The sequence below is a fragment of the Lytechinus pictus genome, chromosome 18 (genome assembly GCF_037042905.1).
Source record: "Lytechinus pictus isolate F3 Inbred chromosome 18, Lp3.0, whole genome shotgun sequence".
NCBI lineage: Eukaryota > Metazoa > Echinodermata > Echinoidea > Temnopleuroida > Toxopneustidae > Lytechinus > Lytechinus pictus.
This window is the reverse complement of record NC_087262.1, coordinates 14,478,909-14,623,087: the sequence shown is the minus strand read 5'-3', so window position 1 is coordinate 14,623,087 and position 144,179 is coordinate 14,478,909. Positions and strand designations below refer to the sequence as shown.

The window sequence follows — 144,179 nt, the reverse complement described above, 5'->3', positions numbered from 1 at the left end:
GGTTGTGGGCCGAGTGAGAATTTAGGGCTTAGTGGTAACTTTTACTGGGTTTGTAGTACACACTTTTATACTTTTTTGAAGGAAAATGACTCCTATGACTATTTACAAAGATTAACATTACTTGAACTTCAAATATTATCTAATTATCTCAATAGACAGATATTAAACTTTGAATCCTTTTTTAATTCTTTCAAATGGAAAGTCAAGTCAATCTGTTTCGATGGAACACAAACTAATGAACAACCCTTTGTGATCCAGTTGAGTTCATACTCCAGAAAAATGTAGTGTGAAATTTGTTTGTACATTATTATATGTGCATCAAGCATGACATTGCAATTAGAGCTAATCATCATAATTAATGCAACAAAGCATAAATATTCTTTTTAGTTTTGATACAAAAGAACAGGTAGCAAACGGTCATGGAAATGGATACTTTCAAACACATAGTTCAACTGCACTGCATAAGAAATACACAGTATTAAAATACATGGGCCTGATGGGCGTACTATTTACATAGGATTATGCTATTCAAGTAAAGGTGTGAGAGAATAGATCCAGCCCCCCCCCCCTCCCTTCCACACACAATCATCATGTTTTCTGCATGAATTTATACCAGTGTAAAACTCTCTATTTCTAGGGAATGCAAGTCATGGATGACATCACAGAAATCGCTGGTCTGACTGAGAGTGACACATGGGTACTAGAGTAAACATTGACAAGTCTTTAGTTAAAATTGCATTTTTTTTTTTCACACAGGACACAGAAAAGAATCAAAATGCATTTCAACAGGTCATACACTGTACCAATCTAATTGTACATTGTGCAAATGTGATACACAAACGAGTGAACGCTACAGTAAGTCTGAATGTGTTGACGACATAGATAATTGTCCTGGTATTCTGTGTTCATAAACAGAATTCTTATTTAGCGATCAGTTACACATAATACAAATACTTGCAAAAAAATGAGTTGTACATGTATCTTTAAAAGTGATAAAATCAGTATATATACATGTATGAGACATATAGGCCTACATGTACATGTAATTTAATAATTGAAGTGCAACAAAGAATGGCTGAGTAAATAAAGTAGCCACAACACGCATGGGCAGAAACAAACTACATGTACATGTATTTTGATATATATTGACAAGACCACCTACTGAAAGGTTACCCTGTCACATTTAAAAACAAGTGGAATGCCTCTGGCCGTCTCACCTGCATCACGCGATTCAATATAGCAGCAGTGCTGATTTTGAAAACTACTATAACTCGCACAAGATGTTCAGTGATACTTGGTTACTCGTATTTCCACGTTTTATGAACTAGACCAATACACTTATAGAGATATGATGGCAATTCAACAAATACCCCCAACGTGGCCAAAGTTCTTTGACCTTACATGACCTTTGACCTTGATCATGTGACCTGAAACTCCACAGGATGTTCAGTGATACTTGATTACTCTTATGTCCAAGTTTCATGAATCAGATCCATAAACTTTCAAAGTTATGATGGTAATTCAACAGATACCCCCAATTCGGCCAAAGTTCATTGACCCTAAATGACCTTTGACCTTGGTCATGTGACGTGAAACTCATGTAGGATGTTCAGTGATACTTGATTAACCTTATGTATAAGTTTCATGAACTAGGTCCATATATTTTCTAAGTTATGATGACATTTCAAAAACTTAACCTTAGGTTAAGATTTTGATGTTGATTCCCCCAACATGGTCTAAGTTCATTGACCCTAAATGACCTTTGACCTTGGTCATGTGACATGAAACTCAGGCAGGATGTTTAGTAATACTTGATTAATCTTATGGCCAAGTTTCATGAACTAGGTCCATATACTTTCTAAGTTATGCTGTCATTTCAAAAACTTAACCTCAGGTTAAGATTTGGTGTTGACGCCGCCGCCGCCGTCGCCGTCGGAAAAGCGGCGCCTATAGTCTCACTCTGCTATGCAGGTGAGACAAAAATTGAATTAAGAGATACATATAGGCCCTACATATAGATTTTCACAGCCCAGACCTCTCTTCTTTTTCACCTTCTCCCTTATTTCTGCTTCTGCCACCCCCCCCCCCTTTCCCTGCCACCCCTGTATTGCCCCTGTCAATTTACAATATTAGATATATCTTGTCAAAAGCAGATCAGTATTCACCTCACCTGGGGCAAGAGAGGCAAATTTTAGTTTAAAGGTCAAGTCCACCCCAGAAAAATGTTGATTTGAATAAATAGAGAAAAATCAAACTAGCATAACACTGAAAATTTCATCAAAATCGGATGTAAAATAAGAAAGTTATAACATTTCAAAGTTTCACTTATTTTTCACAAAACAGTAATATGTACAACTCAGTATCATGCGAATGAGTCAGAAGATGATGTCCATCACTCACTATTTCTTTTGTTTTTTATTGTTTGAATTATACAATATTTCATTTTTTACAGATTTGACAATATAAGGACCAAGTTGACTAAATCATATAGTATTAAACAATGCTAATTCCACATGTTCAGGGAGGAATTAATCGTTGTTTCCCTTGACAATGAGGAGAAAATTAGAATATTTCATATTTCATATAGTAAAATACAAAAGAAATAGTGAGTGGATGACATCATCAGTCTCCTCATTTGCATACCGACCGGGATGTGCATATAACTGTTTTGCAAAATTAAGCGAAACTTTAAAATGTCATAACTTTCTTATTTTACATCCGATTTTGATAAAATTTTCAGTGTTATTCTTGTTGGATTTTTATCTTTTTATTCAAATCAACTTTTTGTCGGGGTGGACTTGTCCTTTAACAAGAGCCCTTCCATGAACAGACTTGAGAGTGATATTCAAGCTCCTGAAATCCTTGAACCTGACTGGCTTTATAGCACAAATTTGTCAGTGTAAAATCACTGACAAAAAGCATTGTGAAATTAGCTGTTATTAATTCTATGATAACAGGGACATGTGTTGATATTAGAAACATACTGGTAGTGTAACTGATATAGAGGTCAAAGCCAAAGAAGTGTAACTGATATACAGGTCCCCCCCCCCCTGTCATGATAACTGTGTTCAGATGGCGATCAAGTCTTTGTAAGATTAGAAATAGATACAATTACAAAAAAAATTTATTCATCATTCTTTTGACACTTCAAAAATACAATGTACAAATGCAACAACAATATCATTACACAAAATTACTTAGAATATCGAAAAATCCATAATTTATTGTTCGAAATAGACATGAAAATTAAATGAAATATCATATATATGCAAATGCAATATATGGTAATATCAGTCTTCCTAGTGCATCAGATTTACATTTTAGATTGAGGTAAACTTCACATGTACAGTTTGGTCGTTTTGAGGACTGGCCAAGAAGCATAAATCTTTGTAATTAATTGGCAATTTGAATGAACAACTCTGATTGGCAAAACACCAGTCTATTGAAAAAATCAACATGTACATGTAGGCCTATAGATGCAATTATGACTAAACACTGCCATTTTCGTGATTAATGTAAAACTTAGTAATGCAGAGCTCCAGGAGTATTTTTTGATACAAAAGGGTAATTCCCAGGCAAAAAAAAATGATTTTTTTTTTTTTTTTTTTTTTTTTTTTTGGAGCTACTTTTCACAACTTACTACCTGAATATATAACAATGGAAAAGCATTAACATTGCAACAAATGGGGATATTCCAGGGCTATTTTGAGCATTTTGGGGGCAGGATCGCCTTGAGCCCCCAAGTAATCCCCCCCCCCCCCCGGTAATAGGACTTGAATGTATGTCATGTTAGCGCATTTCTAGTAGCTCAAACAGACACGCCCCTTTAACATGTATATCACACTCCAATCAATAAAAGTTGCAATCAATTAAACTTGCAATTGATTCCAAATCAGATTCTTGCAAGATTCAATAGACCAAAGACAAATAACCCTTTCCTGGAGATTGAACCTATAAGATTGGTGTTTCATGTCCATAGCTTGAAGCCCACACCACCATGACATATACCTGCAATCCATTATTGCCCTGTAAACATAAGGTGTAACCAATCTGACCTCTTCAGTTTGAAGTCACCTGTATAATGTTACTGACTGACATTTGGTGGGTGATTATAAGTGTTGTGTTATACTAAAGTGTCAAGGAAGCTGTAAAGAAGTGGCAGGTAAAGCTGTACATAGTACATAACAAAGTCTGCTCTATGTAAATAGTTATTTTTACAATACCGGTAATAATAATAATGGCATATTTACCCAGGGTAGCCACGTGAGTTCCAAAAACTGTTCTCCCAGCAGGCCCTGCTATTATTATTACAATGGATCAGTTCCCTGTTTTTTAGGTGATTATACCTATTTACCAAACTTCAGAATGTCAAAAGTTGAGGCCCATTGGCATTGGAATTCTTACTCCAATAGATGACTATACCCCCCAAAAAAACATTGTAGAAATGAGGAAATGAAACAAAAAAAAAAACAACCTACATGTAGTAGCGAGTCACATAAATAAACAAGCAGACACAGTGATCTCTGGATCATTTTCAAAAGATGGGGGACCCTTTCCCATTGGTTGCAGACAAAAATTTGAAATATCCCCATGGGGGGAGTGTCCTTGCCAATAGGTGATAGCATATAGTATACTCTACATAGTGTCTTAAAAAAATTATATTCATAATATAATCTTTGATATTCAATGCTCATGAACAGCAGCCAATAACAAAGAAATAAAAACATAAAATCATGTCATATTTCTCATTATAAATCAATTGGCATTGTTTTCTTACACAAAACATTACACTATATTCATACTGTTTCCCTTCATAAACTCTTTCAGCAAATAAAGACCATGTATACCTTCCTCTAACCTGCATGCACCTATGTCAAGTTATTTCTTGTTTATGCATTAACGATCAAAGGGTTTTTTAAGTTTGTGTTTTGGATGATCACAAGTTCACCTCTCTCAAACTCAAACTAAATGAGTGAGACAGAGGAAGCGTGTCCTACTACATACATGGACACTGGTATGACCTTGAACCTTAAGGAAGTAATCCTAGCAGCTCATCCAAGCTAAACTGGGACCTCATGAAGTAATACTTCTTCCTCAATGGCTTTACCCCATTTGATGGAGAAGATGACATTCCAAACTAAATTGAACATCTACATAAGATGTGAAATATACATACAACTATGCAAATAGCCAAGGGCTAAGAAATACATGGAATTGTGTGTGGTGGAATGCAAGAAATCTACATGATGAAGGGAGGGGTAACTACTATACTTAGCCCATGGACTAGAATGACATGGATCTATATCTATATCCATTATTCCATTTTGATCATTTATAATTCCTGTATCATACTATAGTAGTGAAAAAAAAAATGCACAAAAAGCTACTCCTGAATAATTATTCTACCAATATAAAGATTGCTTAAAAAAGGGACAATTTCAAAGACATTTCTTTAAAAAAACTGATGTTGTAGTATGTACAGTGTAGATCATACATTTCCTATTTGTCAATTTCACTTTTAGCTTCGGCCTGTGTCTTAAAACTGATAACTAAAAAAAATTAAACTATCATACTGACCACCAAAGTACACATGTATCTGGCCATAAAAAGCATCATTTACATTACAAGAGGAAATCTGTCCTAATATTTTGGTCACATCACACTTGTATGAAAATATATCATTTATTGCATGGCCTTTAATACAATAAATTGTATGACTTGTGTTAATAAAGCCCTTGTAAACATCCTTCATTAAACACACGTTACTTGATATGGAGATCAATATAGGATGTTCCTGTTTCAGGTTTACATCAGGGGCCCGTCTTACAAAGAGTTACAATTGATCCAATCAATCGTAACTCTATGGAAATCCATCAGTGCATAATTTTTTTCTACAGGAAATTTGCACAATATCCTATGTAAACAAAGAGAAGCAAATGGAATTTTCAAGAAAACAATGAATGCATGGATATACATCATAGCTAAAAAATATTTTGAACAAACATGTATAATAGATGTTGACGTTGCTGGCCGTCCATAGTTGTGATTGATCGGATCAATCGCAACTCTTTGTAAGATGGGGCCCTGGGGTGTTTCATAAAACCTGTTCATATAAAAGTTATGAACAACTTTATGCACAACTTTACACAATGCAAGTTACTATGACCTTTGTGTCTGGGTCAAAAAGTGCTACTATGGTACAAGAAAAACAGGGCTCAGCAGACAGACAATCAGATACCATACACTCTAAAAAACGAAGAGCTAATTGGGCTCTTAAAAAGCGTTCTAGGGACTGCACTTCGGAGAGCTGATTTTTTTCGTTCAAATTTGAACTAGACATATCAGCACTCCGAAGTGCAGTCACTATACACGCTCTTTCAGAGCTAAATAGCTCTTCGTTTTTTAGAGTGTAGTACCGTTCACAGTAAATTAAACTGTCTAAAAGTTTAATACAATGCTGTTTAATTGTTTAACAGTTTAAACAACAACCATGCTTAACATATTGAAAATTAAATATAAAAATTCAAATTTTGTTGTTCAAAATTTTATACACTTGTTTCAACCATTTAAATCGCAAAACAGTGCTGTATAAAATAATTAAACAGCGTTTTTACTGTGTAGATAACGTTTACCAGTCATTTTTTAGGCAACATAACCCTATCAATCTTCCTTTTTTTGTATACACATACATGTAGATGTCTGTGATATTCTGCTACTAATGAGGCATTGCGAAAATTTTCAAGCATTCAAATGCTACTCAAATTTCTTGCGAAAGCAATTAGAAATGAAAACTAAGTTATAAAAGTGATATCACTTGGATTGTTTATATTGCAGTGATTTCCTTATCGTATCAATTAACATATCGGATAAAGCAAGTGTACTGATGTACAGAAACATATGTTATTTTCATTGGTATGCTGTGATGACTGGTAGATTACCCTGCCCAACCCACGCTAAGTTGCATTGTACATGATGTAGCCTATTAATAGCGTAACATTTCAGTGTCAAGGCCTATAATGCACGTAATGTTCATCATAGAATATATACATGAAGGCCTATAAGGCTAATCCCAATTAAATTGAGATAAGAATATTGATTTGCCATGGCAACATTAATCACTTTAATGATATGTGTATAAGTAAATACAAATTAAATTGATGTATTATTATACCTATAAAAAAAATCAGGACTACATGAATTTGTTATACTGTCTGTAATAAAAACAATTATTGAGAAAATCCTATGAAATAGCAAATAACATTTCAATGACACAATTCATCAAATTTTATGACAAATGGAAAAACATCCACAAATTTAATAACCAAATGCATTTATACAAAATTTTAAACTGGATCTTGAAATTCTGCAAAACAAAAGGGCTGAGGTCAAGACTATTGAAAGCAGGAAACCTTTGTCAAATACAATCAAAACCAAGTCAACAACAAGAACAGCAACAACCCCTGACTGTCCGTCTGAGGTAAACGAATCCGTCCTATCTAGGGCTGCCTGAACTTTCTATGTGAGTCGAGTTCCTTTTATGGGCGTCCCTTTCGTAGGGGCGAACCTCAGATTGGAATGCAGGCCTGGTATGCCGGCTTAACACCGCATCAGGCCCGCGTCAATGGGATCCATTGAGAGATGTGGACCAGCGGGAGGAGAGGGAGGGGGGCAGAGGGGGTGTGCCGGTGGATACTCATGGGGATAGATTAGAAAGAGAGGCTACCCTGAATGGAGTTCATGATGAGCAAGAGTAGGCCTTCATGTTTCCTTCTTTAAAGGGACACTCAAGTTTTGTAGGGATTGTATAGGTACCACTGTGAATTTGTGGGTTTTGAGGTTCAAGGAGACAGGAACTTGAGGAAGGGTTGACGACCCCCCCAAAAAAAAAAAAAATAGAGAAACAAATTTCCAGGCTAAAGATGTAGCTGTCTTCAAATAGGCAAATGTCTTCGGGTGTTTTTTTTTTAAATCATACTAGCTATCTTTCATGTTTCAATTTCAATTTCAAAATGAAGGAAACCAAAGTTTAGCACAATGAGTAGAGAAAGAAACATACCAAAAATGCTTCCCCCATCCCCCCCCCCCCCCCCACATTTAGTTTTTATACTTTTCTTTTGATTTTTCAAAATCTTTTAAAGCAGATATTTATTCAATATTGTTTATTAATATTTTATGGATTTTAAATATTTAAAGCCTACCTACATGTAGACCTCATAATAGAATCATATCTGTTTAAAGTGTGCATTGCTTTCTAAATGCAAGGAAAATGCCTAGTACACAGGCCTACATATATCAAATATCTTTTGGATTATAATTCTGAGAAACCATAATCACCGAATCGCATTCCTTTCTTCAACCCAATTTCAGCCACTTCATATGTGACCATGAGCTAATAATGACTGTGGCTATATTTAAATCCCTCCTTGACCGCCCTCGACTTGGACCGGTCAAGCTATTAAACATTTCTCTTGTCAAACCATGACCCGAAAAAACCCAGTGGTATTTAGATATCAATAAACAACAGTCATCCTCTCACATTGCAGCTCATTATCAACAGTACTCATCAATTAGGAGGGGATAAAGTGTCATATTGCATATGGAATGGTGTCATCAACAGGCATGGGAAAAAATCTGTGGTTATTATTTTGAAAAATAAACTTTTGTTATCTGAAGTGTACTGCTCTATTACAGAACCAATCGCACAGAAGAGTTGCTGAATTTTAGAGAGATGGATCAGGAGTGATAATGGAAGTAAATCCTGAAGGAAGTATCATCATATTGCTCTGTAGGCATAAAGAAGATAAAGACCTAAGTGCAAATTTGTGTCACATTCCATCCATGAACTCTGGCTAATTCATAAACACAATATATAATGGTCACACTCTGTGATCGGCCCCCGCTTGTTTATGCACATGTTTTCCTTGCAAGCTGCAACGGCTTTCCTAGAAATTCTTCATGGAAATTCAAACTTGTCAAAGTGCAATTGGCAAAATTTTTCTAATATTTCCTCCTTTTTTCACATGACCAACTGCCCTTCACTAAAAAACCCAAATTGCACTTCTATGAATCATTTCCCTTGACAATAATTTGTCCTTTAAGTAAGAAAAAAGTATTGTAAATCGATTTGATCACAACGAAGGAACATGCCTTCACATTCATGTTGTGCTATAACAGGCCTTGTACAATCAGTAATTTCCTTCGGAGGCAAATGCAGCCATTTTCTCGATCACATAATTTTCAATTTCCTCAGTGGCACTGATTTTTACCCAAGTCTTGCTGTGGACTGTTCCACATTTTGTTCCTTGGTTTGGAAACATCAAACATCGCACCTTAAAATAGGAACCAAGGTGAAAATCATAATGGAATTCTAGGAGGCTTCAACAGTTTTCCCAAGGAAATCTGAGGTGGTGTTTGATATGAAACCGAACTGTCGCCGCATGACAAAAAGGTGCTATTTTGAAAAGTGAAATTAAAACCTTGATATCATTTTACAAGGTGAAGAAGGAATGTATGATCAAAATTCAAAAAGTAATCCTGTTTGTGGGTGTTTTGTGATCGAGTGGTTCTGACTCTTGTCTTTCATTCAGAGGGTCATGGGTCTGAATCCCAGCCATGGTGTATTTTTCTTCAGAAAGAAACTAATCTACAAGTACATTGTAGTGCACTCAGCCCAGGGGCCCATTTCATAAAGCTGTTTGTAAGTTGCGAATGACTATGTAATTGATTAAGTGCCTAAGAACATGTTCTAGTCGTGCGTAAAGTTGTGCGTAACTTTACGAACAGCTTTATGAAACAACACCAAGGTGAGGTGAATGGGTGCCTAGCGCTAGGATTAAATTCTCCCAAGTCCAATCACAATACATGTCAATTTTTTTCTATAAAGGTGTACTTTCAAGACTATATATCTAGCATATTTTCCAAATTATAGGAGATTCAGAGTTTGATTTTAAAAGCTCTTTTGGAGTTGATGGACACTTTTCCTTTAAAATAAAAAATAAATAAAAAGCAGCTACAAACCAGCGGTCATCTGAAGTCCTTACCTACATGTACATGTACCTAAATCTGGCCAGGTTGCATACCCATAATGCAACATTCTGAACAGAGTAGTATTGTGACATACGAATAGGCCCATTGTAATGATAACACACTAACTCATAATCAACAGGCCTACATTTATACCACAATAATTACATTACCAAAATACCAAGTAGGTAAACAAGTATTTTCCTCTCCAAACAATTCTTAGTAGGGTCCACGGTGTCTCTATTCATTCATGTTCCACAGTAGGTTAATTTATTCTCTATATTATTAATAGCTACTCAAAAGGTATATTTTAGCTGTTCATAACACATAGGCTGCGTTTATGCGACCTCAAGCCAGAATCATGATTTGAATCATGATTCAAAACACAAACATGAATCACAATATCACAGAATCAGCGTTTAGACGACCTTCATTCCAATGCTGTTTCTCCTCAGAATCGGGCCAATCCAGTGCGCATCACTAGTGCGCAGTTTGACAGAGGAAGTTTTTCACACGTGTTTCGGCTCTCGAAAAATCATTTGCTTCCAGAATTCAGTCTATACCTCATTTTGTTTACTTCTATCATATAGGGTCCATATGCTTCTATTCATCTTGTTAGTTTATCCAAAATGGTGTTCGGAAGTGAATTTCAGGGTAGATCCAACTTAATGTTGATACTGTAGGCCTATACTCAACAACAACTGAGATCATTGTCTGTCCAGTTAATTCATTTACTTGAACTTGAAGACATGACCAAAAAATGAAAAGTAGTGGACCATGCGATGACCAACACAGAATTTGAACATGACAAGAAATGCAAGCATAGTACATAATCATGTACATACAATGAGCATATAGAGCACCCTGAGCTTGGCAAGAGTCAAACCGAAAGTAGCCCGACACTAAAAGTGAGGTCATAGAATCATGATTGTAATCACGATATCGTTTATTCAAACATTTTCGTACGTGATTCTGCAGAAACGTCTTTCCAAACGCCCCTTTTTTCGTGTTTCATGTTTGTGATTCTAATCATGATTATATTCAATTTCGACTGCAGAATCATGATTTGAATCATGATTCAGATCATGATTCTAGGGTAAAAAAGTGGCGGATAAACGCACCCATAGTGAACCAGACACCACACATACTAGTTCGCTCCCCTTTAAAGAGGCTTTCACATTTGCTTGTGCGATCGTTACAATATATAATGCACACATTCACAATTGCAACGGTCGGAAGTAGTCCCATCACCAATTGTGAAAGGGGCTTTAATAATGTAGTAGCTCTAGCCTATCTGCGCTCAAACTCTGTTACTCCACATAAATGTAGGTGTACATGGTGGAATGTGACTGCTATGGAGTTGGAAAGTAAAGTTTACCAAGAGAGGGTAGCTTGACTTTGATAGATTGAGCAAAGGTTATCACTGTCAGGCATGTCTAGCTGAGTACAAAGCAAGACACTCGTGGACAGAAATAGAATGGATTTATCATAGATTTCTCATCTTCAGTTCCGAGTCTCTGAACACAATCCCCCTCCCCCCCCCCCCCACACACACACAAACAGTCTCTCTCTAAAATAGTCACTCCTGTTTCTTCCAATTCTGCATTATTGAGTATTATGTGTACCTGACATAGCAGCGGCTCATGGATTCAGTCTGCATTCTTAGTCCTGTACTACATCTAAGGTTGATATTGAGCATGTTGGCATGTTTAGATGATAATTGAATGAACTACAAATATGACCTTTTGATATCCACATAGTTAAATTGATCAATCTCCTTTGATACTTTTTATTGGTAATTATGTTCATAACTGTGATTATTTTTTTTTAATGAAATATGTGTAGAAAATTGCAATCCTATTCCTAACATTTGCCATTCACGCACATTCTTTACAGGTACTGTGTAAGTGCATGCTGTAATGAAACGTCAAAGACATTGCTATTTGTCAGAAAACTCTGCAAACCACAGGAGATTTTGATCAAACCCTCAACCTCCAAATGATAATAATAAAACACCTACCTGTCAAGTATAATACAATACCCTATAAACCTTGCAAATACAAGCTGAGAAATGCAAATAAAAACTCTTGAATTCAAGACCAGAAAGTATGACAATCTAATTCTATTCAAGAATGGGTGGCTTCAAACCGCTTCGCTCACAAGAATCCCCATTAAATTATGAGAACTTTTTCAGGCTATAAAATAATTGTTAATTATTTTCCCATTCACAGTCACACCGCCCCGAAACATACCCTTTGGGATAAGTTCCTAAAGTTACAAGCATAAGCAGTATGGTCTGAGCAGGGTGCGAGATCCAAACACAAGCTCAGTAGCCACCCAAGGCACCTGCGCCCAACTACACGCTGGGCTAAAAGTTTTGATAATTTGCTTTCACACTGCCAAAATACAGTACCTGCAACCTTTGAAAAATCATGCGAAAGTTCTTGTAATTTTGTACCTACTATTTAGCAGGTATTTTCTTTATGGAGAGATTACGCTTGATTTGCTTTCACTCTGCAAAAATACCTCGAACTGACAAATTTCAAGGCGGTCTGAAACCACCTAATGTCATCTAAAGAATTCAATCTCTTTTGGGTACCCACAATAAAAAATAAAGAATTTCTGAAAAATAATCTAGCCCACACAGCAAATATGCATCATCGATCAAAAGTAGAGCATCTTTTATCTATATCACAGAGGAAATGATTGCATAACACTACACTTATCGCACAAAAGTCCATGCTGATGCAGGCCTAAAGAGAGTGTACTGTGACCATCAGGATCAAACCCTGCAACATTTACAGGATGGTGGTGGTGGTGATTTTTTACCTCATTGCTAAGAAAGCATGAATGCTTGTACGCAAGCAACCATTGGATCGACGTCTTAAGGTCCTCTCAGAGGGACCTGGTAATGAGGATTAATGCCTTACCAAAGGGCACAAGCACACCAAGCGGGAATCGAACCCGGATCACCGTAATCCCAAACCCCACTCTACCGACTGAGCTATCGCGCGGCCTGGTATGTGTATATACTGTACAAAACAGGATTTGCTACATGTACTTATATTTATGTGGCAGCATTTTATTCGCAGTATAACCACAAATTAAGCATCAAAAAAGAAGAAGTAGAATTAAATTCAGTGAACCCCATTCATAAGTCATTTAAAGGACTACATCTGTTTAAATGTCCAAAACTTTGCCGAGGGGAAGGGGAGGGGGTGGTAGAAAGTTGCGGGTAACCTGTGTATATGAACTTGGTAATAACCGAAATAACTTGAATAACTGAATACAGCCTATACAGGTGTATGACGATAAAACATATCACCTAATTTCAATGAAAAAAGAAATCATAGAGCAGAGTAACGAAGCGTGACATAAAAAATTAAAATATTCTCTTTTTTTTGCATTTCAGCGTTTTTCATACAACATTTTCGATAGATTATAATGAAGAACCTCCACAACCCAAATTTGGTAGTAAATAGGTCTATGGGGACCCCTGAGATTTGACCTCACAAATACAAAATAAGCCCCATTGATATCAATGTAAAGTATTATTGGCCTGGTTCTAAATAGGGCCGTCTGCACCATCCCGAGTTTTCAAATTAGCGCGCTATTTCTGATCCGGCAAATTATCCCGATCTGAAAAATCTCGAGATAGTTGGCGGTGCAGACGCAATTATCGCGCTAGTTCGTAGGATTAATCTCGAGATTGCAATCCCAAGTCAACTCGGGTTTATTTGCAAAATAGCGCGCTATTTTACGAATTATCCCGCTAATTCGTCGGTGCAGACGCACTCGAGATTGGACTTGGGGTAATTTATTCATGACGTCAGTCGATAATGCAATTCGCGTTCCACTTCCGCCTTGGTCAAAACATAAACACGTGCGAAAGTCAACTTTATACATGCGAATAGCGTTCATAACAAGGAGATATCACTCTAACTCTCCTTGTTCATAAGCAACGATGGTGTCCCACCAGTGAATGGATTTTGGGAGAGACCAGACCGAAGGGAGAGGCGCTCATCGACGATGGTCATATTCAATAACAACACTGACAGCAGTGTTGTCTTATTCCTTCGCAAAATGTGAGCAAATAGCATTTCTTTCCTCCTTCTCTCCCTCTCTCTCTCTCTCTCTGTCGTTGCCTCCTACTCCGCCATCATATTTAACGAAGAATACATCACTTCTTCACTCGCTGAGCTGAGAGGATTGTTGCATAACACCGGTTGAATTCGGCGAAAGTGCTAGTGAAGGGAGTACATTGCTTGCATATCGCGGGAAGTTATTCAAAAGCGCGGGCCGTTGAAACTCCAAGATCCGAAAGTGCGCATGCTCGTAATATCGGGCTTGTTGCCTCGCTCGAGCAGGAATCGCTCTTCTTGCGATGGTGCAGACGGGGTTTCTTGAATCTCGAGATTAATCGCGAAGTGGGCCGATCGGGCTAGAATCTCGAGATTGAGCAAACTCGGGATGGTGCAGCACCGCCTAATGTTGATGTTGAGCCATACATTGACTTCAATGGGGCTAAATTATGAGGTCATATCTTGGGCCCCCATGGACCTATTCCCACCAAATTTGGGCTGTTCAGTATGTATTTTCCACCATTGCATATAAGAAAAACAATAAATTAATAAAAAAAAGTTTAAGTGATGTCATCACTTCAGTACTCTAAAGCTACTTCAACCCCTGATACCGAAGAAATGTCCAAAACTTTGAAGCAAGGCTTAACTACAAGAGGTGCACACACCTGCACTAATCCATAGACATTTATTTGTCATAATCCTTCAGCGAGCAATCAACCAATATGCTTAATATGATTAAATAGGATACGGTACAATGAGTAATCCCGGCAGATATGACTACAAGAGGATTAGAGCAAAGAGATCATCCCTTATTAATGAATCTTTCAGAAAGTAAGAAGGTGATTTATTGGTTTAACACGAAGAATTCAAAGTTGCAAAAGAGACCTGAAGTGTGTCTTGAGTAAATGAATAAAAATACACTTAAAATCAATCACTTCATCCACGTGTGAACACTTATGGTTCACAGGTGTGGTTTGGAGGGGGCTTGGCAGAGGGGGAAGCCCCCCCCCCCCCCACACAGGGCAATATTCTATATCATTGTAAATTGGGAAATGGGAATTGCCCTACTAGTACCTCCCTTTTTTATTTAAAATGTCAAAATGTCCATGGATGCAGAAAAGAATGGCAAATTGAAACTTAAACTTTTTATTCAATTGTCATCTTCCAGTATTGATGTTCAAAATACTTGACAATCGAGAGGCACTCTGTATTTAGCACTTCATAATAATGAATACCTGAGACCCTTGCATAGATCTATTCCTAAATATTCATTTTTCTTTCTTTACCATTAGAGGGGAAGTTCACCCTGACAAAAAGTTTTTTGTAAAAATAGCAGAAAATATAATAATAAATATTGCCGAAGGTTTGAAAATAAAAAAGATATTAGAATTTGAATTATTTGATTTGTGACGTCATACATGTATGCGAGCAGTTTTCCTACGTACATATCGAATGGTAAAAAATCAATGAAATGTCATTTTCTCAAAAAATTGAAAATGGTTTTTACTGTACATTCAGTATATCAATAGACTAATCATTTCACACAAATTCCTAAAAAGAAAAAACAAAATAAGTCAAAACGAAGCATTAAAAAAATTAAATTTATGCATTTTATATTACATAACATATGGGGCAGCTGCTCATTTATGATGTCACAAATCTAAAATTTGAAATTCTATAACTTCCTTAATCTTAAATGGATTTTCCTCAAACCTTCACCAATATTTTCAATTATTTTTACAACAAACTTTTCTTCAGGATAAACTTCCCCTTTAAACACAAAATTCGAATAAAGAGACAAATCTTTATTTTCCAAACTGAGAAGATGACAAAATGGAATTTTTCTTTCTTTCTGAAGAAAAAATACAAAGGCATAGGTAGGTAGACCTTAGTATTTCAAAGCATCAAGCGCACTGTTTGTTCGCCATAAGCAAACTAAAACTTGGTGTAATTCAATTACAAAATGATTGATTGACTTAAATCTTGGCATGACTTTGAGTGAGCAATGTGCAAATATTACATAAAAACAGTTCACAGTTTACTTGCCCGAAGGCTCCATCAAAGTCTAAATGTTTTGAAGACCCCATCAAGCTATAAAGTAAACGCTTTATAATTTACAAAACAGACTTCACATAATGTATCCAGTACTGAGCAAAATGGTATTGAAATGTATTGTAACCTAAAAATGCAGCCAATTCACTTATACATGTAGGTCTACAAACTGGAAAAACATTTTTGGATGCACAAAGGACTACATGGTCATGCAAGGGCTCTTCATTGATAGTCCACTTTCTATTTCTAAGAATCGTGCTATATGATTGGTCAAAACCTAATCATGTGACAATACAATTTTGTCCGTCATTCAATTTTTCATATGTCATGTATTACTGTAAAAGTGGAAATTTTTGCGTCAAAACGAGAAGAATGCCAAAATAAAGAAAGTGTCAATATTTATTGTACAAAAATGTGAAAGCAAAAAGTGTTGGGCATTCATACTATGAATGCCCAACACATTTCATACTTTTTAACCGCGTCATGAGTGCATGCAAGCAATAAAAACTTTATTTACTTAATATCCATCGTGCATACATCAGGGGCTACTTTATAATGTGCTAGTGCACAGGTGATGACGATGAAATTAAAAATACACATAATTCATCTTCCTAGGCAGAACTCATGTTAGAAATTAAACATGTAAAGATCCCCTTTTATGGTATCTTGGCTGAAACGCCTATATTTCCTTAGGAAGCTTAGATCTTTTCACATGAGAAGTCAGACCCTAGTACTCTTCTATCAGAGTGTGATCCAATCTGTGCTATGTTTTTGCTCGATTGTCTGGTTCAGTGGTCTAACAGAGAAAAACAAGACCAAATTGGCAAGGATAGTTTCACAATCAAGCAAGATCACTGGGATTTCTTGAACAAAGATGGAAGAAATTGTACAATCGGCGATATGTTCCAAATTCAATGCCATTGTTGAAGATGAAAATCACCCGCTCCATGGGGAGCTAGTCTTTAACAGATCTGGTCGCATTAGACTCACAAGGGTGAGAACAGAAAGGTTCAGAACGTCCTTTATACCTTGGGCATCAAAGTGCTATAATGCAAAATTTGTGAGATAATAGACAATACTATTCTAATCTAATTTATTCACTTAATGTATTCATGTATCCACTTAATAGCTCCTGGTACCTGTCTGCATGCTTGAGTACCCACCTTAGATCGCATTGTTCCACTGTGGTGACACTTTGTTTCATACAGTGGGTCAGTGGTTGGTGTTGTGTCGTGGGTGCTCAAGCATGCAGACAGGGTATATTTATGTATATTTATTTTATTGATATATTTATACTACATGTATGTATTATTTTGATGTATTGTATCTATAGTTTGTGAATGATTATTATTATTATTATTATTATTATTTATTTTTTTTTATTTTTTTATTTTTTTTATTTTTTTTTGGTTTGTTAAGAAAGGAGTCCGAGGACAATTTTTGTGTTTTTTATACATGACAATAAAATGAATTGAATGCACGGCTATACTATCTTGTATAAAAGTACTTTTTCAAGTTCAAGTACCACACAGGGCGAACATTATGTAGTGTATGGTAATAAGGCTTCAATTGACTACTACAAGTAAAACTTACCTCTCTACATCAAAGATGAGGTCCCCAACATTGGACTTGATGAAGTTCTGTGCATCTAGATGGGTAACACTGGCCATGTCACAGCCATTGATGGCCAGAATATTATCATTCTCAAGAACATTAGCTCGATGTGCCTTGCCACCTGGTGTTACCTGAAAGAGCAAAAAATAAAAAATAAATAAATTTAATTGATGCTCAAACAATTATTTTATACATGGGATATTTGTATTAAAACATTTTATGATTGCCATAATTGCCACGATATCATCTCCAAGAATATTAGCTTGATTTGACTTGCCGCCTGGTGTTACATACATGTACCTGACATTTCAAATAAAAGAAGAAAAAGCCAGTTTAATGGATGCTCCAACCATTTTTTAAATAAAAAATCTTCATATCTTTTTACAAAGAGTAAAGATGCTCCATTCTTCCTGGAGATCATTCCTTCCAGCATGATCTTTAATATGAAAAACAGACCACATTTAAAAAAAACATATTTATCAGCACATTAAATTAAACTTGAGTTAAAACTGCTAACCCCCCCCCCCCCCCCCGGATACTGGATAGTCTGACATTAATAATGATATCTTCATTATAAAGTACATGTACACATACATGTATGTAGTCCTAAAAAACATATACATTTTCATATAATTTGTGGATTTTACAGCTCCAGGGCCTCGTTGGATGAAATCCTTGATTTTGATTGGCTGCTTAGCATTGTTACCATGGTACATGTAGTTACCATTGGATGAAAAAGTTACCATAATAGTAACTTTTAGGTAGTAGTTTTTAATAGGCACCTAGGGGCCCAGGTGGTCTCATAGAACTTTGACAGCAGTTTTTGTTTTTTCTAGTAAAGAATGAAGACGCAATACAGCATGAACAAGGAAGTTTCCTAATATTTCTTTTTCTCGTTAATAATATCCGTCATCCGTGCCAGCAAAAAATACAGGGTTACAGGCAATTTACAGGTAGCTCTCAAAATGTAAACAATACCCCCTGTTATGTTGTGGCCACCCTTGATTACCATCAAGTTCATTATACAAAATGTATCATTTGGAATGAAAAGATACAGAGAGAGAAAAATAATCCCCCAATGAAAGAAATTAATTATTGCCTGATCTGCATGTACATGTATCTTCACCCGAACAACCATTCATCAGAGTAAAATATTATCTTTAAATATAATACCCATACAGTCTATTAACATATGGGACTGTTGAAGTAAATTATACCATACCATACAATGGCATGCTAGTTTATAGGCCACATGGTGGGAAATCCCAGCTGTTTTCAGCCACGCAATGTAAAAATAATTACAATATGATACACAGAGTATTGAACTATAAATAAACATTTATGGAATGTAGTCTTGTTAACAGACACACCTATTCGAGACCAATGTCAATTGATATCTAGTATTATCTACCTATATAATAATAGCTGGATTTATAAAGCGCTTTTTGCCTAAGGATACAAAGCGCTGCTATTATTACCCCAGCTTTAGCTCGAGCTATCACTGCCGCTCAGTGCATGCAAGGAATTACTCCTGCCGGGTACCCATTCACCTCACCTGGGTAAAGGGCAGCATAGTGTGGATAAATTTCTTGCTGAAGGAAAACACGCCATGGCTAGGATTCGAGCCCACGACCCTCTGTTTCAAAGGTGAGAGTCAGAACCACTAGACCACGACGCACCCACATTTCATAGTTACATCATGAAGCTATTAATAGCTTCATGGTTACATTTGCTGTACAAAGCGCTTTACATTGCAGTATTATTACCCAGATCATCGGATCCTGGTATGCCCACACAGTGTATGCACATTCTCCACTCCCTGGGGAGCATTCCAACAAGAGTTCAAAGACTCAATTGCTATGCATTCTAAATTGGCTTTTGCATCCTTCCGGATACCAATCTAACACCCGGGTGGAGAGTGGCAATTTGTGGATTGATGTTTTGACCAAAGACGAAAGCTTTTAATACAAGACCACTACTCAAAAACCACAATGCTTAAAAATGGCAAAGACAGCTAAATTGCAATCACTATCACCATACAGTACCAACATAGTTTGAGCAAGCCTAACAATGTGAAATAATTAAAATCACATAAACATTGGAAACAGGTAATGCTGAAAAATGCTGGAAATCGTGGACAAAAATATTAAGCAACACCTTTGGAAAAATGCAAAATCAAAATGACAAGAAGTCTTACTTATTTTACCAATTTATGTGCAATTTTACTCCTTCATCATTCTGCAAATAATAGGCTGACAAACAAGTAGTGACCATTTTGACATATTCCATCAAGTTCATTTTTGAACAATTATAACTACTGGATTTTACATTTAAAGGTAAAGCTGTGTAACCTCTATACACATAGATGTACCATTTAAAATTAAATGACCTAAATGTATCATTCAGTTTCAAATACATGTAGTTGAATCTTACTTTCATATTTCACATGTACAATACTCCATAATCACCATTATAAACAATAAGTACAAAAATTGTTTTTTTCCCCATGTCATCTCGACAAAAATTAATAATGGCAATGTCGATGCAATGAAAGCAATACAACCGCAAGACAAGACCATGGTATACTGTAGCTTACATACAGCACGTTAAAGCAATATATCCCTGCTCAGAAACATAAATGATATATCAGGAATTATCAAAACAATAAACGAATCTATTCAAAATACATTGTTTACATGTAGGCCCTATTCAATTTGACTTTTCCAAAATGAATGTCAAGTTCATCTGAAAATTCAATGTCAACCTGTGTATACGTGTAGACTAGAAGACTATTAACAGAAGAGACGAAATGGTCCGGCCGTTCAACACACAGCGGGATTCGCTGCCAGTAAATATAAGATGCAGACCATATCCCTCCTACAATTTCAAAGATAGCAGGCGGATATATCACTAACCATGTTCACACGGCAAGTTCAAGGTTTAAATGCTGCTGGGCATGTTCATCTGGATTAGACTAAAGTCTTTGATTTCTTGTTTTCTATAAAGCAAACTCTACATCCTCCATAATTCTGAGTGCAAATTTCTGCGTTCTTTAGTGGCATGTAGAAAGCATATACTTTTAAAAAGTGAATATCATAGAAAATGTAAGTTTTCAAAATAGGCCTAGAATTCCTTGACTCACTATTACCTTTTAAAACTAAAGAACAATAGATTCGGTCCACTGTTTCTATTGTTCTTTGGTTTTAACATGTAATAGTGATTCAAAGAATCGTGACCAGTAGTGTATGCTAATAAACGTTACATACCGGTTTGAGTGGTAGAATTTCACCGCTTTCCATGGAATTTTGTGAATTTCATGTTCTTCCAATAATCTGTCCTTATTTTCTTTTTATTTAGAATCACAGAAATATGGTGCTGAATTTAAATTAGCTCCCTTGCAAACGATATACTGTACAAGTAGCTGTACCCAGATTAAGCATACTATGTTGTAATTCAAGAAGAGGTTTAATGCACAGACTACATTCCAGTGTAGGGGAGATCGGGGTTAGTTGGAACGCGGGGTAAGTTGAAACATTGTAATTTTCTTTAACGCCTGTAAAATAAATTTATGCAATATTAATAGCAATAAATTGAGGTCAGTATAGCATAAATTTATTTTACAGGCTAAAAAGAAAATTACAATGTTTCAACTTGCCCCGCGTTCCAACTAACTCCGATCTCCCCTACAGTTTGCCCTAGAGATAAAAAATAATCTGCAGAATTGCCTTCCAGCATCAATAGGTGGTTTCAAACCGCCTCGATCATAAGAATCCCGTTAAATTACAAGAACATTTTTAGGCTAAAAATACCCATTAATTATTCCTGCATTCATCCCGCCCGAAACACACCCTTCGGGATAAGTTTCTGAAGTTATGAGCATGCGCAGTATGGTCTGATAATCAGGCAAGGCGCGAGATTCAAAATCACTAGCCCAGCAGCCACCCACGGCGCCCGCGCCCAACAACACACTGGGCTAAAAGTTCCCGTAAATTGCTTTCACATTGCCAAAATACCTGCGACCTTGGAAAAATCCCCGCGAAAGTTCTCGTAATTTCGCCAAGTACCTACTATTCAGCGGGTATTTTCTTTCGGGGAAATTACGCGTAGTTTGCTTTCACATCGGGGGTAAATTTCCCGATCAGAGAAAACCTGGAACTGAAGAACTTCGAGGCGGTCTGAAACCACCTAGTGAAGTACATTTTGGTGGCAGCATAATATTGTTTCTTTCCAAGCTGTCTCCACATTCCTATACAATATTTTCCTTTTATATGTACATTTATGTGTTTTTATGACTGAAATAAGCAAATGAAAAATTTAATTAAAATATGATTTTTTTTTCAAAGACCATACAATTTGTTTGGTGTTTTTGTATCTTTCTTTTGGGGTGGGGTTGTGGTGCAGCCGGTGAAACGCACAAACAATTAACAAGAGAAAGAAATCATGGGTTTGGGGGAAATGTTCTCATTTAAATTCAAGTTTTTGATCTTGCATGAGAACCTAACCAATGATATTTGAGACAGTCCTCGCCTTGATAAATATGTCTCTCATTATCTCATTTTATTTTTAATTGTTTAGATTGTTACTATATCACTTTCATGTGGAAGATACATGAGAAGTATGGGAAAGTGATTGATTGCAGAATAGTTATTATTATCATCGAACAATTATTTATACTTTCCACAATCATTCTTCTTTCTCTTTCTCATTCTCATTCTTTCTTCATGCAGATACCACCACCTCAAAAACTCAACTTCTCATATCTGACCAGGTTTCTACCTCATAATTAAATCATTTTAAATGAATAAATAAATAAAATAAAATAAATAAATAGATATCAAATGAATAAATAAATGAATGTATGAATAAATAAATAAATAATAAATAATTAAAGAAATAAAATAAATAAATAAATAAATGAAAAAAGAATTACCATTTAAATGAATTAGTGCATAGATTTTCTTAAATGTTTTTAATGATTAATCATAAAGTTGATATGCAGCAAGCCATATTGGCATTATGATGGTTAATTCATGTGTTTATTCCCCTTTCATAATCCTTAAAATGTGATTATTTCATAAAAGTCTAAAAGGTTTAACAACAAAAACTAAATACAAAAATAATTTAATAATTTTCCTGTTTCCATGAAAAATGCCTTGATAGTGGGGGGTGGGGGACCTTTCTTTGTATCTGCTTCAATATTATGCTATAGGCTTATACACGACATATTTGCAAAAATGAAAAATTGCCTGTTGTTAATAGTTTACTTTAATTGAGGCCTATTTATCTGCTTTCCACATAAAAATACATGATCTGTGATGATCTGAGATGAGTAGGCCTACTTAAATTTCAACATACATGACTCATCTTGTATACCCCCTCCCCCCAAAAAAAAAATCTTAACGTTACAAAAACTACACAAAGTACCCTACAAGTAGGGACTATAAATTACTCTTGGTCACATAATGGCTCAAGTCAATCTGTGCTTGAGAACCTAGCAAGAGGAGAAAATAAGAATTGTCAGAAAATATCATTTACAAAGAACAAACCCATATCCTTCAGACTATAAAAAGAAAAATACAAAAGTTGAAATGGCTTTTATTGTCCAAAGCATTTTCATTTATTTTGTTTCTGACCACACATGTTTGTGTTTACCTTGTAAATGTATCTTTCCTTGAACAGACAACTGGAGGAGGCCCTAGTAATACACTACAGACATCTATCAGCTGACTGATTCACAATAACAAAAGAATGCTAAGAATGCCATAACCTTGTAAGAAATATACATGTCTGCAAGTCTTGTTGTCATTTATTGTCCTAAAAGGCAATGAAAATTTCAGCGCTACAATTTTGTTAGAGAGGCAGTCTACATGAAAAGTTGTGAGGCAATGCTATTGGATACTGTAGAAAGTACATGTATGTGTGTTTTAGTTCTCGATAAAACTTCTTTGCCGAGAAGCGAGCATAACAATGAAAACATGAAGTCTCAGTCGAAGTTGCCTCAAGCTTTCCTCATTATTGCTCTATTAATATCTTTTAAAATCATTGTAAAAGTGCAGAAGAAGTCAGAAGTTTCCAAAGATATGATTTTATAGTCAAATGAAAAAAAGTGTCAAATGAAATAAATACAATCAATCATTAAAAAAAATGTGTTGTTTATCATGCTAGGCCATACTAGAATTAATCCAATGATGCATTACATTGCATTGCAAAAACCATAGAGCTATTGGATTCACAGTATAAAAACTTGAATAATTTAAAATTTGAATATTAAGATCCAATGCTTGAATTTGAAAAACTTTGAAAAACTTCTATCATAAAAAATCAAATACATTTTTAAATCAGCATTAACAAGTCACAAGATTATTCTAAAATCAAATCAAATTGACAAACATATAATACATGTGAATCCCAAAATTTATCATTAAAATCATCTTCTTTAATTCTAGCAAAAAAACTGGCAAATTGGCAATCGATAGTCAAGAGCACACATCAAAGCAGTCTGTCATCGAGTTTACATCAGGGATACTGTAAAAGCCTAGCTCTGCAATTGCCATTACACTTTTCCTTCCAAAGCTTGTCACATGAGGGAATGTTTTCTGTCAGACTTCAAGGGGTGTAATTAGTTCTATCCCCTAGCCTTCCTGATTTCATTATCGTCCAATCATCAGCTGATTTTAATTCCCCTCACCCACATGTACAGTACATTGTTGGGGGGGGGGCATGGTCTGTAAATATTGGATAGAGGAGGGGCTATTACCCCCGCTCATCCATTTTAAGATTTTATTGTCACCATAATTATTGTTACCATCACAGGGGCGTTTCATCAACATTGTTATCTGACATATTTTGTTTTCTTGTTTTCACCAATTGTCAGATTTATATGTATGACTTGTCAGACCATGGTCAGACCATGGACCTACTTGGCCAGACCCAGTGATGACTTTCATGAAATACCCCCCCCCCTCCCCCCCCCCCCCCCCGATGCATATGATAAGAAATAAGTTTATCCAAGAGTGCCCATCTAACGGGTGATTTTTCACACACACATGGCAATCCCTTACATGGTGAATAATTAATCTTTTTATTGGAGGGACCCCCCAAGACCAGATATTTTCACCTATTTCATCAAAAGCAGGCATAAAATTTTAAATGTAACTTCCCTCTACAAACAATGTACAGGTCCCTGTTTCCATAAAAACAACCCTTAAAAGGGTAAGGTAATAGAGGCATCAACTCAAGTGTCCCCCCCCCCCCCCCCCCCGTATAACACACACTCATACAGAGGACAGCTCTATAGCTCCTTCCAATCCCTTATTATGATTTGATTGAATACCTTTCTCATAATTAATTAATTACAGACCTCAGCTTGGATGTGACAGAGGAGGGGGGGGGGGTCATAATCCCTGCCTTCTCCCAATTATAATATTTCACTCTATACTTAAAGATCACAATTCAAAATGCCAAGTTAAATGTGGAAAAGGTTTATTATAGTGTCACTGTGGAAGGGGTGATAATTAGTTCTAACCCCTTGAATTTCCTGATTATATTATATTCCCCATTTATCGGCTGATTCTAATTCCCTTGATATATATCTGCAGATCAGGAAGACCCCATCCCAACACCCCCTATGACGTTCATTTCATTGGCAGCACTGTATACTTGACAGGGTCGAATACAATACATTTAAAGGAGAATGAAACTCTTGGAGCAAGTTAGCTTGTGTGAAAGCAGAAAAATCAAAGAATAAGATCAACAAAAGTTTGAGTAAAATAGGAATAGCAATAGAAGAGTTATGAGCATTTGAATGTCGAGATCACTAATGCTATGGAGATCCTCCCGTTGGCAATGCGACCAAGATCTATGATGTCACAGATGAACAACTCTCCCCTTTTGGACACTGAAAATATACCCCAAAACATCTCTTTTTGCTCATTCTAATCATATGACAAACGATTCATCAATGATATAATGTTGTGAAACCTCTGTACTTGTCCTCTCATAAAGAGAACACCTCACCTTGTGATAGACTCTATAAAAGTAGGAGTGGGCTATAAATGGGTGATTTTTGGTTTTACTGTGGGAACAGTTTTTTTGTGTTCCTTTTACCTTATCTCAACATGAAATGACAATATTTTTTGTCTCGGGTCCGAGAAAAAAGTGTGCCGGGCCAAAATCCAAAATGGCCGCCAAAACCCCCCAAAATCACAGTTTTGGCCACAACCTTTTTATTTGGTGGTCAATTTCTCTGGTTTTTGGTGTCTATTCATATGTTTTGGGGGGCAGGCAATTTGTTTTTCCTATAATTAGTACTTTTAAACCATTATTTGTAGAGTTAAAAGGTAATTATACCTAAATTTTCCCATTTTTGTAGCCTTTTTTCAGCCAAAAAGTAGGTTTTATCATCCTGGGGTTCTGGGATATTAGATGGTACGAGGTCAACAATAGCAAGCAGCTTCATGTAGCTATATTGCTTTTATTCCTCCACTTTGGGTTTTACGGATATTTGTGAAATATATCTCATCAAATAAAAGAAAATGTCATTTATCCATAGGGGCCATACGGTGTACAATGCACTGTACATACTACACTGCATATATCCATGCATTGACCACCATGGCATATGACAAGGCCTGTATATAAACTATAGTGTCATAGAACTGAGCTTCAAAGGTTTAGAATTAGATTGTGAATTTGATTCCTTGTCAGCTGATGTACATGGTGAAACCAGCAACGTAACTTACACTTACTGTAAATATCACATACATGTATATATACGTACATGTACATCACATTTTTAGCCATATCTTCTTCATTTGGAGGCCTTTTTAAACCTGGTTCTGGTGTCTAACTGGCCTATGTTTATGGGGTCAGGTAACTACTAGTATCATGGTAACGCTGATCAACAGCCAATCAGAATAAAGGATTGCATGCAAGTTACCAATGTTAAGTTAAGTTGACATAATGGTAATTTTTTATGCAAAGGGGCCCAGAATAGCTACAGTGTAAATTACCTCTCTCCGCCCCCTGAATTAGCATATTTGACAAAACATGTCCTCAAATTCTGAGACAAAACATATATCTTCAATTTCTGAGGCATCTAATTCTAAACCCGAGAGCTCATTTCTATGACACTATAGTTTATACAAGCCTTGTTATCTGTCATGGTGGCCAATGCATTTATGCAGTGCAGTATGTATGTACAGTACATTGTACATATGTATACTGTATAGCCCCAATGGATAATTGACATTTTTTTATTTAAGAAGATATATTTCACAAATATCCGTAAAACCCAAAGTGGAGGAATAAAAGCAATATAGCTATATGAAGCTGCTTGCTATTGTTGAACTCGTACCATCTAATATCCCAGAACCCCAGGATGAGAAAATCTCCTTTTTGGCTGAAAAAAGGCTACAAAAATGGGAAAATTTAGGTATAATTACCTTTTAACTCTACAAATAATGGTTTAAAAGTACTAATTATAGGAAAAACAAATTGCCTGCCCCCCCAAAACATATGAATAGACACAATAACCAGAGAAATTGACCACCAAATAAAAAAGTTGTGGCCAAAACTGTGATTTTGGGGGGTTTTGGCGGCCATTTTGAATTTTGGCCCGGCACACTTTTTTCTCGGACCCGAGACAAAAAATATTGTCATTTCATGTTGAGATACATTACAAGGAATAAAAAAAAACTGTTGTCATATTGAAATTACAAAAAAAGTATTTTTGACCCATGTATAGCCCACTCCTAATAAAAGTGAGAATATAAGTGAAATAAGTACTAAAGTAATGAGGGAGTTGTATGTGTGTGACATCACATATCTTGGTCGCATTGCCAATGGGAGGAACTACATGGCATTAGTGATCTCAATATTCAAATGCTCATAACTTTCTTATTATTCATTCAATCTTTCTCAAACTTTCAACATTATGTTTCTTTGATTTTTCTCTTTGATATGGATTCAGCTGGTTTCAAATGTTTCATTCTCCTTCATATAGGCTTATGTACCTTGTTAGGGTGTTATCAGAGTAATCAGACCCAACCCAAAAACTCATTTAGTGGTAATAAAGCTGTTTTCTTTTTTTGCCTACAAAGAGATGAACCCAATTTCTGTATGCCGATACTTTCTGGATTGCAATGAACACTGCTGAACAGGTGATTATATCTAGGGAGCACATGGGGAATGTGCACACCAATTTATACCCCAAACTGTGCATTGAGCATTCCCATTTGAAAACAGCTCCCCCCCCCCCCCTCCCCAATATTTTGCCCTTTTCCCTGGATTTTTAATTAAAGCAATGGCGTCCTTTTAGGGAGTGAAAACCTTTCTCTTCTACTTCTGGGCAATTCCATAAAATAATCAACCTTTTTTAACGTCAGACCCCCATTTTTCTCAAGCCTTACTTAACTTCATAAACTGGTCAAGTCATGGTCCTTTGAAAACATTACAGACTGTCAAAAGAAGAAGAAATCAGAAACAGAAAATTTCATGAAGGTCCCACATATAGGGGGTCGGACGTACATATTTTATGGAATTGCCACAATGTTCCTACTTTTAGGGAATGAGGAGCCCAAATTGTTAGCTTGTCAGAAATACTAAAGAAATTATATGTAGCCCAATTTTGGTGCTCTTTCTTTTTATGAAATAATGGATCTGCCTGTTACCGAAGGTCCTCTAAAAATTGTCATTGCAAACGGGTCATTGTAAAAGGTTTCTTGATGTCCTAATAGTGCAATGTCAGACCGCCATTTATTCTTAACAATTTGAATTACATCCAATCTGTGTTTATTCTATCATGAATCATGCCATGACAACAAAACCATTTTAACAGTCACCAACCCACAGAGCATCTATTCATCAAACTGGTTGCCCCACAGGCAATGCTATTACAATTTACAACTTATAATGCATGATACACTCATACCCTTTTTACACAGGATTTTCTTAGCCCCGGACTATCGCTAACCCCGTACTATCCTTAACCCGTACTATTTTTTTTCCTTTTCACACATGCCAAATTGTTATTGCTAACCCCGGATAAGGAATGCTTGCTTTTCACACACGAAACTCGCTAACCCCGGACTAGTGGTAGCTCATTCACTCGTACCCTTTTTACGCACGCTAAAATTTCCTTAACCCCGTACTATAGGTGGGGCTTAATTGCCATTTAGCCCCACCTATAGTACGGGGTTAAGCTTAGCCCACTTTCGTTTTACACTAGCGATCTTAACCCCGTACTATCGCTCTTAGCACCGCAATTGCTGGGATAACCCTGCTTTTTTGCAGGGCCAAATAATCCCGTACTAAAGGTGGGGTTAGCCCACTTTGCAAAAATGCTGTGTAAAAAGAAAGTGGGCTAAGCTTAACCCCGTACTATAGGTGGGGATGAATGGCAATTTAGCCCCACAGGGTTAAGGAAATTTCAGCGTGTGTAAAAAGGGTACTACATGCACAAAAGAGGCTTTATGCTTTGTCCATGTCTATTAGATCTCTCTGATAACACTATATTTCAATCTTACAATTCATAATTTCCATAGGAAAATGTACTTAAGTACATGTAAATCTATCTACAAGTATGCCTTAATACAGGCGTAGCCTTACTTTACTATAATAATAATAATAGCTGGATTTATAAAGCGCTTTTTGCCAGAGGATACAAAGCGCTGCTATTATTACCCCGGCTTTAGCTCGAGCTACCATTACCGGCGCTCAGTACATGCAAGGAATTACTCCTGCCAGGTACCCATTCACCTCACCTGGGTCGAGGAAAAATGTGGATAAATTTCTTGCTGAAGGAAAACACGCCCTGGCTGGGATTCGAACCCACGACCCTCTGTTTCAAAGACGAGAGTCAGAACGACTAGACCACTATTATGAAATAACAGTATGTGAAAAGTTCCACATATACACGACACAACCAGTGCGTTTATCTTCATCACCTTGAAGAAGAAGAAGCTCTACATAGGCCTTATACCAGTGCATGCCTAAAGTTGATGGTATACACTGACATCAATGATTTATGAGGCATTTATTGGTCTGTGAGATGGTAATGAGTGTTTATACTGTGTCTGGTGTTATTGACAGACTTGACCACATAACATAACACACAAAAGACAGCCCTGTCACACACTATCGCTCAATATAGCGATATCATATTTAGAGAAATACTTTTATTTGTCTGTCAATCCATTCTTCGGCTGGCCTACATCTGGACAGGGGTTGTAAAATGGGTTTAAAAGTGGGGGGGGGGGGGAGGAAGGGTAACTGAGCCAAAAGTGGGGGTCCACTACAGTGTATAAAATCTAATAGACTGTGCCAGACATTTTTACATACTGCATTAAAGATGGTAAAATGTGACAGGGTCCTATAAATGGTCAGTATCCAAAGAATGTCAACACTCGAGCAAAATCAATATTTGATTTAATTTGCAGTGTAATTATTAATAGCTTTATGAATTTTAAGTGTTTGCAGTTCAAGAAGTCAATGAATAAGCAATCAAAATTTCTATCAATGCATTGCCACTTGGCTTAAACCTTTTTTGTTTACTTTTTTTAAGTTTCATCCAACATTGGCTCAGTTGGTAGAGCATCTGCCTCACAACCAGGAGGTCAGGAGTTCAAGTCCGGCCAAGTCAGCCCAAAAGATGTTAAAGATGGGAGTTGCTGCTACCCTGTTTGGCATCCAACGATTTAAGGGATGGAGCAACGTTGATCTGGCGCTGGACAGTGGCTGCCAGGCCCGCGATCAATTGGGCAAAATGAAGTTTTGGAGGAATTATGTTTCTGACTTCTATTTTCGAATATTAAAATGTGTTGATTTTTTCATACAGTCTAATCCTGGTGGGTGTTTCATGAAGCTGTTCGTAAGTTAAGAGCGACTTTAAGAACGACTGGTGATCCTTTTTTATGGCGAATGGTATATTCATTAGCGATGGTTTTGCGCGTAAGAAAGGATCACCAGTCTTTCTTAAAGTCGCTCTTGACTTACGAACAGCTTTGTGAAACAGCCCCCTGGTTTAGTTTTATCCCACATGGACTAATCCTAGTGCATCCTAAGTTACCATTTGAACTTACTAACATTTCGCTTGGCTTTTCTCTTTGTCAGTGTAGGCCCTAACAGTATCTGGCAAGATACGATTCAACCTAGATATAACGGGAGTTCATCACCCAACATCATTAAGTATAAAATTCTTCACTCAGTGTGTCACAAGTTAAACCTTTTCACACTTCACTGATAACAAGTATTAAAGACCCATTCAGACATGAAAATTAGTAATTGCAAGTTCGAAAAGTGATCCGATCCGGCTGTTAAAATGAAAAAAAATGGCCCTGATAAAAATACAAGACAACCCTCATTCTTTATGTATTGGGCGTGGGCATATGTATGAAATTGAGAATATTGACTCAATGCCCCCTCCCCCGTTTTCAGATATTATTTGTATAATTTGTTTGTATTTCTTTTTGCAACTGCGTGGGACCAAACAAATATAAATGATAATTGGCAAAGTTAGTTTGAATCAAATGATACAATTGAGATAGAATTTTACACTGGACAAAAATTTCATGGCTGTGAAAAGCACATATTCATAACTTTTCAGCTAGACGGGAAAGGAATAGGCCTAAAATTCTTTGCCATCTATGTAATTGCATCAGGTAGACTGTGGTCTTTGTCAGGCCCACATTTTCTGCTACATGTGAAAGAGGTATAAAAAAATTCTTACATGTATAGCTGTCTATGTACAGAGACCAGGTAAACAGCTTTCACTGACATTCACCACGCTGTCACATTTAATGAACAAACTATGTCAGATTGAAAAAAGAAAACGGCAAACTTGATTCATACTGCTGAGGCCCTATTAAAGATATGGGGAAGGCACTTTGCAAACATTGAACTATAATATTCTAGATGGCTCATGCAAAGGTCTATCAATAGCAGGTCTAAATTTTCTCTTGCAATTATTGACAGTTATATCTAGTACGGCCAAAATAAATTAGACTGAAAAGTCTGTGAATAAAATGTTGCCAGGGGGGAGGCTCAACTAGATCTTTGTAATCTCAATGCATATATTTTTTTCATTTGCAAAACTGTTACCCACATGTGTTTTCTGTATGTACATTATACTTCCGTTGTGTAAGCCCATAAAAATATAATATACCCAAAATCAAGAAGTTTAGATAACACAAAAATCCAGACTGAAATGGAGGAAATACTATTAATTTTAAATTAATCAACTCCCCCAAAATGCTCCTTTTCCTTTTCCATTGGTGTTTGCCCCTTTTCTTTAAAAAAATATCATTTTTCCCTCTGAGAAATATGTCATAAAAACTTTTGGCTCTCAATGCAGCTCCTGAGATCTTGGGAAGCACTTTATGAAGTGAGCCGTCATTAAAAAATCACTATCATATTTGCTATCAACCAAATACAAGGATTACAGTAGCTTATCACAATAGTCAGTGACAAATCACCGATATTCACTTCATGAAAAGTTGCCCCTTGATCCAATTCCTGCTGTGCAATAGTACCCATTATCCACTGATCACTCGGTGACCTTGAATGACCTGTACATCATCATGAACTATCATCCCCTTGTCTGAGGATGCATGGAGTCTAGATTAATGGACACTGAGATGGTGGGTATGAAAACATCTTGAAATCTTTACTGTCAAATCCCTGCAGTGTGATAAGCTTTGTCATAAAAAAAGGTCTGCCTCTTATATTTAAAGGCAAGATACTGTTCTGAAAAAGCAGAGATGTCAAGTTCAAATACCAGCAACATGTATGCTGAGATTTTCCATGACTCTTTGTATAAAGATCACAGGCCCCCGGGTGGCCAGTCAAATATATTGCTGTACACATGCATGACCAAAAAAACGTGTTTAAAGGGGTGTGTTTTCAGTTTTGGACGCGGGCCGCCCGTGTACTCGTTATTGGGTATCAAAAACACTGATTTTCAAGAAAAAGGGTGGTTTCAAAGACTGGTCAATGGTCAATCACAAGGTCAAACGTATTTAGGGTATGTTTTTTTTCCAAACCTTTTTTTTAAGAGTAGCCAAACGTGTTTAGGGTATGCTTTTTCCCAAAGGTTTTTCCCCGGGGACATATTCTTGTAAAGGGGCCAAAATGTGTAAATGAAGCCCGTGTAAAACTTGTTTAGGGGGTTATTTTGCACACAGAGAAAAACTTGTATAGGGGGTGTTTGGAAATAATTTGGTCACGCATGTGTACAGCAACACATTTGACTGGCCCCCTGGGTCACAGGCATCGTGTTTAATGTATACCTGTATGGTGATAGGCTGTGATACTAGCCTCTTGTCGAGGCCCTGGCGGCTGCTTCCCGAGCGAAGCGAGGGCTTTCCTAATTCGCGAAGCGAATTAGGCCTGGCGCGAGCCAGGGCCTCTTGACATCTGAACTGAATTATATATTCATGAGGAACGTCTTCCTAATGAATATACATGAGTCATGATATTACTGGTCACCGAGTAAACCAATGAAATGTCAGAGCTGTTTCGTCTTGGGTTCGGAATACTATATAGTAGTCCACTATTCTGCAGGGGATTCATTTAATTGCGGGACAATAAAGGGGATATAACCAGCAAAATGCTACAAGCAGTGGTACTACTATTACTACTACTATTACTACTGGCCGTAACAGACCCATCACCGGCCCGAAACTTCCCGGGAGATACTGCTCAGTCGCTGGTCAGACTCGAGTCAACTCCCAGCAACTCCACCCCAGCTTCCCTCACTGCACTGCACAGCGGAGATCGATAATCGACGCCCCGGATCGACCGGTGGAATCGCATGAAATATTACATTTTTTCCATATCCTGTGGGTAGATTTACAAGGACATCTCGTCCTTTCAGTGCAGAGTTAATTTCATCGACTTGCAAATCCTTAAATCGGTCAATATTCAACGTTTTAGAGGCGTATTCAGTGCTCTTTGATATTTCGTCGTCACTCTTCGCCAAGAATCCAAGGGTCGCCATTCAAGAGGAGCTCATGAATATTTAATATGACGTCATAGCAGCTCGCGCTCTCATTGGATGATTTTCACCGACCAGTTTTTGGTCGGTGAATTGGTAAAAACAATAAAAAACAAAAGAAAGTCGGTGAAATTCGGCACAGATGTCCAGAGGCCCTGTCTCGCGGCGCTCTGCTTCGCTCTCTCCCGTGCTTTGCCATGTTCGCTCGGAAAGCAGCCGACAGGGCCTCGACAAGAGGCTACTGTGATACAGGCTTGAGAAGGAGATTGGGGGGGGGGGGGAATGAGCAAGAGTCCCAACTGAGGGAGTCTCATGCCTTATGCATGAGACTTGGTATGTCTGGAAAAGGTAGCAAAAAATCATGGTGAATTTTGCACCTACTTTTCAAAATTAAGACAGATTATTACCGGAAAAGTCCACTGTAAATGATTGCTATTCACAAGCAATCAAGAAGAAAATGACACTACAAAATAAGTTGAAACCTTCAGACCATTTGCATTTTCCTTCGTCAAAATATCAATTTCAGAAAAAAGGTCATCTAAAATTCTATTGGAGGGGGGGCACTCTACTTCCTCTCCTCTTGGGTATGCTAGCACCTCCCCCCATCCCAACTTACATGTATCTCTTCCTTCTGTTCATAAAAGAAAAATACACATCTTCACTTTAAAAGGGTCATCTAAATTCTCTGGGGGGGGGGGCACTCTACTCCCCTCTCTCCCCCTCCACCTTGGGTGCACTAGTGTCCACCCCCCCCCCCAACTCATCTGTTCCTGCTGTTCATAAACCAATACAACTCTTCTTCACTTTATATTCTCTTGTATCTTCATGCATGATGGTGCATGAAATAACAAAGGATCTGATCTTGGAGATTGCTCAGTCAAATGCAATACCGGAGGATGCATGACATAACATCAACCCAGGAAGCTATTTTTAATTTATTCAAGATACATGTAGAGGAAACTCTCAAAGCCTGCTATAAAGCTTTGGTGAAAGATCGATAATACAAATTGTATTCAATAATCATCTACAACAATTCAATCTTACAAACATGTACATGAAATACATTTTTTGTGAAAATCAAAAGTTTTATTGATTACCATGGGTATAAAAAAAAGAGGAAGAAAAAAAAAAGATTTCCTTTTTTATATAAATAAATGGCCCTTTGAGTCTTATCTTTCAAATCTACAGAAATTATTGGGTGGAAAAAAAGTGTCACCACTCACCAGTGTGATCACAGTGTGTTCACATAGTGGACTATGTAAAAATATTATCCACACTGTTGACATGCTCAATTTCAACAGTGTGAAGATATTTTCACACTGTGGACACCTCAACAGTGTGACTATTCCCCGCGTGTTCATAATTATGGTCGACAATGTTGAAATGCTCAAATTTAACAGTGTGAAGGTAATTTCACACATTGTGTTCCACACTGTGACACACACTGTGGGACACTGTGTTCTTGCCAGTACCTCAGAATATCAGAAAGCTTGTAAGAATAAAGATTATATCCTGCATTTTTCAGCCCATTCTATTTCCATAGAGCTTGTGAAGAGCTAAAATGTCCAAAAGAAACAATTATTTTCTTTTGATCAGACATGCAATCAAGATAAATAAATGCTGTTTGGCCTTCAATATTGAGTATACCTTTAACCCAGGGGAGGGGGGTACTTCCATTGAAGAGTGGATACCATGCATGCCTCAAAAACACATAAAAAGGATCTCTTTTTCAAGATAGGGCATGTTAAGTAAGTAACGTAACAAGGGTGTCAAAAACACAAAAAATGAAAAAAGGGTATACATTTCGCTAGGAAAACTATGTGTTTATGGTCCAATTTGCAAGGGTATAAAAAGACTTAAACACTTTATAAAGGGTGTACTTTAACACACACTTCTATTCTGTAGTATTCTACATACATGTAACTGTACAATCTAACTGTAAAAAGGAAGGAAGTTCAAAGGGATTTGGGCCTTCTAAAGGTATACCTAAATCTCAGCAAGATTATCTACTCTCAACCCACAAAGAGGATTATAAGCTTAATCAGCCAACAAGTCAACTTATACACTGGGACTACAATAAAATGCAAGTAATACATTGTGTCTAAAAGTGGCAGGCTATTGCATGGTTTTGTCATAATAACATATCAGAGCGCTTTAGAGAAGAACAACACCCCGTTCTCATTACACTTTCTAAAACTAGTTTACTGGAAACCGGTTCAGGAAACCAGTTTGGAAGACTGCTTTGCTAGCATTCCCATTTGATCACCCATAAGTGGTTTTCAAAATCAGATCATGTAAAGCGATCTAGTTGCTATGGGAACGCTCTCAGTGGGGTGACACATTTCGCGGGAAATTCCAAATCACAGCGCAGGCATTCTACACACAGTGTGTAGAATAGCGCACTCAAAATGTGCGAAGATTGCTTCCCGAGGAACGGTTGTATCCTCACGCTAAAACCAGTTTTTTAGCAAGGCAAAGCTGGTTTGTAAGATCGCTTCGACCGTTCTCATTACACGTTAAAGTAGTTTCAACTAAACTAGTTTTAGGACGGTAGTGAGAACAGTGCCTAATAGCCTTGATATCATTACCTGTACAATGGGTAAACAAGATTCTTTTATTAAAAGGATTGTGCATCTAAATGACACATATTTCCAGTTTAAAACTATCTTTTTGACTTTTTTTAGGTATTAAACAGTATTTTTTTAAAATACTTTTCATTTTTTCAGTTTTTTTATCTCTTCAATTTATTCCTACGTAAAGTTTTCTATAAAAAAATGACTTTAAGACAAATCACAGATCCAGTGTATAATGCAAAGACAATGTATATCTTGCAAATTATGTAAACCTTAATTACTACCTTTCCAAGGGCCCCTTCTATATATACACCAATGTGAGTGTCCAGTGGTTTGCCTGCCTTCTTCACTTATAATAATGAGCCTGGCAGGGATTTGACAAGTGTTTGACGCCAACGCTGACCACACCATTTTAAAACGACAGGAAACAATCAAATTATCACCCGTCTTCTTAGCTAAACATCAAAAGGCCTATGCTAGGAAATAGATGTCAATACAATCTACACAGGCCTAGTATCATAAAAGCTGTAACATGCTGTAACAAAGGTGACCTTTTGTTTGGTCTATTTCCAATTGGTCTAATACATTTATACATGTACCAATTCGCCCAATTATCAACAAGTCTTTTATCATTTGGTCTACCATCAGTTCATTCACTATCCACGTAGTCTAACTGTCATTTCGTCCACTCATCATTTCATCTATAATAACAAACAGCCAATAGCCATTTAGTCCATCTACCATTTGGTCTCATTGGACTTAGTGTTTATTAGGCCAAATGAATGAAAAGAAATATGGGTATTAGACCAACTGCTTATATAAGACGAAATGGTCATAGAAGAACTGGTGATAAGACGAAGTGATTATCAGACCAAATGACTATTGGACTAAATGGTTGTTAGATGAAATGTCGATGGATGGAATGGCATTATTTGATTATGAAGACTATTAAAATAAAGGTAGACCATGTGATGAGAGGACGAGTTAGCAATGGACGAATTGGCAATTTATCTCTTGTATTCTTCTCAAACAGGGGGGCCCCTGTATCATTATGCTTTAATAGCGATCAATCGATTTCTACGATAATTTGCAATGACAGATTGCGATGAATATTGGGTATGATCAATTCATCATAAAAATCAGCTCAATGATCAATGTCCAAGCTTTACAAAGAACGTTACAGGATCCAGGTGCTATTGACAAAACAAATCCTACATATCCATCCCCTTAGTATCCTCAGATCGGCACGTCATATCCTTGAATCAGTACTAAGTATCCTTTAAATCAGCCCTTTATTTTCCTAAAATCATTACCGTAGTATCCTTAAATAAAAAATTTTAGGAATCATTAAATCAGAACTTAACTACTTAAGTATCCTAAAATTAGCACATACATGTACATGTAAGTATCCTTATTAAAGCAGCACTTTAGTATCCATAAAAGTACTACATGTATAGTATCCTAGTTAAATCAGCACTATACATATACATACATGTACTAAGTACGTACATGTAAGCACTTGTGTGCCTTTCAAGAAGTACCTTTAGTATCCTTGTATCAAATCATCACTTTAAAGGGGAATGAAACCTATGGAACAAATAGGCTTGTGTCGAAACAGCAAAATCAAAGAATAAGAACAAAGAAAGTTTGAGAAAAATCAGACAAATAATGAAAAAGTTATGAGCATTTGAATATTGCAATCACTAATGCTATGCAGATCCACCCATTGGCAATGCGGCAAGGATGTGTGATGTCACATGTGAACAACTTTCCCTTTGATGGACTCTAAAATACCCCCAAAATGTCTCTTTTTGCTTTTTCTTACTTAGGTGATACAAACTCTTTATCCATGATGTATTTTTTAAAATCTGTATTACATGCCCTCCTATAGAAAGAACACATGATCTACTGATAGATGTGATAAAAGAGGCAATTGAAGTGAAATATAGATACTAAAGTAATGGGGAGAGTTGTTCACAAGTGACATCACACATCTTTGTCGCATTGCCAATGTGAGGATCTCCATAGCATTAGTGATTGCAATATTCAAATGCTCATAACTTTCTCATTATTTGGCCGATTTTTCTCAAACTTTCGTTGATCTGTTTCTTTGATTTTTCTGTTTTCACACAAGCTATCTTGTTCCAAAGGTTTCATTCTCCTTTAAATTTAGTCTCCTATGAAATATCCTAATATCCTTAATTTACCTTAAATCAACTTTATGTAGCACTACATATTTTGTGCAGTGATCACTATAGACTAGAGGTGGGTGTGTCTTGCATGAATCAGCTGTTCTCAAACAAGGAACAATACAATTGAGGCAAGGTATTGGAGTCTATGGTGTTAAGGAAACCAAAATACAAGGAGAAAATCTTTCTTATCAGAAAGAATAATATGAGAGGAGCAATCTAAAACTTGTTTGATCAAAATCGGTTATGAAATAGCGAGTTATGGAAGTTTGAAAACTCTTATTGTACTTTCTATGGGATCCTCAAATTGGCAAACATGCTTCAAAATGGCTGATTTTGTGGACAACTTTCCATACACAAATTTTCAGATTTTCCTAATTATCTTTCAAATTGCATCTTGCCTCCTTCTGAGCACAACATATGTCATGGGAAAATATAATTCACACCACAAGGTCAGGAGGAGATAATGTGAAATATGTAAAATAAACTGGAAAATCTGAAGTACTACAAGGTATTTAAAAAGGACAGAAATATTTGTATCTGAACCTACACTTTCTAGCACTACCTTCTCAAAAAACAGTTTTACAGGCAATATTTCCACAAAAGCTTTAAATCAGAACAATCTGTTTCACAAACATACATTCATCATGTCTGGGGAATGTGACCATCGTTGCTATGAGCAACAACTTAATAATCAGGAAAATACCTGTAATTTGAATGTTTTATATGAAATCAAAGCCACATAATACCCAATCCGACCTTTGCGTCTCGGCTGGATTTCAAGAGAGCGTGACAGAGAATGCATGGAATGTTCACACAATGACCATGTTTGGAAAACAAACAACGAGGGAATAAGAAACTTGTTGATGTTCTTCAGACCAGTACAAGGAATTAAACTCAAGGGGAATATAGAAAGACAGCACCTTCTCTCTCCATTTTCAGTCTTTAACATACATACATAGGCCAATATTATATACTGTACAAGTACAAGCCTAATTGTTTTATGATGAAGCTCCACTTTATAATTAAAGATGTCGCAGAATACTACATTCATCCTCCATTCATTTGTTTCATTCATTTTTTCAATAATTCTATCATTCATTCATTCATTCATTCATTCATTCATTCATTCATTCATTCATTCATTCATTCATTCATTCATTCATTCAATCATTCATTCCCTCATTTATTCATTCATCTACCAGCATTCTACCCATCCATCAATTCAAAGCTTTAAAGAATTTGTTAAATCTAAAAAACAATAATGTGAAGTAAACAGAAGTATACATGCAGCCCTAGAGAGTATCAGTGGGAAATCATTAATTTATTTATTTTGGGGGTCATCCATGTATTCATTCATCAATCCATCCATTCATTCAATCATCTATTTATTCATTTCATTCATTCACTCACCCATCCATTCATTACTTCTTTCATGCATTCATTTACCCATCCATCCACTCATTAATACAGCATTTATCCACCCATCATGAGCAAACTACTTTATATCTGAATATAAAGTACCAGTACCTTAAATGTAAATTAAATTATGGAGGAATGTAAATCCAAATGTACACAGACTTGCCTCACCTTTTAGTCCCAGCTATAACCCCCAATAAGAAAGCATGTACTGTACACAAACATTGTTTACCTAACAGTTAACAGTTACCTATTGTCCTACTTCTATTATGGGCAGATAATCTGTTACCATAACTTGGGATTTGTTGAGTTGTTTACCAAAGAAATGATAAGGGATGGGGACAGTAATTACATGTACATGTATGTATCTAACTGCTAAGACTTTGAACATTCACTGTAATTTAGGTATCGGGGAAAACATTATGATATATATATCTTAGACATTTTACTGCTAAATGATTAATTGTGCACGAATAAGTGATCTGTTCTAGGGAATCAGAATTCAATAAATAAAAGTGGAAGAAGTTGTGGTACAGTTCTGAACTTCTGACACTCGCCTTGTAATCAGAGTGTGGTGTGATCAATCCCACCACAGCCATCGTCCTTTGGCAAGGCGCAATCAACACTTTGCCTAGCCTTTGCCATTCTCCACTATTAAGGTGTTAAATGGGTACCATGTAGGAAGTGAAAGCCTATGTAGTATGCCCAGTAACTGAGTCTTGGAACTTTTGTTGAAATGCTCCCAAGGGAGTGGAGAAAGTGCATGCATTGTGTGCAAGCATGCCAGGATACAATATGTAAACCACCGACTTTATCGTTATTAATAATTCCCCAGAACAGACATACATATATGCCTACCATGGTAATAATAATAATTCTATGGAAAAAATTTGTTATGAATTAAACCTTTGATCATTGAAAGATGGGACAACTTTTCCAGTCAGGAGTCTACATACATGTACATGTATAGTGCAATTCCATTATTGAATGTGATTCATACATTTTTGTAGGCAGGTGACGTGACCAGGCCAGGTGAGCAAGCTTTGTATTGTAATAATTTTGTACATTTATATTGTGCAATTTCTATTTGAATATACTCAACTGCGCATTACAATAATAAAAGAAATACTAAGATTTGGAAATCGTAACTGTTAGGGGGATGGCCACTTTATTTGTGCAAATGATTTAGGCACCTAAAACCCAGGATAACCAAGATTTTAATGTTAATCTTTATATGATCATTGTGCCCAAGTAATAAGATATCAATACTTGCTGCATCAAACTTTATCATTGATCCAATATTATTGACATTGCCATTGGCATAGCATGCTGCCCAAGATGCCAAGCCCGGCTTGGCCCAGCCCCAGGCGATATTTTTGCTGCTGCCACGCTTTTTTTTGTCCTTTTTGAGACACAGAAGAAGACGAAAGTTATCACAACACACTCACTTAGTTATACAGATCGAACTTCCACATTATTTTTTCATTCCTTCTTCTACGAAGTGCACGCATTAACTACAATTGAAGTCAACACTTCACTGCACATACCTTTGAAATGAATAGCGGCTGGTTAAAGTCCCTCCCACCGGCGAGTCGGAAGCCCCACGGCCCGCTGGGCCCGGGTATCCTTATGTTCACCCTCTGTGTCATTTTATTTCACGGGCTCTGGACTTGATCCCCCGATAAAGCACACCGAGAAGGATATCAAAAAGTAAAAATCCACAGAAAGATGTATATTATGGGCAATATCAGTTAGCAGGTAAAGAAATTCGGTGAAAGCAACGGAAAAGGTTACACACAACAGATACAGTTTTCGGCAATCAACGAATGCAGTGAATCCCAGCAATGCGAAATAGGAAGTGCATGCGTGCGATATGCGAACACGGGGGAGAATGCTCTATGCGACATTGACAAAGTATATTTTATTAATGATTTTGTTTCCACAAAAGTTACATAATGAATACTCATAATTTCATAGGTTGAAAATACGAAATCGATGAAATCGTAAAGCAATTTCATAAACGAAAGTTTTTATGTACACCTTTCATGGCAGATATACTTTTTTGTTTTATTTTGAATTGTCCGTACAAACTATAGTGGACTTCCCCCTGTTGAAATCGGAGACAACCGAGCTCCCTAGGTCAGTGATAAATTGTCGTAAAAGACATTGACTGCCAATGAAAGGTATACATAGTTTTCCAATTATTTTTGTTCTAAAAAAACTTATATTCGCAAGAAATACCAAAAATAGTCCTGTCATTCCCAACTTTCAAAGCCAGTAGCTGATCCAGGGGACGGGCTCCAGTCTGTGCACCCACCCCCTTGAGAGCCATTAAAATGATTGTAGTAGAAAATATCGGGCATATTTATACAGTTAGGCCCTTAGGGGGTGAAACTTTTTTTGTGTGCTTTGCTTTACTATCATTTTTTTTCTGGACGAAAACGTCCCTCCTCCCTTCAGGAAATTCCTGGATCTGCCCGGTTTAAAACTCTCCCAATGCATGTTGGGTTGAGAAATGTTTATAGATTTGGTCTTTGGATACTACACCCCTAACTGAGCACAATCAGACATTTAATTTATTTTGAATCAATTTCGTAGGATAGATCAAATGGCAGAAATGTTTTAATTCTATACGAATTTTTTTAAAACCATGAACAGGATGAGTACCTTACTAAGCAATAATTGATGCGAGCGCGAAGCGCGAGCCCAAAATTTTGTGATTTTCTAACCTAAAATGCATTATGTTTTATTTCAAAAGGGTATTCAATTTTGAAAAAAGGGCATTTCCAATTCTGAAGAAAGGGCATTGTCTGCATGGGGGTGCAAGTGTCCCCCTGCCCCCCCCCCCCGGTTCCGCCGCCTCTGAAGCGAAAGAACAGTAGTTGTTATATTCACTAGGTAACTGGATCACTGGAATACTAGTAGTTGGCCTATTCCATATATAGATAGTCTAATACCAATTTGGTCTATTTCAATTCATTTCAATATATTATTATCATTTAACTGTCAATAATCTTTTTTTCTTTAGATCAAAACGGCCCTTCAATATCCTGAAGTTTTTTTCCACATAAGGCAAAGAGTACACAACGGATACATAACGTTTTCCAACGGATGGCAAGATTTTTTTCCGTTTTACATCCTCTCTGCGTCCGTAAGTGCAGTGGGACCAAGACAGCCTTTAAACTTTTGAAAAGTAATTCGCGAAAAATGATTTGCGCAGAACTCGAAAACTAGTTGTATGAATAAAAGTAGACGTTTATCATGAAGAACACAATTTTTGGACTTTAGCTAGGAAGATTTATTTGAAGATACCTTTTATCTTTTTAACTTGTTTCTTTGCCCAAACACTTCATAGAGCGTCATTGCACCCCCTCCCCACACACCGATGCCATCGAAGTGATATTTACTTTACACGGAGCATGAAATGGCTTAGGCTTGATTTTCCTTCTGTTAAAGCTTGCTAAAATTGTGGAGAAACAAGTATTAAATGAAATATGAAATTTAAACCCACTTTAATTATAAAAACTTAGTGAAAAAATGCTGGAGATGTAACTTTTGTTTACATTCAGATATGTCCTTATAAAGATACAGCTGACACAAAAAAGGATAAGTTTGTGCTTACCTATAGGGTTAAAATGTTTATTTGGGTGGCAAAGTTGCTACAAAATGTTTAAATGTACCTGTTTTATTTCAATATGCTAAAAAATAACCAACTAAAAATGCAAAAGAAATGTATAAGAAATGTAACCCGCGGTCGGTTTGTTTTTCTCTTTTTTTCTCCCTTGACAGAGCGTGAAAATGAGTATTTCTGCGAGAAGATGAACAGTGCTCACGCAAGTGTAACGTTCAAAATTTTGACTTTCATTATTTTGATATATGAGACCCAATCTCAAGAAAATATGTGAAAAAAACTATCCCCATGTTGTATATTTTTCATTTTCCAGGACTTTTTCAAAGTGTAAACTTTTTTAGACTATATAGAGATAGATCTGGTATTTTGTATCTCTATGTCCCGTATTCTGAACTCGGGGTTAATTTATACTCTGGGTTAAAGTTGTGATTTGACTAGGGATAGCCAGTGGTGATATAAATCTTTAACAGTAGAGGTTCAATGTATCAGCTCATTTGACTCTCACTGTAGGTCCTATACAATAAGAATGAAGATACATGTCTTCACCACTAAATGATTGGGGAAGATCACAGTGCACTTAAGATCGTAAATAAAATTGCGACATTTTTAGCCTCCCATAATTTTAGCACGGAGTTAGAACATGGTCTAAGTTAAACCTGAGTTCAGAATACTGGTCTATGTCTTCTTGCTACCCCGCCCCATTGAATTTACCTTACGAATTTAATAGCAGACGACACAACAGCCAGCGTACGAATTTTCGCAATTCTAGGCGGGCAGGTGCATTGAACAGATATGGTGAACCGCAACAGTCATTAGTCACTGGTGGCTAGTATACTGTGACTCAGACATACGATAAATGAATTGAACTTTCGATTTGTTATATTTACTTTGTACTTCAGTGCAGATTGTGAATACTTTTAGTATAGAGATATCATTCATTAAATGTTTGGTGAAACAAAAATTGTCCGATGACATCAGGCCTGAAGGGCCTGCTATTACCTGATTTTCCAAAAGGTAATTTATTCTCTCTTTTTTCTTTTCTTTCTTTCTATTTTTCTTTCTTCCTTCCTTCCTTTCCTTCTGCATTTCCTTATTTCTTATTTTCTTCCTCAATTTCCCTTTTTTCAATGAGGGACTTTAATCGAAGGGTTGATTGGAATAACAAATCTTAATAATGGGCATACAAATCTTACAAAATCAAATTTAGAAAAATAGAAAATACAAATAATACCGTCGTTCATAATTATTCTGTTGATCAACAGCGTGTCATGCCGGGGTAAAAAATTATACAAAATGGAAAAAGGGCAAGTTAGACCAGATGGTTATCGGTATAGTAGTAGGATTAAACCAAGTTGGATAAGACTTAAAGGGATGATCCGGGCTGAAAATATTTATATCTTAATACATAGAGTAGAATTCACTGAGCAAAATGCCGAAAATTTCATCAAAATCGGATAACAAATAATAAAGTTATTTAAGTTTAAAATTAAGCAATATTTTATGAAAACATTCGTCATGAATATTCATTAGATGTCACATCACCACTTTCCGCTTTCTTATTTTATTACACAAAATCATTTTTTTTTTCTCATTATTTCATACTTGTGTGAATAATATGTCTCCCTTATAATGAAATAAGTTGCAACAATAAATATCTAATGCACTAAAACAGTTGTCAATCCAATTTTTCTAGTTCTTGGAGGAAAAAAATTGAATAAACTTAATTTCATATAATAAAATACAAAAGAAAAAGTGGGGGATGTGACATCATCAGCCCACCTAATGAATATTAATGACGACTGTTTTCACAAAATATTGCTAAAATTTAAAATTCAATAACTTTGTTATTTGTTATCCGATTTTGATGAAATTTTCGGCATTTTGCTTAGTGAATTCTACTCTATTTATTAAGCTAAAAAACCTTTAACCCGGACCATCCCTTTAAAGTAAGTAGAGCATATAAATATTTGTCTAAATTGCAGAGATTTAAAATACTGAATCCAGGTGGACTATAGTTCGGGACTAATCGATTTTGGGATTGAAGTTTAATCCCAAAGATTAATTTTTTATATCTAAAAGGATTCAAATTCAAATCCCTTGCAATGAGATTTAACAAAATATTACAAAGTAAATCCCAAATTCGATTGGTCCCTATATAACTACAATCCAGGATTTATTTTAAGTCCAATGCAATTTAGAGTGTATGCCAAAGACTTTGCAATCACTCTAAAAATAGAAACATTCATAGGTGCATGGACAATGCACAATATTTTTCATCCATGATAATTCATTTATTCTGGTGATGTCAAAATCGTTGATTGACATAGGTTTCTCGAAGCAGAATAATACCGTATGGAAAATGAAAAGAGGCAAAGGTTTAATCTCGACATTTTAGAGAGCACCCACAAAAGCAAAATTACAACAGTTAACACAAATACAATCGACAATTTTACATTTTCAATGTTTAAGTCTCACCATGATAAATACTACAGAAAAATATAGACATCGCTTAAACACACACACACATATATTTATCTATACTATTAACTAGAACTATACATTATAAGAAATGCATTCTTTTAAGATTTACAGTTAGCCAGGTTTCACGTTAGCGGAGTAGAACCTGAATTTAAATTCCACTTTTAAACAAATAATTTCAACCACTCCTTTGTCTTCATGGCTTTCGCTGGGATTGCATTGAATAAACAATGATCTTATAAGCGATTCACAATTAAATGTATTCCAATTCTCAAGGTAAAATAATTATTTTTTAATGATAAATGCGTTATCTATTCATAACTATCTTACAACACTCCGAACAGAGATTTGAATGGATGATGAAAACATGAAATGATAAAATATGTCCAGGATAATATGAATTTAATCAACAAATAAAGCCAAACGCCTGCGTAACGAATCACAAAACAGCAAACCAGCAAAATAAAATGAGGTGATAATATTTCAATTTCATTTCATTTGAAAAACATAATAATGAAGTTGTTCGAGCGCAAGGTAAAAGTATAGTCATGAATATGATTATGTACACTTTGAAACAAATCAAATCTAGGTATTTGATCGACTGAAATATAGCTTGTGTGGATTGGAAATCGTTACAAAATACATTTTGGTTCAAAATTAGGAGATATGATATTTCATATTTTAGTATTCAGTAACAATTGTGATAATAGTACATAAATAGGAGAAAAGGTCAATTTATCTATAAGGCACGTGAGATGAGGTTTTGTATTCCCGAGTTTTCCTATTAGTTTGAGCATAAACATGATAAAGCAATCGCTAAGAATACCCCACTATCAAAATCAAACACCTAATAACTTGATGATTATCATTATCAACAACAACAACAATGAAATCGAATATTTACTATTCTTTAACAAAGCTATAGTCCTCTATTGCACAACTACATCTTCACAACAGAGAAGGATGTTACATTCGTTTAAATAATTCCTATATGCAAGAGTGATACAATGATGATAATTATTTATGTTTATGACCCAAATTAACCAATCTCTTTTTTACGTATAGGGAGGAAAAATATGAAGACGAAGAGATAGATAAAACAAGACAAACACTATAAAATTGAAATGATGTTTATAAATACAAGCCTAATTTTCATCTTTATTGATTGTTTAGGTTGACAACAGGCTGAAGTTTTGCCCAGGATCGCTATCTAAAACAGTTATTTTAAAAAAGTATCGCTTGAAAAAGTTATTTTTCATTGAGTAAATTGTAAAGATATTTGAATGGTTATTTCGGTCATTATAATTTCGTTTTACGTTGGCTGATCGATGACGTTACTGTAGTCATGTGAAGAAGCAAGCTTATAATCATACCAATCATTTTAAAAAGATGGAGATGCAAGCTTATAATCATACCAATCATTTTAAAAAGATGACCCCACCCCCCCCCCCCCCGTCCCGCCTCAGCGTGTAACACAACAAACAAAAGTGACCTACACGGGCTAGAGCTTGTTTCCATGCAAAGTTTCGAAATCAAAACCCTCTTGAGAAAGAGCGGTAAGTTTACACCACAAACTCCAAAATAACTGAGTAAAGGCAAAGTAAGATCTTAATTAAGGAAGGCGACATCAATGGAGACCGGGGGGGGGGGGGGACACGTTCCCCTAATGATTTTGATTAGGAATCATCCTACCAGAAATATGATATTTTTTCCGAATAAAAAATGGCATGATATTGATGGAAAAAAAAATGCTTGGCTGCTCCCCCGCATGCGTACGAGTAACATTGAAATCGTATTTTTGGAGAATGATTACCCCAAAATCCCCTTCACAATATTTTAAGCCATGTCCAGGTTTAAAATGCTAAATTTCCATCTTTAATAATGGCAAATTTTTACGGATGTTCCATCCGCTCCCTCCCCGTACACGAAATAGGGGTCCAATGAACCTTAAAATATTATTTCGGGTGTCGTCACGAACCCTGATTGGCAAAAACGCTGCTTCTGAACATCGAGATAATACAAACGCGGGGAATCTTTTATTACTGATAATAGTATTCAAGAAAATAATGCACTTTTATACAGTTGAAGTTACAAGTCTTCAATCATAGCCTCTTCTTCAGCCGTCAACTGTTGTAGCATTTTGAAAGATCTGGATTGTGTACCACGTGGCGTTCCGTCGTAGGGCTCGTAGTCGTCTATTGGGCGTGGTCGGTGGGTGTACTCTGATGACTCCTGGGATTTGCTGGCCATTTGCATCTCCTCCAAGGCTGCAAATAAAACAACAAAAATAATATTAAACTTGAGATAGGTCGGCTGCAATTACATTGATATACAATTAAAACAAGAAAAAACAAACAAATAAACGAACACACCCGATGATAGTTATTGTTATAGACCTACTCATTTCAAAACGGCTGTTGGTTACCTCGTAATAAAAAAAAGAACATGATTGAAGGAAAATGATGATGAAGAACAAATGACCAATGACCATGTTTGATGGGGGTAAAGCTATATATGTTCTTGTTTTTTTCATGCTGTCCGACAAAACCACGTCTTGCCCATAGCATTGTGATTTTGAAACACGTCGTCCCTAATACTACACCCATTCAAAATATTAAAACCATAAAATTACTGTTTATGTTAAATCTTTCAAGGTGAAGGCAAATTTTAAGTGCTAAAAAAAGTAAAGTCTGGAATATCTAATCCGAAATTCTCTGAAAAAGTTAGATATTTTCTGCAATCGGAGGGTTTAACCTTGTGCACACAACCCAATCCGTTATGATCCGATTTAAAAAAAATCGTAATACCATGATATGAATATTCACACTTCTATAAAATTTTAATGAGCGACGTTGAGTGATAAGTCTATTTCGAGTCCCTGTATAAATAAAAGCAAATTCAATTAGAAGCCAAACTGGACTTTACTCAAATAACAAGGTTAACTGTAAAGCAGAACTTTGATTTCAAATGATTCCGGTCGTTATCGGATCGAATAGTGTGTGGTGGGGTTTAGTGATACTGATTGGTCAATAACTGAGGTCACGTGATATTACGCTACGCGGAGGCGCCATGCACATACGCAAGCCACATTCTTTCTACAAAAGTGTAGGAACAAAGTATGTTTGATAAAACTTTAGTATGACATCAGCAAAATAATACATCAGCGTATTATTGAAGTTGAAATCAAGTATATTAAATAGGGTTATTAAGTTGAGACAAGATTTTAAGAGTGTACACCTTTAGTGAAATTGTCCCAAGGAAAGTTATTAATAATCAATCACGTATTGTCTCGCGTTTTTTCAAAAGCATTTCAGTCTGTTTGCGACTATAAATGAAAATTTAATTTAATAAAAAAATAGCACTTAATAGTTAATACATTGTAGTAGCTTTATTGCTAATTCTTCCCAACGCACGCATTATACATCAAGAGAGACAGAATATACAAAACAACAATTTTAACATAAAGTAGAAAATATTAGAGAAAAGGGGGAAAATGGAAGAATCAAAATCAAAAGGTGTGCTAATTAGGTAATAACAAAGTTAATAGTATTAGAAATATTAAAGAAAATCTCAAGAGAATGGAAAACCAAATTCACATCAACAGAATTTCCCGATATTTGAATTAAAAGTAGAATTGGAATATCGTTGATACCTCACGTCTATTGCGTGGCGTAAAAAGTAAATATATTTGATGGGCACAACATGGCGTCTGTGAGGAAATTTCTTCAAAAGTCCCAAGCAAGCGAAGGAAGCAAAAAAAAAATGTTGACTTAAAAAATGAAACTAATTTATAACAGATTTTGACATAATAATTCAGTAAATAACATTATATTTCTTTTCCTTTTCCTTTCCTTAATTTTCCTTTTTTCTTTCTCTTTTTTTTTTCTTGGTCGTGGAACATTTTTTTTTCGGGGGGGGGGGGTTCATCGCCCTCAAGCCCCCCCCCCCATCTGTACGCCAGTGCGTCTGTTACCATTTTTTTTCAAGAGCATCTCGCTTTGTTTTATTTTAGTAATGTAATATATAATACATAATTAATGTATTATGAGAACCTCATTATTAACAATTCTTTAAATTAGTCATATCGTTAAGAATGGTATCAAAATTATTAACCAAAATCAAGACCCCGGTCGTTGAAAAAACACTATACAAACTTTTAATTTGGGTATTATTTATCTCTAACAAAGACATATAAGCAGACACATCAGAAGGAGAAAATGTGAGTAACAAAAGGTTGTAAGAGGTACAAAGGGAGAAAAGTGTTATGGGGTACACATGTTTTATCTTCATATTAAAAACCTTTGAACATCTTGATTTAGGTAACCATTCAAAAATGTTGGCCCATCTTCAATTTGGTTGGCATGCCCGTTGCATGAAAAGCACCACCTTAATACTCTATCAAACGTCTTTATTTGCGCATAAAAATGTTATGTATTTTATCCACATTGGAATGAACCGACAAGAGATTTTTTTTCTTCAAATTATCACATTAACTCTTGGAATATCACCAAATATAAATATTTTCTTTGCTGGATTCATCATGTTACCCTATAAACGTCACAGGCTGAAAAAAATAAAAATCGTTGTACGTTGCACTGTTTTTTTAAATGTACGCTGCCATTTCTTACAAAAGGTAGCGCTATTCATTGACGCAGTCTTCCGTAAAAAACATATATATTCTCCGATGCGACGTTACCATGTTCACGAGACTGAGCTGTTTGGCGGTTATATCTTTAACCGTTGACCACCCTTAAGAATGACGTCACTTTGACACTTTCCGTCAATCGCGCGTCGATGATTAGGGCGATCGGAGGTGCGCTTGCGTCAACACGAAATCAAAGTACCTTATAACGCCTCTTGCGTGCAACGGGCATTGGGATGAAAATACAAACCGTGCTCAATGCACAAAAAGTCAATGTTATATGAAGACAAGCAATGATTATACCATGGTTGTGATTCTTTTAAAGCATGTAGGGGTCATATTCTTCGTCGTAGCATTGTTCTGGGTGAATGAGTGAAAGATGAAAATAATGCAATGACTGACAGTTAATACATCTAAAAGCTTTGAAGTACCATTCTACTTGATGAGATGGCGGAAGAATTTATCTCGTCAAGTCGACTTAACTCATTGATTATAAATATGTCGACTTTTAACCTTATACGTTGACATGGCGAAATAAAGTATCATATTTAAAAAAATCGCCATGGCAACTTGTTAAGATACTTCATATCACCTTGTCGACTTAAACATTCATTTAGTCGACATGATGATGATATTAAGTTGACTTGATAAGGTCAAGTTTTTTGTATCTCGTCAAGTTTTAATGCACTTAAAGCTTTCTTAGATGGTGATTGGCCACGGCAGAAAAATAAAGAAAATCAAATAAAGTGATGAAAGTATTACAAATTAGACACACATAAGCATAGATGGGGTATGTTTTTGCAGGAAAATAAGTTCTTTAATGTAAAATATAGTTGCATAAGAGTCAGGTTAATATGCCATGCGTGATTTGTTCCATGAAATAATATTTTATGGGAAGCCAAGCTGATTAATTTTCTACAGAAGCTTTAAAGAGCTATCTAATTGACGAGATGTATTGCCACAGGCGTCTTAATAATGTTAAAATGTCGATTTTTTTTTTTTTTTATAAAAAAAATAAATACTGGATAGAGCAAAAGAAATTGCTCCTTTAAGGCCACCGGGAACACGTAAAAGTACTCCAAAATGTCAAAGTTCCACATTTTTTCTTTCTCTTGCATGTCCTGGAGTACTTTTCCTGTAGCTTCCTGTCTGGCTCCGCGGCATCCCCTTGTCAACTAAAAAAAATCTGAAAATGTTTTAAAACCCCTGCGAAACAGAGAATTTTTCAGTCTACGATATGTCGTCGTAGCGAGATACGTAATAGATAGCTATCACGTAACTCCCAATAACGACGTATAACTTTTCATAAGTCGACTTGGCCAGATAGTGTATCTCGCCATCTCGACATGCTAACGCAATAAAGTCGACATGGCAAGATAAAGTAGATGGAGGTACTTTGAAGCTTCCGTAATTTTAAACTACACACGCAAAACAAGAAAGAAAATCAATGTCGAGCATTTAGATTGACAAGAAAATGAACCAAAAGAAAAAGGTACCACAGGGTGTTTCGATTTCGGAATATCGTTGTCACCGCTCAATAATAATAATAATAATAATAAAACATCGGGTTACTTTCATTGGATTCCATCATTATCTTCCTTGCGTTCTCTGCCGAAAGTTAAAGGATTTTCGATCAAACCATGTCAATCGGAAATCAATTTCTGAAATCTCCTGAGGGGGGGGGGGGGGGGTTCATGAAAAGATTTGTCGGACGTTTATCCGACAGTTACCATAGTAATAGCGCTTCTAAGCCAATCAAAATCAAGGAAAGTTGTCAGATGTGACAATATTGTTCGACCAATATGTTGATAAAACGCTGTACAGCAGGAAGGCTATTCCACAAAATGGGGCATGTATGAGCAAATGTTATGATAAAATGTGTTTGGGGAAAATGAATCTGATTGTACCTCTGGCTTCTTCTTCTTGTGTCATCTCCTCAAGCATACGGAACGACCTTGATTTGGGACTTGGGTTCGGCGCAAACGCCCTCTGCGGCTTCTGCTGGGAAGGTGGGGGCCCACGCTGGGCTTTGGGACGGTTGACGATTGGTGGTGGGCGCCTTGGAGGTGCGTATGACTGGGCCCTCGGGGCCTGGCCCGAATACACCTGGGCCATGGGTTTGGGTCTTGAGTACGCGGGTTCATGGGCTGAGGAACCGAAAGGTGTTGGGCTGGACCCGAAGCCTTGTCTCTGCTGTCCCCCGTAGCTTTGTCCTCCGAAGCCTGGTGACATAGGCGACATAGGGGACATGGGGGACATTGGTGACATCGGAGAAGCCGCAGGAAACCTGTCAATAAAATCAATAACAATGAAGGAAATCGGGTAAAAATCTCTAACAAATTCGATAAACTACTCCCAAATCATATTCTTCTTAAAAAGATTTATCAATGAATATTCATGAAGGATGAATAACAAGCGACTTATACGCCAAAACTTGTCCTTGAGGTGGATTATAAACAAAAGACCCATTTCATGACAGTTCCTCTTGCAGTAAACGATGCCAACACGAATTTTTACCATTGACACGTTTCTTTACATTATATTTTCAAATCCTTTATATTTAGTTTGTTGCAAATATCAGGAAATAATTCGCATGAACAATGAATCAAATCTGGATTATTCACATGACTTTTTCGACTTTTTGACAGTGTGCTCTGCAAAACGATTTTTGTTGCTCAAATAACTCTTAATAAATCCAACAATATGGTTGCAGGCAGATCATGTGCTGTACGTGCGGCGTGCTTAATATCACGACACAGTCATACTTACGAAACCAACTCCTAACCGACCTATGGTATGCCATTGATAAAAAAACATAATAGCTTCTGTCGGTCTGGAGAAAGTTTCTCCCGTGTGACTGTAGATAGCTTGATATAAGGAACGATACTGTACTTGGTGGCACCGGCATCGATTCCCATTCCTTCGACTTGGCCCTTGAAGGCATCGGCGATGTTATCTGCAGAATAGAGACCCACAGGGGAGTTGAACTGCTTGTGGACGACTTGAGGACCGGCTGGTGGAAGAACTTCAGGTTCCATGCGTCGGACCTAAAACACCAAACAGAAAAGATGAAAAAGTAATTAGTTCTCAAGGCAACAAAATAAGGCTCGAATTTCCGTTTCTATAGTGGTTTATGCAACAATAGCTACAGAAAGGGGATTCCCAAGTGGCTGATAGTTCTGCAGGACTTCAGGCTCCAGAAACTCCGACAAATCATGATGCCCTTATTTTCATAAACAGTCAACGAGTCCAATTGCCAAGACCACTATTTCATTTGATTTATTTTTTTGAAATAAATTACACTTCTTGCATTCTCTTAGTTTTGTGATCTCTTTGTAATAAAATGCAAATCTTAAGAATTGCGCTGAACAAAGACATGTTCCAGGAACATACCTTAGTATTGTCGTCTTGAAGCACATGACCATCGTCAACCATGACTCAGTTACACCGATCAAACAGACTCCAAACCGTCCGATTGAATGTCACTGGTATTAACGTAATAGCTTTGATCGATTTGGAGTCGGTTGCACCAGTGTGACTGCTGCATTACTACGGCCATTACGCTGTTTTATATCGTGTAGTTGATATGCCTCAGTCATAAGGCAACACTACACTATCAGTTTTCCGTGGAGGCGTCACAAAGTGTATCATGATATTGACTTTGAGCTCCGTGAGGAGGCGGTGGTGCATGGGGGAATGGTTGGATATGTTTTCCCTCCGACTAGAAGACGGAAAAAGAATCGATGGAAACTCAGAAAACCTTATACACTCGGCAAAAAAGTTCTTGGACACTTATAAAAGTTAAAATATTCCATATAGATATTTGATTAAAGGCAATTTATTGTATGTCAACATGACCACACAATATTCCTCTTCCAGTATGACATGACATTTTCATGTGAACAATAATTTACCTTTAATCAAATATCTATATGGACTATTTTAACTTTTATAAGTGTCCAAGTACTTTTTTTGCAGAGTGTATAACAGTCAAGGAACAAAGGTACATTTGGCACCTTACAATTAGAGGGCTAAGGTACGGAATACATGAAGGGTTATAAGTTGCACCTACATGTGTTCAATGAATTGAAAGATGCAAAGTTGCACCAACATAGGTGTTCAATGACTTGACAGGTGCAAGGTTGCACATACATAGGTGTTGAGTGACCTGAAAGGTGCAAAGTTGCACCTGTAAAGTTGCTCAATGTCGTGAAATATTAGTTATAGTTATGAAAGGTGCATAGTTGCATCTCTCAAAGGTGCTCCCAGTGTGGTATTGGATGGATCGCACCTTTATAAAGGTGCAGGGTTGATTTTTTTCCCCAAAAGTGAAGGTAACTGCCGGGCTCCAGGCGCCGGAACGTTCCTTCATGGAGCGTCCCTCCGATCCTCAGAGCGTTCCGTTCCGGCGCCGCTGGCACAGCTTTTTGTCTGAATCAATCTTCTCCTCAGGTAATTCAATCCGTCCCCTAGCTCACCTACGTAATTCACATCGATGGCTAGCGGTACTGTCATGAAACGTCCTTGGGGCATATACCCTCCTCCACATATGAATATGACATTCGTGTTGTCATTTGTGGCTAGGAACCGAGTGGAATCAAGCTTTCCACCTTGCCTGGGCTATCCTTTCAGGCGTACTGATATTTTATTTATTGGTATTTGATAAATCGTTGAATAAACAATTCGCTTATCAAACACTCTCAGCCTGAAATCTTATTTTTGTCATTTTTGTAACATCAGAATTCTGATTTTTTTCCCTCTCTCTCTTGCTCCTCTCTGATTTGCCTTAAGTACGTATTCTGTCCCAGTGTCTTCAAACGATCTGAGAAGTCGAAGAGGAGAAGGAGAAGAAGAAGAAGAAGTAGTAGTAGTAGAAGAAGAAGAAGAAAAAAAAATAGTAGTAGTAGAAGAAGAAGAAGAAGAAGAAGAAGAAGAAGAAGAAGTAGTAGTAGTAGTAGTAGTAGAAGAAGAAGAAGAAGAAGAATAAGAAGAAGAGGAAGAAGAAACAGAAGAATGAGGAGGAGACGATGGAGGAGAAGAGGAGGAAAGAACTACTGTAAGAGATAAAAAAAGAATGATAGATAGAAGAAAAAAAAGAAAGGACGAATAAAAAGATGAAAGGAAAGAAAAATAATAATAATAAGAAGAAAATCGACGAAAAACAAAGAAGAAGTAGGATGAGGGGGAGGAGGGGAGCAAAAGAAGAAGAGAACAGGAGGAGGAGAAGATGATAACAAAGAAGGAGTCCGACACTCGATGTCCTACTTTGAACTGATCCCCTCAAATCTGACACTATACCCTTCTGATCCCTGCAGTCAACTGATACAAAATAACAACACTGCTGAAATAAGATAGAACGCACGTCTACCCTATCATATTAAGACTGCTGATCCACAGGGTATAGACTTGTGCAACTGCCTTCAGATAGTCTACTGCGCTGACCACGTGTGGCTATTACCAACGACGACCAGGTTAAAGAAGATGTGTCTTTTCAATGGAGCAACCTTTATCAAATTGAATATATATTCAGGTCCAGCCCCATAACATTGTGGGCCATGGTTATCTCTGCCTCGTAAAGTGTCATTCATTTCACTAAGCTGGCGTTGTGGCAGCGGTGGGATCAGGCTATGATGTAAACAAAAAATCACACGCCCACTCATAATTTTGCCTGGTAAACTGTCTTTTATTTCATTAGACTGGCGCTTGAAGATTGTTTTTCATAATTTTACCACCTATACTAATGAATAAATCTGCAAAGGATGGAATCATGATGATTTGAAAATAGTTTGGACATAATTGTATAATTGTAGGATTGTAGGATTTTTGTGTTGTGAGTGAGAGTGGTGTGCTTTATACGCTGTCTTTATCCAACATTTATAATTCGCAATCTTCCATTAAACACGCAGTGACGGGGCCAAAGGAGGAGGGAGGGGGCTCTCAATTAAAACCTTTATCGACCCCAGTTGGGCCCAATCCAGCTCCAAAATTACGATTTTGGGGTAAATGTTTCTTCTGGTCCGCCAACTTGCCACATGGTGACGCCACTGTTGGCATCTGGCTTTCTTTGTACTTAACCACCAAGTTTATTTTTAATGATTTCTCCTCCCCCAACACAAAAATGGGGAAAATGAATTAAAAAAGTCTTTCATCACTACGTATAATGACTGATGAACCCCCTAGTGATATATTTTTAGGGAAAGAGGGGGGTGGGGGGGGGGGGGGATCAGCCCCCAAACTCCTACCGATTTGCCAACGCTCGATATACTTACTGGAGGTGGGGCCGATGCGAAGGTCATTCCTACCTTCGATTGTGTCGGGGCGTCTACAAATCCTCCTCCTCTGAAATGTAAAAAATGAAGAAAGAAAAAGATGTGTACACCATCAATAATACAATAAGAAATGAAGATACATAAACAGGTTGAGAGAGAGAGAGAGAGACAGACAGACATACAGAAAAGAGAGAGAGGGAGAGAGACATGCAGATCGAGAGGTGGTCTATAACAATAAGGTCTTGATAGCATGCCTGGAGATTTATTGTGACGGAAGAGGAGGGGGACCCCTTTTCCCACTGGTTTCTGTACAAAATTACAAAATTCAAGGGGAACTGCCCCCACTTCAAGGAATCTTTACTTGTATGCTTTAGCTTTATCGCACAGTTACATACACCAGCATATACCTCAGTACTGTTACTAAAGACACCAAGTAAGCAGGCAAAGATGTAGATTGTATTATAAGATCTGATCATGTCCCAGAATAATATTGTCCCAAGTGTCTCAGTACGTCACTTCACCCATTATCATTGCCCCTCTTGCGTAACTGCGTGGTGATGTTTATAAAATTTCTGGTCGGGGGGGGGGGTGGGGGCTAGCACGTCCGCCCCTCCCCCGGGATCACCGCCCATTCCTGTTACCTTCTGACTCTAAGTTTGAGGTCCCCGGTGACTTCCTTAATGGCATCCTGGGCATCAAAGTGGGTCATACTTGAGGTAATATTACCGTTGATGGCGCACACCACATCCTTCTGTTGCAACCCTGCGTACGCTGCCTTTCCATTTGGTGTTGTCTGAAAGGTAAACAATATCAATACAGGAAATTAAATCACGGAGGAAGGCCGAGGCAGTTATGCAATTTTCAAGAGCCAGTTTTTATGGAGCATTTCTTTTTACTTGTATAATGGATTTACATCCATAAATTTCCAGTCTGCCAGTAGTACACAGTGGGTAGCATGATTGTGATCGCACTAATGAAAGAACTCATTGTGTCCTCACTTGCCTGTAAATTTTCATATTTCTTTACATCATGGTACATAATTTTTGAAAGTGGGGAGTATTCACCTTCCTTTTACAACGAAATTACGGCCACATCTGAATGATGCAGAACGAAACGCCGCAACGATAAAGACATTTTATTTACCTTAAGTCAACGATAAATGGGACAATAATGGCGTGTGAGGGTATTTTTGTATATTAACCTCTGACCTACCGCGAACCGCCATAGCGCGATCTCGATCTTAGGTAGATGTTGAACGATTACACGGTAAAAGAGGTAATCTAACACTTTACACTGCAGAATACCCAGTGTTATTACAACACCAACCCGGTATTTAGGAAAAAATTGTTGAAACAGCCCCAGCTTGGTCTTCGGCTAACATCACTTTTAAACATAATCACAGTGTAAACCATTGGTTTGATTCTAAACTGGTGCTGCATAACACTTAATTCTAAGGTGCTTTCCTCTAGTACAAATACTGGACAGGTGTTAGAATGTAACGCTTGTGTTTTCGCAGCGTATAAACACGTTTCTGAGATATTTCAAACACTTAAATACGTTCAATGTGAAATAATAACAACACTTTAAATTGTACTTAAATAATTGTACGTTATCTTTATATTGCATTTGGATGTAAAACAAAAACCCGGATGATTTAGAGAACTTTGTAAACACTTAAATTCTTACAATTAAACACATAATTCCGGGATATTGTTTTAATACACACACACTAAGAAACTATTGGTATATGAATATTTGGGAACATTTCATAAACAATTAAACACATAATCCCGGGATATTTTGTTAATACACATACAATTAAATACTATTGGTATGTGAATATTTTGAAACATTTCATAAACAATTAAATTAATAATGATAGTTTCAAGCTTGATGGTCCCTCTGGATACAATTAAAATTACGCGACTCTTGTATATAGGATTACGGCTTCATAGACATTCTGAATTCATTCATTTAATTCACACATTACTTTGGCGATAATCGAATTTTACATAACAGCAAAGTATACATCCTGATTATCCACGAATAAACACATACCACGTACCGAAATTGTATCAACATATTTGGGAGAAGACACCCTTTCAGGATATTTAACTAACTATGTGCCCGTGAGAACATGGAGAAGGAATGTCATTAAATTGTCAATTTTTTGTGGTGTAAAGTTTTTATTTTCAAACTCGCTTGGTGTGCACCTCTATCCCTTTGGAATGCGAGTCATGTAAACGAAACATAGAGATACCAATGCTCCCGCCACTTGACTGGTGGATAAACATATCTCAGTATCTCCTCTGTGTGCATCATAAATGAAGTGCTTGTGGAAGATGATCGCAAGATAGGATATTGTTTCAGTTGATGAACTGTCCTGCATATGTGGTTTGCATTATAGACTGGTATAGACGGCTATACATATTTTTCTCTTATACACTACCAGTTCATATTCACAAATGTACAAATACATCTCTCTAATATATTTCACTATTTTCATTAATAAAAGCAGGGTTTAGTTGGTTAATATAGGAGATTTGGGTTTACCTTTGGGCATGCTTAGTGTTGTGTTTTTATATTATCTTTACTAAAGTACAAAGATTTATATCAACCTTGAGTGGTGATAATTAAACATGTATATAGTAAGAAATCCTTACGCAAATGTTATTATCATCATTAAAATGATAATTTATATTGATATCATGATAATCACCATTTTATCATGTTCGTTGTTAATATTATCATTATTCTATTCTGTCCTTGTTCTTCTTCATCATCATCTTTTTCTTCTTTGTTATCATTAGGACTAAAAGGAGTAGTATAGTAGCAGTGATAATAGTAGCAGCAGTAGTAGTATTAAGAGTAGAACTAATAGTAATAGTAGTAGTAGTAGTAGTAGGAGAAGTAGTTGTAGTAGTAGTAGTAGCAGCAGTAGTAGTAGTATTAAGAGTAGAACTAATAGTAGTAGTAGTAGTAACAGTAGTAGTAGGAGAAGTAGTTGTTGTAGTAGTAGTAGTAGTAGTAGTAGTAGTAGGAGAAGTAGTTGTTGTAGTAGTAGTAGTAGTAGTAGTAGTAGTAGTAGTAGTAGTAGTAGTAGTATCAGCAGTAGTAGTAGTATTAAGAGTAGAACTAATAGTAGTAGTAATAGTAGTAGTAGTAGTAGTAGTAGTAGTAGTAGTAGTAGTAGTAGCAGCAGTAGTAGTAGTATTAAGAGTAGAACTAATAGTAGTAGTAGTAGTAACAGTAGTAGTAGGAGAAGTAGTTGTTGTAGTAGTAGTAGTAGTAGTAGTAGTAGTAGTAGGAGAAGTAGTAGTAGCAGCAGCAGTAGTAGTAGTAGTAGTAGTAGTAGTAGTAGTAGTAGCAGTAGTAGTAGTAGTAGTAGTACTAGTAGTGGCAGTACTAGCAGATGTATAGTAATATCAGAAATACAACTGTTATCATTATCGTCATGATTAACACCTTCATCATCATTTTCGTTGATATCATTGTTATTATTATTATTATTATTATTATTATAATTATTATCGTTATTATTATTATAATTATTATCGTTATCATTATTATTATTATAATGATTATCATCATTATGATGATCATTTCTAATAACATCTTTATAATCATTGATATCATCATCATTAAGATATATTACACCAAGCGTGGTGTATATAGACCTACCTTCAATTTAACGAACTTGATATAGGTCTAATGGGTTTACCTCATGCGGTGGTGATGTTGTTTTGTGTCTCTCTTTGTACCTGTGTGCCTTGAGCATTTTTCATTACAATGGATTTGGCGCCATAGAAATCACATGATAATGATTACTATTATTATTATCATCATCATCACTATCATCATTATTATTATTATTATTATCATTATAGGTATTATTATTATTATTACCATTATTATTATTATCATTGTTATCATTACCATTATAATAATTATTACCATTATCATTATTATTATTATTATTATTATTATTATTATTATTATATAATCTGAGAATAAGAACAACTACTAGTTGAAAGGTGAATATAACTCCCCAACATATTGTGCCGTTTAAAAGAAGTTATAATTGGACTCAATCTAATTTTATGTTCATATATCTGAGATTTAGAGAAATTAACTGCGTGTGTACCAAGTGAATACAATCTGATGCTGTGAGATGCTAAAAAAACCCTCTTCCATTTCGCTAACAAATCGTAAAACAAGAGTTGAAAAACTATAGTTTAACATATAGATTTGGAACGATATGCCATCAAAGTCGGAAATACGACAAGGACAGAATAATGATACACGAGCTCCTTTTATACCAAACACGCGGAACGAATGTTTGAGACTTGTTGTTTAATCAGAGCGTGATTTACAAGCTTATCCACAAACATTCCAAATACCCATTTGTTTGCCCTGCTCTCACGTTAACAGAACTATTACGGTACTTAAATCTAAAGACAAATGTGAAGTATCTAAGATTATGTGTATTTTGTGATACTACGATCACACTCAACACGTTTAAAGGGAAATATCTCTATTTATAGGAAAGAGGATTTTCATATTCTAAATTAATTAATTCATTCATTTATTAATCTTTTTCTAAATAGAAATCGTAGGTATAAAATCATGCATATTTTTAAAATTATGATGACACTCGACCCTCTTAAAGGAAATGATCTTTACTTTATCAGAAAAACTATTTTAAGGATAATTCAGCAGTATTTAGCACTAACTTAAAGCAAGTCGGTCCTTCAAAAAATAGAAGAAAAAGAAAGACTGAAGTATAGTGTCTTTATCTCAATATGTATAGTAATACATCTCTTGTATATTATCACTTTGTTTAGTTTTTTATGTTGGTGAGATAATGTTTCTAATTATAGTGCCGTAATATTTTTTTTCTATTTATCCTCAATTAAGGTAATTTATTTTCCATGAAAATGTCAAAATATACAAGTTTTTACATCTAAAAAATGTATAATATATCGCACAACAATGTTTTACAGAAAAAAATACAATAAAAATCAAGTATTCGTTCACTTGAAAAAATAACGCATCTTCTGCAATAAGATAGTGCCATAAGACATGTAAGATGCTCCTTGCCATTTTGATTGTCACTTATACTTTCTTTACCATAATTATTATTTTTATGGGAACTGCGCTTGTATAGGGCATCTCGGCTTTACTTGAGCAGTTCCCCCTATTTCCTTAACACCTTTACTTTTGCTTGTAAATAATTTCTTATAAATGCAAATAAAAAATAAACATAAAAGATTGTTAACTATATTACATATATTTGCCTAAAACACGAGGATGAGAGATCTAAAGAAAAAGAAAAGAAACTAGAACTAGCAACTGGACAGAGAGAGAGAGAGAGAGAGTGTGTGTGTGTGTGTGTGTGCGTGTGCGGATGGGCGATTAATACTCTGAAGTCAAAATGAATGACTGAAAGAAAGAAAGCCAGAAAGAAAGAAAGGAGGAAGGAAAGAAAGAGGGGAGAGAGAGCGCATGCGAGTGGGGGTAATACTTTGAAGTCATAGAGAATGACTAAAAAAAAATCTTTCTTTCTTTCTTTGCAATGAAAGTAGGAGAGACATAATATGAAAGGGGGAGGGGGTTATGAAGGCAAAAAAGTATATAATAATCCAATTAGAATAAAGAAAAATGTCCTTTAAAAAGAGGAATGACAATGAGTGAAAAATTAGAAGCCAGGTTCTGGGGCAATGATTGAAGAATGCATTTTAAGAAGTAGTATATAATGAAATATCTTATTATAAAAATAAAAAATTATATATGGCTAAAATTTAAACATTAAGAACTTCCAGTAAAATTCGGATTGCTTTCTATTAAATTCATGGAAGGCAACGCCTAATATCGGCCTAAGTGAGAAGTATATTTCTTCATCATCAGTGGATTTTGAATGTAGGTATTAGTAGCAGAAGGAATATATATTTCATTAATAGCTTTTGTATGTCATGTACCTTTTTATAGTAAGATATAAAAAAATATATAAAACTTTGGCTATTAAGTGTCAATCAATAGGCGTATCATGGATCAGGAATGAATATTTAATATGATATATATCAAGATGGGATATACTTAAAAATTAAAAGGCATGTGGAGCTTATTAATGCTTCAGAAAGAGGCCTACCAACGGTAAGAAAGTAACACGGATCTGCCATGGCAGCCATTTTGGATCGCATCTTTTCCGGGGGTGCCTCTCTTAAAGGTATCAGCGTCGTTGAGAAAATGCCACACGAATATATCACGCACGCCACGGAATACTTGTCGCCAGTACTATGAAAATAGAGCAGTCACCCCCGCATGACACAGCATTTCGTTAAAACAATGACAGGGTAAATTACTGTCCCGTTGTCTATATAAGCGAGATGGGTATTTTAAACGAATAGTTATAATATTTGATACAAAATGGAGAAATAAACTCACCTTTGATATGTGCACTGGTGTATTAAAATCCTTGCCGCCAGCTAGCCGAAACCCCCATGGGGCAGGCCTGGGGAGGGTAAAATCTATTATTTCGCTCATGATTTTTAGGCTAAGTTTTCCTAACTTCTGACAGACTTCCCCTCCGACTGCAGCTGTGCTAGGGCAAAGGCTAACCGTGGCACACGCTTACACAGCGCAATGCATGCAGCCTATAGGCCGTGGCGTTACTGCTAGCTAGACTAGATATTAAAACACTGTGTAATATGTGTGTGTACATTGGTGTATGTTGGATTGTGTGTGAGGTACATTGTGGGTGTGTGTTTTGGGTGATGGATGGTATAAACTTTGATCGATACCAGTAATTGGAGGAAAAAGGTGGGGCCAGTATCGGTAGACTGGTATCTGGATGCCAGCGATAGGAATATATAGGCCCAGTGCATCAAAAGACCAATTATTATTTATCTCGTCCTCCTATTTCTCCTCCTTTTCCTGCTGTGGGTTTTGTTCTTATCCTTCCTTTTCCTGTTCTTCTTCCTTATTCTTCTTCTCCTTCTAATCTACTACACTTCCTCCCCCTCTTTTTATGATCACGTTTTTTCGTCTTCTTCTTCTTCATCATCATCTTCTTCTCCTCCTCCTCCTTCTTCTTCCTCCTCTTCTTCTTCTTCTCCTCTTTCATCTTCTTTTCTTCTCCTCTTCTTCTTCCTCCCTTTCCCTTCTCCCTGTATCCCATTCATTGTGTTCTTCAAGTTTCTTTCACGAATATTATTTGCATCATCACCAAATAAGAGTCTAATTCTCCTTTCGATTAATAACTGAACATTTCTGTTTATGAAAGATTCTAAGAGAAACCTTACCTTAGTAAATTGTGAAAACACAAACCATTCAAATTTGCAAAGAACTCGGGGTCATTCGAACATTCTCGACGGATTCATCCACTTTTATGAATAGATGCAAAACAAATTACGCAGAATCTGTCCATGAATCACAAAGAACACAATTTGTAGAAGAAATATTCAGCTAGAATGAATAAAGAATATAAACAATTGTCATGGAGAAGGGGGGATACAAGTCTCAAAACACTAATGATGTAAACAAGATTAAGCATTACAAAATGAAGAAGAAATTTTTTGAACGGACTTTGTGAAAATAAAAATAGCGAGATAAAGGGAATTTGAACAAAATGATAATCTTCAAAGCAACACATTTTATCGATGACCTTATTTCAAGAGTTTCCTTATTGTAAAATTAGAATACTGTATAATTCAAACAAAAAATACAAAATAATAAGCGTGTGATTTCCTTGATTCTCATTTGCATATCAAAATAGGCATAATTTTTTTTTATGTCATAGCTTTCTTTCATTACATCCACTTTTTGATAAAATTTTCAGAGTCATGCTCGTAAGAAATCTGCCTTTTATTTAACTTTCTGTTGGGGTAGACATGGACTTTAAAGGAACAATGAACTCTATCTTGATATCGCCGATACTTTCTTTCCTGGCATCACCAAACGATACCATCGATCACTCTTTGCTCTGATCGTCTGTACTGAACCGTACAATGAGCATCTCTAATCTAGGTCTCCAACATCTACCGGGGGTTTTGACCATAAATGAATGTCATGAATTCGTGGTATGCGGGCTCCGTGCGCTCGCTTGCAAGGAGGTGTTCACACGGCGGTTTACCATGGGTTTAATTCGACTTAAAAAAAAACCAATATTCTTGAACCTATCGTATGGAATAAGTGCGTCTGTGTAAAGATACATTTTTGTATGTCAAAGATTAATTTAAGAATTTAGATACGGTTGGACATCATTATATATAAATCAATAAAAACTATCGATCAAAACTACGGTTTCCATCAGAGGCGTACAGATGAGGGAGGGGCGACGGGGGCTCTTGCCCCTTAATTTTTCACGACCAAGAAAAAAAAGGAGCAAAATGATAAACAAGTGGAATGCCTCTGGCCGTCTCACCTGCATCACGCGATTCAATATAGCAGCAGTGCTGATTTTGAAAACTACTATTACTCGCACAAGATGTTCAGTGATACTTGGTTACTCGTATTTCCACGTTTTATGAACTAGACCAATACACTTATAGAGATATGATGGCAATTCAACAAATACCCCCAACGTGGCCAAAGTTCTTTGACCTTACATGACCTTTGACCTTGATATTGTGACCTGAAACTCGCACAGGATGTTCAGTGATACTTGATTACTCTTATGTCCAAGTTTTATGAACTAGACCAACACACTTTCAAATTTATGGCTGTAATTCAACAAATACCCCAATTTGGCCAAAGTTCATTGACCCTAAATGACCTTTGACCTTGATCATGTGACCTGAAACTTGCACAGGATGTTCAGTAATACTTGATTACTATTATGTCCAAGTTTCATGAATCAGATCCATAAACTTTCAAAGTTATGATGGTAATTCAACAGATACCCCCAATTCGGCCAAAGTTCATTGACCATAAATGACCTTTGACCTTGGTCATGTATCGTGAAACTCATGCAGGATGTTCAGTGATACTTGATTAACCTTATGTATAAGTTTCATGAACTAGGTCCATATATTTTCTAATTTATGATGACATTTCAAAAACTTAACCTTAGGTTAAGATTTTGATGTTGATTCCCCCAACATGGTCTAAGTTCATTGACCCTAAATGACCTTTGACCTTGGTCATGTGACATGAAACTCAGGCAGGATGTTCAGTAATACTTGATTAACCTTATGGCCAAGTTTCATCAACTAGGTCCATATACTTTCTAAGTTATGCTGTCATTTCAAAAACTTAACCTCAGGTTAAGATTTGGTGTTGACGCCGCCGCCGCCGCCGTCGCCGTCGGAAAAGCGGCGCCTATAGTCTCACTCTGCTATGCAGGTGAGACAAAAAGGAAAGAGAGAAGGAAAACTATGATATTTTCTGATTAAGTAAAAATCTATCAATTTTTTGAAATATTTTTTGTAATAAAAATGTCAAAATAAAGTGATATGCCTTATCATAGGCCCCTAAATATTTTTGGCTCATCACGCCACTGGTTTCCATCCTTGTATCTCTTTAGTTTATTTATTCATGTATACAAGGGAAGGGTCTTTAAACAAAGAGTTAAGACTCTTTGCAAAATATGTTCGAACTGTTCAGATAGATAAAAGCGCAGGAGACGTCATTTTGTAGAGACAGGATTACACGAATAGTAGAATAGAACAGTATATATTGTACCAGAATATCTGAATGTGTGCGTGGGGGGGGGGGGGGGTCAAGACATTTACTTGAATAACTAGGAGCATTAAAATTACACGTCCGAGGCCCGTCTTTATCATACTGTTCTATCTTCCTTCTTTAATCCCCCTTCTTACTTTTGTGTTCTACTACTTGAAAAAAATAACTAAAAATCATGGGGGGGGGGGTGTCACCCCTGCCCCAACCGTCTCGCCCTCTCTTCAAAGATCGACCCCTCAGACATGTTTATTCAGCGAACCTTAATACACAATAATCAAGAATAATATAACGTGTGAACACGGTACACACCTCCCCCCTCTACTTAAACTCTGAAAGGGTCTATAGAGCGCTGCTCTTTCAGCCACATGGCTGAACATGCATATCGTTTGCAGAGGACATGTAAATACGTTCGAGCGCGGGTTTAGCAGACATCATATGATATTATGATCAAAACTTATCAATGCAATTTACACTATGCACTTGGTAAGCATACATAGTGGCAAAAAATATCAAGCTGTGTGGATAATGAAAGCATTGTGCCGCTTCCAGCTGATTTCCTATTAACGAGATGGGGGGGGGGGGGGGGGCCCAAAAATTGCTTCTTGCTTAATGTTGGAATGATTGGGTATAGGGGCATTTATATAGGTGGTGAGGTCGGGGCAGGGGACGTGAAAATTACTTAAACAAAAAGTTACGGTCAAAACGCGCTGTTACTAGTATACAATGATAATATGATCAAAGAGGTATAACAATTATTATAAAAATATGAATTTGTAAATAGTCCCCATAAATCTGTAGAAAGAGCCCCCATTTACAAGTGGGCCTATTTCTTTGCATCTGAAACATCCATGTTGAAGAGTCTTACTACCACTAACAGGCATTGACTTACAAAGTCAATGCCCTAGGAAAATGAAACTAGCTCAGCTCCCAATTTATAACGATATAAATAGATGAGGGCCTTTGTGCAGCATATGCAATACAAATCTCTAGGTCTTGGGTTGATTTGTTTTTTTTAATACATGTAAAAAATTATTTGATAACTCTAATATCATTCTGTGTAGTTTTGTCATACCTTCAATTATATGTTTCTATATTTGTATCTAATTACTTCATAGTTGAATAAAATTGAAGTTCACAATATCTGCTTCTTTTTCTTCAAGGAGTTTGGCAGTCTTTTTCGTTTTAATTTCTTTTACTTAAATATTTGTATTAATGACAACTTATTTTTAGGCAATTGCCATTGTAATTAGGTAATTCTCTAAAAATTAAATCTAAAGCTGATATTCTATGGTATGTAAAGAAACTTACTAACAGAGTAAGAAATGAATTTAATAAAATTTTATTTTGGGGGCGAAAGTTAAAAAAAAAAATTATGACTTGACTGAAGGATCTCTGTGTACAGTTTCCATTCCAAATGCCTATTTTTCCAGCAGAACAAAAAAAAAAAAACATTTATGGAGACCAATAAAGAGTTGCTCAAACTCCTTCTAAACTTCAATTAATACGACAAATCATAATTTTACCCTGTGGAATGAAAATATGGAAACCAATAAAAAAAAATTAAATACTTCTTATCAGTCGTTATTTTTGTTTTTATTACCAAATTATGATTTTACAAAATTTATAATAATCTGACATATACATACAGACAATACATATGTATGAACAATATTTTAAATAACAGAGATACCATTATCACTTTAAGTGCTCTGTAAAATCAATAACTAGTATAAGTGAAAACCCTACACAACTATTTTGTTGTTGATGAAATAATGGATTTTGTAGAAGTGGGATGAAAGCATGTATTTCTCAAAATGAAATTATAATATCAATTTAATTTGGATTTATGAGTAAACTAACGCTTCTTGTCACGAAAAAAAAAAAAATCATCCATACATTGACCAAAGCAAGAACCCTTTAAAGAATTACTGGGGCAGTGTCATCTTACTTCTAAAGGTTTCAAAATTTCATCAACATAATGACAGTCAAGTCACCTTGGTAAGGTGAAAGAATGTGCTGCATAGATGAGTTCAAAGAATTGATGAACTTAAAAAAATATACTTTTCTGTGTTTGATTTATACAAAATTAATGCCGACACCAGGGCTCTGTCTTACAAAGAGTTGCGATTGATCCGTTCAATCACAACTATGGAAAGCCAGCAAAATCAACATCAAAAATACAGTTTTGTTGTTCAAAATATTTTTCTAGATATGATGTATATTCATTCATCAATCGTTTCCTATAAAATTTGGTGTGCTTCTCTTTCTTTACAATGGACATTGTGCAAATTTCCGGTAGAAAAAAAATGTGACATTGATGGATTTCCAGATATTTGAGATTGATCTTGAGATTGATCGGATCAATTGTAACTCTTTGTAAGATGGGGCCAGGATTGACAAAAGCTTTGAAATTATTATCAATGACAGACCACTGGTCTTACAAGGAAGGATCATTTACTCTGAGAAAGAACAAATGGGGGTATTCTAAATGGATATTGAACAGATAAGATGACTAAAATCTGGGCCCCATCTCACAAACAGTTAAGATTGATTTGATCAACGTCAAGTATATGGAGATCTATCAATGTCATAATTTTTTGAAATATTTTTTGTAATAAAAATGTCAAAATAAAGTGATATGCCTTATCATAGGCCCCTAAATATTTTTGGCTCATCACGCCACTGGTTTCCATCCTTGTATCTCTTTAGTTTATTTATTCATGTATACAAGGGAAGGGTCTTTAAACAAAGAGTTAAGACTCTTTGCAAAATATGTTCGAACTGTTCAGATAGATAAAAGCGCAGGAGACGTCATTTTGTAGAGACAGGATTACACGAATAGTAGAATAGAACAGTATATATTGTACCAGAATATCTGAATGTGTGCGTGGGGGGGGGGGGGGTCAAGACATTTACTTGAATAACTAGGAGCATTAAAATTACACGTCCGAGGCCCGTCTTTATCATACTGTTCTATCTTCCTTCTTTAATCCCCCTTCTTACTTTTGTGTTCTACTACTTGAAAAAAAATAACTAAAAATCATGGGGGGGGGGGTGTCACCCCTGCCCCAACCGTCTCGCCCTCTCTTCAAAGATCGACCCCTCAGACATGTTTATTCAGCGAACCTTAATACACAATAATCAAGAATAATATAACGTGTGAACACGGTACACACCTCCCCCCTCTACTTAAACTCTGAAAGGGTCTATAGAGCGCTGCTCTTTCAGCCACATGGCTGAACATGCATATCGTTTGCAGAGGACATGTAAATACGTTCGAGCGCGGGTTTAGCAGACATCATATGATATTATGATCAAAACTTATCAATGCAATTTACACTATGCACTTGGTAAGCATACATAGTGGCAAAAAATATCAAGCTGTGTGGATAATGAAAGCATTGTGCCGCTTCCAGCTGATTTCCTATTAACGAGATGGGGGGGGGGGGGGCCCAAAAATTGCTTCTTGCTTAATGTTGGAATGATTGGGTATAGGGGCATTTATATAGGTGGTGAGGTCGGGGCAGGGGACGTGAAAATTACTTAAACAAAAAGTTACGGTCAAAACGCGCTGTTACTAGTATACAATGATAATATGATCAAAGAGGTATAACAATTATTATAAAAATATGAATTTGTAAATAGTCCCCATAAATCTGTAGAAAGAGCCCCCATTTACAAGTGGGCCTATTTCTTTGCATCTGAAACATCCATGTTGAAGAGTCTTACTATCACTAACAGGCATTGACTTACAAAGTCAATGCCCTAGGAAAATGAAACTAGCTCAGCTCCCAATTTATAACGATATAAATAGATGAGGGCCTTTGTGCAGCATATGCAATACAAATCTCTAGGTCTTGGGTTGATTTGTTTTTTTTAATACATGTAAAAAATTATTTGATAACTCTAATATCATTCTGTGTAGTTTTGTCATACCTTCATTTATATGTTTCTATATTTGTATCTAATTACTTCATAGTTGAATAAAATTGAAGTTCACAATATCTGCTTCTTTTTCTTCAAGGAGTTTGGCAGTCTTTTTCGTTTTAATTTCTTTTACTTAAATATTTGTATTAATGACAACTTATTTTTAGGCAATTGCCATTGTAATTAGGTAATTCTCTAAAAATTAAATCTAAAGCTGATATTCTATGGTATGTAAAGAAACTTACTAACAGAGTAAGAAATGAATTTAATAAAATTTTATTTTGGGGGCGAAAGTTAAAAAAAAAAATTATGACTTGACTGAAGGATCTCTGTGTACAGTTTCCATTCCAAATGCCTATTTTTCCAGCAGAACAAAAAAAAAAAAACATTTATGGAGACCAATAAAGAGTTGCTCAAACTCCTTCTAAACTTCAATTAATACGACAAATCATAATTTTACCCTGTGGAATGAAAATATGGAAACCAATAAAAAAAAATTAAATACTTCTTATCAGTCGTTATTTTTGTTTTTATTACCAAATTATGATTTTACAAAATTTATAATAATCTGACATATACATACAGACAATACATATGTATGAACAATATTTTAAATAACAGAGATACCATTATCACTTTAAGTGCTCTGTAAAATCAATAACTAGTATAAGTGAAAACCCTACACAACTATTTTGTTGTTGATGAAATAATGGATTTTGTAGAAGTGGGATGAAAGCATGTATTTCTCAAAATGAAATTATAATATCAATTTAATTTGGATTTATGAGTAAACTAACGCTTCTTGTCACGAAAAAAAAAAAAATCATCCATACATTGACCAAAGCAAGAACCCTTTAAAGAATTACTGGGGCAGTGTCATCTTACTTCTAAAGGTTTCAAAATTTCATCAACATAATGACAGTCAAGTCACCTTGGTAAGGTGAAAGAATGTGCTGCATAGATGAGTTCAAAGAATTGATGAACTTAAAAAAATATACTTTTCTGTGTTTGATTTATACAAAATTAATGCCGACACCAGGGCTCTGTCTTACAAAGAGTTGCGATTGATCCGTTCAATCACAACTATGGAAAGCCAGCAAAATCAACATCAAAAATACAGTTTTGTTGTTCAAAATATTTTTCTAGATATGATGTATATTCATTCATCAATCGTTTCCTATAAAATTTGGTGTGCTTCTCTTTCTTTACAATGGACATTGTGCAAATTTCCGGTAGAAAAAAAATGTGACATTGATGGATTTCCAGATATTTGAGATTGATCTTGAGATTGATCGGATCAATTGTAACTCTTTGTAAGATGGGGCCAGGATTGACAAAAGCTTTGAAATTATTATCAATGACAGACCACTGGTCTTACAAGGAAGGATCATTTACTCTGAGAAAGAACAAATGGGGGTATTCTAAATGGATATTGAACAGATAAGATGACTAAAATCTGGGCCCCATCTCACAAACAGTTAAGATTGATTTGATCAACGTCAAGTATATGGAGATCTATCAATGTCATAATTTTTTCTACAATGTCCTTTGAAAACAAAAGGAAACATACTGAATCATCAAGAAAACAGTGAATGTATGAATATACATCATATCTAGAAAATATTTTGAACAAATATGTATTTTAAATGTGACATTGCTGGCTTTCCATAATTGTGGTTGATTGGATCAATCATAACTCTTTGTAAGACGGGGCCCTGAAGTTTGAATATGGATAGTACAAATACGACAACTTTGATTTATTTGGGTACTTGTATACAAAACAAAATCAGGGGCATTGTTTATGAAACCATCATTAGCCTAAAATAGAAAGCCTTCATGCATTATCTCTAAGGTGGCAGGATCAATTTGGGGATCGGGAAATAACTTTCATGATCAAATAATCCTTTAAGTGATGGCGACGCAAAACCAGCTCCACATCTCAAGGTTGTAGCCCATACGCTATATCACACGACAAAATCTAACACATGAAATATCGTGTTATGGCAATCATTTTTCCCACTCTCTTTACCATTTCAATTATGGAGATACGAATGTTCGTTGCCAAAGCAGCAACGTGCATTTTCAAAACTAAATAATTTCAATAGGTTGCCAAAGAGGGTTTGACTTTGATAATACTGATAAATAGAAACTTGGGCCATGTCACACAATGGTTTGCGAGCAACCAACCGTAGCAATGCCTAATCTAAATCACAGTGTTATAATGAGGTGGGAGAGCTAGGATGGTAGAGTAGTTGCCTACTCCTGGCCATGGTTTGATACCAAGTCAATGCACTAGTGCCCTTTGGATAGGCATAAAATCGTCACTACCTGATGTTTATGAATTGAAATAAGGCTGTATTATTTTCTTCAAACACTGAATATAATTCAAATAAATCAAACACATAATACAGAGGAAATATTTCTATAGGAGAAGGCCATAAGTTTGACATCGATTCATCACATGAAAGGCTAAAAAAGGTCAGTAGACATTTATATTTTTAAACTTTTCTTTTTTTCTGTTACAAAAAATGTACTTTATAACAAATTTACAATATATCTCTGATAATCATGATGAACTTTATAATAACCTCACTTATAATACTTATTAGTCTATAAAGATATAAATTTTATGATTGGTCATATTTCTCATATCAGTATTATAAACTATCATTCTCAGAATGTTTAAAATAGTGCAAGTGCCAAAAAGCTGTTCAATTAAACATTCACAAATTTTTGTCACATTTGGCTATCTACACTTGATAGATTTAAACCATAGTACATGTACCTGGTATACAGGGGATTGCCTCATGCTTCCTAGGTTCCAGTGTTTGTTGGATTGATCCAGTTTGGACTAAACAGACCAGAACAAAGAATTAACTTTGAATCCTTGTCCACAGGCCAATTAAAATGTCTGTGTCCATACACATTAGACAAACCCAGGTTCCGAGAATCCAGTTCGTTTTGGTTGGATCCTGTTTTAAATAGACAGTACAAAGTTAAATTCTTGTCCACAGACCAAACAAGGTTTCTAGAATCTAGTTGATATTGGATTGATCCAGTTTGGACTAGACAGAGAGATGTGTCTGTTTCCTTTGAATTGCACCAACTGAACGCCTACTTCCTGAACAGCGCATTTCCTTTCAGTTTCTTTTTCGTAGACACCTCTTGCGTCCCGCCTTCATTCTTCCCTTTCTTGACCGCAGAGCCACTAAACCAGCTCGGAAGCTTCCGCTTTGAACTGGATTGATCCCCTTTCGACTGACCCGGAGGGACATTCCCTTTAGCAGGTGGTGACGTTGGGGGCATGTCTGGCAATGTCTGGCTGCGCTTCAGGACTTCTTTCTGTGGTTTAGTCATGTACGCTGGAATGCTATGCTGCTTGGTGACGGCGCTGGGTTTTGACGATGGGGTAGACGTTGCGGAGGGTGTTGGAGAGGAGTTTGGAAAACGTGACCTTTTGGAAGAAGTTGGTGAATCGAACCGGCCAGGTCTGGTCGATTGAGACGCATTGGAACCCTTCATTTGAGAAATGAGAAATATTTTCTTCCATGTTACCATAATAGCCAACATAAGTACATGAAGCAGTGAGCATTTAACATTATAATGTAATTATTCTAACAAAACAGAACAGTCTAACCAATAACTGACATTTTGGAAATGTTTCACAATTACATCATCAAGTATAGGGCAGACTTCTCATTATTATGGAGGACAGATAAGCCAGTTTAAAAAAAAAAAATTTCAAATGGGCAAATGGATGTCACTCAGTGATGATGATGTACTGAAGTTATTATGAATAAATATACATTTATTCACCAAAGCAATTCTTTCTCAAAGATAGGTGGATACACCACACGTAGAACAGAAAGCCAGTATTGTCAATATTTCGTTTACAAAATAATATATTTTACGTGAGCTCTTTCCTCACAGGAAACTACTTAAGTTATCATTTTTGTGGGGCGTTGCATTCAATTGCAAGTCAATTTTGGGTTAAAAAATCAATCATAAATCCGGCAATTAATTGCAAATTTACACTTGATTGCTGGGCCCCATCTTACAAAGAGTTACGATTGATCCAATCAATCTCAACTGGAAATCCATTCATACCATAATTTTTTCTACAGGAAATTTGCTCAATCTCTTAAGTAAGCACAGGGAATTCCATTGAATCTTCAAGAGGACAATCATATCTTCAAAATATTTTGAACAAATATGCATTTCAGTTGTGGACCTTGCTGGCAATCCATAGTTGAGATTGATCAGATCAATCGTAACTCTTTGTAAGACAGGGCCCAGATCTGCTTCGTGCAACAAGCAGTAAAAATCAATCTGCTCTAGTTACAACTGATACATCAATTGTAAATTTGTATCAGAAAATTGCTATTGATTGGAAATATTTCCTTGCAAAATCCGTTTAGACAGTAATGGTTCAACTAAGTGTAAAATGAGCCGATACATTGAATCTGTAACAATTGGCTTTAAATAGATAAAACAGTAACTTCATGCCAGAGTTTAAATCAAAGTGTACTTCAGAATATGGGCCACAATCTATTGGGAAAGGGAAGAAATCCTTACTTGTGATGATGATGGTGACGACGTGTCCGAGAGTGCGGAGACTTTGACAGGCATCCCATACTGCACTTTGAGGATAGCGATGACCAACTTGATCTCATGATACTCGTATTGCGGTAGTAATTCTTTGATTGGGCCTAAGGCACTGATGTCTGCGTTAAAAGGCAAACAATGAAAAGGTCATCATTTTAATTCAGAAAAAAGGTGATATGCGTACTAATGAAATGACTGCCTTGAATCTTACACATGACCAGTCATTTATTTCAATTACTGTAATCAGAAAAATTTGCTAACACATATTATTTGCTTGGGTATGCCTCACGCATATTATACAAATAGCGAATAGGCATGAGTGCGATGGTGCGAGATTTCGCATGAGGTGAAAGAAAGATGCTCTATTCAACGAGGCGTTAGCCGAGTTGAATAGAGCGTTTCTTTCTTTCACCGAATGCGAAATCTCGCACCATTGCACGAATAAGAATATTCGCTATTTGTGTTGTACAACGCCTCTGAATTTAGTGAAAATATGAAAAAACAAGAGTTTTTCCCAGCAGTAATCTTTGGAAAGGGAGCAAAATATTGTAAGCAAAAGGAAAATCCCACAAGCGCACATGCTCTTGGGCAGCATTGCGCATTTAGCCAGCAGGCTTATACGCGTATTGCACCTTCATTTTTACTGAGCGCAATTAATGAAATCGTATTGTGACGTCATCTCCTAAAGCCGTGCAACGGTACATTTTGGACGGTACATTTTGGATGGTACGTCTTTTGTGCAACGGTACGAATGTTTGACATTCAGCCTCCCATTTGCTCGCGTACAACAAGCTAAGTAGGCGTTGTACAATAGAATTTGGTGGATTCACAATATGGTGCGCCATCTATCGGTTGCAGCGGACAGGCCAAAATTCACAATGCCTCATGGGTAAAAGTTGAGATCTGTACAGCGTGTGCTGTGCTAGTACATATGGATGCAATTATGCTGCCCTGGGATGGCGAACGCGGCTCTGCCAGCTTACATAAAATAAGCCTGTTCACGGTTGTAAACTGCGCACGAGCAGCAGAAGGTCATTGGAGACAACCATGAAGGTGGCTTTCAAATTCACTGACATAGGCATTTGTGATTTGATGATTATTCATGTATTCCTTTCAAAATATTTATCACATCCAAGCTGAAGAGTAATAAATAGAGCCTTTATAATCACTGGTATTTGACAGTAGCCTAAACAATAGTCAAATGTGCCTAAGGCAGACAATAAAACAGATTTCCAAACTTTATCCCTGATGTACTATTCTAGTCACCTGGTCTATACAATGCATTTTGTTCTTAGAATTTGAATACTCTACCGGTAAAGCTTACGCAACATCTACATTTGAAAATGATAGTGCTTATCCTAATGAAAAGGTCATTTGAGAAAAGTTGATCATGAGCTAACCGTGAACTGGCTTATTATGCTGTTTACCAGGGTCCAGGAGGTGGGAGAGAAATTCACCGCATATTTCTTTGCGAAATTTAGACCGTTTTCAGTGGATACTTCCTCCATTTTTGCCATATGGTTTTCATTTTGAAGCATCATATTCACATTACAGTATACTAGCACTTAGTGCTGCCTACACCTGCGCACTATGTTGACCCCGAAGTTAGAAATTGGCTTGTTCGCTGCTGATAGATGGTGCATCGTATAATCGTGAATCCACCATATTGTCCCAAAGGTATCTACATATAGTGCATGTAATTCATAGTAATATTTATGATGGTGTGTTTATATGTATACCATTTGGTCATTTATCGCAACCATGACAATTTACAAACTCCATAACAAAATACACTACATGAATATCAGAATGATGAAATGAAAATCCCTAGATGAATTGATAAATTCAAGGCTGCTCTGAACTAATCACTATTGCATCTGCACCTGACCACAGGGTCATCAAACTCTCATTCTGTTGCAGTGTACTCGTGATGATGATGATGGGAAGAAAAGAGAAAATATCAAGGGAGAAAGTAAGTTCCCAGCTTTTCAACAAAAAAACTCCCCTGAGGAAGTTTAAAAATTCCCTGATAATTATTTAAACCCATTCCCAGTTTCGCATGTTTTCTGAGTTGTTGCAGTGAATTACACATATTTTCAGTATAAAAACTGTACTGCAGTCAAAGAGGCTACACTAAAAAACCACCATAAGCAGTCATTTCAATGGATGTTATTTTGATATGCAACATAACATAACAATGTCTGACTGACTACCATGCTTTCGACTTTTGGGCCGATCAAAATTCCCTGATTTTTCCCTCATTTGAGATATATTTCCTCATCTAATCTCTTACAAATTCCAGTTGCTAAGAAATCATGCGGGGAACAGGCGTTTGCTCATGCAGGGGCTAACCTGTGGAATTCTCTTCCACACAGTTTGAAAACCCAGACTTCAGTGACCACCTTCAAGGGCAACCTGAAAACATACCTGTTTAAGAGTGCTTTTGATAGACATTGACTTATTGTTCAGACATGTATTATATGTAAATAGCTTCTGTTGTTGTTCTGCTCTGAAGCGCCTTGAGCATCTAATCAAGATGGAAAGTGCGGTATACATATCTCATGTATTATTATTATTATTTCTTATCAAATTCCCTGATTTTCCCTGACTGGAAAAAGGTAAAATAATTTTCCCTGATGGGCTGGGAACCCTCAAGTAAGGAACAAGAAGGAAATAAGAAAAGGGAAGATGAGAAGCAGTTGCAAAGTGCTCATAAAAGAACCTACAATAATTAGTGTTTGCTGTACAATCCACAAATGATAACAAAATGAAACTCACACCTGAATTGCCAGATTACCATTTCTAAAATATTTTTTTTCCAAATTCAATGAAAAAAAAATTGATAACTGAAAAAACTTATTCCCATCTTTACCATAGTCATTTGTTTATCTCCAAATACAGATGATGAAATGTTTAATAATAAGCTGAATGTTTCACAGTGACTTTATCTTTTAAAATATAATGTAGGTCTCACATCTACACAAAATTTTCACTTCTATGTAATTTCATTTTTACATTCTTAATATCAAAACAGAAACAGGATGAGCTGTGAAAATATCTGTTTGCTTTATATACTGGTTTATGCAGAAACAACATCCAAAATTATTAAAACCAAATTAAAACTTATAAAAAATGAACCCCCCCAACCACATAAAATGACTATATACCTGAATTGATCGGAGGGTTCCTGATGACTTGTTCAATTTCTTTTTGTACTGCAGATGTTATTCCAGCTGAAAGAAAAGAGAGAGAGAGCAGAGAAAATGTCAAAATGATTTTTTTTTTAACAAGACCATACTATTATGGTTATTATTTTATTTGGCACTTCAGAACATGGGGAATACAGAGGTACATACATTAATATATATAAACATATCGATGGGAAGAACATGGAGTACAGCAATGCACGTTGTACATGATAACAAATACAAGACCTGGATGAGAGTTGAGGAGGCTGCCTGGGTATAGAGAGGGTTGACTTAATTATCATAACCCGCAGGTCTTAATCCCAAAATTAAAGGGTTCTAATATGATACAGTGTGTCCAGCTAAAAAAAAGGGAAACCAAGATTCTAATAATTTTCCTGGTATATTCAACTGATTCATGAAATTTCATATACATCATCATAAGTTACAGTTTCCCCTTTTACTTTGATACTAAATATGATATAAAAAGTTTTTACATAGATAAGAAAGAAGATGTTTAATATCAAAATCAAAATCAAGTAGCTCCTGAAATCTGTACACCTGGCCCCGTTGTACAAAGAGTTACGATTGATTCGATCGATCGTAACTCTATGGAAATCCATCAGTGTCATAATTTTTTCTACAGGAAATTTGCAAAATGTCCTTTGTAATCAAAGGAGAACACCCCAAATTGTCAAGAAATCAATGAATTTATGGATATGCATTCATATCTAGAATTTTTTTTGAACAAACATGCATTTCAAATGTTGACTTTGCTGGCTTTCCATAGTTGCGATTGATCAGATCAATCATAACTCTTTGTACAACGGGGCCCTGAATGAACAAATTTGGCACTGAAAATCTTTGACACATGACAATGAAAAACTTTCCTGTCTGAATACCTTTTGTCCATGAGATCAGCATATAGATTGTCAGATTTTAAGCTTTTGAAGACAGGCTAAATTTGGCAGGTCCATATTTTCCTTAAGTGCCAGCCTGTACATTCTTGGGATAAGTCTTCAAAGGGTTAACGTTTGGGACATACCTCTTGCAAAGTTGACTGGGTAGCCAGCTTCAATGGCGTCTGCTAGATGACCTCCGATTGTAGATACCTTTAGCCCTCTCATGACTGCTATGTCTTCCTGCAAGAACAGATAGATCAAAGAGGAATATTTTATGGAGAGAGAAATAGAGATCCATGTGCATAGCAAGAGAAATAAAAAGGGAAAGACAAGAAAAGAGAGATAAAGTGAAAGTTGAGAAAGAAAAGGACAAAGAAAAAGAGAAAAAGAGAAAGACAAGAAAAGAGAGATAAAGTGAAAGTTGAGAAAGAAAAAGAGAAAAGAAAAGAAAAAACAAAGGGAAAGGGAAAGAGGACAAAGAAGAGAGGATACAATTTGTTCTATTTCTGAGAGCTTGCAAACTTTAGTTCCATGGAGCACAGGCTCAATACTGCTACACATACACCTAGAAAATTGTTCCTGAGAGCATGTCCACATTATCTCCTTGTAGGAACAGGAACTAAAAGATATATTGCCAAATAATATACACCATAAGAACTATTAAGACTTTAAAGTGTCATTCCTTACCCTTCGAAAAGGGTAATGTTTCTTTCTTAAGCTCCTAGTAAGAATAATAATAATGGTGATGTCTTATTGAGTGCACACACCGTCCAGAGATGCTCATCATGCTAGTGCAGCAACAGGTCCTAACTTTAATTAGGAATAGAACCTAACTTTGATCTCTCGCAGGAAGAAATGATTACAAATTATATATCAGACTTACGAGTGTCATCCCTTTCTCATGAAAAAGGGTATAGGATTCTCTCTTAGTTTCGGATAGCGTTCCAACTTTAGCTCCTCGTAGGAAAGTGCAGCCTCCTGATGATGATCCGTTACTCTGACTGCCCTCCTGGAAGAAACAATAGCAGGGGGGGGGGGGGGGTGTTTCACAAATAGTTAAGAGTGACTTAGATTCATCCTTAGACACCAATGCACACGTTATTTTATGCATAATCTTACTGTTGGATACGCGAGAATGTCCGTCTCGTCCGTGCATGATCTGTCTCAATGTGGTGATGTGTTATACCGCAAACGACTCTAATGGGGCGTTGCAAGAAAGTTACGTTGCAATTGATTGCAAATCGACTGCAACTTTGCAGCCGATTCCGATCGACTGCAACTAGCAATCAATCGCCAATTTGCGTTGCAAGAAAAAGGCTTGCGATTGAACGCAAGTTGCAGCTGATCTGCAGACGATTTGCAGCTGTAAACAGGGTCTGCAGCACAAGACTAGCCGAAAAAGCAAAATAATGGCTTGCAACAATCCTGTTTGTGGAAGAGAGTAAGTAGAAAATATTCATTTTTCAGACAATTCTTTCTCCATTATGTATGTTTTTAGAGAATTTATATATTTTAGACCTATGCCAGAGAAAAAATTATTTTGAAAAAAGTGAAAATAAATCTTTATCGCTGGTCGAAATTTCACCTTCAACAAATTTTCTACCGTACAATTTCAATCCCAGTCCCACACTTGACTTTTTGTGTCGGTAATGCACGGTTGTATCAACAACACGGCAGGTCATTGCCGGTGCAGTGCTGTTAAAAATCACCCAGAAGCAAGTAAATGTGTAGGCTCTAATTTATGTATGAAACATCGAAAATGACCTTTAAAGATTATTTTTGTTTCTATTTGAAATGATTTTTTTAAGTTATATCGGTTTCAACGGCGAATAGCCATCCAGTAATTTACAGTCTAGACATTTCCACAAAAAAAGATTCCTCTCCATTTGTCTCTCTTTTTTTAAGAGTCTGTCTAACGTTACCTCGAGCGAAGTTCGTGCAGGCCCTACTCCACTTCACTACCGCTACACTACGCTCCACCTACCCGAAATTCGAGACTGAACTCTATCTGATATTCCGAGTGACAAAGGTGGGATTTTATGGGGGGAAATATTAAATTCATGCAACATCACGATCTTTAAAAACAATTAGGCCTAACTAATATTCTTACTTACACCAAGTTTCACTTTTCCATGCTTCTATCAGTCTCAAAATTGGTGATTTAGAGCCAACATGAAGTTCCTCACACAAATAAATAATTCGCTGCCGTATCGCGCGTGCATGCAATGTTTTGAAATCTGCAGCGAATTATTTATACGTGTGAGGAACTTCATGTTGGCTCTAAATCACCCATTTTTAGACTGATAGAAGCATGGAAAAGAAGTGAAACTTGGTGTAAAGTAAGAATATTAAATTCAATTGTTTTTAAAGGTGATGTTGCATGAATTTTATATTTTCCCCCATAAAATCCCACCTTTGTCGCTCGGAATATCAGATAGAGTTCACGGTCTCGAAGTTCGGGTAGGTGGAGCGTAGTGTAGCGGTAGTGAAGTGGAGTGGAGCCTGCACGAACTTCGCTCGAGGTAGTCTACCGTTAACCTCCCTTTTTATGACTTTCCTTGGCCTGGCCTGGGATAAAGTGAAAATTTTGCTGTTTCGACTTTTGTCTTTGGAGGATAAAAAAAAAATTATTTATTATTATTATTTTTTTATTTGGGTTCTCCAGACTCCGTATATCTCGCCAGACAAGAAAAAGAAACAAAGGTATAGGGGGTCTACATGTATTGGGCTACTTTTCAGAATCTATTGTCCACATCTGCCACATTCTTGGGGAAGTTTTGACATTGAATAGGATGTTGCCTGCCCAGGGCTCTTTTTAAATTTCTTACGGGCAGATTGCACAAGAGGTTCTTTGCAAGGACAGTATTTGTGTCGATGATTTGTAATGATGTGCCGTATGAGTCACATTTTTAATATCCATCTCATATAAATATAAAAAGATAGCATGTAAATACATTTATTTTTTAGATTCAATATGTAGATCTACTATGCCAGGGGGAGGTACTTAGATTTGGTTTGGACAAAGGTGTGCGGCTGTAAGTTCGAAACCCGTACCCATATTTACAGGTCATTTTGGCTAAAAAGGTACCCATTATTAGGGATTCATTACAGGGGCGGATCCAGGATTTCCAAAGGGGGGGGGGCACATTTTCGCCTGGAAAAACTTGACAAGCAAAAAAAAAAAAAAGGTTATCGCCCAAAATGTAAGGTCATTTTGTATTTGCACCTAAGACATTGGAGTAGAATATGGACCCATATTTAAGGACATTATCTAAAAATTGGGCCATGCTTAGGGATTTTCCAGCATAAAACCATACGCCATGTTTAGGGATTTCTTCAAAAAAGGCGACCCATTCCTGCGGCATATCCCCATATGCCTTATCTCGTGAGTACCCCCCCCCCCTGGGCTACTATGTAGCTGACTCTTGATTTTTATGCAAGCACATGAGGTGCTATATAGATGACAGATTTTTGTTCACTTTAAATTGTTAAATGGATGATTACAATGCTTTTCCAGGTGCTTTCAGTTAAAGGGTGTCTCATATGGTGCATCATTATTAATATTGAATGCATAATCATGATTTTTTCTTTACATCCTTTTACATCAAGCACAATTTTTTTTGGGGGGGGCATATGGCATATGGTCCCCCTTGACATTTTTCAGAATAAATCTGCCACTCAAAATTTTATTCCCGCACCGCTGACTGACGTTTTACTTTCAAGTCTCACACAACTTTTGATACTAAATTTGCCATTCCCAGGTACAGGGTCAGGAAATTTTGCAACATTATGTTTGTTTAAGTACATGTCAGACAAAAACATGATTACATGTAAAAAGTCAATATTCATAACTGGGTAATTTTTTTTTATTGACAATAGTAATTTAATGTCACTGATGAACTTTGTCTTGAAAATGAAAATTAAAAAAAAATTTAAGAAGTTAAGAAAAAATATTTAAAAAAAAACATGAATTGAAAGGAATTTATTTTGATACCAGATTTTTTAAAGTAAAGTTGTTAGGATTGCTCTAGAAAGGAATATGTACACCAAAGTTTGGCATTCTATTACGAGCTTTTTTAGTAAATTAAAGCAAAAGGTATGATTTCATAATTTTTTTTATTGCGCCGCCCATGGCTGAGGAACCATAGTGCCCCTCCCCAGGCCAGAAGTGACTTTAATCAAAACACCCTTGGACTACTATAATGATTAACACACTGGCAACTGAGCTTGTATATTAATTTCATGAATATGTTTTATCTCTTTGCTTTTTGCTTTTAATTGCTTACTACAGTTATGACAAAGAAGTCTGGAACCTCAGAACCACCATAACTGTGTCTGCTACAATTTGTGTTCTTGCAACCAGCTGATTGATTCATTTTATCAACTCTTGAATGGTAGGTTACATGTAAACTGTATTATTATTAATAATTCACCATGATCGTAATGCGGATGGGGGTGAAATCTGTACACATTGACCGAAGGATAATGCAAAATGAAAAAGGCTAACACAAATCTCTATCTTGACTGGACTTCTCAGCAATGAAGACATCCCATTGATGGGGGGAGGGGAGGGGGTGGTTGTGCTCATCCAAGGTGTACTGTATAAAAGTGTGTCTTTTGCTTTCATTGATTTAATTTATTGCATATTTTTATTTCCATGATTCTTTTATTTGGGGAAAAACAATCAGTTCACACTTTTTTAGATTACATCATGGCAAATTGCCAATTACTGTAGTCTCAGGAGTAAGCCACTATCCCTCTATAGATCATATCATCATTTGGGTGCAAACAAGGCCCTTACCAGCAGACATAGGGGCATTTCTGCACCGATGGGTGCACAAAAATGTTTTGCTAAGGGCGTTCTTGCACTGAAAGGACAAAATTTGAACTAACCCAAGCTATGTATAATTATGGGCTTGCATTATTTCCCATATTATTATTTTTTTATTAACAGGTTGATTATCAGAACTGAATTCAGAGCTGCTCCTGTATGTAGTAACATCATTATTGGAAGAGCAGATTTGAGAATGAGGGCGTTACTGCTTTAAAAACTTTATTCTATGGAGCTCTCCAAATTCATCTCATATTAGACTGCTTCAGGAAACCAGATTGGTTCCTTCAAACAGAGACGATTGTGGCTTTCCTGACTGGACTTCTATGGATTCTTCATGCCAACCTTAAGGACTGTGGTCTTCTGCATGAGACACATCAATTTCAAACAAGACATTCTGTGGTGAAACACTTGATGAAGATGATATGAAATTTTTATTTCATATAACTGAATCTCAGAAGTAATTCCTCAGGAGCAAGAAACATTGAAAAATGAAAATAAAAGGTCCATCAATAATGAATGTCTTGAGCAGTGTTCTTTTTTAGGCACAGATCAATGGATCTTTTCAAGTCCAAGCAGGGATGTAGTCAATGCTGACCTCGAGGCAACATTTTGCTGGCCTTGGTCCGAGTCACTGTACAGAATCTATGGGAAGTTCTCTCAAGCTGCCTCATGACTCGGAAGAATGTATGCAAGTGTGATATATATCTACGATGCAATCTCATGATTAAAGAGAGATAAACAAGAGAGCTTCAGATTTTGAAGTGTAGCAATCTCCTGAAATGTATGTTTTATTTGAAAATCAAACTAAAATAACTTAATTGGGCATGTTATTCATTATGATATGTATGAATGAAAGCATTTAAGCAATTTAGTGCTCTTGCAAAACATATTCTGAGTTGTATTTACTGCAAACGCTCAGATATATTGATAAGCATTTGCCAGTGCATGAAGTGTTTTTAATAAAGAGTGGCTTTTGTGCCTATGGAGAGTTATTATTTCTTCAACATTTCTTCATACAAATTATTTCAGAAATCACAATTTGAATATTCCATGACCTCTGATAACAAGAGCAGGATATTTTTGGTTATTGACACACTTTAAAATGATATTAGGAGAGAATGTACTGAAATTGTGTGAAAATAATGGCATAATTGCTGAAGAGTCCTATAAAGATTGAAAATAACATTATTTCAAGTTTTTCTTGAAAAAAACCCATGGGAAATTGAAACTGGTATAATATACACAAGTTTTCAAAACAAAATCCAAAAAAAATTTTTGTTGGCAGAATTAGTACACAAGCCTATGGACAATCAATTGAACGTAAATCGAACGCAAATTTTGCGCATCCTCCAAAATCTTACATAAGTTACGTTCGATTTGCAATCAATTGCAAAGCTTGCGCTTGATCTACGTTCAATTGATCAAACGCAACTTCTTCTTGCAACAGGATTGAACGTAACTTGCGATCAATTGCAGATTTGCGTTTGATCGGAGGACTTACGCTCAATTTTGGGAGTTGCGTTCGATTTGCGTTCAATCGCAAGTTTCTTGCAACACCCCATAAGTCACACTTAAATCTTTGTGAAAAATACCCAGGTCATAAAATCAATTAGGGAACATCACAGGACCCTGTTGCATAAACATTATTATGGTAATCTTTCCATCACATCGTAACAATTCTCAACAGCCAATAAAAAATGGAAGTAGGAAATAAGGACATGAGGTACGTTTGGACCATTTCAGAGATACATGTAACAAGTGTGTGTAATCATTCTAATGCCCAAGTGAAATGATGTGCATTATTTGTTTTATTAGAGAGTGATGTAGATCCTTATTATTTGATAAACCACCCTTATCTCAAAACAATGACCAGATGACCAATTAATAGTACCAGCCCATAACAACAACAACAACAATAATAATAATCAATGATAATAATAATAATAAACAGTCAGTTTTTATATTATAGCACATAACAAATAATAAGTATTCCTCTATGTGCTTATGAAAATAAAGGAAAGAAAAAGATGTGTTATAGAGTTCACTTTGTTGAATTAAGGTATAATTTGAATAAATAGGTTTTAAGGGCTGTTTCGAATTTCTCAACTGAATCAATTGTTTTCAGGGAATTTGGGATAGTACAAGTCATTAGAAAATTTGCCACTTAGTTAAATGACTGGATCCACATTGCCATTATTTAAAAAGTAAACCAAGATTACCGGTTTCTCGCTGATGCTTGATGGGGCTGATGCGGGGAAATTGTCCATCTCAAGATCCTTCTCTTTACAATATGCTTTGATGGCATCGATGAACTGGATACCAAATTTCTCAGCTCTCGCCTGAGCGATCCCATCAATTTTCAACATGGAATTAATATTGGCAGGTCTAAAAAGGGTAAATGAAAAAAACAAGGTCTGAGAATTAGACTAGATTTGATTGTTATCAGAAAATATATAAAAGAATGCTAGTTAGACAAGTAAATGGTTTGGAAAACCATTTTTTTTTTTTTTTGGGGGGGGGGGCCTTGTCCAGTGAGAACGCACTACCTAGTTGGATCACAACATGATTTAAAAAGTCCAAACACAAATATCCAAGAACTTTGCAACAATTTTTCCTAATCATATGTTAATGGCATGATTTTTAGCTTTATAAGATTAGACACAGGGGCCCGTATTCTGATAGCAGGTTTAATTTAACCCTAGTCTAAAGTTAACCCTGGTTTAACTAAACCTCCTCTAAACCTCACCTCTGGTCTAAGTGTAGTTTAATTATTTTGGTATTCTGATAGCCAGGTTTAACTAAACCTGGGTTAAACCCGGGTTTAAAAAATAATAACCCTCTTTTAACCAAGACTAGCACTTTTTTGGTAAATTACTGCTGCAGGGATGACTGCAACAAAGTTGAAAAAATGTCATTAAAGTTGTTTTTTCTTAAAATTTTGGATTTTATGGAAACTAATTACAACTATTGTAGTGAAAGAAAAGCATTCATCATCCATATGTGGTAAGAAATTTCCATTCACATTGTCTTAATTTTTGTTAATTACTAAAACATTTCAACCCCAAACCGAGTGACCTGCACAGTTTTTTGTGTATCAGTCCCATTTGTTGCTTTTCATGTTTGTCAATATCTTAAATTGACTAGATTCCCCTCACCCACTCTAGACTAGAGTCTATACTCTAGTCCTAGATCTAAAACAATAAGTTAAATGGTCGACATCTTTATTCTAACTTTAAGTAAGGGAAATTTTTTGTAACTTTTGAGAGTAGTCTTAGGTCTAACATTAGGCTTAAAGTTAGATCTAGCCTAGGCCAATTGTTTGGAGGAGAATTGAACATTGTTTTGACTTTTTTACTTTCCTGAAGCAAAACGTACCGTAGGCGCAGCCTAGTCTATTTAGTAATTCAGTGGAGCAACCGAGACTGAAGCTACATATTTGTCTAGGCTAAGATTATACTAAGAACAACATTCAGGACTAGGCTGGCTTAGCCTTGGAACAGGGATAGATATAGATTAGATTGCTTTTCTAACCTTAGATCTAGTGGAATAGATCTAGGCCTAATTTGTCGTACATAGACAAAAGGTTTGAACAGTCTCTGCATTGGTTATTCCGCTGAACTATGATAGTCTACATTGGCCTCTCTCACCAAGGCAATGTGATATGACAGAAAAATGTCAGAATTTTTAAAATAAATCCCATTAGATCTGACTATCGCTGCATTGCTTGCCAAGTAACTAGGCCTGGCAAAATTTAGAATTAGGCCTAGTCCTAGACATCTCTCTACTCCTGTTTTAGGTCCATATCTGTTTCTTTGAAGTTTTTTATTAAAACATTTTTGGGGACTGGTTTAGGTTTCCAGGTCCAGGACTAGAAAACAGGCCTAAACCTAGACCAACGGCTCAGTCTTGACTAGACTAGGCCTGACCTAGATTTAAAAAGAATTTAGATCTAAGCCTAACGTTAGTCTGTGCTATCTATTCATTCTAGATTCTATTTCTAGCCTAGCCGGTAGCCCTAACGTTAGGACTGGCTGATCTAGTCTACTGTATATGATCTAGAATCTCTAATGCTGGCCTAGGCTAGATCTAGACTAAATAATTTAGACTAAAAGTTAGACCCTATCCAGACCTAGAACTAGATCTATATCAATCTAGGTCTACATGTAGGTCTAGATCTAGAGATTTGTAGACTCTCAACATGCTCAATGGAGATTCCTAAATCAACAAATAGTAAATGTAGGCTAGTCTACAGTAGATCTAACGTTACTCATCTAACGTTAGGCCTTTAAAGGAAGTAACGTTAGGCTAGAGATCTAACGTTGGATTATTTCTATTGCTAGATCTAAGGGATCTAGATCTAGGCCTAGATCTAAAGCTAGGGACTGTAGTTCGAGATCTAGAGGTCTAGCACCCCCTTAAAACTAGAACCAAGCCTACACTGCTACAGCTACATGTAGTTCTCTGTGTAGCCAAACAACAGTTAGCATTGACCATTGTCTTAATCTTATTTTGGTGTGTGTAGTTACCATACAAACACATATTTTGATGAATGAGAAAATGTGTCTTGCAGATTATTTTACCTCAAGTCAAAACCTATGTGTTCTAAATTTTTTTTAGCATAGGCCTATGTCATAAAATGAAGAAGTAGGCCTAGTTCAATCCATTAGATGTGTTTACACATAATATGCTGTCACCATGGCAACACAGTTTCCAACACACACAAATATATGTCTTGCAGATCTATACCTCAAAACCAATGTGTGAGACAACTTTTATAATTGGTTGAAAAATAATGAAGGAGTTCAGATTTCACCTAATTTCTTTATAATATGTTGTTAGTGTTACCATGGCAACACGATTTCTGATACATACTTTATGTCTCGCACATCTTCAACTCAAGACTAATGTGTGTGCCAAATTTTATGAGCATTGGTTGAAAAAAGATGAATGAGTTTTAACTACAAAATTTTCACCTTATTTTTGTTATTTAATATGTTGTTGCCATGGCAACACAATTTCTGATACAGGTAAAAATATGTCTTAGACATCTTCACCTCAACATTAATGTATGTGCCAATTTTTTAAGAGAATCGACCAGTTGGAAACTGATAAAGTAGTTCAAATCACTAGATTTTCATCTAACTTTGATATTTGATTTGTTACCATGACAACATTATTTTTTTATTAAGTCATAAAATATATTTTGCACATCTTCACATCAAGACTAATGTTTGTGCCACATTTCATGAGAATTGGTTAAAACTGAGAAAATAGTTGGAATTGCAAGATTTTTAAATAGTTTTTGCCATAATATACCGTTACCATGGCAACACAATTTCCGACACATGCAAAAATGTGTCTTGCAAATCTTCACCTCAAGACTTATGTATGTGCCAAATATCATGAGAAATGGTTTAAGAATTATAAAGTAATTAAAACCACAAGTTTTTCACCTAATTTTCGATATTTAATATGTTGTTACCATGGCAACGCAATTATATACTTTAGGCATAGAATATGTTTTGCACATCTTCACAATAAGACTAATGTATGTGCCAAATTTCATGAGAATTGGTTAAAAACTGAGGAAGTAGTTGGAACAGCAAGATTTATACTTAGTTTTTGCCATAATATACCGTTACCATGGCAACACAATTTCCGACACATGAAAAAATGTGTCTTGCACATCTTTACCTCAAAACCAATGTGTGAGCAAACTTTCTTGAGAATTGGTAGAAAACTGATGAAAGTATTTTAAACTGCATAATTTTGGCCATAATACACTGTTACCATGGCAACACAATTTCCAAAAAAGGGGAAAAAAAAGGTCTTACACCTCCTTACCTTGAGAACAATCTATGTTCCAAATTTCATGAAAATCGGTTAAAAACTGAGGAAGTAGCTTGTAATGCAATATAGGCATACATTCTAAAAAAAATGTTGGCCATGATTTGTTGGATTTAAACCAGGCTTAAACTACCCCCAGCGCGAGTTTAACTTTTTGAGGATTTATTACCACACTTAGACCAGGGTTAACTTAAACCTTGCTATCGGAATACGAAACTTAAACCTAGGTTTAAATATGGCAGTTTATTACCACACTTAGACCAGGGTTAAGTTAAACCACGCTATCAGAATACGGGCCAGGATGTCTAATCAAGTTGTAACATAAGTTCCTACTGGGTTACAATAATTTCAAATCTCGCAAGGTTACATATGAATATACCGTAAGTAACAGTCTATCAACCGCACCTTTTTCTCGGCAGGATAGAAGCAAAAGTCGGGGGTGCGGTTTATCCACGGTGACGGGTCTGAGCCAGCCCGCCGTAACCCCTCCCGAACATGTAAGACGTCTGCCAGTTCACAACACATCGAGTGGCCGGGCGTAGCCGCCCAGGGCAATGTCATTTAGAGGGGTATGAGCCGCGGGTAATGGGAAGCGATTATTACGATCTTAATCAAATATTGTCCATAACGCACCCACCTTCATGACACTAATTTCGACTTTATTCTTGATTCAAAGCAGCGAAGTACCCTGGCTAAGTTCAAAGAGAAACCAAGCATACTCGGTAATGTAGAGCTAGCTTGCGTTGTATTGTGGCTATATAGTGCGACTTAAGCTGGCGCTATTCATTTTAACCCCTCCCGGCCGGCCGCGAAAGTCCCGTTTCGCGCCAGCTTATTTTTTTCTTTCTCGTTTGCTTTTCATAAGATACCATGTACACCACGCAACGAGAGAGACGGCACGAAGCCGTAAAAACAATTGGAAAAAATGCAAATTTCTTTGTTTCTTGAACCTTCCTGTAATCCCGTATCCAAAATTCATGCTAAGACATCGAATGCTAGACAAATTCTGAAAGTGATTGTGAGGTTGTGATGCAAGAAATGTGAATGTTTCTTCCTCCTACGCTGGGAAAGACATAATTTGATAAGATGTACTGCTGGTACCGTATCGTAGTTTGCAATGTAAGAACAGCAGTGCTGTGTGTGTGTACACTGTGACTGTGAGGTGAGTGAGTGTGTAAGTGGCCAATATTGTCGGGACTTTTCTTTCTTGCTAACATTTAGATGAATTGATCAAGAACAGCAGATTTCCGCATACCGGTAATCTCTTTGGGTACCTTGAAATCTTTAACTGAGTTTTTGTTTCTTCGTACCTCAAATATGCATGTAAATTTTAGAAGGATTTTTTTTCCCCCCCCAAAGTTGGGGGTGCGGTTAATACACGGGTGCGGTTTATAGTCCGTTACTTACGATATTCATTCAAACCATTTACTGTCTAACTAGCATTCTTTTATATATTTTCTGATAACAATCAAATCTAGTCTAATTCTCAGACCTTGTTTTTTTTCTCGCAAGGTTACATATGAATATATTCATTTTAAGGTGAAATATGTATACCCATTGCAGTAACAAGAACATCAAATCATGTAAGGACATACATGAATATTCAGTTAGGTTGCAACTTGTCATAGAGCAAATTAGTCAGTGAAAATCACAGAATAGACTCTTCATGAAATGCTCCCCTGATTGTAATGAAGTTAGCTATTCTTTATGAAAGTCAATATTTTTATTTCCAATTTATTGTGTGTCAAAGCATCAAGATCGCAGGTGCTTCCAACCAAGTTTATTATTTTTTTTAAATACTTTAACTATTTTTTACAATCTACATCATAAATGTAATACATTTATTATTGCAAAGCAGTCACATTTTGTATCATATTGTGGCTTTATTCCCCAAGGATGTTTTACATGTGGAATGAATAGGAAATAAGCAGGCCTACTCGCAAGACCAATCTAAATCATATTTCTCATAATAAAATAATTTACTAAAATTAATCCAGATTACTACAAAGAAAAAAAAATCATTATTAGGACAATCTGAGACACCTATTAAAAAAAAAAAAAAAATTTGCAATGAAAATTCTACAAAATTCTTTTCAAAAACCATTAATTCTAAATACATTTAACAAAACAAAAATTCACACTGACAGGGATGCACATATAGTTGATAAAAGAAGGCCGAATGAACAATAAAAAAAAATGTGTTTTTTAACCAGAAAATAAGTTTGAGGGGTCTTCATTCAAACTTTAGTCTGAATAAGTCCTCACTGTGTTAAAAATTATGAGAACTTTACAAAATCTTTTTAATTAAATGATATCTTTGATTAAATGATATTGTTTACTTACCTAATGACAGCCAAGTCTAGTAGATTCTTATTATTAGCAACCATGTATGGGGCAGCTCCTATATCAGAGGCTATATCATTCCGTAGATTCATCAGCTTCGAGTACAGCTTACCCTATGGATAAATAACAAAAAGAATATTCAAAATGCATTGTGGAGCAGGGTGGAAATGTATAAGGATAAGAATTCTGAGGGAGAGATAAAAAGATATCCATGTAAAATACTTGCAAGGCAAGGTAAAATTAAATTCTTGGTGCCCACATACAATATCATTTTATGTACGAATTGTTTTTTATAAGAATGATTCAAATTAGAATTAGATCATATATCCAGACCTGCCAACCTCTGGGAATGAAAAACTGTATTCTGTGATACAAAAAACTGTATTTTCCCCTAAAAAAGTGTATTTCATAATAAAATGCTTGGCGCACTCGCCCATCACGGCGCTCAAGCTGCATGCAAGCTAAAATGTGCACTGCTCTTGCAGATGAAAAAAAAAACCCATTGAAACTTGTGTATATCTCACCCTGGTTTTTACAAAATGATTGAAAAAAAAAACAAGTTACCTGAAATTACATTGATCTAATAACCATATTTGTGTACTTTTTATGAAATAGAGACATATAGAGATGATTTTTGTCAATAAATTACGATTTTGTAAAAAAAAAGAAAAAAACAAAAAAAAAAACAAAAAAAAACCTACTAAATACGGCTAAAACGTACTGGTTGGCAGGTCTGTATATCATGCTATCATTTATTGAAGTGAACATGAAATTAAACTTGACTCTGCTACATGTATTTCTTCTTCTTTACTTTTAACCACAAGTTCTATCTAATAATTTTCTTTATGTAAATCTGACTTTTGAAGAGTAACATTTTACCTCCTTTTGTTTTTGGGAGGGGGGGGGGGCTACTACATCTGTCTCATTTTCCTTTCTTTTTCTTCTCTGCATATTCTCTATTAACCATTATCATTTCTACCAGCACCATCACTATTGACCTCATCACCAGTACCATCATTATCATCAAAATTATCGGCATCATCGGCATCATCATCATCACCACCACCACCACCACTGCCACCACCATCATCATACAAATAAATATAAGGAGATTACATTATTATTGTTATTACACAAATACCATGGTAAATATTAAAGTTGGTAATTTGTGTGATAACTGTGCAAAATTGTGTTATCTATCATTATCACTTTTAACTCTATTTTTAACTGCACATATGTAATTTTTAATTGTATATTTATTGTTGATCTTAATAATCTTAATTATTTTTAGATTTTGACACAATTCAGTCTGTGACTTCCAATCATATTTTTTGCAATAAACCTGAATTGAATTGAATCATTATCATCATCTTTACATCATAATCCTCCTCCCCATCATCATCTTCAAATTATCAATGTACTCATTATAAACTGCTATATTACCTGTAATTCTTGTTCTTTAGGATCGACCGGTTTTTGCGTAGCAACGATATCCTCCGAAGCCCCTCCCACGCTAGCCTGCATGAACTGGACCCAATCCCCAGTTTGTACTCTGGGTAGGATGTGTCTGGTGAGGGGTGCCGGCGTAGTCTTGGGCAAGATAGTGGGCTTAGCTCTCTCCTTCTCCTTCATCACAGCTCGTAGCTCCTAGAGAATACAGTGGGTGAAAGATGAATGAAGATCAGACCTGCCAACCTCTGGGAATGAAAAACTGTATTCTGTGAAAAAAAAACTGTATTTTTCCCCCAAAAAGTGTATTTCATAATAAAATGCTTGGCGCACTCGCTCATCGCGGCGCTCAAGCTGCATGCAAGCTAAAATGCGCACTGCTCTTGCAGATGAAAAAAAAAACATTAAAACATGTGTATATCTTCACCCTGGTTTGAACAAAATGATTGAAAAAAAAAAAAGTTACCTGAAATTACATTGATCTAATAACCATATTTGTGAAATAGAGACATATAGAGATTATTATTATTATTATTTTTTTTACAAAAAACGTATTTTTCTAAGAAACAAGTGGAATGCCTCTGGCCGTCTCACCTGCATCACGCGATTCAATATAGCAGCAGTGCTGATTTTGGAAACTACTATAACTCGCACAAGATGTTCAGTGATACTTGGTTACTCTTATTTCCACGTTTTATGAACTAGACCAATACACTTATAGAGATATGATGGCAATTCAACAAATACCCCCAACGTGGCCAAAGTTCTTTGAACTTACATGACCTTTGACCTTGATCATGTGACCTGAAACTCGCACAGGATGTTCAGTGATACTTGATTACTATTATGTCCAAGTTTTATGAACTAGACCAACACACTTTCAAATTTATGGCTGTAATTCAACAAATACCCCAATTTGGCCAAAGTTCATTGACCCTAAATGAACTTTGACCTTGATCATGTGACCTGCAACTTGCACAGGATGTTCAGTAATACTTGATTACTATTATGTCCAAGTTTCATGAATCAGATCCATAAACTTTCAAAGTTATGATGGTAATTCAACAGATACCCCCAATTCGGCCAAAGTTCATTGACCCTAAATGAACTTTGACCTTGATCATGTGACCTGAAACTTGCACAGGATGTTCAGTAATACTTGATTACTATTATGTCCAAGTTTCATGAATCAGATCCATAAACTTTCAAAGTTATGATGGTAATTCAACAGATACCCCCAATTCGGCCAAAGTTCATTGACCCTAAATGACCTTTGACCTTGGTCATGTGATGTGAAACTCATGCAGGATGTTCAGTGATACTTGATTAACCTTATGTATAAGTTTCATGAACTAGGTCCATATATTTTCTAAGTTATGATGACATTTCAAAAACTTAACCTTAGGTTAAGATTTTGATGTTGATTCCCCCAACATGGTCTAAGTTCATTGACCCTAAATGACCTTTGACCTTGGTCATGTGACATGAAACTCAGGCAGGATGTTCAGTAATACTTGATTAACCTTATGGCCAAGTTTCATGAACTAGGTCCATATACTTTCTAAGTTATGCTGTCATTTCAAAAACTTAACCTCAGGTTAAGATTTGGTGTTGACGCCGCCGCCGTCGCCGTCGGAAAAGCGGCGCCTATAGTCTCACTCTGCTATGCAGGTGAGACAAAAACGTACTGCCGTATTTTGGTTGCAAAAACGTACTAAATACGGCTAAAACGTACTGGTTGGCAGGTCTGGAAGATGCCAGGACCAATCTCTACCACCATCATCACAACTAAAGCTAAAATCATTATCACCAAAACCAACACCCACATCAACATGAAACCAGTTTTAATGTCATCATTATGATCACCATGATGACCACCATGATGACCAAAAGGATCAATTCCATCCCTGCAATCACCAATACATTGGCCTGCAATATCATCACCAACATGACTACCCCTATGTCTAAGCAATGAACACCACTATTAAAACTACTACAACCATCATAACCTCCGTCACCACTTCCATCATCACCAGCATGACCACTACCACCACCACCACCACCACCATCATCATCACAATCATCATCATGTCATCTCATCACCACCACCCCCAAACACCATCATCACCATCATCATCATCGTCATCATCCTCCTCCTCCTCCTCATCATCATCATTATCATCACCACCACCACCACTACCATCATCATCATCACCATCATCATCATCATCACCATCATCATCGTCATCATCATCATCACCACCACAACCACAATCAGCACCATCACCATCACCACCACAATCCTTTCTTACCTGGCTTGGCTCAATCATAAATGAAGCATTTGTTCCTCTCTCCATGTCCCTATACCAGTTTTCACCAGTCCTTGACAAACCTACAGTCGAACAGAACCTGTTGCCTGCGATCGACTGCTCTGCCAGAAGACTCATGTGTAGCACTTGATAAGCTGTACAATAAAAAAGTAGAGGTATAATAAGCACAAAAGCTTTGTAGAACAGTGGTAATGACTATTGCCTTTCAATTGGCAAGTCATGGGTTCAAATCCCAGTCAAGGCATTAATTTCCTGCAATCGACCTTAGTGAGGTAAATGGGAGGAATTCCTAAAAAGGCTATGAGCACTGGAGTCTCTGGGCTAGCTTAGATGCAGTAATAAAGGAGTCTAAGCAGTGCCTTGAGAGACTTGATGTGTGAATTATAAATAACATATAGTACTATCATTATCATTGCATTTCCAGTATTGTAGAATGGTATAATAATAACAACGCAGTTCTTGTATAGCCAAGCCTTGAAATAAGCGGGCGCTGAGCACAAATTCCCGCTCATAAAATTTTGACGACCGGGCAAAAATATTTTCCAGGTAATTGCGCCCGCCGTGAGTGAGCAGTGAAGCCATATCATATATGTAATTTAAATATCTGAAAAGCCAAAATCAAGTACTTTCAATTTACGATAAGCACAGTTTCAAATTGCATGCCAAGTGCGTCTTTTTTTCTGCACCATAAAAAGTGAGCTACGTCCGTCTTTTTTTCCCCTGTAATACATGTGCGCGCGTGCTTCCGGTAGCGGTTTTTCCATACTTCACCATGTGCAATTTCTAATGCACACATTTCCAGTTGGGATATCACAATTCTGCGATATAGTAATTGGAATTGCACAGGAGATAAATCCCTGTTCACAGCACATACGATGTGCGAGTACGATATAATCCTCACTGTCGCCGACTTTGCTTGTCAAAACGGAGCCTTAATAATCCAAAATCACTTAGCTTATAGTTGTGAATTGTAGCTTTTTAATTTCTTTCTTGGAGAGGGGTAAATATCAGACAATAAATCATCAAACAAGGTTCCATCTAAAAAAATTTTTTTTTGAAAAATTGCCCCTGGTCTGCAGCTGCTTATTTCAAGGCTTGTGTATAGCACATATCATATTATGTTATAATGATCCTATGCGCTTCCAAATGACTTGGATATTATTACCCTGGGTTTAGCCCTGCAGCCTTTTACACAGTACGGTGGCATTTCAAGGAATAAATTCCTGCCAGGTACCCAATCATCTCACCTGGGTTGAGTGCAGCACAATGTGGATGGTATACAATGGTATTACACAATTACAATTAACTGCTGGTCTTTGCTAATTCACACATTGTGGTAAAGAAATAAAACAAACAAAACAACAACAAAAAAACACAAGGCATAAGCGATTTTGTGTCTCGCCCACTTATGATTTGCGAAGGCAAGCAACAGAATTGTATCGAAACTTCATTGTGAAATGACAACAATATTGCTCAAGTCTGATTTTATAATCTATTCACTTTTGGTCAATGGTAATTAATTAAAGCTTTCAAGGTAGACTCAGGATCAAAGCTTGAGGACATAGGTAGTTAGATAAATATCTGGAAAAAGAACAAAGTGTATCAACACTTCTTCATATACTTTTTCTTTTAATGAAAATGATTAGTTCCTGAGAATTAAAGCCTCTAATCTAATTGTGACTCTGTACACTTTATTAATACTGAATAAACGTCAGTTGTTAAATCATTAAATCAAGAAACAACTTAATTTCTTACCAAATGCTTTCCACCATTTTTCAGATCTGTACCTATTATTGAATTAACAAATTGCAGTATAGATATTAGAATATACAAATCAAAATTATTACAATCTATATAGTCAGAGGACAAGGAGGATTGTGAAAATAATACTACTAGCAAAACAACTACTATTAGAATATGTTTGATTTGAAACAATGCTCTGAACTCCATGTTTCTTTTATTATCAATAAAAAAAATATTTATGACAGTTTATCAAATAGTGAAGATAAATTACATGATTGTAGGTACATATGTAGAAGTAGCTAAGGAATGTAACATATTCCTAAATATTTAAATAGTTGAATATTCAGATAAATAAAATTTGAAGGCCTGCAATAAGCTATAATCATAACAATTTTTCTCTCATACTGACTCCATAATTGTCCTACCCAACACCCCATAAAACCCCTGTACAAAATCTCAGTACCACAAATTATAAATTCAAGCTAGCTTCAAATACAGTAGTCAGTGAGCAATAAAATAATTATAAAGCCTTTAAAAATGAAAGATACTTGTTATTATATGAAGATAGAGCAAGATCAAGTAATTTTAAATGTAAACCTAATTCTGTGAAAATAATAAAATGTAAAAGTCAGCCAACACTGATGATAGAGAGTTTTTGCATTTACTACGGGCAAACTTTCTACAATGCATCAATTCCTTTGAAAATGCAGTTAAAATCACAATGGAGAGCTGAGAGGCTTTTGTTGAAAGTTGGTGGACTGGGACAGCAGACCATCAGAGAATTTGCACTGAACAAACAATTGCAAATATGTCGTTGTCCAGAGTCAAGAGATTCGGATGCTGTCCCGGTCCATCAACTTTCGACAAAAGCCTCTCAGCTCTCCACTGTGATTTGACTTGCATTTTCAAAGGAATTGGTGCATTGTAGAGAGATTCCCCACAGTAAATGCAAAAAGTCCGAACTCACACATGGGAATATGTACAGTTATTTATTGAAAAAGATGTGGCACTTTCCAGAAATGCCACGCTCATCTTACTTATTTACCAGTACTGATTGCACAGAAACGTTGTTAGCCTTAACAAAGCAATAACAAAGGCCCTGTTACAACCAGTAATGAGGCAGCGATGCCTAATATTACAACAATGCATTACTTACACATTGAAATAAATGTTTTGACTTCACAATCCAAAAGATGTGACTGGGCTTACTGTTAGCACTCTGTTAAACTAACGTTCCTTTGCGGCCAGCACAGAACTATTTGACATAGAGCACTTTTATCAACATATGCATAGACTTGGGTGGTCATTTTATTGAGTTCTGTTCAAATTCATTTTTACCACAACATGATTTTTATGTTTGAAAATGACACTATATAGCACCAACAGGATGCACAACCTCACTTACTTGCCAATTCCAAAGTTCTTGTGCTTGAACAGGTAATTAGGAACCCTTTGACTAGACTGTTTTAAATTTGGTGAAAGAAGAAAAAAAAACAGAACTTAAGAATAAAATAGTTCAATACATTCCTGCCAATTTTGAAACCCAGGAAGGGGGAAAAGAGAAGATAGAGGCTAAAAAATTAAATTGAGTAATTTTCATAGGAACCATCCATTTTTAGTGCCCAATGGGTTACATATCATCATGAAAGCATGAAAGGAGCGGTGTGGCCCAGTGGATTAGTCTTCGGACTTTGAAACAGAGGGTCGTGGGTTCGAATCCCAGCCATGACGTAATTTCCTTCGGCAAGAAATTTATCCACATTGTGCTGCACTCGACCCAGGTAAGGTAAATGGGTACCCGGCAGGATTAATTCCTCGAATGCTTGAGCGCCCGATCAAGGCAGCCCAGCTAAAGCCGGGGTAATAATAACAGGGCCTGCTGGGAGAATTTTTCGGAACTGAAGTGGCTACCCTGGGTAAATATACCGCTATTATTATTATTATTATAAAGCATTGCCTGAGGTAATCCTGGCATAGATCAGTGAAAATTTTCATTCACTCTCCATCCACCAATAAACATCATATACATGTACGTGAGTGTATTTAATTGCAAATATATTTTACACCATATATACTTAACCATTGTAAAACATGTACAAATTCATCTTTTTTACTGTGAAACATGTATATCCAACCATGATATTGAATTGAATTTAAATGGAAATTGTCAAAAACAAAAATCGCCATCCATGCTTTGGTAAAGGGATTGTGGACATTGAATCATATTTCTCATACATTGAAATTCATACTAGGACTCCAAACTTGGAAATGTTTTTTTATAAATTGAAAGGAATGATGATAGTACTCACCGAACCTCTGAGAAAGAAAATGGGAACGGAGAGACCGTAGCGCCCTCTTGTGGCGTCGATAGCCGACAGTAGATGGTGTAACTCTTTACTGAGATCTAACTCATCTGGCTGGCTACTTGCAGCACTATCTGATCCCTTTTCAAGTCTAATGACAAAGAAATGGTTATATTATAATTACATAAGGGCAATATTATGAAGTACATGTACCAGGGTTCCCAGCTTTTCAAGAAAACAAAATTCCCTGATTTTTCCCTGATGAAGTTTAAAAATGCCCTGATAATTATTCAAACCCATTCCCAGTTTCTCATGTTTTCTAAGTTATTGCAAGGGAATTACATGTATTTTCAGTATAAAAACAATAATGTAAAACTAATTAGTACCATCATAACCAGTCATTCAATGGATGCTGTTTTGATATGCAACAAAATATAACAGAGTCTGACTGACTACCGTGCTTTCAACTTCTGGGCTGATCAAAATTCCCTGATTTTCCCCTCATTTGAGGCATTTTCCCCTGATTTGAGGTATTTTTAAAATCAAATTCCCTGATTTTGGAAAAAAGTAAAATAATTTTCCCTGATGGGCTGGGAACCCTGATGTACGTCTCATGCCCTATACATTTGAAATGCTTGTCTTTGTTATCTACATGTAGTTCACATAAATATTTGCAATTTCTCTATTATCACGGCTTGGGTTGTTCGTAAAGTGAAGTAAACACAGAGATAATAATAATAATGAAACGTTTATGTATAGCGCAATATACATAGGCAAAATTGCATGTCTCTAAGCGCATTTTTTAAGTGGAGAGCAGTGGGTTCCTAATTGTTTACAGAATGCTAAATAAATGTGTTTTCAAACACTTTCTAAACTTTTCATAAGTTCGATGATCTTCGTAGGTTTGCATGGTGGAGTTTATAACGTGGAGAAGGTTTACGGTTCACCATGTGTAATATGAAGAAGGGAACGGAATACAGGCAGAAAAATTGAAATGGAAAGGCGAGAAAGGATGAAAAGAGGAAATTAGAAGTATTTTTTTTGGGGAAAGTTTTCATATGTTCTTATATTCCTTATATTTTCTGGCAGATTATTCCATAATACAGCAGCTGCATATGAAAATGATCTTTCCTTTTAGTGGAAAAAGGTTGATTATCTGAGGGAATTGTCCATAAGAGAGAAAACTTTAAGAGCAAGCAAGTAAAAAATAAAGCGATATACAATGCGTCCCAGAAAAAGGAAACCGGGATTCCCATGTCTTTTTTCTTCAAAGGCAAATAAACTTTGATATTTCATTTACATAGTCATATCATTCAATTATTCCTCTTTATTTTGATACCTAACATGAGACAAACAGTTCACGCATTAATGACTGAGATGAGTTTGAAATTTTAATGTCAAAACCAGGTTGCACAAAAAAAATGGGACAAGATTGGTTTGAGATACGACGACCGTGCTTATTTGATGATTGGCTCATTAGCATTTCTTTTGTTTTCTTTGTTAAGATTCTCTCGCTGATCCCTGAAATGAGAGTGGATTCAGATTCACACGCGAGTTTCTGCGCAAATCGTTTCTGATATGTCTCAATATTTATTGTTTGTAATCTGCCATGCATACACGATTTGCTAAGCTGCTGATTTCGAAATCAAGAGATTACACTTTTGCCATGAGTATCAAATTTATAGTAAAAAACATCTTTAATAATTGTGAAAGCTATCTCTGAAAAACGGGTTTCCTTTTTTTCTGATGCACTGTATATCTGAAATTTCATTTGTGTGGGATGATCATTTATAGAATACTTTCAATTACTTCACTTAAAACATAATTGGTAAAGAAATAAGAAGATTTTTAGAAATGTTGCTTAAAGTGTAATTGGCAGTGTCAATTTGTTTACATAGATGAAGAGAACAATTCAGGGAGAACCATTGTACCCCCAATCATTTACATAGAGGAGAGACAAGGAAATGATTTTATTCTTTCTTATTGTTTTGCTTGTTATCATTTGTTTACCTTTACAAGGTAATGATAAACAGGAACTTAAAACGCAACAAATAAAAAAAAAATACGAACAAAAAACAAATCTTAAAAAATAAATAAATTGCATAATACACCTAATATATAAGATGAATGGGGCCATTAGTGAAAAAAAAACCAGACAGTATAAAGACTTACTTCCTTTTGCAGTTATCACAGCAGTCTCTACTCCCCGTCAATGCACTCTTTGCATTGTGCTGGAAATGTGATAAGATTAATCTATGGAAAATAATACATATTTTGTTTCCATTAATACAATACATATTTTGAAGAATGAGATGGCAAAGGTGAATGTACGAGTATGTTAATATGAGCATGTATTGAGGGATAATTATCATGTTTTAAGAAGGTTGCTCGAGTTTGAGGTGGTGAGTCAAAGGGGAGGGGGGGGGGTGACTTGAGAAGACATGGAAGAAGCAGAGGTGGAGGATAGTAGGAGGGTTGGGTTGAGGGAGGGGGATGCACTAAGTGGAGGGAGGGGTGAGGGTGAATCCAGCACCCCTGTAGTCAGGGGACTAACTGGATTTACAACCTGGATGAATGACTCTTAATACATGCATATTCTTTTTGAAATAATCAATATCATGTTACATACTTTTATCTGTAGCCACAAGGGCGGATGACTGAAGCCTATCACGGTGTTAGGTGTTAACATGCCCCACCCATTACAGAGATGCAGCCTATTTTGTAATAGATTTTTAACTTTAGGTGATGAGAATGAAAATAATTGAGTATCTGATTTAGTGCCCAGGAAAGTGTCAACAGTCATGTGCTAAGTTGACTGTAACTTACAAACATCTTTATGAAACACTACCTGGTGGGTTTTTCATAAAACTGTTTGTAAGTTACAAGCGACTTTACGAATGACTTGCGATCGTTTTTAGGAACTAGATCAACACCAACGAAAATCTGGTGTGTATCGTTTAACACAAGAAAGGATCACCAGTCAAAGATACTACAAGGGGAAGATCAGACACTTCTCTCTTCCCAAGCATTTCATTGCACGCTCTATGTACTGTCCGATCTTCCCCTTGTAGTATCTTTGGTAATGCCTGTTTGACTGTAACTTACTTTCTACGGCATTGTGAAGTTTGTACATAGTCTTCAATCTTCTTGATCATTTTGGACTTGTGTTCTTGGAACTCTGCACTCCTTATCTCTCTCACAAAATGCCTGAAATTTGAACAAGACAGGACACCAATATCAGTTTATGGGATAAACATGCCCTAACATTTGATCAAGACATGACACCAATATCATATGAGAATAAAAAGCCTGAAAGTGGAACAAAATATGATATCAGTAGAGAGTAGGTGGGATCAAAATGCCCCAAAATGGAACAAAACATGACACCAATATCATATGAGAATAAAAAGCCAAAATTGGAACAAAATATGATATCAATATAGAGTAGGTGGGATCAAAATGCCCAAAATTAGAACAAAACTAACACCAATATCAGTATGTGGAAACAAAATGCCCCAAACTGGATCAAGACATGACACCAATATCAGTATATGGCAACAAAATGCCTAAAATATGAACAAATCAGGAAATCAATAGAAGTATTTTTTTAATCGGCATATAATTGCACAATCTTACCAATTTAATGTGAAGTCACCTCGACTGTAGAAGGCATAGCAGTTGCTAGGCATGCCGTCACGCCCCGCCCTACCGATCTCCTGGTAGTAAGATTCAATATCCTTAGGAGCTAAAGAGATAAAAATCAACAAAAATATAATTAGTATGAGCAGTTCCAGACTGTGTATTTATTACAGCAGTTTCTTTTATTGCTCATCCATGTCATAAGATTCAATATTCTTAAATAGTACCTCAGACAAAAATGATAACAAAATTGCAATTATCATCCCAAGGGTAGTTAAAGGATAATGATCATCCCCTCTTTTATTTCAAATGTTTCAACCTCATCTTCATTATTAAGAGTACAATCATAGTTACATTAATTGCAATCACTATCATCATTAGTAATCACATGACCATCTTTCACATCATCATCATCATCAGTATTCTCATGATCATGATCACCATTCTCATCTTTTATCCTCACAATCATTTATCACACTAATCATCTTCCTCCACCTCCTCATCTACACCACTATAATCATCATCATCATCGACGTCATTCAATTCATTATCAATTTGTCATAATCATCATCATGATCACCATTCTCATCTTTTATTATCACAACAACTTTTATCACACCAATCTTCCTCCTTATCATAATACTCCTTTTCTTCCTCATCAGCACCATCATCACCGCTACTACCATCATCACTTTCATATTCCTCCTAATCATATCAAATTCTGACCAATGTTTACCTCCATAGTGTATAACATTCCTGACGTCTGGTTTATCGATCCCCATTCCAAAGGCAACTGTTGCCACTATGCACTGACAAATGAGAGTGAGTGAGAGTAGAGTGAGAGAGAGAAGAAAAAAAATCAAATATACTGTGATTATTATGATTATTTTCCTTCCAATTATGATGGTGTTTAGTATGGACATGGAACTTTGCCCACATTTGCATTCCTGTGTTAGTAACTGACAGTTTGATAGTATGTTTTTTTTTCAGCATAGTTTTCATCATTTCATTAAGTTAGGTATATGTAAACTACTAGATCTAGATATACCATTATATACATTATACTCTGATTATGAAAATACTTACGTTTATTTTCTTATTTACGAGATAACTGGATATACTCATTTGATTTGCTTGTTCATTACGATGAACCAAGCACGCCGAATATACAGTACACAATTTTCCTGCGCACGCGCTGCATCTCCCTATGAACGCACTATCCCAAGATCATCGCGCAATTTGGCGTCCATTTCCTCTCATGAGCCTGCACGCAAGACATGTTGCCACGCAAGGCGAGGGGTAGGTGGGAGGGTTCAAATGAGTATATCCAGTTATCTCGTAAATAAGAAAATAAACGTAAGTATTTTCATAATTTACTATCAATAACTGGGATATACTCATTTGATTTGCTAGACCAACACGGACTCAACGTGAAGGGAGGCATGTCTAGAAATAAAAAGTGCGCAAAGAAGGGAGATTAAGACACAGGGGCCGCTGCCCTAAGAGCAGAGGAGGCAAATAAGGCCTCTCCCGAAGGAATGTCCTTTAGATAAAAGGATGTAAAAGAATTGGAAGAGCGCCAAAAGGCGGCTCTTAGAATGTCGTCCAAGGCGATGCCATTGAAGAGAGCCCAAGAAGTAGCGATACTACGAGTGTCATGGGCTCTCGGCCTAGTGTCTGAAAGGAGAGCATCATCACCAGCCGATTTGATCGCTTCAACGATCCAGCGGGAGATGGTGTCTCGTGACGCTGCCGCAAACGGCTCGCGCGACGTGACAAACAACTGGTCAGAGTTGCGAAGCGTCTTAGTTCTATCCAGGTACCATTTCAAGGCCCTGACCGGGCACCAGACTTTGTCCTCAGTAACCGAGGAAAGATCTGATAGGGGAGCTAGGAAGAACTCGATCGAACCAGAGGTGGCAGTCTGGTTCTTGGCAATAAAGGACGGTGTGGGAATCAAGCGGACTCCACGCCGTTCCCACCGGATGTGACCCGGGGAAGTAGTCAAAGCGTGAATAGAGCTGCGTCTTTGACCAGATGCTACAGCAATTAAGAAGGCAGTCTTGATAGACAAATCATGCAAGGAGCTCTTTGCTAGAGGCTCAAACGGAGGCTTAGCCAGAGCGTTAAGCACAGCCGGAAGACTCCAGGAAGGAGTCAGTCTTTTCTTCGGCGGTCGCTTTAAGAAAAACGCTCTCATCAGTCTAGAGAGTAGACTGGAATTTGAGACGTTGGAGCCATCTGGGAATCCGGAATGAAACGCAGCAATAGCCGACCGGAAACCCCTGATGGTGGAAAGCGAACGACCGATGTCGAAAAGGTGAACAAAGAAATCCGCGATCGCGGCAAGAGAGGCGTTGCGAGGGTCAACAGACCGCGCAGTGCACCAATCTGAAAATCGGCCCAGCCGAGAATTGTAAAGGTCAAGAGTCGAGTTTCTGCGACTCTGTATTACCAATTGAGAGGCACGATCAGAAAGGCCTAGAGCTTTCGCGTCTTGCCCGATAACGGCCATGCGGTTAAGTGGAGGACCGCTGGCCGAGGATGCGTGATCCCCGACAGAGGTTGAGATACTATGTCTGATCTCAGAGGAAGTGTGAGCGGGTCCCCCTCCAACAGTTCGAGGAGTTGCGGGAACCAGTACCTCCTTGGCCAATTGGGGGCCACTAGAAGAAGCCAAGCTTGATCTTCCTTCACTTTCCTCAATACCTAATCGGTATTAGGTGGAACGGAGGAAACGCATAACACCTCCGATCCCCCCAATGAATGGAGAATGCATCCAGGGAAGTTGCTTCTGTTTCGTTGACACGAGAGCAGAACATCGGCAGCTTCCGGTTGAGAGCCGTGGCAAACAAGTCTATTTCCAGGGGTCCCCAGTGGACTTGGATAGACTGAAATATCTCCGGGTGGAGCGACCATTCGGATGGTAGGCACCGGCCCCGGGACAGAAAATCGGCTATCAGGTTGTCGCTGCCTGGTATATACGAGGCAACTGGAACGATCTTCGCACGGTGGCACCACTCCCAGAGCTCCGCAGCTAGGGCGTTGAGAGAGCTTGATCGGGTGCCGCCTTGGCGATTGATATACGCTGCAACTGACTTGTTGTCTGTGCGAATCAAGACCGTTCGATCGACTAACCTGTGTCGGAAATGCTGAAGGCAGTTGATGACAGCCCTCATCTCCAACACATTGATATGAGGTAAGGTGCGTTGAGGTAACCAGACCCCCGAGACCATCTCCCCCGCACAATGGCCGCCCCATCCCGTAAGCGACGCATCTGTGGTCAGAGCGGCTGATGGGAGGGGAGTGCGAAAGGGTTTGCCCCTCGCTACAAAGGACGTATGTGTCCAGGCGGCCAGGCTGAGACGGATCTCCCGTGATAAGGGGATCCGAAGAAGCAGAGAGTCTACGCTCGGTCTGTAATAGTACAGGAGGTATCTCTGAAAGGGTCTCATAAGCAGGCGACAATCTTGTAGAATGTCGACAAGGCTTGCCATGAACCCGAGTAATCTCAGCCATGTGCGAGCCTTCACGAAGCTTCGCTCTCTGAGAGAGCGGGCTAGAGCGACGATTGCCCGAACTCTGTCGGGGCTTGGCCGAGCGATCTGGTTTGGCAAGTCTAGAACCGCGCCCAAGTATGTGGGTACGCGGGAAGGTGATAGGTCCGATTTCTCCCAGTTGACTACGAATCCCAACTCCTGGGTGATCCGCAGGAGGAGGGACAAGTGGGACAGAAGTCTGGCCTTTGAACTTGCAACCAACAGCCAATCGTCTAGATAAACGAAGAGTCTGAGCCCCCGTTCTCTTAGGTGGGCGGCCACTGCTGTGACCACCCGGGTGAAGACCCTGGGTGCCGGGCATAAGCCGAAGGGCATTGCCCGGTACCTGTAAGTCGCTCCGTTGAAGCGAAAACCCAATAGGTCCCGTGAAGCGGGATGAATTGGAATATGAAAATAGGCGTCCCTGAGATCTAGGGAGGCGGCCCAATCCGATGCCTGCAGAGACGGCAGAATGGATGCTAGTGTTTCCATTCTGAAATGGTCTGGCTGGATGAATTCGTTGATTCTTTTCATGTTCAGAATCATCCGTAATTTTCCCGAGCGCTTGGGAATGACGAAGATAGAAGAGAGACAGAGATGTGGACTGTCCGGCACTCTCTCTATCGCCTCCTTCTCCAGCAGCACGTCGATTTCTGCTTTGATATGCTGCTGATGAAGAAGGGAAACGGTCGGCGGTGCGGATCGAATCACGCCGTGCGGGAGGGCCTCTATATCGATATGAAAGCCATCTCGCACGACGGATAAGATAAAAGCGTCGTCCGTTATTCCCTCCCATGCAGGGAGGAAATAACGGAGACGACCGCCGACCGGAACCAGCGCTCGGGGAAACCCGTCAAAGAGGCTGATTGGGCCTAGCCGGAGCCTTGGAGGCTGGCCGGCCGCCCCTACCCCTACCACCACGTGAGGAACTCACCGGAGGTCTAGTGCGAGCTCTGTGATTAGGCGGAGCGTGTGCACGGGGTTGGGGTGGAGTCACCACGGGGCGAGAAGAAGGTCGAGCCTTGGAGGTCGATTTCTTCGTCGGTGGAGCCGTCGGGCGCGAGACCTTGAGCTCTTTGAGAAGCTCCGAGGCCTGTTTGCGTCCTTCGATCTCTTCTTTTAGAAGAGAGGCCACCTCGCCCCCGAACAAATGTTTGTTCGATTGGGGAACGCCTGGGAGGAACTCAAGCAAGTCCTTGGACGCGATGCCCAGTCTGTTAAGGACGCAAATTCTGCGCGAGTTGGATGCAGTAGTGGCTGTAGTAGCTAGCTGCATCCAGAGCTTGCCTACCAAGGACAAAAGTGCCTCATCAAGAAGGACACTGTCGTTGGCTGACACTTCCAGTTCAGAGCCTGAGAACTCACGGGCGTAGCCTGAGTGGGTTCGAGAGCCGGTGATTCGTTAGAATCGCTTGCGGTGTCTCGAGGTGTCGGATGGCCGGTGTCCGCTTGTGGAGCAGACGAGCCCGGGGGTAGCAACCCACAGTGGACAAAGGCGCTCTGGAGCAACATCAGAAGTTGCGAGGCCTGGCCATCCGTAGAAGAGTTTGAAGCCGGGCCGCCCGATGGAACGGGGCTTACGGCCGCGGATTTCTTCTTCTTCTTTTTCTTCTTCTTCGGTGGCTCCGGTGGAGGCGCAGAAGAAGGGGCAGGAGGCTGTGCGGGTCTTGATCTCTTCGTCTTAGCTCTCCCACGGGGAGCGCTCATTGACCGAGAAGAACGATCCGCAGAATCTGACGGAGTCAGGTTAAATCTAGAGTCCGACGGGGTCGGGCTATGCTGTCTCCTGCGACTAGGGGCTGATAGCCCTTTGCCGATGCTCCCTTGGGGAGTCTGAAACGGCATCGAGCCTAGTCTCTTGTGCCGGGCGGAGAGGCTGCTCTCCCCCCGGTCTTTAGGTGACCCGATAGCCGGTGGGTCCGGTAGCCCTAGAGGAGTCGGCGTTTTCTGAACTAGTACGACGCTCCCCGAAAATGGTTCAGGCTCCGGCGCGGAGACCTGGGCTATCACTTTGCGGGCACGTGGTCGCGGATCCACGGTTCCACCCTTCTTAATTGGGGGACGTGGACGCGCATCCACGGCTCCACCCCCATGGGCACGTGGACTCGGATCCACGGTTCCACCCTTCTTAGAACCCACGAGGGAACTTTCTCCGTTTCCACTTTCTACATTACCGCTGATGGGGAATAAAACCCCAGTGTTGGACACCTGTTCAGCGGCCATTTCGAGCTCTTCTAGGGAGGAATCCGAGAAGCTCATGCTCATGTAGATGAAAATCTAATAGCAAGTAGAAAGAGAAAAAAGGGAAACAGAGAAGATGGGGGTAGGGGGGTTGAAAAAACCCCAACCCCAGAAGTCAAGGGACTTCAAAAAACGAACAGTGAGAATTACAATAATATAATATCTCTAACGGGTAAGTACACGCAGTACTATCCCAGTAAAAGGGAACAGTAATAATTAAGGAATTATTATGAGAAACTCCTCCCTATAAATATATAATTATAATTGTTCGTATAAGAAAACACAACAAGAAGACTGCTTCTGCTAAGTTCCTAAGGAAAAAGGGAAGAAGCACCTAAAGAAGAAAAACACAAAGTTTTTTTTTTTGAAGGTGAAGGATGGGATCAGCTGAGAGAAAAAAACAAAGTTTTTTTTTTTTTTTTTTTTTTTTTTTTGACAAGAGGTCGAAAAAAAATTATTTAAGTATCCGGAACCGGTAGCTGATCTGAAAAAAGGAAAGAAGAAACTGAAGCTTGCTTTCCTGAAAAAAGAAAGACCAGAACAAAATTAGCGAGGTGGAAAAGCTAACAAGAACGGCTTCCTAAAAGAGTAAAATTCTTGTGAAGGAAAAAAACCTTTCAAGACAAAGTCTAAGGAAAGAATTTTTTTTATATTTTATTTTTATTTTTTTTAAATAATTTAATTAATTAAATAATTAATTAATTAAATAATTAATTAATTAATTCAAATAATTAATAGAATCACAAGAACAAAGGATACAATAGTTGATTGAAACAAAGGAGACAATCAACTAACTCGAGACAAGAACAATAGTAGTTGAAACGAGAATAGAAATACGACGCTCCTGAACGTCCGACAGAACCTATCTGTGGAAGAGAAATAAATTCAAGGAAATTCAAGACGGATGCGAAGAAGCGAGAAGTCAGAGAATTAAAATGAATTTATAAGGAAGAGGAGCATGAAACTCAACGCCCGCGACACGCAGGAAGGCGCGGAGCTGCGGGGTGGGGATGCGAAGCAACCCGCCTGCGAGAAAACGTATCTTATGTTTTAGACTCACAAGAAAGCAGAACAAAATACGTGAAAATAATATCACGGAGAGCTTGGCGCGATGGGATATGCTTAAAACAACCTTAAAAGGAAAAATAAGATTGAAATAAGGGATAAATGCACTCGTATAAAACCAAAATGTAAAACAAGTTTGCGTTTTTTTGAGAGTGTACTTAGCTTTACGTCTGCACTCGACGGCTGGCGAAAGTAAAAGAGGGAATGGACGCCAAATTGCGCGATGATCATGGGATAGTGCGTTCATAGGGAGATGCAGCGCGTGCGCAGGAAATTTGTGTACTGTATATTCGGCGTGCTTGGTTCATCGTAATGAACAAGCAAATCAAATGAGTATATCCCAGTTATTGATAGTAAATTTTAATGTTACTGAATTCATTCCTTATTTGTATAGAATCTAAGTAGCTCTTTTATCTTTTATGTATATATTATTTTATGTTAACATGACCATACTGAAAAACAGTTAATCTGAGCTTGTTATCCTGTATAAAGATATTTTAATAAATAAATAAGACAAAAAAATAAATAAAAAATAAATAAATAAAACAGATAAATAAATAAAATAAACAAATAAATACATTGTAAATATCTTGAATTGAAGACATTTCTCATGAAATTATTGCTTGTTGAAACTTCTCAAGCGTATCTTCAATCTATCATCAGTTAGTAGAGCCTAATTTCTATGCATTTTCTTCTTAAATCATCAGCCAATAAAACAGATTGAATCAACTAAATTGATAGCTGAATGAAGTATGATCAACATATCGCTTTGATTACCTGAAGTTCATCTCGAACAAATTTATGATGATTTTCTTTTCTCCTATCTGGGTTCATGCCTGCATGATAAATATCCGCTTTCACTCCAAGATCTGGAAAAAAAAGTAATAAAATGGGTTCAAGGATGTGGACTAATAACCTGTGCACATGCAAGTCACATGGTGAAATTTAAATATTATGTGACCCATGCATTTTCTGGGTGCAGCACTGGCATGTAAAACCTGGGCGACACTAGATTTGCTCTGGTAACAACTGCTCCGGGCTTTATTTAGTCTAACATATAGGGTTATGGTTAGGTTTGCAATAGGGTTTTATGTAAGGTTGAGGATAGGGTATAGTATTAAATCCAGGGTTGAAGTTGGTCATTCCATTTGTGTGTAGAATTTATAGTGGAGCAGTTGTCGCCAGACCAAATGTGACAGAACCAAAACCTGAGATGCCATAAACGTTCTCTCAAACGAAAGACCATGGAAAGGATTTTGATGTGCTTATTCAGGGACTCCGGCAAGCATCACTGAGAGCATCACACTGGCTACGCTTGTGATATCAAAATAGTAAGCAGATAAGGCTTCTTTCTCTGTGCGATCCAAGGACATTTGGAGGGGTTAAACAAATTTCTTCTACAAATTATATTCATGATCTTTGTTATAAAACAAATAATGCACAAGTTTGTATTTGTGATGTGAGTGGCTATGCAGGCATCTTGAGTATTCACAATGTTTAATAGCAGAAATTCTCTAATCACAAAAATAAACTGAACTTACTTTTGAGTGTGCTCCCTACACTCTCTGTAGCCTTCTTAGTTGGACAATAGATAATAGTTGGACCATCAAATTCATAGTAAAATCTGAAATATAGATAGACATTGAAATATTGTCAAATTATTCTCACCCTCCCAAGCAAGAAGCAAACTGGAAGAACAAGATTTTTTTTTCTTTTAAGTTTTGATTGAAAGAGTCAAGGATGTAGGATTATTATTTTTTTTTTGAGCAGGTAGACTGTTCATTTACTCATCCCTGCGAAGACTTGTACACTTCTGCTCCAAGTCATCATTTTTTTATCAGGTTCACCTTAACTCAAAAGAGACATCTTGCTCTATTCTTTCTCTTTCAGTCAACCATACAACAGTCCTTTTCAGGATTACTCACATGGTGAATCTTAAGCCTCTTCTACATTAAAAGTATGATAAAAGTAGATTTAGTTTTGGTAATTGTTTTACCGTTAACTTTACTCTTTCCTAATAATCTGGTTAAGATTCATTGGATATATGTTAACACATTATCAAACATGAGGAAAAAATTGGCATCTTCTTGGTGGTTTATAGGCTTGACATTCTCATGTGTTATTTTCAAAGCAGCTTAATTAAAATAAGGTTACACTCACTTTCTTGATTCAACGAGGATGTTGGCAAGATCACTTTGGACGTCACCTGTCTTCAGGTCAACTTGTAGGTAGAGATTCGGCCTGTAAATAATATGACAAGATATTATATGACAGATACATAGGAGTGTACCAATGTTAAATGAATTGATAATTTAAAATCTATAGATCTGAGAAGTAATAATAATAATAACATTCCGCTTTTATAAAGCGCTTAATACATCAGAAAAATGCGTCTACGCTTTACAGATATATTATTACTCCGGTCATCGGATTCAATCAGTCAATCCCACACATAATGTATGCACATCCTCCACTCCCTGGGGAGAATTCAAGTCAGTCGCCGGTGAGGCACACACAGTACTAGACAAGCTACAATGACTTTCACATCTTACCGGGTACACATTTAGCACCTGGGTCGAGAATAGCAAAGTGTGTATTAACGCTTGTCAAAGGATGCTAGACCGCGGTGGGATTTGAACACAAGATGAGAGTCAAGACCACTCCACCACGGCTCCTCCACAGTTTAAGCATGAACTTGTCCCGTTTCATGTAAAGAACTTCAGATTATGCTTACTTTCCATTGAGGTAACTACCATGGTGACAGGGCTCAAAAGCCAATCATAATCAAGGTACGCTTGATTTTCATGATTGCTTGTATATCGTAGTCAATGCAATCAATCGTAGAAAAAAATTAGTCCCAAGTGACTGTATCTGGTTAATACTTCATTACTAAAGGTACAAACATTTGTCATTTACATGAAGGTCTGTGTTGGGTTGCTGTTTGAGATTCTTTGTCATTGTTCTTCAGCTACTGGTAAAAATCCCATCATGCAATTTGAACGGTTGTACTGACCTATCGAAGCTGGTGCATGTGACGTCAGGGTTTTTGAGGCGTAAAGATTTACAGATGTCTCTCTGGACCATCGGAGTAGCAGTGGCAGTCAGAGCAAGAAAGGGCACCTGAAAACCAAACAAACAAACATAAGAATTGTTATAACATAATTGCCACTTGTGGTGAAATCTATAAATGAGTTCGAACAGAATGCACACAAGTTTGTGTGTGTAGCAAAAAAAGGAACCTACAGATTTTGGTATAAAATGAATGTGTAATTGCTGAGAAAATCATCTAAATATTCTCCAAGTTATGAGTTATTTTCAAAACAGCTTAATAAAATTAAGGTTAAACTCACTTTCTTGATTCAACAAGGATGTAACAAAAAAAAAAAGGAATTCCAGTCAGGTACCCAGTTGTTTAGGCAATAAAGACATATTACCCACATGTGCTTATCTGTGTTGGTTATCTTCAGTGTGATCAGCTTGAACCGAGTCTAGATCTAAATGGTAACTATTAAACTTGATTTTTTAAAGATTTTATCTTGAAAAATTAGCATATGGTGCAATTACACCTACTCAGCCCATCTCAGAAGAAAACTATTAAAAATTTAAAGAGATAAATAAGAGGTTGGGACAATAGGTATGACAGAGGAGCATACAGAAGAAAATATTCCACTATAGACTGACCTCAGGAAGTAATTGTCTTAGATTTCCCAGAGTTCTGTATGCTGATCTGAAGTCATGACCCCACTGTGACACGCAGTGAGCTTCATCAATAGCAACGAGAGTAATTCCTGTACATGGATGCAAGAGGTACATTTTTACTTTAAAACTTTGATTAAAAGCATGTCGTCGGCTTACTTGCAGAGATGCCAACCTAAAGGGATGGTTGTCAGGAATATTTACCATATTTGTCAGGAACAAATGGGAGTTTCTCAGGAACATCCCGCGAAGTATAGCATCGTTTATACGCTCAACCACCCAATCGCCATTGACATTGTGCATGCATGAACCGCGGCTTGCACTCCGCACTTCGCTGTGTATTCAGCAGCAGCGCGCGGAGGCGCTTGCAATAGACATCTCAGTAGAGAAACTCCCGTTGGTTTACCGTTGGCCACACACACGCTGCATGCACGATACATGTATACACAATACACGCATATACATGCACAATACACAATACACGCATATATACACATGCACAGCAAAGCAATACACAATACACATGTATTGTAGTTGTTTTTTCCGTAACCTTTTTATTGTTGCCGTAACACCGTAATTGGAGGAATAAAATCGGAACAAATACGGCGAATCCGTAACGGTTGGCATCTCTGTACTTGAGGGTAATTTTTATGATTATTTTTCTATAGTGCCCTTATCAATTTGCTGATATTTTTAGTTTTACTTGAAATTGTGAAATAATTTTGCATCAGATTTGAAATAAAACAATTATTGTAACAAGTGGAACGCCTCTGGCAGTCTCGCCTGCATTACCCGATTCGATATAGCAGCAGTGCTGACTTTGAAAACAGCTATTGAATAATCATTCACAAACTTCATTCATATGATGATAAAATACTATGTCCATTGACCCAAAATGACCGTTGACCATGATCATGTGATCTAATATGTGTGCAAAACAGTCATTTATACTTGATTACCCATATGTCTATGTTTCATGACCTAGATCCATAAACTTTTTAAACGTCAAGTCCACCCCAGAAAAATGTTGATTTGAATAAATAGAGAAAAATCAAACCAGCATAATGCTGAAATTTCATCAAAATCAAATGTAAAATAAGAAACTTATGACATTTTAAAGTTTCGCTTATTTCTACAAAACATTTATATGCACAACTCAGTGGCATGCAAATGAGACAGTCGATAATGTCTATCACTCACTATTTCTTTTGTTTTTTTATTGTTTGAATTATACAATATTGAACTCTTTACAGATCTGACAATAAGGACCAACTTACTGAACCATATACAGTATAGTAGGTCCAGGGAGGAATTAATCGTTGTTTCACTTGACTATGAGGATAAAATAAGAATATTTCATATAATAAAATACAAAAAAAATAGTGAGTGGATGACGTCATCAGTCGCCTCATTTGCATACCGACCAGGATGTGCATATAACTGTTTTGTGAAATTAAGCGAAACTTTAAAATGTTATAAATTTCTTATTTTACATCGGCTTTTGATGAAATTTTCATTGTTATGCTTGGTGGATTTTTCTCTTTTTATTCAAATCAACTTTTTGTTGGGGTGGACTTGTCCTTTAAGTTATGATGCCAATTCAACAAATAACCCCCCCCCCCCCAACATAACCAACGTTCATTGACCCTAAATGACCTTTGACCTTGGTCATGTGACCTGAAACTTGCCGTTTTAATCATATTTGAAGCCATACTTACCGACTTTCGTTTGCATTTCTTCAATGAGATCTGTCGCAACGGAAGCAAACTCTGGAGTCATATAAACCAATCTATACTCTCCTCTATCAATGAAAAGAATAAGAAAAAAAGAAATTAATCCATTTAATACATCAAATCCACACAGTTGCCACTATAACCCAGACCTAAAGTTCTATTTGACAATTTGACTGCTGTGCAGTACTTGAAATTAACCGTAATCCCCCCATGTACAGCTGACTGCTGTTGATCTCCACCACTCATCAGAGGAAGAAGGAGAGGAAAAAGGAGGAGAAGAGAGAGAAGGAGAAGGAGAGGAAAAAGGAGGAGAGGAAGGAGAGGGAGGAGGGGGAGGAGGAGAAGAAGAATAACAACATCATAAAGTCAGCATAACCACGGTCGTTTAATAAAGAACAAGTGGAGCGCCTCTGGCAGTCTCGCCAGCATTACGCAATTCAATATAGCAGCAGGGCTGACTTTGAAAACGACTTTAGAATAAAAAAAAAATCACAAATAACACCATTCATACAATAAATAAAAACAACGTTCATTGACCCTAAATTACATTTGATCCTGGTCATGTGACCTGGAACTCAGGCAGGATGTTCAGTAATACTTGATTAACCTTATGGCCAAGTTTCATGAACTAGGACCACATACTTATAGTATAACTATAGTTATGATGACATTTCAAAAACTTAACCTTAGGTTAAGAATTCAATGTTGACGCTGCTGTTGGAAAAGCGGCGCCTATAGTCTCGCTCTGCTATGCAGGCGAGACAAAAAAAAATTGCTGGAATTATAACTAATTTTCTGCATTGATTAAATGATTAGCTACACGCTACAAACTTAATAATAAGCATTTCAGGGAGAATTTAATGAGAAAACGATAGATTGTGCGATGAAAACAATTCAAAAGAGAAATCAAATAAAAAAATCATTGAGTACTGGTACAAATACATCCATGTTTAATTTGATATTCTTATTTTCATTAATTACTATAAATGAAATATTTTAATTAATTCTTGTTTTGAAGAGGAAGGGATAAACAATTAAAATAATAAAATAAAGGGTGCCTCACCTGATCATATTTCTTTTAGCTTGTGCCATGTCTTTCTGAGCTGATCCTAAATAACATGCCTTGATGTTGGCGATCCTGAGAATACGAAGAAATCATATTCAACATTCCACTTGGATTGCAATTCATCTCAATGGAGTCAAAATCTTTCATTGATTAACTTTAACACATCATTGATTTCATGGCTAACAATCTAATTTTTTTCAAACAAAAACAATCATTTTCATCAACTTGTTATTGAATATATGCTTGGTGGCCGTACAGGTAAATGATGAAAAAAGCTTGCTTGATAGAATACATCGATTAAAAGATTAGAATCTACTTTTTCCAAGAATTTATTTTGCTAACTTGTGGGAGTTAAAATTCACTTGGTCTACAGCAAGTTGGTCTACAAGTTTCTCAGAGTCTTATACCACACGAGTTAAACCCATTGGTTCGTATTCTGAAGTTGGGTTTTATTCAAAATCTTGTCTAAAGTTGTGGTGTAACTATGGATAGCCAATCATGACATAAATCTCTAACAGTAGAGGTTCATAGTATCAGCTCATTTAACTGTCTGGGAAAGATACATTAGATAATTGTCTGGACCATTATTAGAAAAGAACACAGTAAACATAAGAAACACTCCATGTGAACGAATTTGGATATGCTTGGTTTCCCATAATTTTAGCAATGGGCCATTTGGGCTACTATCATTTTGGTCTAATTGCCATTTGGTCTACACTTCACATGGTCTATTACCTACTTAGACCATGGACCAATTACGAATGGACATTCAACGAGAGCATTTTATGACCACCACCTGTTTCCAGCTGTCAAAATTGCTGTCTAACCCTTAACTTTCTCGTTACACGGTTTTTACGACGACCGCCCGGGGCGATTGTTTACACAAGCTCCTTTCGGCCAATGATCGTCACCGATCGATCACTGGCCCTCTTTCGACCAAAGACGGTCATGTTGTAGCCCCGATTGCCAATAGGGAAAGTCCCTACATTACCTAGAATGCAATGCGCAATTCATATCCGGTTTTTCAGTACATTATTTTAGGCTGTCTATAATGTGCGATTGTCGTCTGACCATAAAAAAAAAATCCCGTTAAATTTCATCAATCCTGTGGAATTTTATGCCCAAATGACAATCAACTTCTGACCGAAGGTAAGCGCTACTATCGACATCAATACTGTCCGAAAAAGATGAATTTTTAATGTTTTTCCGCAGATTTTTTCGTCGAATTTCAACTGCTTTTTTGCCGTAGATATACGGATCTGCAAGGTGATGTCAATGCATTTCATTTCCGTTTGTTAGCGATGTATGTAAATATACGTTTATGCACGCCTGTTTTCTTGTTTCTGCTATCATTTTCATAGCGCTAACGTTCGCTGCTGTGCGTTGCTTTTGATAAAGTGAACAAACAACATCGCAATGGGTAGGAGCAGCGTACAATTGATTTCCGCTGTCCATCAGTGAGAGCGTGTTTTACGATCGGCTTGATGGGCGTCAGCTGCCAGCGCTCTGTTTATAAAAGGATTAGCGGTGACGGTCTTTGGCCCAAAGGAGGGGATTCGTTGAATGTCCATTCGTAATAGGTCCATGCTTAGACTGATTGTCATTCAGTCTAAAGCCCAGATGGTCTAAGTTCACTTAAAGCAGTCTGTCATTGACAAATCATGGGGAAATTGAATCAATACGAAATTTGCCAAAGGCCAATTGACTTGCATAATATAATCCGTCCGTCATGAGAGCCTGTCGGACAAATGCGACAAAAGTTCGGACAGCACAAATTTGACTGAACACGTGATCGTTATTTACTTCGGGTCGTCGCAGTTCTCGTTTCCAACAATCCCCATTCCTAGACTCTTAGCAGGTCTCTTAATTGCTAAACCAATATAAATAACCTCTGTGAAGTTACATGTTTCAAAGTGAAAACACGCAGTTTACTATTGGTTGGTTAGTCTACTAACTATTGCTCTCCTCCCAGACATGCCGGCGTCTATTACACAACATCTCAGGCAAGCAGCCGAGTGAAAGACCAAATCCCTTCTCTCTTCTGAGATTAGCCTTGATTCCCAAGATTTGTCTATGAAAGGTCGCTTTAATATACACATTATTTTGCATTTTATTAAATGAAAATTTGATTCATACAGAGTTCACCTGTTCGTATCTATAGACTAAATGATGTTTAATAGGCCAAGTGGATATTAGACAAAATAATTACAGGCTATACCCAGAAATGATACCAAATGGTATATGGGCTAAATAGCAATTAGAGCTAATGGTTAGTAGACAAACTGGTTCCCGTAACACACAGGTTAGTGATTGATTGTACGCTTGATTTTCATGATCGATTGTACATTGTAGTCAATGGAATCAATCGTAGAAAAGTGTTTCTACGATCATTACTAAGCTTTGTGTTACGGGCCCCAGGTTGTAGCTACTTGAAATAGACCATGTGGGATGAAACCAAATGGACAGTAAAATAACAAACATACATGTATAATGCAACACTTATATCATCCTTTACAATAGAATGTGTTTAAGTGCCGCATACAGATAACACTAGCGTATCCAGCATCAACTATGACAAAGAAATGCATGGGCCCATGCACAGGCATATAAATAGAGTCACTATTGTCCTCAGACAATTGGGCCCCTGAAAAGGCAGAAATGCTTTTCATGATCTAATGCTGGATACGCGCCTGGATAAGGCAAAGAGGCCGTAGATCATGTGGAAATTTACAGTTGCAGGTTTTTAGCTACGTGGTCACAAATGATATAGAGAACTTACTTAAGAGCTTGGACCTGGTCCTCCATGAGAGAGATGAGCGGTGAGATAACGATGCTAACACCACCAGTGAAAACTGACGGGAATTGGTAGCAAAGACTTTTACCATAACCTGTACCAGAAATGGAGTAAAATTATGATAGTTATGTCTGCAGAAGTAGAAGCAATTTTTCAGACCAGGGCTTGCAACAAAAGCTTAGCAATTTACAGTGGGGCTGTTTTTTTTTACTACCAGTAATCATACAACATTAATTTTTCCCTTTTCCTCCTCTGAATCACCTTATTTCATTATACATGTATCTTCAAATTTTTTTTTAAACAACAATAAAGGTATTACGAAATTGGCCAAACGATGACAGAAGAAAACATAGCGAAAAATGTAATCATACATAATAATAAACACAACAGGGGTGTGAGTGGTCACAAATGAAAAGATCTGAAAAAAGCTGAAGAGTGTTGAAAAAATCTGAAATAGAAAGAGCTTCCATACTTTTTGTACACAGGAAAGCCAAAAATAAGCTGAAATTAAGCTGAAAATCAAAAACCCAAAAAATCTGGAATCAGATAAAAATCTGATCTCTCACACCCCTGCACAATCAAACATAGAAATCATCTCCATAATCAATCGCTAAACTTAATGATTCAACAGCCCTGAGTTTGCAAAACGAGTTATTATGCCTCTTCTTAAGAAAATTTCTTGTGAGTGAACAAATCATATTTCTTTGGTCTGAAGAGATTTGACTCAAGCAGATTGACTTACCTGTACACTGTATCAACGTACATATTAAAGTTAAACCAGTGAACTATGTAATACTAGTATACAGTGGTGCTCAAATTCAGCAAACCCCATCAGGAAAATGAATATTCAAAGTGTTCAAGTTCTGCCATGTTTTAAATTATTGTGAATACAGGTTATAATAATGAAATTTGTTTCACTGGGCTCACTGAACATTGTCGTCTACATTCAACTCTCAGCATGAAGGAGTGTATTTTATGCCAGGGTGGGGGGTTGGGGGGCCAGTCAAATGTACTGCTGTACACATGGGTGACCAAATTATTTCCAAACATCCCCTAAACGAGTTTTTTCTGTGTGCACAATAATTCCCTAAACAAGTATTTTGCAGGCTTTATTTACACATTTTGGCCCCTACACAAGTTGTCGCCAGAATATGACCATGGGGAAAACGCTTGGAGAAAAAACATACCCTAAACACGCCGTTTGGCTAGTCTTAAAAAAAAGCTTTGGAAAAAAACCCATACCCTATACGTTTGACCATTGACCAGTCTTTCAAAACCACCCCTTTTCTTTGAAAATCTGTGTTTTTGATACCCTTAACGAGTGCACGCACAGCCCACATCCAAAACTGAAAAAAAAAAAGACCCACCCTTTTAAACACGTTTTTTTGGTCATGCATGTGTACAGCAATATATTTGACTGGCCCCCCCCCCCCCCCCCGGGATTTTATGGAGGGGTTCACTAACTTTTTAGCACAACTGTACATGTAGTAGTATTTTCACAAACAAGATAATTTTGCAATTTTCCTCAAAGACATGGAAATTTGCAATATATGTTCACCATTCATTGCTTTTCATTCACTCTGTAAGTATGTCAAAAAGTGATAATTGAATTCATATTTTTGTATTTATCATCGAATCATTCACAAGATACTTTTTATCAATAATTTGATAAATAAACACAATTACCTGTTGCCATGACAACACACTGATCCCTTCTGTTCTTCAAAATAGAATGGATGATTTTCCATTGCATTCTGAAGATAAATTGAGAAAAAATTAAATTACATTATGCAACATTATAGAATAGTTGCTTTGAAAAGCATTTGACATGAACAAGCTCTAGTTCCAATTCTCTGAAACTAGCAAAAAGTAATTACAGCCATCAAAATCCAAATTTGAACAAAACTGGTAAATTAAAATTATCCAAAAGTAAATTTAAAGGATGAAATCATGAAATAAAATGAAAAAAAGAAAGAAAAACCCACAAACTATAAGCATGTCTAGTATTCCAAGAGCATCCATTCAGAGTTCCCACAGAAATTTGAAAATAGAATTCCATGACTTTTACATAACTTTTCCATGACTAAATTGCTGCTTTCCATGACTTCCCGTGACGTCCCGGGAGTTATGTAGAATTTGGGACGTCACAAAACTGGGAAAAATAGAAATCATGAACACCAATTATAATAGCAGAGTATGAAAGTTGTGAGACATGACAAATTGGAAAGCTGCCATAGCCAAGAAGTATTTTAATGCAATTCCATGACTTTTCACAAATTTTCAAAATTCCCTGATTTTTCCCTGCCCAAAAATTTGTCAAAGATTTTCCATGACTGTGGGAACCCTGTTATTGGAGTGATGAGAGTTGGAAATGATATTTTACAACATATACGCATACCATACTTGAGCCATCATAAAGTTTTAACCTTGCCTTTTCCTTATTCTGTCGATCTCTCCGTGAAACTGATGCACTGACTGAAGTCAATATTGGTCGTCGTTGATCACTTTTGACAATTTCTGTACATTAATTTCAAGCTTAAGAATCTACTTTTCGAAACTGTGTTAGAAATTATTTCATATTCTAAACTGGGTTCCAAGAGAAACTTATCAAACTTCACAAGTGCACTACACAAATTCCACTCAGTCAAAATGAACAATATTTTGACACAGGCTAGCTTCAATAATCTTTTCTGAGCACATGTCAATAATTAAGAGATTGGTTTAATCACAATGAGTCTGTAGCCCCTCAAATCAATTAGTTCCGGATCCAAAGTCACAAAATGACAAAAGAAACATCAATGAAAATGATTGTGTGTTTTTGAGCTAAACAGCGACATTTTAAAATGATTTGACCACACTAATGACAATAATTTTAAAGAATAAACGAATACCAGAGATTTGGCATATACAAAGAGACAAAAAGTACATCTTTACGAGGTAATGTCTTAAGGAACTTAATGCATTATCTCGCAAAGGTGTACTCTGTCTCTTTATCTACATGTATATCCAACACGCGGAATTTGTTATCGTTATACAGGTACTGTGGTGTAACAGACCTCCTAACATTGCTGCTGTAAACAGATATACAAGAGATTTATATAAAAAATTATTAAACATTTGAGAAAACAGCCTGAATAAATAGTTGATCACAGTGAAATGAAAGTATCAAAATGTACGGGTATTTACTTACGGTCTGTAAGATGCATGACCAAAGCTTTTCTTCAATGCATCAATGTATTTTTTGCTTGGTGGGGTCACAGAAAGATCTATGGTAATAGAAAAAAATAGAGTATAATCAAAAGTACAAAACATGGTAAAATATCATTATGATAGGAACTAGGCTTGGGATCAATAATTTTTTGCCATTTGATTGTTTGCCAGGGTAGTAAACAATTGAATGGTTCAAACAATCATGATAACTGGATTATGAGAAAAAACAAAAAAGTTTACCAATATATACTGTGGTGCTAAAAAGTTAGTGAACCCCACCAGAAAATGCACTCCTTCATGTTGAGTTTTGAACATAGATAACAACGAGATAAGAGCTCAGAGAAACAAACTATATTGAATGTTATACAAATAATGCATGCAGCCAAGTGCGTTAGTGGAAATGCAGAGCACGCAAGGTTTCTTTAGATAGGTACCGCACTGTTCACGAGCCGCTGGTGGCGAGTGCCCAGTGTGCAACATCTGAAGAAACCGAGCTTTCACTGCATTTACTTTTACGCACGACAGAGCAAGTGCATTATTTGTTTTATAAAATAGCAACACAGAAACAAATTCTTGAAAAGTTATAGTAGCCTACAGTTTTGTTGGACTTCTCCCGGGACTTCTACCGCACTGGTCTGCTTGAGCATGCAATGTCAATTTTCGTTGCGCACCTTTTACACTGCCGTGCATGCACAAAAAAAAGTTGGATGTCATGTGACGCGTATTGGCCGATCGCGATGCTTGAAATAATACACCTATTTTATAAAATATTTTAAAACCTGACTTCACAATTAAATATGGTAGAATTTGAACTTTAAAATATGTTCATTTTCTGGTGGGGTTCACTGACTTTTTAGCACCATGGTGTGTATATATATATATATATAGTACATGACTTGCCAGTGGTCACACACAATGAGCGAGCTGTCTCGGCTGAGTTGAGTGTCCTGGTACAGCTCCAATCGACAACCACATCAACATGAATGATGCATGTTTACTGGGAGAACCGACATTGTGTCTTGAAAGAATTATAGGTTTGGAATTCATTCAACTTTAGAACAAATTTCATTTATCTTGCACTTTATTGTTTAATATCAGAGATTATAGCCATGCACTTTTGATATCGAATGTCTCAAATCAGTAATCAATATCTGGCGAACATTCAATTAGTGTAAAAAGTAGTATTTGATTGCCAATTGTTGGTAAACTGAATGTACTATAGGAGTGCCTTGAGCACCTAACAAGGTGGATATATGTGAAATATAAATACCCTATATCATGATAAAAACAAAACCAAAAGAAGTGCATACATGGGCAGTTTTAATGCATTCAGCATTTCCAATAAGGTAGCGTAAAAGAGCATTACTGATTAAAGTATACATCCGAAGAATCAAAAGTATTTTATAATGACTTTATGTGGTCATCATTGTAAAGGGGAAGTATTACTAATCAGATATATAACTTCACTTTTCAAAATAGTGATCAGAGTTTGCAGAAATCAGCTCTCAAAAATGATTTATTTTCATGCCATATTTCTGCCTTCCACCGGTCCTCTTGCGAGCTCCAGCTGAGTGACGTCACGCAATGAGCAGTGAGCAGCTGAGCCGACAGCAGCCCATTGGAGACGATCTTTCCAATCAGCGTTTTTTGCTCTTAGAATTGTTTATTGCTCTTAATATTGGTCTTGTTATATAGATAAAAGTTTGAATTTACTGAACAGTGAAAAAAAGTGCACATTTAACGTATTTTGGTAACCGATATTTAGCTTAGAATTTTTTTTTTTTCAAGAAATATATGTGAATAAACAAAGCATATTTTCACGTAGAAATCACACTTGCGTCACATTAATATTATAATCAATATAAAGCATAGACATTCTTCTTTATGACTGAACAATAATTATGAAATTTCATTAAGTAGCAAAGTCAGGAACCACAAAAAAAACATGGCAATATCCATCGCGAAATGACTGAAATTGCAGTTGAATTGCCGAAGCATTATTAGGCAACAGCGGCGAGCGGACTTTATTTCATATATCTTAAAAATGCCATTCCGGTAGGGTAATGCTCTGTGGCCAAATGCGTTGGCCATTGTTTTGTCATGTGCGAGGACCCTGGTTCGAAACTCGGGATTTTTTTTTCTGGGCATTTTTTTTTATTCCTTCCCCGTCCCTACCCATCTTTTTTTCTCTTTTTATTTTCTTGTGAAATTCTATTCAGACCTGTATTTATCAAATCTTGCTTCTTAATTGCTGCTTTTGATTTTCAAGTTCTTGATTAGATTATTTCTACTCTTATTTGGGATGGGAGGGGTAGAGTTAAAAGTCAAGTCCACATCAACTAAAAATTATTTGAATAGAGTAATTTCCCTTGTTGTTTTTACTCAAAACAGTCATATACACAAAACAATGATATGCAAATTAGAGTTGTCACTCACATCACATTCGTTTCTATTTTTTGTGGCATTTTGTTTTTTATTCTTTGCAGATTTGACGATAGGAAACTCTTCATCTGATCACAATAGGTTATATTTACGGAACTGTTAAAATAGTAATTATATAAATTTGAATCAAAGTTTTTATGAAATTTCCTGCAATATCTTGTTATTTTTCTTTAAATTCAAATGAATTTTTGATTGCGTGGACTTCTCCTTTACTCTTAATGTAGGGAATGCATAGCAAAATTTATCCAGAAACAAAATTGTCTTAGAATATGCAAATCATTAATTGGACACATGTTCACTTTTCTTTCATCCAGGCCACTTCCTCACATCCACCAGGCTTTCAGTCTTATAACAAAAATGATGAACCATCACACAACAGCACACAACATTCACAGTGCTTCACAATAAATATTTCACTTCTGTTCATACATGCAATAAATATTGTGGAAAACAAATAAAAGGTGTACCCATATTCAAATACCGTTTAAAAGGACAAATATATTATACCTTTCGAGAAATATCAGCACGTTAAATATCTGATAACAAAACATAATTATGGGGCACTGCAAGAAACTTATGTTCAATTGCAAATCAAGCGTAAGTCTTAAATTCAAATTCAAGCGTAATAAGGTCGAGTTGCAATCGCAATTCAACTACATGTTTAATCAAAGGACTTACCCTTGATTTGGGACGTGTGATTGAGTATAACATTTCTCGCAAAATGCCCTAGTAACATTAAAATTGTTCTTTCGTTTTAAATTGTGTGTTATTATTTTTGACAAGATGTATTCCTGTCCAAGTCAAATTTCTTAGTTCTCTCCAAAACTGTGCTCAAAATTGTTTCCAAGATTGATAAAGAAAATTTTTCTTTTGTATCATTATCAGTCCACAACTTGCAAACCGTAGGTCCTGGAAAGAGTGAAGAAAAAAATGGCTATGTCCAAATCATAGTAAAAGGACATGATGGAATCTCCCAGATTGAGGTAGCAAGCAGAGACCAGAAGTCACCAGAGTCAGCAAGTGTGTAGATCTGTGTGTAGAAGAGAGAAAAAAAAGAAATAGTTTAAATAATCAAATCAAAGTATAAATTTAATTATCGTGATGATTGATGACGTGCGGTGGCATGTAATTCCCGGTCAACAACAAATGATAGTAGGTTAAGACACCTGAATAGTTCCACTCAGAACACTGGTGCTCTACCTCAAGTGATGTTTGTGTAGGCCCCACTCCACTTCACTACCGCTACACTACAGTACATGTACGCCACACCTACCCGGGTAGGTGTGTAGCGTAGTGTAGGCTGTAGCAGTAGTGAAGTGGAGACTACACGAATATCACTTGAGGTACGGTGCTCTCTGAGTCTCTGTGTCATTACAAAGATTGCATTTATCTTCATTGTTGAAGGCATTACGCATGCATATATGATATATGCAGCAACACTCTAATCAGAAAGAAACACCAGACTCTAATTTTGGCCCACCCAAGGGTTCATTACATGCCGCCGCGCACAGAAAATTCAAGCCATAGAAGTCGTGTGTTGTGGACCCAAGAAGTGAGATCCCAGCACGCGCGACCCACTAGTTAGAAATCCACTGCCAAACGCGGTTCGTGGTGCGAGGTTAGTATACTAACCTCGCAATACGTGTGAGTGATTTTGGCCAGGAATCAGGGTAATCACCACTCACACGTATTGCGAGGTTAGTATTAGTATACTAACCTCGCACCACGAACCGCGTTTGGCAGTGGATTTCTAACTAGTGGGTCGCGCGTGCTGGGATCTCACTTCTTGGGTCCACAACACACGACTTCTATGGCTTGATTTTTCTGTGCGAGGCGGCATGTAATGAACCCTTGGGTGGGTAATCACTGCTGAAAATTTGTCTGGCTTCATGACATCGGCATCATGGTGATATAATTCTGTGTATAATAAAAACTTAAACATTCCTCTGAAACAGCAGATTTTCAGCCATAGTCCATACCAGTTTTAGAAATCTGAAGAAAAAATCTGCTGGAATTGTGCAAAAACATTATTTCTAAAAATTTAGTAAAATAAAGACTTTTTAATTTTAATAGTATACGCCAAAATGCATGATTCTAAACTTATATCAGATCTGTATCTGTCATCTGACCTGAATGCATCGTCAGAACAAGTACAGTTTCCAAACATGCTTACCTTGACGTTTGACTGGATCAAACAGCGTAACCTGCAACATGCATCGGGAGCAAGTGAATGGGACCGTGCAGCTTGGAGTTTTTCAATAGTTAGTAGAGCAACACAACGAAGACTGTCGAGTGGACAAAATCGATCTTTCCAGTTCACAATTCAATAAAAACCGGGCAAAATAACACAGTTCTGGTTCCCTTATAGTCTGAAGTTGTCGTAAACAGAATTCGGATATCACAATACATGAAGAAAACGGTAAATTCGAAGAAAAATAGAGACCAGGAAGGCGAATCAGCTATCACTGTACCGGTACTGCTGGCTTGCACAGAGCTAGAGAGCGGCCGGCTGAGCTGAGTGAGTCGATCATCATGTGACGTCATTATTCTCGACTGTATTTGATCGCGGTCTGGGGGCAGCTGGGGGGCTGAGAAGGGTCTCTAATAATTTCATTTCTTGCATTTCCACGACATCAATAAGACTTTTTAGTGACATATTTGTGTATAAAAAGACAAGACCTTTCCATTCATATATAATTTGTCTATAATCATCACTTTCGTGAATTTTCTTTGGATGTATACTTTAAATGCTTTGCTCAAGGGATTAGGTGCCATGGCTGGGGATTGAACCAAGAACTTTCGTGTGTCCATCTAAGTGCCTTCAACAACTCAGCCACGGCACCTACACAAAGAAAAGGTATTCTAGAGTCCCAGGGCTCCACACTAACCCTTTTTTTTCTACTGGTCCAACCTATTCATGTTGGGCCAGTAGATACCCAGTATTTTCATTTTTTACTGGGCCGAACCTAAAATTTACTGGTCCCCCAAAACAAAGGAAATCATAAAGACTTGTTTTTTTTTGCTGTCTTTTATTGCTTTTATTGCCCCCCAAAATACTAATAAACGGTTAACACATACACACTCGCAACGTTATTCATGAGAACATTTCTCAATTTTGGAAAAACATTTTTTTAAGGTGCCAAAGCCATTTTTATCATTTACTAAAGAGGAGAAAATATCATTTATATTAGTTTGATACATTTTTTCTGGTCATGTCAGACCAGTAAATCTGGCTATTTCTGAAAAGTTACTGGCCCGACAGCAATTTTTACTGGACTGGGACCATTGGACCAGTGCCAGTGTCGCGAGCTGCCTAGACCTACCGTTGAGTGTTTCATCTTCATCGTCTCTTGAGGTGGTAGAATCTTGTATAGTATCAGTAGATGAATTGGCTGCAGCCTCACACATTGCATCAATCTCCTGTCAAGAAAATCAAACTCAATGGTTGAGGGAATTTCTGGGCTTATATTTTTATGGCAAGACCAACCACTTCAAACGACATTTTTATCCCAGCGTGAATGGGAAAAATTTAAAAAAGGACACAAAAAATATCTTAGGATATATCCATTAATTCATCTAAACCATGGGTTTATCCTTATTTTACTTTGCTTCATGCGTAAAATATTACCGACAAACTGTATTAAACATGTCATTCATCATGGAGTTTACATCACATGAACAACCTGACCAATATGAGAGGAAAAGATACCAGTAATGACTAACTCTCGATTGATACCCTTTATATATAATTTCATTCAGCCACAGGAGGTATTACAATTGAGACCATAAGTGTTTCAAAATACAGAGGGCTTGTGACTGTGCCGTATTACACTTGTTCGGAATCAGCAGAAAACAAGCAGAATCAATTGGATTGAAAAAAAGAAAAATCAGGAAATTCGCTGGGGATATTGAATTCACCCAACTGGAGTTAATACAGTCAATTGACCAGGTCACACACTAGTTACAATAGAGGTGAAAAGAGCCGCAGTGGAGTCGGTTAAAAAATTTGGGATTCGTTTTTGGATATTCCAGGGGCATTATAGAAATTCTGACTGCAACCAAAATATCAGGGCCATCCTGAATGAGTCATGTTCAAATTTTTGTAGATGCATTAGAAGTGGAAATAATGTCAAACAGTGTTCGTGGTACATTCTTACTGCATTCTGAATGCATTTGATATATTCTTACAACACTCAAGCAGCATTCCAAACATTTGAACGCACTGGGAGAACAGACTAACGGGAAAAAAAAATGACCAGCTGGAGGTCAAACTACAGTCAATTCATTCCGGCCCATTTTGCTTGATTTAGAATAAGAGTTTGGTTTGGTTTTATTTACTGTATAAAAATCGCAATAAAATACATTGCACAAGATATGAGATTAAATATAAATATATAAACATGCACATAAAAATATACGGATGGATCACTCTATTCAGAGCCATTGATATAATGGCTCTGTTCTTCCTAGAGGTCCAGTAAGTGATGGATGGGTACTATAGCAAGAGAATAAGGAGGGACTTACAGCCAGCATATTTTCATCTATATCCTCTTCCTCTTCAAAGTCATCAAAGAGTTCTGCAGATACATCTGGGTGTGAACTGGCTTTGTCATCTTTAGGTTCTTTGACCTCAACTGAAGGAATCTCATTAGGAAAGTCATCATATTCAACTTTGCCCATGTCTCCATCTGTAGACTAAATAGAAACAAAATCCACACATGTATGAATTATAAAGAAGTGGAAAAAGAAAAGAAAACATTAAGCAGTCTAAAAGTTACTGATATAAAATAATGGACCTACAACAGGCCCATTTTTAAAGGTCAAGTCCATCCCAGAAAAAGAGATAATCAAAGAAGCATAACACTGAAAATTTCATCAAAATCGGATGTAAAATAAAAAAGTTATGACATTTTGAAGTTTCGCTTATTTTTTCACAAAACACTTATATGTACAAGTCAGTGATATGCAAATGAAAGAGTCGCTGATGTCCCTCACTCACTATTTCTTTTGTTTTTTATTGATTGAATTATGCAATATTTCAATTTTTACAGATTTGACAATAAGGACCCTCTTGCTAGAACCCCAAAGTGTTAAAAACAATGATAATTACACATGTTCAGGGGGAAATAAAGCTTTGTTTCACATGACAACAAGGAGAAAATTAGGATATTTCATATTCCATGTAATTAAATACAAAATAAATAGTGAGTGGATGATGTCATCAGTTTCCTCATTTGTATACTGACCAGGATGTGAATATAACTATTACGGAAAAATAAGCAAAATTTTAAAATATCATAACATTCTTATTTTCCAACCGATTTTGATGAAATTTTCAGTGTTAGGCTTGTTTGATTTTTCTCTTTTTATTCAAGCCAACTTTTTGTTGGAGTGGACTTGTCCTTTAATGATAATGGTACAGGTTTTTTTTTTGCAAAACAAATGAAATTCTCGCACATTAGCAGAATGCATTTCAGCTATCATCTTCGTACTGGTGCTCCTTCTGGTTTCAACTCATTTTCATGATAATAGATAAGGTGTTTTTATCAAAATTTGGATCAAATAAAGGATTTTACTGAAGCTTCAATGATCACTTGAAAACAGCCCACTTAAAAAGTGGTGTCTCTTCTTACCGAAGTACTAGTATCCGCTTGCAAATTTTCTTCATCATAATTCAGCTCTTCAATTTCTTTCCTGATGACAAATCAAGATTTGCCAACAGCTACCATAACAAAGGTACTTTTCAGCTAATCAAAATTGAGGATTTCACTGAAGTTTCCAATTAACACTTAACGACCTACGGTACTTAAAATTGTGTCTCTTCTTACCGGAGTACTGGTAGCCTCTTGTGAAGATTCCTCCTCATAGTTCAGAGATTCCATTTCCTCCAGACTTGACGCTTGTCTTGTCCTCTCATTTTCGTTGAGCAATGACTGAAGGTTCTTGAGAGCCTCAGTGGCAGTCTTGGCAAGATCCAACCCATTGGTCAGGCAGTCTTTGGATATTCCTGAAAAATCATCATAACTTCATGGCTTAAATTCCAATCAGGGTACGGCCACTTTTATATATAGAGCACATTTCGATATTAGAGCCTAAATGGGAACAAATAAAAAGGAAATAAAAATATCCAAGGCTAATGAGAGGGGCACTGAGGGCAATCTACAGGGCACCCAAGGTCTTGGATTATTTCAAGCCTTGTGCATAGCCACATGTTTTGAAAACCTACATTTTTTAAAGCTGAAAATGTTCACAAAATTCACCAAAAGTGTCCACAAAATCTTTCAATTTTACTTTTCAAAATGCATCAGTGCCCAAATTACTAGCTCCCTCGATTTCAAGTTTCGTCAATTTTTTTTTACACATTCTAAGTATGGCCTCAGCCTTATGACTACCATTATCAAGACTGAGATATATTTGATTTGTCGATACTTGGTCTGGTGACACTTGCTCCTTCAGATCAAGTATAAAAAGTTAATCACACTAATCCCCAAGCCTTTCATATCTAAGCAATGCACAACATGAGCAATTGTCACAAGCCTCACGACTGTGTAAGATTAAAACAAATACATAAATTCCAAGTATTTGTCAAGATTTTCCCATCCTAAATAATGCCCTTTTTACTTCACTCTCATAATACAGTAAAAAGGTTACCTCTTTTCTTGAATTTGGCAATTTTGATACCCCTTTTTCACTGTGTGTCATTACATTGCCCAGCCGTTAAAGACAACCACCCTCTTTATGTGTCTTTGAGTACAAGCATGTCTATACCAAATTTTCCAAGTTTACCTAAGAGTTTGGACTGGTAGTCTACAGTTTCAAGAGTTGCATGGGCGAGACGTTGTAGAGAGGAGAGTTGGGAGACTAACTGTGTGGCATCCATCTTGGTACAAAGCACTCCGTTTCACATAGATTCACTCCCAAGTCCTGTGGAGTTTCATGTAGAAAAATTGTGATTTCCAATGAAGAATTTTTTCTGAGCCAATCAAATGGAGGAATATCGGTAGCCTATAACAGTTGACAATGAAAATCATTATTTGTGTCATGAAATGCTCCCCTATTCTCTACCATCCTTCTGCGGCTTTAGATGTTGTACTTTGATGACATAAAGCACTCTGTGAAAAAAGAAAATAAATGAAATTGTGGTGACGCATTTTTGTGAATAAATTGAAGATGGTGAAGGATCTATGTAACTGATCTTTATTCAATTCCTAATTGTATATTCGTAATAATTTATCCTACTGATTTCTAATTATATCAACTTCTTGTAACAGAAAGGAAAAATTAACCACCCAAAATGAAGAAAATGAGGGTCACTTAGTTTGCACCTTTCATATTTTTCAAAAAATGAAATGTCCTAGACTATATGCCTAACTAGTCTACTTACATTGGTAGGGGGTCTTAAAGCTACACACCACTCCATTGCGCATGCAATTTCAACGGCAAAATGCACACACTGTGTGTGGAACAGTGACTTTAGTGTGATGATTGAGTCCTATTCAATTTTTCTCAGCCTCGGGCAGGAATCGCTCGTCTTGAATCTTGCGATAGTGGAGACAGGGTTTCTTAAATCTCTAGATTATTTATCGCGAAGAGGGCTGATCGGGCTAAAATCTCGATTGAGCAAACTCGGGCTGGTGCAGCACCGCCTACTTAGCCAGGCGGCTTCTAGAGAGTAAAAATCATTTACTAACGTAAGGTCACTCTCATGAAGCCAGGCCTTCTATCCCATAGACCCACACAATGGAAGCCAAAACCTGAAACTTTCACCCCCGAGATTTCTACTTTCCTTCTAAAAGATCTAGCTCTAAATCATGTACATGGGATAAAACTTCATTTCCGACATTTCTACGCTCTCGTTGTTATTTTTAAAACAAGAATTCATCAAAAAAATGAAAAAATATTGTGAAAAGACGGAAGAGACTTGCCCGATGTTTACGCCGCCATCTTGTTTCTTATTGTACTTCCCCAACGTTACGGACGCGAGCGTCGCATAACAATATTTTTTCACAATATTTTTTCATTTTTTTGATGAATTCTTGTTTTAAAAATAACAACGAGAGCGTAGAAATGTCGGAAATGAAGTTTTATCCCATGTACATGATTTAGAGCTAGATCTTTTAGAAGGAAAGTAGAAATCTCGGGGGTGAAAGTTTCAGGTTTTGGCTTCCATTGTGTGGGTCTATGGGATAGAAGGCCTGGCTTCATGAGAGTGACCTTACGTTAGTAAATGATTTTTACTCTCTAGAAGCCGCCTGGCTACGCCTACTGAGGTCAGAAGCCCATTTGTTTCGTGTCTGGATGACAACAAAAATCCTTCTCAAACAAAAGACAAGTAGACAGTGAATTTTTTAAGTTGAGTCTAGATCTATCTAGATACATCATGATCATGATGGTGAAAAGGGGTAATTTTTCATGAGGAATCTGTTTATCACATTTTTATTTGCCGCCAAGGTAATTGGTCTCCCAAGAGTCCCATGTTTGTCCCAACCAAACTCAGTCTCAGTCAGTCTCAGGAGACTAGCTGTCTCTGAAATTGGATACCCAAATTCTTTACAAAAAAATCTCTGATAATTGCTAATTTGGAGACAGTCTCCCAATTTATTGGCCAGGCAGCATGCGCCTCTGAGCTGAAGTCCCTATTTGACCCTATATCTATTTTTAGCACTCTCATCAGTAATTGCCGTCAATGTCCTGCAGGGCCAGGAGTAAGTGAAAAAAAACTGGCCGGCGCTAGTGTAGTTTCGCACCTCCCCGTTTAATGGTTTTCAAACATGTACAATCTCACCCTAAATAATTCACAACCTAAAATACTTGCATCTGACTCTGAGCCTCCAAAGTCCAGTAGAAGTTGAATATTTGCCGTTTTGACACTTTTTTACAAAGTTTTACACCTATTTCGGAATCACTCGGTCGCTTGATCAAGCTCAGCGCTGCACATAAGCAGTCGGTACGCGTACAGTACGTACCACCTAGTGAAGTGCAAGAAGAGCGAGTTTTTCTATGGTATCTTCAAAAAGATTTTTTCCCCTCTTTTTTGTTTCAGCTTGCACCAAGTATTACGGTAGTGGTTGTGCATTTTTCACATTTCTTATTTCATTCAAACAAGCACACACACGCACACCCCACACACACCTTCACACAACAAACATCAACCACTCTGCACAACCACTAGGCCTACCGTAATACTTGGTGCAAGCTGAAAGAGGGGAAAAAAATCTTTTTGAAGATACCATAGAAAAACTCACTCTTCTTGCACTTCACTAGGTGGTACGTACTTGTAGGTATGTGACAAAAAAAATGAAAATCATCAAATATGAATAAATTTGGTATCACTTGAAAGCTCTTAAAAAGACCTTTAAAATGATACCAAGAACTTTAGTTTTCATAAAGAAATTATAAAGTTATTCCAGTTTAAGTCGCACATATTCATCCAAATTTGTGGTCATTGTCTTAATGTAAAGTCAATGGAGTACAGAATCGATTTTTGTGACCATTTTGTGACCATTTTGAACCCCAGCCTTCAACAGGCTCTAACTTCTTTGTTTTTGAGCCCTATGAAGTAATTTAGGTATCAATGGAAAGGTGAGAGAATGCTTAATTGATGTGTATCAATTCATCTAGTAATTTTTCTTATGTGTAAAATAATTTCTTCTAATTAATCCTAATTAATTATGCAAATAACAGAAAATCACAATTACTTGCCTCTTTTTTTTGCCAAATGAAGGTGATTATGATAGATAATTCATATAATTTAGTTGGCATCAAAACAGCATCATGTAGATAATTTCCTAATGAATTTGTCTTAAGTATTGTTTTTGTAATTTCTAATGTATTTCTTTGTTTTTCTGATATAAATTACAAGCTCTTTTTCAACTTAGTATTGTAATTTTGTATGTGTTTGTACGGGGGTCCTTTTTTACATAAGAAAAAAATTATTTTGTACTTTGTATGACCAAATAAAAATATGTGTGTTTTTTCTGATGTATTTTATTGTTTCACCACTTCCTTATGTATTCTATTGTTTCAACAGTTTGTTATAATATGTAGCTTTTGATTTGAGAGACAATGGACATGTGATTACATTTTTAGAAGGAATGAGCAGCTGAGTGTAAAATATGTATGTAGAATTGTATGCAATTTATTTCAAGTATCAAGAAGGACGAACATGAAGTTTTAATATATTGTATCAGTTGTCAATTTCTTAGATTTGTATACATACATTGTATTACAAAAGCCCTGTTTGAGCTCTCTTTTTAAAGAAAAATAAATTCAAATTATTAGTCGAATCCAAAAGAAAAGGAAAAGAGTGGTCTATTTCTTTCAAAACAAAGCAAAAAACAACCAGCAAAAATATATAACAAAGCTTTAAACAACAACAACAAAACAGACATCAAAGCTCCAAACAAGCACTGAAAACAAGAGAAACAAAAACTTGTACCAATCCCATCCCCATTTTCCAATTCAAAATACAACCCCCACCTGCATCCCTAAAAAAAGAAAAGTGAACAAAAAAATAAATAGTACAATTAATAATAAACATAAATACAGGACTCAGACCCATCTGGAAATGAAATATTCTTTCCTCTGAGTTTTCATGTATTTTCTTACAAGAATGAAAAAAATTACAACATAAAATAAACAACATCTAGTTCGTGCATTTAAAAAAAACAAATCAACATTTAAGATATTCTCCTTTCAAAAGCAAATCCAGTCTCCAAATAATGAAATATGAAAAAAATAAACAATACAATAATTTAAAAAAGAAACTTAAAAAAATATATTTAAAAAAAAAAAGAAACTAAAAAATAAACATAATTTTTGCATTTTAATTAAAAAGTCAACATTTATGATATTCTCCTTTCAAAAGCAAATCCAGTCTCAAAATAATGAAACATGATTGAAAAGTTTCAAAATGTTTTTTTTTTTCTACAAAAGAAAAAAAGAAACACTATAGATTTTGCATTTTAATTTAATAAGTCAAGTCAACATTAATATTCCACTCCCAAAAGAATCCAGTTTCCAAATGATAAAATATGATTCTATAACCTTAGGAGGAAAGAATGTTTTTGTGACAAAATGTATATATTTAAATCAATATCAGAATAACAATCTACGGTAATGACAGACATTTTCAGAAAAAGGCACAATATTATCAAGTGAACAATTTAGATCCAGTTCAATCCAGCATGAACGACTCACTATCGACCACTCCCGTCACCAAGCCCTCCGCATCGGGTACCGGTAGCTCGACTGCCGAAAGACCGTCGGGAGCCCACCGCATCGGGGAGCTCATCTGGCGAGAGACCGGTTGTGACAAGGGTAGCTCGCGCCTCTTATATCTGGACTGCTCCACACGAGAACATTTTTTTTATAGTTTTTTTTTCAATTTGAATACATTTTTAAAAGGTCAAGATACATAATTGGATTGCAGTTCTACTTACCATTAAAAAATTTCGATCATTTGCGCATCCAAAAATTTGATGAACTTTCAAGCTCCGATATCCACACTTCACAGGCGAGTATCCACATTGAAACTTATATGTACAGAAAGAGCAAGTCTTCAACTGTCTGTATCGAGGCACGAGATTGCATCAACTATGTGCGCATGCGCATGAAACCCCATTTTCGATGAGCCGCCCAGACAGAGGCGATGCCACTTGCAGCAAAACCCGCGCGAAAACCGTGCAGCCAAAACCAGCGTTCGCGATGCGCCCGTATTCACACATACCTAGTACTTGTACTAGTGAGTTGTACGCGTACCGACCGCTTATGTGCAGCGCTGAGCTTCAAGCGACCGAGTGATTCCGAAATAGGTGTAAACTTTGTAAAAAAAAAGTGTCAAAACGGCAAATATTCAACTTCTACTGGACTTTGGAGGCTCAGATGCAAGTATTTTATTTTTAGGTTGTGAATTATTTAGGGTGAGATTGTATGATGGGGTGTCCAAACTTCGCGCACTTTTCAAAAATATTCATCAGGCTTAAATATTTTCACAAAATATTCCTAATTTATACAAAACCAATTCAAGAAATAGTAACCACATTGACGGCAAGATCGTAAACTATAAAATCATGGACGAAAATGTAAAGTAGGTCAAGGGGATTTGCCGGTATCGCGATCTCAAAATTCTATTCCGATCAGCGAATGCGCGCTGTGCTGGAAAACCGTTCAGAAAAAGTGTGACCTAACTTCGCGGACCAAAGTTTTTGTGGACATTTAAACAAAAACTCAAGCTCAAAAAGTGAAATATTTATATCAGATCGATGGCAAAATGCTATAGAATCGGTTAGTACCACATTTAACTCACATTTTTTATGATTTCTGCTTGCAAAATGGTGATATCGTGATGCTTGTTGAAAATATCAGATTTCTTCAAAACAAGCGCTAACGGTGACAAATTTGCCGATCTTTTGCCAATATTTTCATGAATACTGAACTCATCCTAAAGAAACTTACACCAAATGGTAATTTTAGGTCGCTTTTCACGTTGATTACGTCAGATTTAAAGGATATTGGCTAGTTTTTTAGATAATGACCGTCCGCGAAGTTTGGACTCACTGACACTGCCATACATGTTTGAAAACCATTAAACGGGGAGGTGCGAAACTACACTAGCGCCAAACTGGCCCCATAAATGAGGACAATCTCATAAAAATTGGGTCTTCGTCTACTAAACTATACTCCCACAACCAAACTTGCTACACCCGGCGATTTAGCTCCTGTGTAATTTGAATGACTCTATCACGGAACCATGTTTTCACCGTTCGAAACTAGTGTATGAAATTCGCATGCGGTGTAACAGAGTTGTCATGTCTCTTAGTGGCAAAATCATGAAAATATCAGCGCGCTGTGACCTGTGTCGAAGCTAGACACGCGAGATAAGAAAAACAACTTAAAGTGATTAATAAAATAAGTCTTATCGGAAAACGTAACGTCTAAAATTCTTACCTCTATGAGTCAGAATTCTCACAAAATCTTGAAAGAAGGAAAATACCCTGATCTGACAGCTCAGCTCGCCAAAAGTCGCGCGCTTACTTTGATTAGACGTCGAGTCTATGGTACGCCAAATGCTGGTGATCAACAATAATTCTACGGTCCGGGGAGCGTTTCATCAACATTCTTGTTCGACAAGTTGTCAGATCTGACAACTTTTCCGGATTTTGATTGGCTGAGAGTCACTGTTACTATGGTAACTGTCGGATAAAATAGGACTTGTCGGATAAAACGTCTGACAAGTCCTTTCATGAAACGCTCCCCTGGTGACGAGTTCTCCGATTTTCAGTACCGTACCGTACATGTATTCTGAAAATCCCGGTACCAGAAATCGCTGTGATTGACAACATATGTTTTGATTAAATTATTTATCTGATCGTTTTTTTCATTCATTCCTTCCTTCTTTTATTCATTCTTCATTCATTTACCTATGCTATATTTAATTAGACTAGTCTACCCCCAACAAAATGTTGATTTGAATAGAAAGAGAAAAATCCAACAAGCATGACACTGAAAATTTCATCAAAATCGGATGTAAAATAAGAAGAAAGTATGACATTTTAAACTCTTGCTTAATTTCACAAAACAGTAATATGCTGGTCGGCAAATGAGTAGACTGATGATGTCATCCACTCATTATTTCTTTTGTTTTCTATTACATGAAATATTCTAATTTTCTCCTCATTGTCAAGTGAAATAACGACGATTAATTCCGGCTTCCCTGAACATGTGGAATATTTTTTTGGGTTCAGTCAAGTTGGTCCTTATTGTCAAATACGTAAATAATGATATATTGTATGATTCATACAATAAAAAACAAAAGAAATAGTGAGTGAAGGACATCATCCTCTGTCGAATTTGCATGCCAATGAATTGTGCATATCACTGTTTAAGTTGTGAAAAATAAGCGGAACTTTAAAATGTCATAACTTTCTTATTTTACATCCGATTTTGATGAAATTTTCAGCATTATGATTCAAATCAACAATTTTCTAGGATGGACTTGACCTTTAATTATTTGTTCATTAATTTATGTATCTTTCTATCCATGTATCAATATTATTTTTTTCATCCATTTCATTACTTTATTTATTAACTCATGCACTTTTTGAAAATTAATCAATTTATTTATTAATATATTTATTCAGTCATTATGGGGGTAGGGGTAGTATCCAACAAATTTTGATATCGTTTCCAGTGGTCTATAACAAGATACATAAAGTATTAAGAATTTCTTGATAGCCCTTTTTTTTTAATACCTTAAGCTTTTTGCTGCATAGCAATTACAAGATTTAATTGCCAGAAATGGCAGAATTGCTGGGATACATCTTGATTATACATTGATCATGAGCCGTGGAACCGGTAAAAAAGCAAAAATATACACATATATTACCATTTTTTATTTAAGCCCCACCCCCCCACACACTTACAAAACTATTTTGTGTCCCCTTTTGATACTAAGAACCGGGGGGGGGGGGGGGGGGGGGAGTCAAATATTGCTGTACACATGCGTGACCCCCAAAAAAACATGTTTAAAGGGGTGTTTTTACAGTTTTGGCCGCGGGCTGCGCGTGCACTCGTTAAGGTTATAAAAAACACCAATTTAAAAAAAAGGGTGGTTTTGAAAAACTGGTCAATGGTCAATCGCGGGGTCAGACGTATTTAGGGTATGTTTTTTTTTTTAAAGAGTAGCCAAACGTGTTTATATATATATATAGGATATGTTTTTTCCTCCTCGTTTCCGAAAAGTGTTCGGGCCCGAGACAAAACTTGATTAGGGGTAATATTCTGGCAACAACTTGTTTAGGGGCCAAAATGTGTAAATGAAGCCTGCCGAAAATCTTGTTTAAGGGGTACGTATTTTGCACACAGAAAAAAAATCGTTTAGGGGGTGTTTGGTAATGATTTGGTCACGCATGTGTACAGCAATACATAATTACATGTACATGTGGAGTACCACAAGGATAATTACTTGGCCAACTTTTGTTTATTTTATTCATCAATGGCATACATTGTTTGTCAAACCTTTCTTTTATCATGTATGGCTTATGCTAACTATACAAAAATTGTTTATTCTGATAAAAATCTCTATCACTTGTATTCAACTTTCATACTGAATTATCAAATGTCTGCAAATGGTTCTGTGCAAACAATCTTACAATTTATCATAAAACAATGCAATGAGATTGTATTATGTAATTCTACAAGACATAGGCTGATTTTAATCATGTAGAAGTTAAGCTTAACAGCCAGATTATTCACAGAGTTGGAAATACAAGGTATCTTGGTGTTATTGATTGACAGTAATTTCACATGGATACATGACATAAATGAAATTGAGAATAAAGTAGCAAAAAATATTGGAATAATTCATTGACTAAGCAAGCTTCCTAAAACTGCCTTTATCTATCTATCTATATATCTATCTATTTATCTATCTATCTATCTATCTATCTATCTATCTATCTATCTATCTATCTATCTATCTATCTATCTATCTATCTATCTATCTATCTATCTATCTATCTATCTATCTATTTATCTATTTTATTTCCAGGCAAAAGACAACAAGAATATGTACAAGAGAATTAAAGAAATTACCACCGACTAGTGCCTAGTTTCTGTTATGAAGCTCTTCTCACTAGTCGGGGTTTACAAAATATACAAAACTAAAATCGGTATAAAATGGCAATAAATGTTTAGATGCATTACTTATTAAAACAAAGAATTTGATAATAAAGAGTGTTTGTTTCCATGTGCAATCATAATATCCAGTCAATATGAAATGTTTATGCATTTAAATAAACAACGTTATGCCTTGTGTATATAACTCTTTAATCCTGGCATATTTTAATCATAATAATTTGGTTATTAATACATTCCAAAGCCATCTTTAGAAAAATATTTTCCATTCAAAATATAAAATTATACCATTTCTGCAGACAACATACGATCAACCGACAAAACTTTATTTCATTCCCTGAAACCGCTGACATAAAAACATCATCAATAAACTTCATCAATGTGATTTTCTATACAGGTGTTAATTCTCAAATTCCACAAAAAAATGTTATTTTTTTATGCATGTATTAAATATACATCATTTTGATACCTGATCAAATAAATTCCTAAACACAGACCTTCCGACACAGCATCCGTTATACTGGCCCAAAAATATGAAACGATCTTCTGGACTACACAAAAGAATCCTTGTCAACAACTGGCTTCAAGTATATATGAAATGAAAAAAGAAAAAAAGAAAAGCTTTTGCCATCCTGTGTATGAATATCTGCATATCTTATAGGCCTACTATGTTTTACTTTAAGTCAACATGACAATATGAACTTGACTTTGAACTATGTGCAATTTGTTGTTGCATTTTTGTTGTTGTAATCATACATGTTGTACATTATTTGCTCAGTATTTCATGCCTTTTTTCCACTAACGTCTCCCTCTCTTGATTTCCTCCATTATTCTCACCTTCTTCCTACTTCTTTTCTAGCCTTTTTCTTTTCTTTATCTACAGGCGTATCCTGCCACAAGCTTTTGCTTTCAGGGACTTCGATAAACATAACTTGTATATAATATTTAGATTCTTAATGACAAAATTATTTTGTATGTGTAAATGTAAATTAACAAAATCAAATTTGTGAAATGGAGGAAAATACATTTTTGTATGAATAAAAAAGAGAAATATCAAGGTTCATTCCCCTTCAAAAAGTGTCTACACAAAGTTCTTTGATACCATATTTTAAGAAAAAAAAATGCTGATCTTTTATTTACAGTGCGTCCCAGAAAAAAAAAAAAAACGAGATTTATCGATGATTTGTCCTAACTTCACATCACAAATACAAATGACCTATTCTCTTTCATTCTTTCATTTCTCCTCTTTCATTTAAAATAACTTAGATTATTCATCATTCATGCATGAGTGAGCAAAAAACAATTTGAAGAAAGGAAACCAAAAAGTCACTTGGCGGGCGGTATCTGATTTTTAAAAAGAAAATCATATTTTTAAAAAGTTCGATATCTGCTCTTTAATTTGATACCTCAATTACAGAAAACAGTCAAGAAGTAACAAAGTTCTGTTTATTTGAAATAAAGCTTGAATTCCAATAATTTCATAAAATGAAAAGGTTTTACTCGATAGCTTTCAGACTTACTCGACACTCCGTTTTGTTGACGATCAGCCACTTACATTGACGAGTGGATACCATGCGCGACCAAAAAAACACGTAAAAAGGATGTCTTTTTCAAGATAGGGCACGTTACGTACGTAACGTAATAAGGGTGTCAAAAACACTAAAATAATGAAAAAAGGGTATCTATTTCGCTAGGAACGCTACGTGTTTACGGTCAAATTTGCGCAGGTATAAAAAATCAAGACTAAAATGTTTTTATAAAGGATGTACTTTTTGCCCCAGGAGTCAAGAGTACGATTTGCGCGAGTTGGGCTGTACTATAAACCCAATGATGTACGGTAGGTAAAGGTAAAACCGACGACCGACGTCCGTGACAAAACATTGAAATGTCGCTGTACTTGTTTAGGGGTTCAATTCAGGGAATACTTGCCAATAGTATCGTTTTGTTTCCAATACTTGTTAAGGGTAGGGTTTCACACGCCAATACTTGTTAAGGGGTGCATTTTCAGAATATGGAAAATACGTGTTTAGGGTGCTTTTTGAGACCTCATGGTCGCGCATGGTATCCACTCGTGGATGGAAGTGGCCCCCCCCCCGGGATATATATACAAATAAATACAATTCAAATAATCTTTGCTAATTCTGGCAACTGCCACCCTCTAGCTTTTAAAGTGACTAGGGTTTTCACTCACAGATCAGTCTATACCCACTTCGTCTACTTTCCGTTTGGTCTTATCCCACAATGTCTAATCTTAATTCGTCTATAATATATCTACTACCCATTTGATCTAATTGCTATTTAGCCCATTAAAATTTTTTTTAATTTCCAGTTAAGCGATACACACTTTAATTCACTAATATTCTAATAGTCTAATATTCACTTCGTCTCACGCCATTTAGTCTATAAAGTTTGATGAACTGTTCATGAACCAAATTTCCATGTGAAATGCAAAATAAGAAGTGAAAATTGGACCACCTGGCAAAAAGATGAAATGAGAAATAGTATATGTGGGTATTAGACCAAGTGTAAAATAGACCAATTGGCCCGTATTCTGAAGTCAGGTTTAACTTAGACCATGGTCTAACTCTGTGCTAAAATTATGGGAAGCCAAAAGTGTCAAATTTTTATTAAGTTGTATGTTTCTTACTGTGCTCTTTCCTGATTCATCGATGGTGAAGACAATCATCTATTTATACTTCCTAGACAATTATGAATGATTTGAGAGCCAAATGAGCTGAAATATGATATCTCTACCATTAGTGATTTATGTAACAATTGGCTATCCATACTTAAACCACAACTTTAATTTAAACCGGACTTCAGAATACGAGCCAATGGGTTTGGTGCATTTGGTATTAGACTCTCTGAGAAGTAGACCAACTGCTTGTAGACCATGCAGGATATAAACCACCATTTCTCCTGAAGTCAATTGCTCTCATTAACCTTCTTTCATAGACATATTGCTTGATTCGTATTAGCGAGTTTTTTGCTTCCACGATGCACGAC

At 36.7% G+C, this 144,179-nt stretch overlaps 3 protein-coding genes and 1 long non-coding RNA gene across 10 annotated transcripts in view; 1 reads left to right on the top strand and 3 right to left on the bottom strand.

The window, feature by feature from the left end:
* LOC129281446 (PDZ and LIM domain protein 3-like) overlaps nt 1–18,517 on the bottom strand; it is a 52,445-nt gene extending 33,928 nt beyond the window's left edge. The window contains exons 1-2 of the mRNA XM_064113463.1: nt 18,419–18,517; nt 17,751–17,902 (exon numbers count right to left, since the gene is read on the bottom strand). Coding sequence (XP_063969533.1) covers nt 17,751–17,902; nt 18,419–18,517 — 251 coding nt within the window. The remainder of the gene's footprint in view (nt 1–17,750; nt 17,903–18,418) is intronic.
* Nucleotides 18,518–45,819: 27,302 nt separating this feature from the next.
* LOC129282307 (PDZ and LIM domain protein 3-like) lies at nt 45,820–63,714 on the bottom strand. Of its 2 annotated transcripts, XM_054918239.2 has the most exons (7): nt 63,408–63,714; nt 57,605–57,756; nt 56,964–57,033; nt 53,587–53,741; nt 52,602–52,981; nt 50,998–51,054; nt 45,820–48,319 (listed from the first exon to the last, which is right to left on the bottom strand). In XM_054918239.2, exons 1-6 carry the CDS (start codon nt 63,504–63,506, stop codon nt 51,014–51,016), a joined length of 897 nt encoding a protein of 298 aa, XP_054774214.2. In that variant the 5' UTR covers nt 63,507–63,714; the 3' UTR covers nt 45,820–48,319; nt 50,998–51,013. The 2 variants fall into 2 exon arrangements, with proteins under 2 accessions (XP_054774214.2, XP_054774213.2); XM_054918238.2 differs by lacking the exon at nt 50,998–51,054.
* Nucleotides 63,715–71,082: 7,368 nt separating this feature from the next.
* Nucleotides 71,083–138,599, bottom strand: LOC129281447 (bifunctional 3'-5' exonuclease/ATP-dependent helicase WRN-like). 6 transcript variants are annotated; one of them, XR_010296507.1, is made up of 32 exons: nt 138,486–138,599; nt 132,324–132,649; nt 131,366–131,544; nt 130,062–130,232; nt 128,861–128,957; nt 123,076–123,151; nt 121,572–121,639; nt 119,871–119,979; nt 117,089–117,163; nt 116,011–116,093; nt 114,278–114,384; nt 113,610–113,716; nt 112,757–112,837; nt 112,138–112,220; nt 111,374–111,465; nt 104,488–104,560; nt 103,749–103,857; nt 103,218–103,319; nt 102,285–102,365; nt 100,119–100,263; nt 99,215–99,270; nt 97,822–97,853; nt 96,049–96,200; nt 93,731–93,934; nt 92,288–92,400; nt 86,317–86,482; nt 80,147–80,272; nt 79,407–79,503; nt 78,344–78,409; nt 75,147–75,295; nt 72,390–74,087; nt 71,107–71,654 (listed from the first exon to the last, which is right to left on the bottom strand). XR_010296507.1 is itself a non-coding variant. In XM_064113325.1 (31 exons), the coding sequence occupies exons 2-31, from the start codon at nt 132,415–132,417 to the stop codon at nt 73,686–73,688; spliced, it is 3,495 nt and encodes a 1,164-aa protein (XP_063969395.1). In that variant the 5' UTR covers nt 132,418–132,649; nt 138,486–138,599; the 3' UTR covers nt 71,083–73,685. The 6 variants fall into 6 exon arrangements, 2 of the variants coding, with proteins under 2 accessions (XP_063969395.1, XP_063969396.1); XR_010296506.1 differs by having other exon boundaries at nt 71,109–72,027; nt 72,286–74,087; XR_010296508.1 differs by having other exon boundaries at nt 71,109–72,027; nt 72,286–74,087; nt 132,324–132,461; nt 138,486–138,594.
* On the top strand, nt 80,623–86,104 carry LOC135157508 (uncharacterized). The gene is made up of 3 exons (XR_010296510.1): nt 80,623–80,704; nt 83,555–83,657; nt 84,218–86,104. It is a non-coding gene; the product is annotated as an uncharacterized LOC135157508 (long non-coding RNA).
* Nucleotides 138,600–144,179: the final 5,580 nt, after the last annotated feature.

Excerpts from the sequence above, each read along its gene's own strand:
- LOC129282307 (XM_054918238.2), bottom strand. The coding sequence starts at position 63,506 with ATGAGCGAAATAATAGATTTTACCCTCCCCAGGCCTGCCCCATGGGGG. Across the intron at positions 53,742-56,963 it reads TCGCATCGGCCCCACCTCCA|GTCCGACGCATGGAACCTGA; the intron begins GTAAGTATATCG and ends TTGGTGTTTTAG. Across the intron at positions 48,320-52,601 it reads ACAAGAAGAAGAAGCCAGAG|CCTTGGAGGAGATGCAAATG; the intron begins GTACAATCAGAT and ends TTTTATTTGCAG.
- LOC129281447 (XM_064113325.1), bottom strand. The coding sequence starts at position 132,417 with ATGGATGCCACACAGTTAGTCTCCCAACTCTCCTCTCTACAACGTCTC. Across the intron at positions 121,640-123,075 it reads GGTCATGCATCTTACAGACC|AATGCAATGGAAAATCATCC; the intron begins GTAAGTAAATAC and ends ATTTATCTTCAG. Across the intron at positions 111,466-112,137 it reads TGTAGGGAGCACACTCAAAA|ATCTTGGAGTGAAAGCGGAT; the intron begins GTAAGTTCAGTT and ends TTTTTTTTCCAG.